The 144,179-nt window shown below is 43.1% G+C and overlaps 1 protein-coding gene across 2 annotated transcripts; it reads left to right on the forward strand.

Moving 5' to 3' along the window:
- Positions 1–37,035: 37,035 nt before the first annotated feature.
- On the forward strand, positions 37,036–94,037 carry LOC137531664 (nuclear receptor subfamily 2 group F member 5-like). Of its 2 annotated transcripts, none has more exons than XM_068251610.1 (4): positions 37,036–37,244; positions 37,997–38,721; positions 79,787–80,314; positions 93,038–94,037. In XM_068251610.1, exons 2-4 carry the CDS (start codon positions 38,328–38,330, stop codon positions 93,310–93,312), a joined length of 1,197 nt encoding a protein of 398 aa, XP_068107711.1. In that variant the 5' UTR covers positions 37,036–37,244; positions 37,997–38,327; the 3' UTR covers positions 93,313–94,037. The 2 variants fall into 2 exon arrangements, with proteins under 2 accessions (XP_068107711.1, XP_068107712.1); XM_068251611.1 differs by having other exon boundaries at positions 79,790–80,314.
- Positions 94,038–144,179: the final 50,142 nt, after the last annotated feature.

Below are 144,179 nucleotides of genomic sequence, written 5' to 3' on the forward strand. Positions count from 1 at the left end.
CCCTGGGGGCAGGGTGCTACTTCTTCTTCTTGCTTGGACCGGCCCCTTCTTCTGCTTGGACCGGCCCTGGGGGCAGGGTGCTACTTCTTCTTCTTGCTTGGACCGGCCCCTTCTTCTGCTTGGACCGGCCCTGGGGGCAGGGTGCTACTACTTCTTCTTGCTTGGACCGGCCCCTTCTTCTGCTTAGACCGGCCCTGGGGGCAGGGTGCTACTTCTTCTTCTTGCTTGGACCGGCCCCTTCTTCTGCTTGGACCGGCCCTGGGGGCAGGGTGCTACTTCTTCTTCTTGCTTGGACCGGCCCCTTCTTCTGCTTGGACCGGCCCTGGGGGCAGGGTGCTACTACTTCTTCTTGCTTGAAGGTTGAGGCATGTAGCTTATTATATATATAGATTTGCGATAATTCAGGTTGAAATGAGCATATGATGTCTCCAGGGGCGTAGCAATAGAGGGTACAGAGGCTGCAACCGCATCAGGGCCCTTGGGCCAGAGGGGCCCTCCCTCAACCACAGTATTAGCTCTCTATTGGTCCTGTGCTCATAATAATCACTTCTATAGATGCTTTGGATAGTAGTAATCATTAACAAACTGTTCCCCATCCCCTTCTTGCACCTCTGACACTGTAGTTGCCATTGGCAGGTTTTGGTGTGCCGTATATGATTGTTATGTATAGAGTGCTTGGGGGGCCCAATGTAAAACTTGCATCTGGGCCCACAGCTCCTTAGCTACGCCACCGGATGTCTCCCACAATGCATCACTGCTGAATATGCAAATCATCCTTTACTGTTGTAAAGTTTTTGTAAGTTAGTGTATGATGCTTGCAGTGCTATATTTCTATGGTGGTATTTCATCTACAGAGTTATCGATTGAGTCTTTGAAGGTAATTTAATGTCAGATAGTGCAGTCAGCACAGACCAGAACAGCCTTTTAAGTTTATATTTACATGGGTGCTGGTTGCACTGCCATCCCACTGAGCAGGGGGGCTGAAAAAATGGAGTACATGGTCCAAGCAAAATAATCCAGAACTATGGCCTAGGATACCATTGTTATGCAGATGACACACAACTGTATCGGTCCTTCAAGCCTGGCACCCAAGACCCATCAGCATCCATAAATGCGTGTCTAATGGATTTACAAAATTGGATGAACACCAGCTGGCTGAGGCTGAACTCTGACAAAACAGAGGTGTTGGTGGTAGGTGGTCTACACATGATGGATAAAGTTCAAAACGCTCACCACCTCAAACTAGCAATTGGGGGAGATACTGTACAGTATAAAGACTCTGTGCAAAACCTTGGGGTGATCCTGGATGGAAATCTAAAACTCAGACAGCAGGTATCAGCTGTCGTCAAGTCTTCCTTCTTCCATCTTAGAAATATAGTGAAAATCAAACACCTTATCCCAGCTGAAGACCTACCTGCCCTGGTTCACGCATTTGTATCCTCCCGCCTAGACTATTGCAACGCCCTGTTCATCGGATCTACAGAAAAGGTTCTGCACCCCTTACAGCTAGTACAGAATGCTGCAGCCAGACTCCTAGCCAATGTCCCCCGCAGCTCACACATCACCCCAGTACTGCAAACTCTTCACTGGTTGTCAGTAAAATGGAGAATCAATTTTAAGATCTGCCTGCTGACATTCAAGGCTCTACACCACATGGGACCCAAATACATAGCGGATCTGTTGGAACTTTATGCCCCTCCACGCACCCTCCGCTCTGCCAACAAGATGAAGCTGGTTATTCCCAGGATACACTTAATTGGTGCTCGGCCTTTTCCTATGCAGCCCCTACTCTATGGAACTCACTTCCACAATCAGTATGAGAGGCTCCTCTGGACAGCTTTAAAAAAAGGCTAAAAACTCACCTCTTTTCCCGAGCCTTTGAGACTGCATAATGCAGAGTCACAGTTCTTTGAGTCCCCAGGGAGAAAAGTGCTATAAAAATATTATTGTTATAGAGGATCATGTGAACAGACAGTGCTATAGACAAGGGAGCATGAGAGAAGTAAAAGACTACTGCCAGTTGGCTATGCTTTGGTGAACCAGCAAGAAAATCCAGATTCTACTCCCCTAATCAGAGCTGATTCAGTGAAGCAGTTTTCTGTGGCTTGCAGTCTAGTGGTGCATCTGTTGCAATGGAGGGGAAATGGAGGGATGACACGCAGTGTACGATGGAGTGGCATCTGATGGGTAGGGTGAGAGGGGAAAGCATTTACCTTGGAGGTCGCTCAGGCAACAGAAGACACTAAAGATCTGGCATGCTGGATCTTTAGGCAAAGTCAGGCGACTTTTGTACAAGTGGTAGATTCTTGACCGAGTCTATTCTAACGTGTACATAACTATAGATTAGGTTTAAAGCGCTCCTGAACTCAGAACTTTCTCTCTACTCTAAAAGTTACAAGCTGATACAAATCCTGCATTAAATCTGCAGTGAGTCTACTTCCTGCTTTCATGGAACAAGATATTGGTTAACAACCTGTGTTTATAAATTAGCTGCTCTGCAGAGGCAGCCAGCTGACACAGCTCAGAGATCAAATTACAGTTGTGATTAGTCACAGATGAGGGGGAATTAGACGGGCTAAACTCTCTAGAAACATACAGGGTGCATTTCTCTCTGTTTTCCTTCTGGAGTTCAGGTCCAACGTAATGGTTAGGGTCAGGTGGTATAAATTAGTATACCTGATGTTTGGTTATTAGTTAGGATTTTTTTTCCCTTTTTTATCACTGTAAAGGTGGCCATACACTGATAGATTTGCAGAAGATTCGACCATCATACAGATTTCTGTCAGGTCGAATCTGACAGGAATCTATCTGATGTGTGCCACACACTAGGAACAGATTTACAATAGATTTCAGAATGAAATCTATTGGAAAACTATTGAAAATTGATCTAAGTGCATTACTGCACCATTAGATCCAATGCAACTCTATGGGCCATCGAGCCAGCAGCAGATCGACCTAGATTTTCCATCCTGTCAGATAGATCAAATCGGCCGCAAATCGATTTATCGGCAATTGAATTGCGATTGATCGATTCTATAGAATCAATCAATCGATCGATTGCTGAAATCAACCAATGTATGGGCCCCTTTAGAGTTAATAGTCCAGGGCTGTAAATTCCACTTTCTCTTCAGTCAGACTTGATTCAGGTGATAAGATAACTCTCACTGATAACTAATTACCGGCCATAAAACAGGGCATTGAAACACTTCTAAAATTGCGTAAACATCACTATTTCTGCTGCCCACAGGGATCGGGACTTGATCCCTTGAGCAACAGTACTGTATAGTCGCCTCACTAGTCTAGAGGCTAGCAACGTGTTGTGTTGCTATGGAAGGGGATGGAGGGATGGGCAAGGCCCATGATGGAGTGGCATGAAAATCAATCAGGAATTCTCAGTAGTGGAAACACCTTGCACCACTCAACATCGATGCTATAAACATAACCTAGGTTTGTGTAGTCGCAGGTGGAGGTGTTTAGAGCAAAAAGCCACAGGTAGAGGAGTTTACAAACAGAGTTTCTAAAAGCAAATACAAACAGAGCGCAATACCACATAGCAGATGTACAGTACCCCAGTAGGTGTGGGTAGTGTAAATATCACATACTAGCAGGTATTTTCACAAACAAATCTGCTAAAACAAGTAAAGTCTGTTCTGTTTTGAAACTGCTGTAAAACATATTTTGTTTTATCAATTGATTTAATCAACTTAAAGGATACCCGAGGCCTGGAAAAAATTAAAAGTATACTAACCTGGGGATTCTTCCAGCTCCCGCAGTCTATCAGTTCCCTAATTTCCCAGAGTGCTCCAGTTCCCCTCCGTCATGCTGCTGCCCTCTCAGGGAGATCCGTGAGTAGTACTCTAGTAGCAGCTACTGCGTATGTGCGGCTGAGGCGTAGCTAGGGTTTTCAGCACCTGGGGACAAAGACCGGTTCCCCGTGGTAGGCCTGCGGTGCTTGTAATGCCCTCCCTTTGACCACCTGTGCCCTCCAGATGGTCTAGTCAAGACATTTGACCCAGAACTAATGGCTGCTGCATGCACAGTAGCTTGCCTTTACATGGGCAGCCAGTGCTTAGTCTCCACAATCCCTGTGGCTCTCCCTGCCTGTCACACATTCTCCTCAGTTCAATTTCTCCGGTGGGGGGCAGCCTTCTTTCAAGCAGGGAGCAAGGCTTCTCTCAGTCCCTGCCAGGCACGCTCTCCTCCACTGCTGTATCTAGTTTCTCTGGTGGGGCAGGGTGGAAGAGGCCACAGGATAATTGTTCATTCTGTGCATCATGGTAGAGAGGCTGCCAGCAGCAGCAGGCAGGCAGCCGCCAAGCGCCCCTAAATCACTGCGCCCGGGGACATATGTCCCCTCTTGCCCACCCTTAGCTACGCCCCTGATCCGTGTGGATCCATCCACACGCTTCTCGATCACCCTTCTGTGGCCGGGAGCATTCTGCACATGCATAGTTCACTAAGACTTAAGCTGTACATGCGCAGAATGCTACTAGCTATGGGACTGCGATTGGGGAGGTGTGGCCTGGACCCCGCATGCACATTCGGCAATCTTTTGGAGAAGAACAGTGGCACCCTGGAGGGGATCGGGAGGACTTCAAGGGAGCTAAGAGATGGAAGGGGAATGGGTGGGGCTGAAGGGTAGGGGGAGGGGCAGGCTGGAAGAAGAAGAAGCCCCAGGAAAATAAATCCAAAACTTTTTCCCCCGCCTCGGGTTTTCATTAAGGGCCCTTTTCCAACATAAATCGTGATCACAAACTCCATTTTCCATGTGTTGTGGCGTAATTGTCTTGTAATTAGTCAGCTTTCATGTTGGAACTGTGTTTGTGATTTTCCGAACTTTGAAAACACTTTAGCTCTCAACTGCAAACACAGGAAAAATGAAGAATGTACTATACTTGTGTACTGTGCACAGTGATCCACATGGCAATGGCAAGTCACACGTGATCCGATTTTTAGATCAAATCACAGTGGGAAAAGGGCCCTAACACTACGTACACACATCCAATTTTGATTAGCCAATCATAGGGCAATTTTACCACCTACATGCACTATGAGAGCTTACCCACACAATCTGTTGAAAGTATTCAAAATCTGTTGGATATTATATTGCATGGAAGTGGTAAACTTGGCCAATCATTGACCAACCAAAATTGGATGTGTGTACACCCCCTAAAGCTGGCCATACACTGGCACGATTTGCCGCCGTTTCGACAGCAGATTCGATCACTGGGATTGAATCTGCTGCCAATCGTTCGCGCTACACGCCGAATTTCGATCCATTTCGTCCGATCCCAACGATCGCTCCGTGCGGAAAATAACGTCGATCGCCGGGTAGGGAGTGCGTCGCTAGCGGCGTTCGAGTGCCCGACGACCGACGCAATAGAGCAATACATTACCTGCTCCGGCGGCACGACTACCCCCGGTCACCGCTGCTCCGTGTCCGCGCTGGTCTCCAGCATGCTTCAGTTCCTCCTGCCCGGCAGGAAGGTTAAACAGTAGAGGGCGCTCTACTGTTTAAACTTCCTGCAGGGCAGGAAGAAGTAAAGCATGCCGGGGCCGGAGACCAGAGCGGAGAAGACAGCGGAGACCTGGGGACTGGAGTCTCGCCGGCGGAGCAGGTAATGTATGCGGGCGGGCGGGGTAGAGCAGCGGCAGCACCACCACCACCACAACAGATTGTGAACGGTTTCAGGCTGAAATCGGTTCACAATCTGTTTGCAGTAAAGGTAGCCATACGATCCCTCTCTGATCAGATTCGATCAGAGAGGGATCTATCTGTTGGTCGAATCTGATGGCAAATCGACCAGTGTATGGCTACCTTTAGTTTCATTTTAGCAAGTGACCAAATCTTTTTTAATTTTAACTTTTTTTTTTAATCTATACATATCTGCTGCCTAGCTGTTATGCTGATAGCTTACTTTCTGTGTCACACAATTAAGCAAGCATACAACCAGCAGACGCAGAACATCATTTGAACTTTTTTTTTTCTTTGAGGGGGAAGGGGAAGGGGGGGAGGGGGAAGGGGGAGGCAGGCTAGCGGAAAGTGTTTCAAGGAGACCCGAGGTGACATGTGACATGTTGAGATAGACGTGTGTATGTACAGTGCCAAGCACACAACTAAGTATGCTGTGTTCCTTTTTTTTCTTTCTCTGCCTGAAAGAGTTAAGTAGCAGGTATGTAAGTGGCTGACACAGTCCTGACTCTGACAGGAAGTGACTACAGTGTGACCCTCACTGATAAGAAATGCCGACTATAAAACACTTTCCTAGCAGAAAATGGCTTCTGAGAGCAGTAAAGAGGTAAAAAGGATCAATAGTTCATAAATTTTAGCTCTGGCATCCATCAACAAATGTGTCTTTGAGCAAAAACAAGGAGAAGGATCAGTACTACAGTCAGGTAAAAGAGGTAAAGATAGTGGCCTACATAGTGCATCTCTCTCAGTACTGGCTTCGTTTGAGGGCCCGTTTCCACCATCGCGAATTTGCATGCGTTTGCCGCATGCGAATTGCATAGCCAATACAAGTGGATGGGACTGTTTCCACTTGTCAGGTTTTCAGAGCGTTTTCACCCACGTGGAAAATCTGCATGGCAGAGCCATCAGAATTCGCATACCGCTATGCGGGTGTATGCGAATTTTCATGCGAATTCGCATGCGAATTTGCATGGAATCAATGGAGAAGCACACAGGCACTGCCATGGTTAAATTCTCATACAGCGTCATTCATGCATTAAGATTCGCATACACCCGCATACGAAATTCGCCACCGCATGCAAATTTTTACCGCGGCGATTCGCACCGCACAAGTGGAAACGGGCCCTAAGACTCATGATCCCCAGTGTGTTCAAGAGACCTTTTCAGGTCCAGGTGCTTGGCACTGTTTGCAATCACTTTTTAGGACTTGAGTTCAACTATAAAAATGATCACTAGTGACAAACTAACAATAGAAATGTGCTAGAGGTTTCAGGATTCAGAAATGTTGATAGACCAGTTCTGGAAGCTGTTCTGTTCTGTCACGACCACAGAGGATTCTGGGTAGAGAGCAGTGTAAATAACTGACATAATCACAGTGATGGATTGTGTCACCTGTCACCTTTACTGTATCTCTAGTGATGTCACAAAGATTGCTGCTTATGGCCACAACTGCTATTTTTGGTTAGGCATTTTTGTTTGTACTCTCATGATCATGCTATCAGATGAAGCTCTACATAAGTTGTCACCTCCTCACATTTCTTCATTGATGTCCAGATACCATCCCACCTGGAACCTTCACTCCTCTCAGGAGAATTTCTTGTCCTCTAGGTTGGTCACCTTCTCTCACTCCTGCATCCAGGACTTTTCATGAGCATCACCTCTCCTTTGGAATGCTCTCCCTGCACCTGTTTGTAATGCCCCAAGCCTAGAAGCCTTCAAACATTCTATCAAAGCACATCTGTTTAGACAAGCCTATAATTTGCTATAGGTAGCATTGGAGGTTCAGCGCCCCACCTCCTAACCCCTGTGTCTCCTTTTCTAATGTGTCCAAACCACTACCCTCTAGATCAAGGAAGTCAAATTTAAATACAAAGTGGGCCAGAACCTTAATATCTAGTGGTCCTCTCTCTCCCTTATAAAGTTTTCTGGTGTTTAGTGCTGTTCCAGTTACCGTAAATTCTAACTGCCTTCACCGCAGTTCACAGCTGATCTACAGTTTGAATTATGCCGGCGGGCAGTGGAGAACAGGTATGCGACTTTCTGCAGGAGGGGGCCGGCAGGAGGTAAAGTGGCGGCGGGGGTAGGGGGGACGGACAGGACTTCCACTGCCACTGCCACTAGGCATCTAGAATTTCACTGTAACAGCACCTCCATATACAGGAAGTGACGTCTCTGTTTACTTCCTGTATACGGAGGCGCTGTTACAGTGAAACTAGCTGCCTTCACCACGGTCCACCATTGATCTGTGGTTTGAATTATGCCGGTGGGCAGTGGAGAACGTAGATGCGACTTTCAGAAGGAAGGGGCCGGCAGGAGGTAAAGCGGTGTGGGAAGTGGGGAGGGATGACTGGCTATGCACAAGGGGGATCTGGCTATGGCTATACATTAGGGGGATCTGGCTATACACGGGGAAGGGGGGGGGGGGTTCTGGCAATAAACAAGGGGGGGAATCTGGCCATACACAAGGGGGGGTCTGGCTATATACAGTACACAAAGGGAGAATGTGGCCATAAACGTGGCGGATCTGACTATGCATAAGAGAGATTGCGCTACCCCTACAAAATATAAGACCGCCCTGAAAATAATACCTAGTACATCTTTTGAAGGAAAAAGTGTCTTATTTTTGGGGAAACACAGTATTTTCCCCACTGTTTGTTGTGCACTATCTACCGCATTATGGAAGATGTCAGTGCTATATAAATAAAATATAATAAGTATGCTCAGTTATGATGCCATTCTTTTTTTTTCTATTTTTACTTTATTTTCCTGTTTACAGTCTTACCATCTTACTGTTTTTAATGCGTAGACATGGCTGTTTCACTGAGCTTTTGCCACCCCCATTGGTTCTTTGCTCCTGCTTCTGCTACAGGCAGATCACCATTGTTCTGTGCTCCTGCTACAAACAGATCTAGGTTGTGTTGTAATCCCTACTATCATCAGGATCTACAGTAACAGGCTGAAGCTACAACTGCTGGTGGCATCAGGTTTCTCCTGCTCAGTACTGAAGTTCCTACATTCCCAATAGCGTAAAACCTGTGTAATCTGTCTTGTTTGACTGAAGAGTATTTTGGAAGGACAGTGCATTATGAGCTGATATTTTAGTATTTGATATATGCTGTAGAGGTTAAACTGGACATGTCAGTATTCTTAGCATTTGGAAAATGGCATTGCTGCTTAAGGCATTACTATAGTAACAAAACACTTTTTGGAAACATGTTAAAAATCCTCTATCCATCAATAATACAATTATATTGTCCAAATAAGGACACTGCAGCTTTGCAGTGTACAAAGTGTGTGTCAACTTCCCAATGCCACCAAAATTGTGTCCCACTTCTTATTGCCTGCTAGTGTGCCACACCTCCAAGTATTCCTGTTAGTGTGTCCTTACTTTTAGTTCTAGATTTCTAGTGCCCGCTAAAGTGGGTCCACCAATAGTGTGTCTAAGGTTTCCCATTCACTGCACAGGGTGTCCACAGCTTCGTAGGGCATCTTGTAGTTTATACTCTTCTTCTTGGTGCCTCCTGTACTGAATGTAAACTTTGCTAGGTTCCCCATAATGTGTCCGTAACTTTTTAGGGCCATTTGTAGATTCGTTGCAGAAGGTTTGGGCGACAGCTCCTAATAAGCAAAGTATCGGCAATGCAATTAGTGATATTCTGCTATATTTGTTTTCAGACTAGGTTTATCATTATCTCGCCATAGTTGCCAAACTCCGACCAATCTTCCTATCACTAACCCCCCTCCCTGATGCCGAACTCCAACCTCCCCTTAGCCATAACTGACAAAATAACCTTCTCCTATCCTATCCCCTAATCTTTCTAAATGATGTCTTACCCTAACCAATAACTCCACCCAATATTCATATTTTGTCATTTTCCCCACAGTGCCAAAATCTCCTCAGCTGGTGCTATGATCACACATAATAGTGTGAGATCTACATTTTGATGTCCCTTGTAGAGTTCCGGCCAGTCTGACGCAAGAGAAGTGCGCTCTCTATGTATCTTTACGCCAGCTGCCGGAGAGATACGTAGAAAGCACACTTCTCTTGCGTCAGACTGGCTGAAGTTACGGGGCCCGGTACCGGATCTGGAGAAGGCTGAGGACGGCCGCGTGGGAGCGATCTGTGCGCATGGGGCTGGTGGAAGCCCCAGGTATGTATACATTTTTTTCTTTTATCGTCTCTGGTACACTTTAAAGGGATCCTAAACTGAGAAGGATATGGATTTTTCCTTTAAAATAATACCAGTTGCCTGACTCTCCTGCTGATCCTGTGTCTCTAATACTTTTAGCCACAGCCCCTGAACAAGCATGCAGATGAGGTGCTCTGACTGAAGTCAGACTGGATTAGCTTCTTGCTTGTTTCAGGTGTGTGATTCAGCCACCACTGCAGCCAAAGAGATCAGCAGGACAACCAGGCAACTGGTATTGTTTAAAAGGAAACATCCATATTCCTCTCAGTTTAGGTTCCCTTTAAAAGACAACTGTAGTGACAGGTATGTGGAGGCTGCCATATTTATTTCCTTTTATGCAATACTAGTTACCTGGCTAACCTGCTGATCCTCTGCCTCTAATACTTTTAGCAATAGACCCTGAACAGGCATATGCAGATCAGTAATTTCTGACATTATTGTCAGATCTGACAAGATTAGCTGCATGGTGTTATTCAGACACTACTGCAGCCAAAAAGATCAGCAGGGGTGCCAGGCAAGCATTTATATAGCGCCGACATATTACACAGTGCTGTACAGAGTACATTGTCTTGTCACTAACTGTCCCTCAGGGGCTCACAATCTATTCCCTATCATAGTCATATGTGTGTATGTATCGTGTAGTGCATGTATCATAGTCTAGAGCCAATTTAGGGGGAAGCCAATTAACTTATCTGTATGTTTTTGGGATGGAGAGGAAACCAGAGTACTCGGAGGAAACCCACACAGACACGGGGAGAACATACAAACTCCTTGCAGATGTTGACCTGGCTGGGATTCGAACCAGGGACCCAGCGCTTGCAAGGCGAGAACGCTAACCACTACACCAAAAGGAAATAAATATGGCAGCCTCTTTATTTTTCTCACTTCAGTTGTCCTTTAAAAGGCATTTTATTGATTAGATGTGAAAATATCACCCAGGAGAAAACTTAGAAGAAAAAGTGAATTGGATCAGACCCAGTTTCTCTTAAAGCAAACCTGAAGTGAGAATAAACGTATGAGATAATGAAGTGTATGTGTAGTACAGCTAAGAAATAGAACATTAGTAGCAAAGAACAGAGTCTCATATTGTTTTCCAGTGCAGGTCCAGAGTTAAGAAAAAACGTCAGTTGTTGAATACAGGGTCAAATACAGTCCTGTTTTCTAAAGCACTTTAAAACATCCAAGTGGGAGACAGCTTGAGATAAGGTTTTATTGCAGGGAAGTTCAAAGGGTCATTCTTTCTGCTTTGTTTTATAGCTTAAAAGACAGAGTGTGCTTTTAAATTTGCAACTGTGACATAATGATGCAATGTTATATATAAAAAAAGCTATATAAATGATAATAAAAATACAAAACCCTTTTCTTTGCTACTAATGTTCTATTCCTAATCCGTATTACACATACAATTCATTATATCATAAGTTGTTTTTCTTTACATTTCAGGTTTGCTTTACATTTTCTCCTAGGGGATAATTGTATTAATTTTTATCTTCTGTTTAAAATAACTTTTCAGAATTCTATGATTGAAAAAGTAACAAAAAGTAGGAGAGAGGGTACTATAAAAAGTATTCTGAGTACCGGTATTTTCTTGCTTGGCGGTGGCTCAAAAGGCGTTTTATTAATAAGGTGTTAAACACATCTAGGAGAAAACTTAGGAGGAAAAGTAAATTGGATAAGTTCCAAGACCGGAGCAAATACATAAGGAGATATTATTCACAAGGTAAGTTTTGTGAATCCACCCTTTTATAACAGTTCCTTCATTTACCATGCTAAAAAGCAGGGACGTTTCTAGGCTAAAATGCACCCAGGGCGAGTGCATAAAATGTGCCCTCCCCCACTTGGAGACATAGGTGCCCGCAGTATAGATTAGGCAGGTCTAGCTGCCCCCAGTATAGGTAGCCAGCTATAGGTCCCTCCCCCCGGTATAGGTAGCCCATATAGTTGCCCCCAGTATAGGTTAGATAGGTACGTGCCCCATATAGGTTAGATAGGTAGGTGTCCCCGTATAGCTTAGATAGGTAGGTGCCCCCAGTATAGGTTAGATAGGTAGGTGCCTCCAGTATAGGTTAGATAGGTAGGTGTCTCCAATATAGGTAGCTAGCATAGTTGCCCCGAGTATAGGTTAGATAGGTAGATGCCCCCAGTATAGGTTAGATAGGTAGGTGTCTCCAGCATAGGGGTGAGGAAGAATGGGCATAGCAGAGTTTCAACTCACCTTCCTCGATCCCCGCACACAAGAGTGGTAAGAGCTCCCCCTGTAATGACATGTGGTTACATCATCACAGGGGGCGCTGTTACCATCGCAACAAATGGGGAGACAGGATGAAGATAGAGACTGTGTGTGGGGATCGAGGAAGGTGATTTGAAACTTCGCCCTACCCACCCTGCTGCCGCTCCGCCTGGCGCCCCATGTGGCTGCACCACTTGCACGCCCGTAAAAACGGGCCTGCTAAAAAGCTAGCCTCCGTGTAGTTAAGTCACTGGTAAATTTGGGCACAGGGTAAAGCTGATATACAGTTTACCCTGCACCTGGAAAAGTCCTGGCGGTGTTGTTAATTAATACTCCTCCAGGCTGCCCTGGACTCAGGGGTAATACGTAATTTAGCTGCCAGCTATTGCTAGCAGCCGAATTACGCTGTTTTATAGTAATTTGGACTCTTTTAACGGAGATTACAGCCTATAGCGATGCGTGGTGCGCTAAAATCTCCCTGCGCCGTTTTGCGTTGTCTCGAAAAAGCTATACTTCTAGAACATTACTTAATTATTGCTATTTACACCGTATATTACGGAGCTTAACGTCTGATGTCACGCGCACACCCGGAAGCGAGTGGACCGGCCGGTCACCGTTACTAGCGCGGAATCACATTGAAACACTCGGCTGGAGGAAGGAATAGAGCGGGACGCCGCGAATTGGGATATCCTTCAAAGCTTCAGTGGATGGGCATCGGCGAAAGTGTCTTGTGATATGCTTGAACTTGCCCTGGACGCGTAAGTGTATCTCTATGTGCGCCCAGAGGCAAGCATTTACAGTTTTACACTATGTTTTCTTTTATCTGTTTTATTTGAGACCTACTGGAATAAAAGACCTCAGGAGAGGTTAGATTTTATGAATAGGAGAGAGAAAACTTTGTTCGCAAGGCATTACTGAGCGCAAATTCCACCTGTCTGTAGAGGTGGGCTCCATCTGGTGAGCATATTGTTGTGTAGGGAGTGGGACCCTCACTGCATGGAATGAGAGCACGGTTTACACAAAGTGACACTGCTGAGGAGCATACTTGTATACGAACAGTATCACCCTATGTCGAGTTTTGTTTTTCTTGCAGGACTAATATTATTTACATGTGGATATGAGCACTGCCTAAGATCCCCCAATTACTGAGGTGGTCTGAACCCGGAGTGGTGAACTCCACTGTACTTTCTCAGTGAACCTCTAGCAGTAACCCTAAAGGTGGATGAAATTTTCTGAATGGGACTGTGAGGACTTTCGTAAGATAAATTATAGCTCCTATGATTTTGACTTAATATTGTAAGTAACAGAGTCTGGTGAGCGCAGCAGATACATTTGAATATACTTCTGGAACACCTATGCTGCAACAGGGAGTCTCCTTTGTGGCCTGAAAAAACACAGGAAACTGTGGCAGAGAGGTAGAAGTCCCAGAAATGACATAAGATAGACACACTCCTTTAAATACAATGTCACTTTTAATTGGACTTGTGTCCTACATAAGTCTGCCTGAAGTGCATGCATGTTGCTGTTTCCTTGTGGGACACTTGCCAAATGGTGCAATAGTGGCTGTCATGTTGGGCTGTAAATTTGAAGACCTCTCCATTCTTGCCGGAGCTTGACCCAGCCTTGACACCCTGGCCTCCCATTCCTGGGGACAGCAGCAGTTGCTCCCGTCACTTTCTGCTCCATCCCGTGTCGGATACAATGGCTGCAAATCATTGTGGATACATTTTTTTAGTTTGTGTTCTTTTTTCGCTCTTCCTTTGTTATTTGTCTGGATGCACGAGTGGGGAGTTTTCCAAGTGCCCAGCGAAGCTTGCATTTTTTAACCTCCTAATATATGGTGTGCCTCTGGAGATTTATCAACGCCTCCGACTCTGTGCCTGACAGCTGGGGCGAGAACATGATTTTATCATTGCAATGCAGTTCACTAAAAGGCTAGCCGGGATCTTTTAAACTGCTTGGTAAAGTTTTTTTTCTAACTGTCCCCTCCCCAACTTTTCATAGGCTATAGCCCAGGGGAGGACTGGGACCTTTCAGCCTGGGGGGGAATCACAAACTAGAGGCCCGTTTCCATGGCACCCATGTGGAAATACAGTAAGGACACTTCCAGGGCAGTGTGACAGGTAAAGTATAACTGCACAGGCACCAGGGGCCACATAATACATTTGGAGGGATGACAGCAAGGGGTTTCCGTTGTATCCGTCGTTCGTAATTATCGCACGTCATTACCGCTGCGCACCAAATCAACCACATCAGCCTAAGATTAACCAGCATCTCAGATTCAACCAATTTCCGACCAAAATCAGTCAAATCGTCAATTGGGCATGCTTGTGGCGGCACCGATTTTCACCCAATCCGATAGTAATTATCAAAAAAGTTCTTTGATCGCCGAGACAACAGATGTATGGCCATTTTAATTCCCCAAGACTCTTCCTCCCCCCCTCCCCCCTCTCCCCCACACACACGCACACTTATGTCCATAGAGGTACTGTCCCTTCAGAAGAGGGACAGTTGGGAGCTATAATGGTGTGAAAGCAGACAGAGTTTTTTTTTCTATGGACCCTGCAGGCAAGCCTCTGCTCTGGATCTTGCTGTGTACATTTACCAGCTTAGCCATCCTCTAATTGCTCCATAATTGCACCTTTATTTCTCTCAGCCAGCCTAATGTTTCACATTGCCTTGTTCTTCAGTCTACTCTGGTTCCTCTTCCTAATGACTGTTTGAGTAACAAATTGCGTTCACAGTGTGCTTGCATGTAAAGGCTCACTCACATGGCCCTATCCCTGGTTTTGTTCTTCCCAGTTAAAATGACACCACGTCTTTTTTATTACTAGCTGGGCCTTATTATACTACCAGCCTGTGTCTATGTAGCGTTTGGATCTGATCGCTAGGGTAACAGTTCAAGAGCCCCTGATACTGTACAGATTTACCGAAAGGCAACAGCAAAACATCTGTAAAGCATTGGGGCATCGAAATGTTGCTACCCTCCCTAGCGATCGCATCCCATCATTACCGGCGGCAGTCATTAGACAAGACAAATAACATTTATATTGTGCTTTTCTGCTGGCAAACTCCAAGTGCTTGAGCTGCAGCCACTGGGGCACGCTCAGTAGGCAGAAGCAGTGTTAGGGACTCTAGCCCAAGGACTCCTTACTGAATAGCTGCTGGCTTACTTACAGAAAGATGAGGGAGAGAGGCACCTAGGATGCGATAAAACTAGGTTAAATCCAAATTAAAAATAAATAAATAGGTGGCTTACCTCTCAATACAACACAGTCAATCAATAAAACACATTTTTATTTGCACTGGCAATGCGTTTCGTGTGAGCAAGACCACTTCATCAGGCCAATGTCAGTGCCACAGTTCAAAGGCGCGCTGAGGCTTTTGAACTGCGGCACTTTAATTGGCCTCTGCAGGATAGATACAGATGACCACGCTGTGCACGATGGAGCTGCTTGAAGAGAGTAGGGCAAGGAGGGGAACAATACACTCAGGGGTCACTAAGCTACCTCGGTTGACATTTGTACACATGCCAGATTCTTGGCTGAGTTAACCTAATGGCCCATACTCACGGGCTACAATTGTCGCCGCAAAACGCGGCGCGCGCGCTCTCCGCTGCTGTCGCCAGGCGATTGGCGCGGTCAATCGCCTGGCGACAGTTGCCGCTGTAACTCCGCCGCAGCTGTCGCTAGTCCGCATGAGTATGCGGACTAGCGATAGCAACCTCTTACTCCAATACGGCGCTTCCGGCGGCGGGGGAGGAACGTCGGCGACAGCTTTCGTCGCAGAGCTGGTCCCTCTTCCGCGTGTGTACGCGGAGGGACCTGGCGACAAGCTGTCGCCGGCCTGTCGCGCACACGCTCACGTGCTGGCGACAGGCCACTTTTGCAGCCCGTGAGTACGGGCCATTAGTGTCTAACGTGTGTAGCTTAAAACCTATAGACTGAAACAGACAAAAACACACATCAGAAAAGTCCTCATTAAAATACTAAATAGAGCTGTACATGTTTTTTTTCAGGATTGCTTCAAAGGGGTTAAAGACAGTACATGTGTGCAGAGCTGACGCTAGATTGGGGTCTGGACCTCTGGGCACACCTGTGTTTTGAAGCCCCGGTAACCTGTGCCCTCTCCCTCCCAGAGGCTGCGCTCCCCGTAGCTGGGACTTCTAATCCTTTCTGATGAACGGAAAGAAAAACACAGCTGTGGCTGGAGTCGGACATGCTCCAGCGGCCACTCTCTCATTCCATCAGAGGCTGCACAGCCAGAGGAGAACAGTCTGGACAGGAGGGGAAAAAACACAACACCCAGAGGTCACTCATTGCCAGAAATACATTACAGAATGGATGTGACATTATCCATGCGGGCAGCTCCTTTTATGAGGCCCATTCACTTTTCCCATAAAACATCCTGTAGCTGGCCAGCAAGGAGGACAGGTTTCAGTGACGGACCAGCGTTTCCTGTCTGTTGTTTTCTTTTGTTTGGCCTTAAAAAAAAATGTCAAAATCAATCACTCTCCAAACCTATGAAATGTTCACAGACGTTGCAGTATTTCTAAGAGCCAATTCACACAGACAGTCTGCCTCCATGCTGTATATTTGGCTGGAAAGGGTCGATGAGATGCATGAAATTCTGGCTTGCATGCACATTGTACGCAGCTTGAAATTTGGCCAATAAGGTGCACTTCCTGTCGGCTTTGATTGGCCCAATTCCAAGCTATGTACAATTTGCATAAAGTTTGACCTCTCTATTTGACAAACTGTGGCTCACAGATTTTGGAAACAAATCCTGTTGTCCTACTTTCCTAGTGTAATGTCCCTCTTTTAGGTCTGACACATAAAGCTGTATCAATAGATGCATTTACTCAAAAAATACTTACATTATTATTATTTCGTATTTATATAGTGTCAACATCTTCCCCAGTACTCTACAGAGTACCTCCCAACTTTTTGAGATAAGAAATAAAGTTTGGAGTCAATTAAACACATTTATCAGAGGAAAAATACATATATTTACATCGATCTGTAAATCAGTCTTCAAAGATGGACACATGAGGGAGAAAGAGGGACAAAGGGACTGGGTTCCCAAAGAGGGACTGTCCCTCCAAAAGAGGGAAAGTTGGTGCCTATGATATAAAGGGACTCCGAGCAGTGAATAAAAACAAAATCTGAACTTACCTGGGGCTTTCTCCAGCCCACCGTAGGTCGGGAGGTCCCTCGGTGTCCTTCTGGCTCCTCTCCCATTCCCTGCTCAGAAATTGCTCCCGACGACACCGGGACCGAGTGTCGGGCTCCCTCTTCCTGAAAGATGACGTTACTCGTCATCACGGCGGCCGCCTCGCATCATCACGGCGGCCAGCGAGACAGTACTGCGCATGTACGATTAAACCACGCATGCGCAGTACTGTCACGTCGGTTGCCGTGATGATGCGAGGCGGCCGGCGTGATGACGACTAACGTCATCTTTCTGGAAGAGGGAGCCCGACACTCGGTCCCGGTGTCGCCAGGAGCTATTTCTGAGCAGGGACTGGGAGAGGAGCCAGAAGGACGCAGAGGGACCTCCCGACCTACGGTGGGCTGTAGAAAGCCCCAGGTAAGTTCAGATTTTGTTTTTATTCACTGCTCGGAGTCCCTTTAACTGTCTCTGGTGCTTACAATCTAACCTCTACCATAAGGGGGTAAGAGGCTCCCAAATAGTGATACAACTGTGTTAAAAGCAGCTAAAAAGAGAAACTGTTGAGGTGGCTTACCTCAAATGACGACAAATTAGTATATAAGATTCACACATTTTTTTAAGCACTAGGCAATGCGTTTCGTGACTCCTTGCCTACTTCCTTTCCAAAGAAAATCTCAGCCTGTGTGAGGTGTTGCCATCTGAGGTAAGCCACCTCAACCTTTTCTCTTTTTAGCTGTTTTTAACAGTTTTATCACTCTTTGGGCTCCTCTTTCCCCCTTGTGTTTCCCACCCTCATTTGGGAGGGGTGTTCTGTTTTGGTTAGGTGTTCTCTCACCCTTGGAATCAACTTGGAATCCTTTGCTAAGAGTGCGACTGCGCCCAATGCTTCTGGACACCCAAGTGGAGTCAGGGCTGTTGATCTCCACCTGCTTCAGCCAGGGGAGGACTGGCCCAGAGGGATGGGGGGCAATTGCCCCCCGGGCCGCCCGAATCTTAAGTAATTAGGGCCAGCCACTCCTATATGCAGTGGCCGCAGACATACCACAGGTGACAGGTTCGCAGAGGGGATCGCAACCTTGCGCGATATTTCCCGGCAAGTTGAAGTATCCAATCAGAGAAGGGGCTGAGGCGGCCGGCCGTGGTGTGCCCTTGTGCGTGGCTGTGCCTGCGGTGGATGTGAGCGGCACAAGGACACAAATAGCTTAGGTCCTCTCCGGCCTGGTGGGTTGACCCTGCTTGACTCCGCCCCCCGCCTATAGCCATTGCTGCCCGCAACGTGCTGCTGTGCCTGCGGTGTCATCGGAGTGAGCTGTCTCACTCTTCAGCTTTCTGTGCTGGGGGGGCTGGGGGCCTGGAGCTGTGGCTACGAGTGGCTGGCTGGCCTGGCTGGAGGAGTCGGACACAGTCCTCCCCTGTGCTGCTGTGCCTGAGGTGTCATCTGAGTGAGCTGTCTCACTCTTCAGCTTTCTGTGCTGGGGGGGGGCTGGGGGCCTGGAGCTGCGGCTACGAGTGGCTGGCTGTCCTGGCTGGAGGAGTCGGACACTCGGGGGGGGGGGGGGGGGGGGGGGGGCTGAGAGTCGGATATGCCACCTATAGCTGCTTGCTACTGTGGAGGAGGTGTAGGACTGAGGAGACAGGAGGATAGAGGAGGTCGGGTCCAGGTCACCAGAGGAGAAGGTGGTTTTTATAAATTTTGTTTCCGTACTTCTTCTCCCTTCTTGTCACTGAGTTACTCACACTTTGCTGCCTGCCTGCTACTGCTGTCAAATTCAATTCTCTGCCCAGGCCAGTGCCCTCTGAGGTTTTTTTTTTGTGTGATAATCATCCCCAGTCTGACCCTGGCCTGAGGGGGAACGTTTTTTCTTCTTGTGGTGTGATTGGCGGCAGGGGAGGGGGGAGGCAGGCAGTTAGGCACTGTCAAACAGGTAGTTGGAGGGGGGGGGTAGGTGTCAGACAAGTAGTTTGTATGGTGGGTGGGCAGGAGTGGGGTTAGGCATCACCAGGTAGGTAGGTTTGTGTGTGTGTGTGTGGGGGGGGGGGGGGGTTGTTTAAAGGAGTTATCAGGCATTTTTAATGAAATAAGTGCTACTTACCCGGGGCTTCCTCCAGCCCCACGCTCCCAGCATGTCCCTCGCCGCAGCTCTGCAGTCAGCCATTCGCTGCCGTTGCCTCCCAGTCCCCGGCGATGGCACCAGTCCGACCTGGATGTCGGACTGTACTGCGCCTGTGCGAGCAGCACTGTCAATCACCGCCACGTGGACCGGAGTGTACTGTGCAGGCGCAGTAGTTCTGCATCTGCACAGTATGCTCTGGTCCATGTGGCAGTGATTGACAGCGCCACTCGCACAGGCGCAGTCGGCCTGACTTCATCGCCGGGGGCTGGGAGGCAGCGGCAGCGAACAGCTGACTGCAGAGCTGCGGCGAGGGACATGCTGGGAGCTTGGGGCATGGACAAGCCCTGGGTAAGTAGCACTTATTTTCATAGAAAAAAAAAAAGCCTGATAACTCCTTTAAAGAGAATCTGTATTGTTAAAATCGCACAAAAGTAAACATACCAGTGCGTTAGGGGACATCTCCTATTACCCTCTGTCACAATTTCGCCGCTCCTCGCCACATTAAAAGTGGTTAAAAACAGTTTTAAAAAGTTTGTTTATAAACAAACAAAATGGCCACCAAAACAGGAAGTAGGTTGATGTACTGTATGTCCACACATAGAAAATACATCCATACACAAGCAGGCTGTATACAGCCTTCCTTTTGAATCTCAAGAGATCATTTGTGTGTTTCTTTCCCCCTGCATCTCTCATGCACTGAAGTTTCAGGCTGCTCCTTTCTTCCTGCAAACAGCTCTTTGCCCTTGTCTGTAATTCTTCAGTATGTGAAAGCCCAGCCAGCTCAGAGGACGATTTATCCAGCTTGTAAAAGATAAGAGAGAAGAGAGAAGCTGCTCTAATCTAAATAATACACAGGCAGTGTGCATAGAGGGGCCTGGAAGGGGGAATTCATAGCAGAACCACAACACTGAAGAACTTGGCAGCCTTCCAGACACAGGCTGACAAGTCTGACAAGGGAAAGATACATTGATTTATTACAGAGACTGTGATAGCAGAAAGTGCTGCAGTAAGCCAGAACACATTAGAATAGCTTTTGGAACTTGTAGGATGATAAAAAACAGGATGCAATTTTTGTTACGGAGTCTCTTTAAGGTTAGGCATCAGACAGGTAGATTGTGCGGATAAATCAGGGTGTGTGCGTGTGTGTGTGTGTGTGTGTGTGTGTGTGTCTGGGGCTGTTATCACAATTTGAAGATTTGCACACAAGTAAGATATGGCTTTGGGCTGGTGATGCCGTGAAATGGGCCTCTAGTTTGTGTTGTCCCCCCAGGCCAAAAGGTCCCAGTCCTCCCCTGCCTTCAGCCCACCTGCAACCTTCTTTTGTGAGTATCACTCTCTACTTAAATCAGCCAACTCTTTGTAATGATTTACTACACCATTGGGATTCCTATGTTCTCTGTGCTTTTTCTCTCAGAGTGTCCCTCTTTGATCGCCCTACATAACCCCTACCATAATCATTTGTCTATGTATGTATCATGTAGTGTATGTATCATAGGCTAGAGCCAATAGGGGGAAGACAATCAACTTATCTGTATGTTTTTGGGATGTGGCATGGAAACCAGAGTGACTGGAGGAAACCCACGCAGACACGGGGAGAACATACAAACTCTGTGCAGATGTTGCCCTGGCTGGGATTCGACTGGGGACTCAATGCTTCAAGGCGAGAGCGCTACCACTATGCCATCGTGCTACGCCACACTGTGCTCAACTGAGTCAAAACTCTCCACTGTTAGGATTACAGCACAGCAATTGCTTTATACATGCAACACTTATAAGCTAGGAGCCCATTGGCGGCGCTTTGCGAGATGTCACAAAGCACATGAGATTCGGCTCTGCAGCAATTATGCTGCAGAGCCGAATCTAAAATGTTGCATGCAGCACTTTAGGATTGCCGGGGAAGTTTTGGTTACTTGAGCACACAATGGTTATGAGGGCAGCATGGGGGTGTTGTGAATAGTTCTCTTGCATTGCAGTGCTGGGTCCCTGGTTCAAATCCCAGCACTGCACAGCCGTGTTCTCTACATGCCTGCATGGTTTTCCTCCGGGCACTTTGGTTTCCTCCCACATCCTCAAAACATACAGATAAGTCAATTAGCTTCCCTCTACATTGGCCGTAGGCTACGATGGACATATGACTATGGTAGGGATTAGATTGTGAGCTCCTCTGAGAGACAGTTAGTGACTATACATGCTCTGAAGACACAGAACATTTATACTGCGCTCCTGGAAGACTCAAAGTGCCAGAGCTGCAGCCACCAGGGCATGCTGTATAGGCAGTAGCAGTGTTAGGGAGTCTTGCCCAAGGTCTCCTACTGAAATAGGTGCTGACTTACGGATAGGAAGAGCAGAGATTCAAACCCTGGTCTCCTGAGTCAGAGCCCCTAAGTACACTATCTAGCCACTAAATAAAAATAATACTACGTTTGGCTACACTACCCGTGCCAATCAGTACTACTACTGCATGGGAGCAGCTGACAGGTGCTAAAAGCAAAAATGTGATAGTCATTTTGACATACTTATTCCACAGAAGATATCCCCGGTATTATATTCTATATTCTCATCACTTTTGTATGGTTCTGATCCAGTTCATGCCTGAAGAAGAAACTTAAAGAGTACCTAAATTATAAATTACAGTTTGCTTTAAAACTAATAAGATGCCAAGATACATAAAATCACACATAGTAAAGTGTGATTTTCTCACCCCAGGGTCCGTATTCCACATATAGGGCTCGATTCACAAAGCGGTGATAACTCAGTTATCACGCCTAAAAGACTTTAGGCGTGATAACCTTTGCACCACTGAGTTATCACCGATTTTTGCTCTAACTCGCCCGAAGTTTCCGCGCGTACCGCGTACGCGCGTACGTGCGCGCGCAAAGTCCCATAGGGCTTAATGGGAGCTTCGCGCGAAGCGGGGACGCTGCGCGCGCGCGTGCGCGGCTGCGCGCGCAAAACTTTGCGCGCGGAAAATTCGCGCGAGTTGCTTCTTATCATGCCTAAAGTGAGTTTAGGCGTGATAAGGGGCTTTTCACTGGCGTGCAAACACTTTGCACCGCTTTGTGAATCAAGCCCATAGTCTTGAAATCCCCACCCCCAGTGTGAAATTGGGCCAGGGTGATTTTTTTTTTCTTTACAAACCATAGGTGCAAAGGATGCTGGGGGATTGATGTCATAACTCCACCCCTCATGTCCTGTTCCCATCCCACACCACTGTGAAAAAAGATGCGATCTAATCCAGGTAGAAAGACAGACATTAGAAATGAGAGTTATAGCAAACAGACATGATAAGACAGGCTGCAGACGTTCTCCCGTCTCTCCTCTCTGTGAAAAGAGATGTAATTTAATCCAGGCAGGCAGAGAGCATGGGAGGGAGGGGCAGGGGAGGGAACCAGGCTGAAGGGGAGGACCTAAGGGTGTACTTTGGCAAGGCTTGTGGAGAAAGAAGGAAGTGCTGCTACAGATATAAATGTTAGTCTGTTCTATCCACTATGATGTACCAGATGTAAACTTTAGATGTTCATCTAACTGTACACAGTAGACTGCATATATGTATTGCCAGTTAAACCTTTTTTTGGCCGAAGGTGGTCTTTAAAGTTTCTAAAGTTAGTCATTATAGGTATCACCTAAATACCTGGTACCTATAGTATAACAGTATTTCCACTCACCTTACCCTTCTGCTACAAAGATTTGGCAAGATTGTTCAATCAAAGTATTGTATTGTCGATGAGCTCCTTTAAAAGGCCAACCATTGGCACACTTCCTATTCCTGTACATACCTCCCAGGTTTTTTGAGATAGGAAAGAGGGATACTTAAGCCACGCTCCTGCCACTCCCCTAATGCCCCCGGCACACCCTCTAGTCACGTATACCAGAAAGATTTCATAAGAAAAGTATGTTGTTTTATAATTCAAACCACACTGGTCCTTTCTATCCTGGTTCATTTTACTGAATATTAACATTTGAAAATAAGAAATATATCAATTTAAAGGGTGGGAATTAAGCTTAGAGTCAAGTAAACACATTTAGAAGAAGAAAAATACATATATTTACATAGATCTGTACATGAGTCCTGAAAGAGGGACAAGTGAGGAACAAAGAGGGACAGAGGAATTTGATACCCAAAGAGGGGCTGTCCCTCCAAAAGAGGGATAGTTGGGAGCTATGTTACTATGTAGGCGTTTAATGGCATGTCTTCTTTAAATTTTGTATAAAGTCTGTGATTTGCTGATGGCAAGAAACCATTCAACAGCCACTTATTATATAACAGACTTCCAGAGTGAAGGCTTTGATCCTTTTGGTGAGCTCTGTGCCAACTAGGAACGGGCTTTCAAATGCGAAACTGTCTTCTGCCAGAATAGAAAGAGTGTCTGTACATGCAGGACGTGGCAGACGGGTAAGACTCTCCCTTGTTGCCCTTACTGGCTGCAGCGCTCAACGCCCCTCTACATCCTCCCGATAGGTCCTCCTTCCGGCTGTGAAGGTAGAAGTATCAAAGTGATGGAACGCAGTGTTGGGAGCACTGTGGCCAGAGGTGGCAACAAGGGTGAGTTAATCCTCTGTGAGACAGCCCGCATGAAGAAATAATGTTAAATTCGACTTTTGAGCGAAAATCATTTAGTAAGTTTTTGATTTTTCTACATTTTTGTGAATTTTCTCACTAAAATAAAAAAAGTTTACGTTTTTGTGTAGTTTAGTGATAGAATAAATGATTTTCAAGTTTTTGTGGTGAAAATAATGATTTTTCTTGAAGCCGTAAATACCATTTTTGATGCAAAAATGAAAATTTGCGAGCAACACTATCCTAGTGGGCACCCCCATCTGTGACATAGCATCATGATATGGGGGCCACCTCTGCTGAGAAATTAGTGCTTGTACAGTGGCCTCAATGCCTTGCTGAGAGATTCGGCCTGATCTTTCGTATGCCCTGCCATCACCCCCCTGCCCCCTCCATAGCAACAGATCTATGCTGCAAATGTCCTTAAGGATGTGTGTATGAGGCTTTTAATAAACCTGGTCACTGGCACACCGGGCACATGTGCGCGACAGCTTGGCGACAGCTCGTCGTCAGGTCCCTCTGTGCAGTAGCCGTACACACGGCGCACAGAGGGACAGAGATGCGGCGGAAGCTGTTGCCGAAGGTTCCTCCCCCCCGCCGGAAGCTCCGTGCTCCGGCTATGGGTTGCTGTCGCTAGTCCGCATACACACGCGGTACACGTGGCGGACTAGCAACAGTTGCGACGAAGTTGCGGCGACAGCTGTTGCCGGCGATTGGCCGCGCCAATCGCCTGGCGACAGCCCTTACTAGCGACGGTTCGTGGCACGCGCGCTGTACACACGGGGGACCTGTCACCGCAACACGCGCGTGCCACGTGGTTGCGGCGACAGTTGTAACCCGTGTGTATGTACCTTTAGACAAGGGGGATAAGAGGATTTCTAGTTACTTGGGGCTTCTTCCAGCCCCCTGTAGTCTGTCAGCTCCCTCAGTGTCCATCCTGTCCCCTCCATTCTGTCGCTGTTGCAAACTACTGGGAGCTGGAAAAAGCACCAGGTAAACATAAATCCTCTTCTTCCCCTCATGACAGGTGCACTTTAAAAGCTATTTTAAAGTTTCTCAACGACCACGTCACGCAGATGGGCCTGAACGCACTGGCAGCCCCAGGACCGCCTAACGCCAATTCCTGGGGCAGGTTTTGCAGGAGATCACGCGCGCCGATGCGTGTGCATCACCGCTCCGTCATCAGTCTCCCAGCAGCGATCGCCATCTATTTACTGTGTACAGCGCTGCGATCCACGGCAGCGCTGTACTTGGAACAGCCGTGTGACAGCTGTCCCCCTGAGAGTGTCAAGAGCGATCCTCTGACACAGGCTGATGTCTATGACAGCCGATCGCTGTGATTGGCTGACGAGGGAGGGAGGGAGACGCGGGTAGGGTAAAGAAAACAAAACAGCAATATTTATAAAAGAAAACAAATATTTATATAAAAATAAACAAACATGCCAGAAGGAATAAGAGCCCACCAACAGAAAGATCTGTTGGTGGACAGAAAGGGGGGGGGGGGGTCACTTTTGTGCTGAGTTGTGCGGCCCTGCAGCAAGGCCTTAAAGCCTCAGTGGCCTAATTTGTGAAAAATAGCCTAGTCACTAGGGGGGTGTAAGCCCACGGTCCTCAAGTGTTTAAGAAACATGGCCAAGTTTTTAAATCTAAAAAAGGGCCACATTTTGCTTACCAAGCCAGCAGATGGTATATTTAGCTCTGTGCTTGGATTTACGCTATAACTGTAAAACAAATGGAGTTACTGACTTTGTTTAGTATATAACATTAGCAGTCAAATGATTGATTCTACTTATTGCTTGAACTTGCTCTTTTTATATCCCCAATAATGTGGTTTTTGCTGCTGTGTGTTGGATTCCCAAATCCCCTCTGAATGAACCGGCGGGGTGGACAGAGAAGCTGGGCTGCACCTGAGGGCCACATTTCCTCCGATGAATGATGGCGGCTGAGCCTCTCTATTTGGATGATAAATCACAGAGAAAAGCCAGAAGAATCTCTGACCCTAAGAGCCGGATTTCACTCCAAATCAAGGTAATGAATTTTACCTAAAAGAGATCCAAAACAAATTTATGTGACTGGAGGGCCCCTTGGCTCAGCCGGGCCTGAATAATGGGAGTTCCACCGAGGGATTTTATGAGCAATTATAAGAAACGACTTATTTACAGTCTCCTTTGACCAACCGCAAAGCTTAAAAGGGTCCGAGAGAGGATGGAGTCTGGGATCCGCAGCCAGACGCTGCTCTTCTGATCTGGGGACCTTTCCTGGATGTGTCATCGTAGATTCGCCTTCCAACTGAAAAAAAAGAAAAGAAAAAACCCACACACAGCTGTTCTCCAGTCCCCCCCCCCCACCCCCCCTTACTAACTTTACATCAAAATCCTTTCTAATTGTAAGCGTAAGAAATGACTCTCTTTCGAGAACTATTTGTAACAATTATGCCATAAAAATGACTAGAACTTGTGTATTTATTTTTTTAAAGTGCTTGTTATCGCTTATGCTTTTTAAATGCAAACTATTCTCTGGTTGAACTCGATGGACATATGTCTTTTTTCAACCCAAATAGCTATGTAACTACAGTTATGTAACTGTGTGAAATATATCATGATTTACCATGCACAAAGTTTTGTACTGCAGGCTTGCAGAGTTTGCATAAGGCCCGGTTCACACTTGTGTTGGAGTGGCAAACAGATCTGTTTTCACTCCGTTTCCATTCCGCTGCTTCAGTTGCGTTTCCCCACATTCCCCCAGACCCCCACCCCCAAAGTGGATTTTTCTATTTAGAAGGGTCTGTTTCTTCACTAGTATGAAGAAACGTTCCATTTTGTCAATGTCCCCAATGCAGCACTTCAGTTTCTCTTTCCTTTCCGCTGTGCTCAGCTGTCCAGAAAAATTGGTGCTGCAGGAAACTTGCGTTCCGTTCAGTGGATCGTGCGGAACAAATCCATTTAATCGGACGGATGTGAACAGATCCATAGGTTAACATTGGATCCATTGGCATCCGTTAGGATCCGTTCCGTTCCGTGAATGGAACGTTTTTTAACGACGGTATGAACTGGGACTAACTGGCCTCCTGTGTGAATTTCAGATGCAGTTTTGTAAGACTAAATAGCAGTCTGTCCAAACTCCCCCCTCTATTCATTTGCACCCAATAATCAGGGAAGAGCTGGGAGGGAAGACTAGCTTGTCTTGTGAACACAAAGCTGCAGTGGGAGGAGGCTGCCTAGGTCAGGCAATCTGCTTTGTGCTGGGGAAGAAACCATGGGTGCTGCTAATTTTTCTGTGGCCCCAAGCAGCACATATTTAGTGTCCCTCTCACCCCTCATTAGAGGTCCCTGTCCCATTATAATAGGTAGCCAAAGATGCCCCCCCCCCACCCCCAATAGGTAGTCCTTCAGTATAGAGAGATAGCTAAAGGTTCCCCCAAAATAGGTAGTCCTCCAGTATTGGTAGGTCACCATAGGTGTACCTCACTAGTATAGGTAGTCACCCCTGCATAGGTAGCCAAGGTGCCCCTGCAGTGTAGATAGTCACCCCCAATATAGGTAGCCAAAGGTGCCCCCCCCCCAGATTGGCAGCTACCCAAAAAGAGGAAAGCAGTACATAGTAACTGCATAGACATACCATGCACAAAACATCGTGCATGGATAATTAATGCAAATTTACTTTCACATTCATTTAAAAAATTGGAACCTAAACTAAGGCTTTAAAGAGAACCTGAAGTCAGAGGGATATGGAGGCTGACACATTTATTTTATTTTATATAATACTGTACCAGTTGCCTGGCTGTCTTGCTGATCCTCTGCCTCTAATACTTTTAGCCACTGACCCTCAACAAGCATGTGCAGATCTGAAGTTTCTGACAAAAATCTGACAAGATCAGCCGCATGCTTGTTGCAGGTGTGTGATTCGGACACTACTGCAGCTAAAGAGATCAGAAGGACTGCCAGGCAACTGGTAGTATTATAAGGAATAAATAAATAAATAAATAAATATGGCATCCTCCATATAACTCTCACTTTAGGTTCCCTTAAAGGGTGATTTAATAACTTTTAGTTATTTTAATCTATAGGCATGTCCACTTCAGTATTTACAATATAAGCGGTTACTTCGCGCTTATACTAAAAATAAACAAGCTGTAGCCTGTGCTCACCTCAGCTTGAATGATGTGTTCTGCAACTTTCCACTGCCACAGCTGATTATCTACAAACCTAATGATCCCTCAGTTCAAGTACTTTTTCAGACACACCGAGTATGGGCTGCTCATTTTTGTAAAATAAACACTGGCTGTGAGGAGATCTTATTTTTGAACAAAAGCAAAATCAGCAAAATCATCAATACCAGTACAAAGTAACTACCTTGCCCACCGATGAGATCCTTGTTTTAAATTAGGGCTGTGGTGGATAGAGAAAGGACGGGAGGGAAAACCGGGATCCCAATCTAGTGCAGTATTGTGAGTTATAGTAGATGCTCAGTACAATCATTCTTTGGTTGTTGTACTCACATAATTGGGTTGCAGGCCAGGCAACCACTTAGTGCGCATGCGGGGAAGTACCGTTCCCGCTCGGCCTTGTCTGTCGGTGGTTGCAGCTCCTTCAAAAGGTCCACTTTCCAAAGTGGTGATCCCAAGCTTGGGGTGAGACATCAACAGGATGGGGCAGGAGGCGCCCGTAGTATAAATATGTTAAACAATGAAGCAAGTAAAAAAATAAATTAAAAAAAAAGTAATGTGAGGTCCAAGGATAGCTGGACCTCACTTTGTGGCACAGCATTCGACCTGAGGAAGCGGTTGTTCCGCGAAACGCGTTGTCAGTTAAAAAGTGCCTAATAAAGTATCTATATCTTATATAACCTAGTGGATGGACTACTTTTTTAAGGTAGGACCATCTATTATTCTCCATTTTTTTTTTTTTACTTGCTTCCTTGTTTAACACATTTATACTACGGGCGCCTCCTCCCCATCCTCTTGTTTTAAATTAGTTTTTGCACCTGTACACTAATGCTTTAAAAGGAACCAGAGGTGTGAGACCTATGGAAGCTGCCATATTTATTTCCTTTTAAACAATACCAATTGCCTGGCAGTCCTGCTTACCTTTCTGGTTGGTAGGGCTAAATCACACACCAGAAACAAGCATGTAGCTAATCTTGCCAGATTTGTCATAGATATCTGACCTGCATGCTTGTTCAGGGTCTATGGCTTAAAGTATTAGAGGCAGAGGTTCAGCAGGGCAGACAGGCAATGTGCATTATTAAAAAGAGAATAAACATGTCAGCCCCTATATACCTCTCACATCGGGTTCCCTTTAAAACCTCCTGTATCCCACAATCCCTGCAAGAAAGGTAAGTACTTGCGGGAACCTTGAAAAATGTAATCTGCATTGATTTTTTTCTGTTTCCTTATTTCCCTGCATAGAATGGGCTGCGTAACACAAACTCCACCCCCACTATCCACACTTTCTGGAAGATGGGCTGTCCAGATGTTGTTCTTTTCCATAGGAAGACAGAGGAAGGGAGGGGGGTGCGATGCAGGTAAAAAAGGTACCAGAAGCGCTCTGGGCAGCAATCAGTGGTGTAGCTAAGGAGCTTTGTGCCCCACTGCAAGCATTATATTGGGCACCCCAAGCATTCTATACATAACATTCATACAGCGCAACAAAACCTGCCAAGGACAACCACAGTATGAGAGGTGTAAGCAGAGGAGGGGAACAGTTTGTTAAAGGAACACTATTGCGAAAATCATAAAACATAATATACATCTAAACACATTCAGTTAAGAGGTACATTTCTTCTGGAGTAAAATGAGTCCTAAATTACTTTTCTCTTATGTTGCTGTCACTTACAGTAGGTAGAAGAAATCTGACAGGACTGACAGGTTTTGGAGTAGCCCATTATCTCATGGGGGATTCTCAGGGTTTTCTTTATCTTCAAAAGCACTTAGCAAATGGCAGTTACTCCCTCCAACTGCCAAAAAAGTGTGCACAGAACAAGGAGGTTGACCAGTATCATTGTATAAATCCTTTTTAGGGAGTGTCTTTATAAAGAATAAAGGTCATGCTGAGAATCCCCCATGAAGAGATGGACTAGCCCAAAACCTGTCGGCTCTGTCAGATTTCTACTACCTATTGTAAGTGACAGCAACATAGGAGCAAAGTAATTTATGGACCATTTTACTCTGGAAGAAATGTACTTCTTATTTGCATGAGTTTACATGTATTTTAAATGTTACATTTTTTCGCGATAGTGGTCCTTTAATGATCACTTATATTATATTCAAGGGATATAAATAAGTGATCATCACCTCCAGTGGGCCCCTCTGGTCAAAGGGCCCCCGGTGCAGTTGCAGCCTCTGCATCTCCTATTGCTATGCCTCAGTCAGTCGGCAATGTTAAAAGCCATGATTAGCGGCTATAAACTGCAACAACATACCTCATTTATGGGGAGGATCATTGTAAAAAAGAAAAGGTGTACTGGTGAAAAGTGCCATCGTAGTGACTAAAACGTAGCAAACTGAGCAAACGAAGAAGATGTGCCATAAGAGTAGAATGGTGGCCTATACACACTAAAAAAAGGAATAATGTTGTAGGCAGTACTTTTGCAAATGGGTTTATATCGCATTGCAGCATGGGAAAAAGTGCACCGCGATTTTTATGCTAATCCCAGTGCCCAGTGCTAAACGCACACACCACAATTATTTAACCAAAGTCACTTTCTCCAGCACAATGAATTTATAATATGGTGCTTCTGTCCATACTCCTGTTTAAATAATAATATCACCCTTATTTCAATCAACCGAAAAGAACAAGATACTTTCTGGAATGTCACATCATTTCATGTAACAAACCAGTTTTGATAAGTCTTCTTAATTTCATGTTATAAATTATTATTATTGATTTTTAAATAAGCTAGGACACAGACAGGCCAGGAGGTATAGAGGGGTGCAAAGGATGCCTATATTTATGAGTCATTGGCGAGCAGATGATGCCCAGGTGTCCAGTTTCTTATCTTCAGTAACACAATTACAGCATCCAGAGAATGTGGGGAATTCAACATGGCTCTGACGTTGCTCTCAGAGGCAAATATGTACTGCATGCTTTATGGCCACAGAGAAAGCAGCGCAAGACGACATTGTTTTAGTAGTTTAGTAGTCCAATGGGAATGCTCAGCAACCCAGTCCATGGAACGAGCGTTCCCCGATCCATCTTAAAGCCAGCAGGAACACAACGTCACGTGACGGCACACGACGGGCGCAAATGAGAGTTCCTCAAATGATCACGGGACATTGCGCGGGAGTCATCGGGGATCTTAAAGATCCGATCCGCTGTGACAGTCATTATCACCGTGCACCAACATTGCAAGATCGCTGAAACGATCGCTCTTCACTCAAAAAAGTGTTGGTTGCACGAAGAGTCGTTTGTAAAATTGCGCTGTGGGTACGTAGTGTAAAATGGAAAATGTGCGTATTGATTTTGAGACTTGTTTAAAGGACACCTTAACAGAGAGTGGGATATGGAGGCTGCCATATTTATTTCCTTTTAAACAATACATATTGCCTGGCTGTCCTGCTGGTCCTCTGCATCTAATACATTTGAGCCGTAGACCATGAACAAGCATGCAGATCAGGTGCTCTGACTGGATTACCTGCATAATTAAAATGATTGTTTGAATGTCTTAAAATTATCTGTTTGATTCAAGGAGATGTAAATTGCCTGTCTCTTCCATAGTAAAATAACACTGTAAATAAAACTGCTGCCAGGATTTGTCCATGCTGTGTATGGGTCTGCCAGTCAACTTTCTCTTCTGCTGAAAAGCTTTATGGAGATGAAGATTTCATTTTTCAGCATGACCTGGCACCTGCTCACAGTGCCAAAACCACTGGTAAATGGTTTACTGACCATGGTATTACTGTGCTCAATTGGCCTGCCAACTCTCCTGACCTGAACCCCATAGAGAATCTGTGGGATATTGTGAAGAGAAGGTTGAGAGACGCAAGACCCAACACTTTGGATGAGCTTAAGGCCGCTATCAAAGCATCCTGGGCCTCTATAACACCTGAGAAGTGCCACAGGCTGATTGCCTCCATGCCACGCCGCATTGAAGCAGTCATTTCTGCAAAAGGATTCCCGACCAAGTATTGAGTGCATAACTGAACATAATTATTTGAAGGTTGACTTTTTTTGTTTTAAAAACACTTTTCTTTTATTGGTCGGATGAAATATGCTAATTTTTGTGAGATAGGAAATTTGGGTTTTCATGAGCTGTATGCCAAAATCATCAATATTAAAACAATAAAAGGCTTGAACTACTTCAGTTGGGTGTATTTGAATCTAAAATATATGAAAGTCTAATGTTTATCAGTACATTACAGAAAATAATGAACTTTATCACAATATGCTAATTTTTTTAGAAGATCCTGTATATGTTAACACAGTTCCACACTACCTTCTGCAGTACCTTTTTGGTGTAAACATAATCTATGCTGCCTCCCCCTACTGCTATTCTCAGTGTGAGGTAACATGGCATAAGTCCACTAATGACACAATATTACAACTTCTATGTAATATAAAGGGACTATCTAAAGTAGCCATTCAAAGAATACAGCATTCACTCAGTTTACGCTTCTACTGCATAGATATAGTAAGATTGTACAATCAAGTTTTTGTAATTAGTGAGCACCTATAGCTTCCACCAGACATCTCCAATGCAGTGCATTCTGGTATGAATGAATGGCCAGGCTGTTACACCCCTTTCACCCTTATTGGGCTATGTAGGGGCAATGTGGCCCATAGAGTGTCGGCATGCTTCAGACAGCTAAATGAGAAAGGGTATCTGGCTGGCTGGTAAAAGGTACAGGCATGTAACACTGCTTTTTGTTTCTATAAAGAAATAAGGCATTGACGTTTTTCTGGTTAGATTATTTTGCAGGGAAGGGTGAATACAGTGATCGGAGATTTGAGAATCACAGAGAGCCCACCTAGTGCCACATGGCAGTTTAGGTGGAGGTGAGTGTGGATGTTCTAGACATATTAACCTAACAAAAGGCCAACAATACCATGCTGTGGAAATGATGAGGCCCTGTCAACAGCAGCTGTTGGACAGACTTTACAATTGCAGACCACCTTTCCCGCGATGCTACAGCTATGTGTAGAGAAATACTGCAGCTTCTGGAGGCATGATGAGCGCCATTGTAAATAAGAGCATAATAAGCATGTTTTCCCAAGCTTCAGCTGGGATCGCACTGCATCATGGAAAGGTGCCCCAAATTTCTTATAAAACGTGCTGTGGTCATGCAGTGTGATACCTGGTGAGAATTCTGTTTTGATTATTATGCAGGCACCTGAAAATGCAGCAAAAAAAACCCCCAAAAACCAAAACAGTCGTGTCTAGGAATGCAAGGATGCAGGGCCGGGCCGAGGCAGAGGCTGAAGAGGCTCCAGCCTCAGGGCGCAGTGTAGGAGGGGGCGCACAATTCATTCTGCTGTCATTCCCAATTGTGTTTGAAGCATAAAGAAATAAGAAAAGGGCATACATAGCAGTGACTGCAAGTCAGATAACTAGAAATTAAGGTGTTGGGGATTTTGGGGGCCCTAGGGTGCCTCTTAGTCTAATAGCAATTAGTGTATGATGGCTGAAGTGGGAGGGATGGAGGAGCGCACTTTGCTGTCTCAGCCTTGGGTGCTGAAGGACCTTGTCCCGGCTCTGCAAGGATGAGACAACCGACAGCTCCATGCACTACTAACACAGTAACCAAGCAGCTCGGGGTGACCCAAAACCTCAAGGAAAACCGACCAACTGATAAGGATTTTAACATGAGAGCACAATACTGCTCTCCTTGCAACATACCCTTGTCTCAATGTTGAGGGAGAATTATTATTATTTAGTATTGATATAGCACCGACATCTTCCGCAGCGCTGTACAGAGTATATTGTCTTCTCACTTAACTGTCCCTCAGAAGGACTCACAATCTAATCCCTGCCATAGTCGTATGTCTATGTGTGTATCATGTAGTGTATGTATCATAGTCTAGGGCCAATTTTAGGGGGAAGCCAATTAACTTATCTGTATGTTTTTGGGATGTGGGAAGAAACTGGAGTGCCCGGAGGAAACACACGCGGACATGACGAGAACATACAAACTCCATGCAGATAGAGCTCACCACTACGCTAACCCCTATGTAGATGCAGAAATAGAAAACCTCAAGTCATTTTTTTTGCAAGGAGTTAAATGTAAAATACACACCGAGTAAACATATTTTAATGAATAAATATACAAAATTATTTCTATTTATCGCCAGTAACCATGATCCATAATCCATGTTTTCTTCATATGTGTGCTTCAGTTCTCATCCGTTCACTTGATGGATTAAAGATTTGTCACCCCCGCCTCTCTGTTTTCATTGCATTCCTGCTGAAAAATGTGAATTTTCGGACGAGAGAAGTGCAGACCAATAAAAAAATGACTCAATGGGAAATTCTAATATGGCTTTGGGGTTCCAGCATTTGGCAAAAAGAATGGTGGCAGTAAGAGCAAGACAGCGCTAGAAGAACACAGACAAAGAACCAAAGAACACAGTTACCAAAGAGAATTCAGATGGAGAATTGGAAAACAGATGTGGATTGTGATACGGGAATTTAAAACAGGTGATTTTTAAAGTGCATGTGTGTGATTTCACTGAAAATATTTTTAATTGATGTAGATGCTTTTATTTTTACATTTACAGTAGTTGTTTGTGAATATTAAATATTCATTTTGGCAAGGGTTGATTTTATGATCATAGCACCAAAAGCCCCCATCCTTATACCCCTAACGCTTTTTCAGGTGCCAGAGACTTGGATAAGAACTCTTTGCCTCACCACATTGAGACAAGGGTGCTTTGGAGGTAATAAGGATTTTTCCACCCTCTAGTTGCCCCCAATGAAGCCAGCTCGGTTAGTTGACACTGGAGATGGAGATGATTCTTAATCCCTTTCAGGAAATACACTTTAAAAAAAAATATTTTTAATTTACAAAAAAAAAAGCTGAGATGTAAATAGATATTGTAATGATTATAATAAGCAGCAGTGATTTCTTGAATTCTTTAAAACTTGTTTATAAAGCGGTATTGCCTGTTGTTAGTGGCAGTCAGTCCATAGTGAGGACTGGCAATTTGGCAAACCGTGAAAGTGCGGTATGGCACAATGCGTCCACCAACACACACGCTTTCACCGTTGCTTAATAAATAGTGGAATGCTTCTCGCAACGCTAATAGATCACCCTTTTGTCTGCCCGCTCTGCCGTCCAGCACTTAATCCCTTGATGGCCTGTATGGTTCAGCCAACCTGCTCAGCATTGCTTAGAGAGAAGGCAAGAGGATATACATGCAATGGGCTTAGCTACTTGTCTATGTTACTTTTCTCATGCCATCTTGTAACTTACTTAACACCTCCCCCCCCCCCCCCCCCCCCCCAAAGAAAGGGGAAAAAAATCTTAGAACTTAGTGTAATTGTACAATAGCAGTTTATAGAGTACGTGCATACTCAATATGCATGATACTTTTGTTTGTTTTTTTACAAAGAATAATGCATTGTCTTTAAAAGTGCTGTACAGCAAACCCACAAGAATAATGATAATGCAATAATGTTGCGCTACAGTCTCACGTTTGATTCCCAGTCTGTGACAATGTGTATGGAGTCTTTATGTGTGTTTCCTGTAGTCACTCGGATCTCACATCCCTGAGACGTACTGTTGAGTGAAGCGGGCATCAGACTTCTTGAAATCGCAGGCGTTTAGATTGTAAGCTTGCAAGGGCAGGGTTCTCTCACCCTTTTCTGCCTTGGAATTTGTTGTACATTTTATTCATCAAGTTACTTTGGTCACTGTCATTACCAGTTATGTATTTTGTACCGATTCTGTATTTTGTATATTGGTGCATATTATTGTCTGTATTATGTACCCCATGTTTGTTTCTTACTTTGTACAGTGCCACGGAATATGTTAGCGCTTTATAAAACAATAATAAAATAATAATAATTTGGGCGCTATGCGAAATCGCAAGAATGCTTTCCTATGGGGCTGCTGCGTTTTCAGGAGTCATCTGTGATTCTGTATAGCGATGGGAAAAAAAGATACAACCTGCTCTGCTTTTCCACACAACGCATGTGATCCTCATTTAAATTCACCGGCTATTGTAAAAAAAAAACGAACCCAAAACACCTGTATTCAATCACAGACAAACACGTATGTTGCGGAACAACTTGCGAGCAATAATCTGTTTTTTTCCGCAGACACGATTGTGAGCCTTCCCTAAATGCCCCCCTATTCCTTTAGATTGTAAGCATGCAAGGGCAGGGCTCTAGCACCCTTTTGTCTTGAAATTTGTCACACAATTATTCACATTAATTTTGTCACTGTTATTACCAATTCTATATTTTGTACCATTTCTGTATTTTGTACCAACTCCATATCCCGTATATAAATGATTACCATTGTCTGTATTATTTGTACCCCACGTTTGTTTCTTACTGTTGCGCACTGTTATGAACCATCTCATAGAGATGCATTGCACAAGCGTTTTGTGGGCGATTTTAAAATCACTTGCGCTTGAAAAAAGGCTGAAAACACCCCTAGTGTGAATGAGCCCTCACACAGTCCACCCCGCTAAGACATATCTATGCGCTTTGAGTCCTATGGGAGAAAAGCGCTTTACAAATGTTATTGTATTGGATATTACATTGTATTATCAACTCATTGAGGGACAGCCATGAACTATTCAGTGTATACAACTCATGGAAGTGCTACAGAAGATGTCAGCACTACAGCATGATAATGTCAGCATGCCTGATTATGCCACTGTGTACAGCGACACTGGTTCTTTGCAGCAAAAGCCCCCCAAGCAGGTGACAGAGGAAAGCTAGGCAGCATGGCACAGCCCTCTGCCAGCAGCAGCCAAACCCCTCCAGTGCTCTGCCAGCCCCCCCTGCAGCCAGCAGCCAATCACTGCAGCTTCCCGGCTCCTATGTGAAGTCATGGCTCTTCCCATATATGGCTCGCCTGCCCTAATGAGGAGATCTCCATGGACACGGTGTAATGAGAATTCCTGTTAGCTGCCCTGAGCCTGCACTCCGGCTGGGGAACGTCCTGAAGTTGGGAAGGGGCTGGCTTTGTGCGAGAGGCAAAATCTGTGTCACTTTTCAAACTTCCCAGCCATTGCTGATCGTGGGCTGCGAGCTGCAGCATTGTCCTCTCTGTACAGCAGCCTGCAGGAGATCCTAGGCAGCGATCGCCCAGCTATTGCTTCTCGCAGGAGACCAGGCACAGCACGTACGTATTATGGAGCATTGCACTGCTTATTGAAAGCGCTTCTGCAGCATTCTGACCCCGGATCAGCTTACACCCAGAGTCCTCCATCCCTGCATGCAATGCTCAGGCAGCTTATCTGGGGCTGCTCTGCAGGAACATGAACTGCCCATCCATTCTGCATGCTTGGGAAATGCAGTTCATTTTGTCATCATCAATGACATAATTGTACATTTTATGTAGTTGCTTTTGTATTGTGTGTATGTATATGTATATATATATATATATATATATATATATATATAGCGCTGGTCCCTGGTCCAAATCCCAGCCAGGGCACTATCTGCAAGGAGTTTGTATGTTCTCCCCGTGTCTGTGTGGGTTTCCTCCGGGTACTCTGGTTTCCTCCCACATTGCAAAAACATACAGATAAGTTAATTGCCTCACCCCTAAATTGGCCGTAGACTACAGTATTTACACTACATAATACATACATAGACATATGACTATGGTAGGGATTAGATTGTGAGCTCCTTTGAGGGACAGTTAGTGACAAGACAATATATATACTGTACAGCGCTGCGTAATATGTCGGCGCTATATAAATACTAAATAATAATAATATTGCACAGGAAGTGAGATTCCTTTATAACTAATCTTACACAAGCTGAGCATTAATCAATGTTGAATTGAACGTTAGCCAGGAATCTGAATTTCATAAGCTATGTGGTATTGTGCATTGTTTTTTTTTTAATTTTTGCTATTTGTTTATCTAGGTGAACTTTCCCAGGCTGCAATCAGGAAACAGTGCACATCGCTGGGGGCACATGGACATAAGTGCTTTGACTGCCTGACCCTCCTTCTGCCTTTGCTGCTGCTACAAGGAGGATTTGAAGTCGCTCTCCAATCTTCCTGTTTTCTTAGAGGTTTTTTTTGGACTCTGGACACTGTTTGTGGATTGAGGAGTTTTGCTTCCCTAAAACAAGCATCTGACAGTTTGAAGATTGTTGTGTTGCACAGAGTTAGCACTTTACACCGAAACTGCACGCAGCCTGTGGGCAAGCTGCCTTCTCTGGACAGTGGATCTCTTTCACTTGACACTGTATTATGGCCATGGTGGTTAATCCCTGGCAGGAAGACCTCCCGGGAGTGCCAGGCTCTCAGGTGACCAATGCACCGGGACTGTGCAATCAGGACCCAGGGGGCACCCCTCAGACTCCCAGCACCCCTAAGGGAGGGATTCCGGGTCAGGATCCTGCACACTCAGGTGACAAAGGGGTGCCCAACGTTGACTGTATGGTGTGTGGGGACAAGTCAAGCGGCAAGCACTATGGGCAGTTCACCTGTGAGGGATGCAAGAGCTTTTTTAAGAGGTCAGTGAGAAGGAACCTCACCTACACATGTAGGGGAAACAGAGACTGTCCAATAGACCAGCACCATAGGAACCAGTGCCAGTATTGTCGACTGAAGAAGTGCCTCAAGGTTGGCATGAGAAGGGAAGGTGAGTCTTGCTATATTTGGGCAGCATATAGATAGTGGTGTCTAATTTTCTAGGGACAGGATGGGTTGTTTCAAGAGTTAGCCCATGGTAATGCCTGCTGAAGGCTTTACATTGAGTTGTAACTTTTTTTTTTTTTTAGGATCATATGTCTACAAATGCCAAGAAAGAAGGCACCTCCCTGTTTAGTAGAGAATCATTGACATATTGCGTTACCATCCTTTTTAACCATAACTAGGTTGTTTGATAGTTACTAGTAACCTCTTTTACACTGAAGATCAGAGGCAATTGATGTCGAAATGTTGTCAGCTTTGTGCTTACAGACATGTCAGCATTCATGGTTCTGAGGTCCTCAGGCATTACGAGAAAGCATGTCTTTAACTTTTCCCTAATCCTCAATTGTTACATCTAATTGCCCGATAGGTGAATATCTACAAAACGCAGCTATGTTTTTGTGAGTCTAAGCTTATGCCGTTAGTTAATTAAACATCTTCAGGAATGGATAACATTTTCTCGCCTATGCCACCATGAACATATTTTAGGTGGTCTGTGTGATAAATGCAGAAATGGAGAACGCTGTGCAGTCTCTTGAAGTCTGCAACCTTAGACGTGCCAGTTTCATGGATGTGCACCCAGGACAAGTTAACACTTCTGCTGGCCCATGAATTTGCCACCTTAGGCATGTTGACCATAATGGATATTCAGCTCAAGCATACGAGTGATTGATTCCAAAACGTTGACACCATCAACGTCTTCTCCCGTCTCAAATTCCCTTAACTCCTTTGTAGTGGAGAGTTCATACTAGGCAGGTTTTCTATTCAAGACGTTAAACCCATACTAGCCTCTCACTTTTATGTTTTTTATTTATAGTAATAAGAGATGTAAATATATAAACATCAGAGAACTATCATTTTTGAGAGCAGAGAGTGCATAAAAGTTAGTATACAGAAGACTCCAGTTGAATGAGAGTTAATCTTACCTTTGACATCCTCTTATAGGTACCAATATATTTCAGAATGAACATCAAAGATGTGATAAAAGTATTTCTCTTTCATTTTTTATAAGGTTAATTGTGCCACCTTGCTGATAAATTACTCCCGGTGTTAATGAGTAGATTGTTAAATAATTCTTCAGATTTATTGCAATATATTCATGTCCGTAAATAGTAATAGTAGTAATAGTCAGTGCTTCAGGGTCACAAAGAATGTACTATATATTTATATTCTTTACTGAAACTGACGGTTGAAAAGAGCATCGATCATTTTGTACTACAGGGATTAATTGGCTTGGGAACTTTGTAAATATTAATACTTTGGGGTTATACTATTACTTTTTTTATTTAAAGAACTAACCATATTGTTAAAATGAAATTGAAAAAAATATACTGGAAATGGCTACCAAACAAAATGAAAAAAAAAACCTTTTTGAAAACTGTAGCCTAAAAAATGAAATGCAAAAGACATTTTAAACTTCCCATAAGTTCAAAAGGAGAACAGAGGAAATCAATACTAAAAAAAGACAAAAAATCTTGTTAGATCTCTAGCATGTTTTGAGTTCTGTATAATTAAAAAATATATAAATCACCATAATTCACTATTGCTCAAGTATGTATTTTAGTTACGAACAAAACAGAAGTTTGCCTTCTTAAAACAGAAGGTATTTGCAATTATTCAGGTTTGAGTGAGCTTTGAACAAATTATATTTGCTAATTGTTATTGGTATTCTTTATATAGCACCAACATCTTCCATATCGCAGTACATAGTACAAAACAGACAATGGAGGGAAGCATAGATACATGTGTAGTTCAATACGTTGTACAATCAGGGCAACCAGCAACACAAGTACAAATAAATGCAATTGATGTGTAGTTTGAGACACTACCAATACTTGTACTTTTGAAAAATTCAGTAGAAACAGGAAACGCTAGGGGGAGGTCCTTGCCCTTGTGAGCTTACAATGTAGTCAAAATTTGTGAAGTTAGTAAATTTGCATTCATTTTTTTATAGCAATAGATATTAACTTGCTTTTGCATTTTTAAACCAAATGGAAATATTTCAATAAAATATTAAATTCCAGTGAGAACATTTTACATGGTTTAACTAAGTATTGTGTATTTATTTACTTATGCATATCTCTCTCTTTTTGTATGCAATTTTCTATAAGGTTTTATATCAAAGTATTGACTATGCCTTACACCTTAATTACCTGTAAAAAAAGAAGCATCCCCAAAAATACGAGTAATATTTGACGTTTGATGATAAAATAAAATATGTTGGTACCATGTAGAGCCAAACATTAAAAATGTATAACATAATACAAATCTATACCATGGTAATAAAAACAGTAATAGTTTTGGCTCACATTTGATATTAAGGACTTTTATTGCAGGATAATTTGTGAAAATATGAACTACCTGATCTGTGAATGTAACTGATACATTATAGGAAAGGATTGGAAGTAAAGTGTGTGTAGTTAAAGAAAGCTCACATCTGTCACCTGGTCTGGCAGCATTCCTCCAGCTTATCAGCAGCGACATGCTGTATGCACTCAACGTATAGATAAACATACATGGACTCAACACACTCAGACAACCATGCCTTGTGGATCTAGGGATGCATTAGCATGTATTTGTATTTGAGCTGTCTATAAATCTGAACCATAACAATGCGGAAATGAATTGTGACTCGTGTCCAGCTCAACGTTCGGATCTCACCCCAGGGAAATCTCACCCATCCAACCTTATCTGTTTATTTGTGTCATATTTCTGTAACTACATCATGGTATAACTATGCAGGTATAAATACCAACCACGTGAGGCATGGGAGGAATTTCTTTTTGAAAACTGATATAAATAAAGTAAACATAAATAGAGAGAACATGGTTATGTTTTGAGTGTGTGTGTGTGAGTGTGATCAATTTCTACCACATTTTTTACTTTGTAATAAGTCTGCCTGAGATCTGCTGACTAAAGCCTTGTACACACTTTCAATTATGATTGGCCAATCACTGACCGATTTTACCACCTCCATGTAGTATGAGGGTCAACAGATATTAAATACTATGAGCATTTTGTGTAAGTAAACCCTTCGTAGTATGTGGAGCTGGTAAAATTGGTCAGTGGTTGGCTAGCCATAATTGAAAGTGTGTGCCAGGCTTAAGTCTGCCTGAGATCTGCTGACTTTTTCAGAATCGACCAGTTAGTGTAAAAATGTTATGGGTAGAGTCATTTGATGCAATGACTCTCATCGTGACAGGTGATGTCAATATAATGTTAAAACTCAGAGGGGAGGCACATTCCGTTCATCCCCACTATGAAAACAGTTCATGTTGATGGATTTCGGCAAAAATTTGACTGAAATCGGAGCTCCCTGATCAGTGTTTCAGTGGGAGAGTTTGACAGCCTGATAGAGCTGTTATTGGTTTGTGTGTGGCCAGTTTTATTGCTTCTTATTTGTAATGGATAGCTAAATAGATAATAGATAGATAGAAAACACTTGTGAGTTTTCTCACCTTACAGCACTAGCCATAATTGTGGCCCTTTGCCAGGACACTAGTTTCGTGGAGTTCATATGTTCGCCATGTGTTTGCATGGGCTTACCCTATTTCTTAACACAACCCAGAAAAATACTGTTAAGTTGATTGCCTTCACCTCAAATTGACCCTAGAAAGTGGTAGGGATGTTAGATTGTGAGCCCAGGCAAGAGCCAATCACTGATCTGCATTTCTGAACGTTCTCTGTAAAATGCATCAAAAAATTGATAGCTTTATGTCAATACATATTAATATTACATAAAGAGAGAGGAGAGAAAAACAAGGAAAAGAGATTACTGAAGAGAAAGAGATGATAGACATAGAGATAGACAAATAGTTGTCGCAGTGTTATATAATGAACTCAAGTATTTGCAGAGATTGAACCGTGACCAAAGAGTACACTAGCTCTGCCCACCCCACCGAGGTGTCCACACACGTTCTACAAATAGTTGGGTTCCTGTTTCTATCTGTGAGGGTTCCCGTGTACAGCTGCCTGCCCCCAGCTTCTGTGTCCTCTCCTGCAGTGTGCTGTAAGCATTACTGCCTGCCAATGAATAAATCATAGACACATCTAATCTAACATGTATCCCCTGTGTCTCTACATGGAAAGTCTGATTATCATTCCAGCAACTCATACCAAGAGATCTTTCCCTGTGTACCCCAATCCCAGTGGAGGTAACTGGATATGATCATGCATGAACCTTACTTACATACATCCACATCTACTTCATTTTTCATTGCTTGAAACTTTGCATTCAAATACAGTATAGAGTATTGCTTATTGAGTTATTAACTATAAAAACACCATCCATTCTCTATTCAATAAACAGATTCAGTATATGCATTTATCTATGTATCTATCTATCTATCTATCTTTTTATCCACCTATGTATCTGGTTATCTTAATTTGACTACAAGACATGACTCATTTATTTTGAAACAATGCACAATACATTTTTAAGTAATAGTCTAACAGTAAATCTGCAAATACATCATAATATGAGGATAATTAAAGAACATTTAGTAACTCTCCTTATACAAACCAATTCCTAAAAAAGTCAACATTTTTACATGAAAGTTCTAAAATAGTTGAGAAAAAGCATTTTTGTCACTAGTAAACAACACCACTATAGTTTATAGTTTATAAGTTGTTTTGAAATTCTAACAATTCATAAACTAAAAGTGCTAAAAAAAGCATCACAAGTTTAAGCTAAATGCACTGCTAAATTATGAAACTAGTACAATATAACTTTAAAATTAAAACACATTTGTATTTGTGCTTTTTTCAAATGTGCTTAGAAAAAGTGAATAAAGAAAATGAGAACAGAAGTTCAGAAGCTGTCATAGCAACCAGAGAAGTTGCCATAACAACTAGTCTATATCCAATGAGGTTTCATCTGGCACTTCACTGGGAAAATAAATGAGGGTTCTGATGGGTTGCTATAGGTGAATTCTCAGTGTATGCTCTTCTTTTCTTGCTTTTTTTTCACATTTTTCTTTTCAAACCTTTTCACTTATGGTTTTGAAATTGTTCTTTTTGATTTCCAAAAAAAAAAATGAATTTGCTGCACAATGGCATTTATTCATCCATTTCATTTGTTAATATTTTGAGAAGCTAAGCTTGCCAGTAAAAATAGAAAGTGTATTATTTACATCACTTCCTGTTTTCATGCGGTCCTACACTTTCTCTAGTCATGTTCGCAACATGTTCGCAACAAACTTCAATAATTGACATCATTAAAGAGTGAAACCGGACCTATTTTGACCAAACAGATTTAAATACACAGCCGATTAAAAAAAAATACAGCTTCAGTACACATACTGTATTAAGTATATCATAAAATATTTAATGTAACTAGTAGATAAGTTGCTGGAAAACTTAAATGTTATGCCACAACTACAGATTTGTATTATTGTTTTAAAGATCTGGTTTATAAACATACAGAAACTGAACCCTGTTACGCTGTTTAACATTTAATTAGAAAACATAGTGTTTACACAATGTGTTAATAAGTTACTTTCCACTCTTCAGTCCATTTTGGATTACTATGGGAAAAGAAAGGCTTAATTTACATTTAGGTGAAAGTGTGTTTTGTACGCTGACCACCCCCTATATTGCCCTGTATGGTGTCAGTTTTGATAACTTACAAGTCCTTGGTAAGTTCAAATATTTTAAAGGTTCCTAATTGCTGTTTTATCTAAAAATCTTACTTAAAAATATATTGCTAGAAGACCCATTGTAACTCATCATAATATACCAGTGTGTTTACAGTTTTCACATACCCACAAAGCAGATTAAAAATTTCAAAAAAAATCCCATTGGTTGTATGTTTTAAATGCCTAATTTTAAAGGCGTATTCATAAGAGGTGGTGATACATATTTTGATGATTGGTGTTTCTTTATCCACATCATACATTTTTAATTCAGCACATTATATGTTTCACTTACATGCATTCCAAAATCTCAATGAATTAAGAGTTGTTGCCTTTGTCATCAAATTCTACTTATAAGCACCTATTTGTAAAAAAAAAAATGTAAATTTTTTTGTAAAAATTTTTTTGTAAAAAAAATAAATAAAAGGGGAAAAAAATCGTATATGATGCCCTCTAAACACATTGTACCGTTTTAGAGAGGTTAGACCTTTAAAGGATAAAGAAAGTACGTTGACCAATAATAAATAAGATCTATAAATCAATAAGACAAAGACATAGATCAGTCATTCTGAACAGTTCTGCAACATATTTTTACTCTTAACCTCTGTCAGTCTCTTAAAGCCTCAGGTACATTTTTGTGCTTTAAGTGTAATTAAAATACCAGTAGCCAGAGTAGATAAACTGTGGTAGCAGATAGTCCTGATTTTCTGGAGAAGAATAGTCCTTCATTTAACAAGACAGACATTGATTTAATAGTTAAAATCAATCAAAGTATTTTTTTCCCTCATATGGCGAATTCAAGTAATTCTTTTTTTTTTTTTTAGTTTTTTTTTTATGACACAAGCAAAAGAGTTTAATGCTTTTTACACCGAATAAACTGTTAAGAGTGTTTTTAAAGAAAAAAGTCAACAAAGAAAACCGTGAAGTTGAACATAAATACTGAAATATGAAGTCTTAATTCTTAGCTAAAATACTAATAAAATGTTGCAGACATAAATAATATTTGTTTCGTGTACTTATTTTTTTTTCTTTGGCATTATCATATAATTGTGTGGAAGGTGTGACGAAGACAGCCATGTAGATAACATACTGCAGGTAACATATACTGTACTTTGATTACCTGAATTGGGTATTGAAGTTAACTGTCACTAATACAGTTTCACACGTAGAATACTTCAAAAACAATTTGAAATAAATAAGAGCTGACAAAACTGAATGCAAGATGTAAATATTAAGTGGTATAAACATAATGGAACCCTAAAGTAACTTTAGATTTTTTTTGATTTACAAAAAAAAAAGTCTGTACACCTACACAGATTGCCATAGTCCCTCCTTCTATTATATTAAGCAGACATTTTCTGCATATGTCAACAAATGAATGAGACATTAGGCCCTCACTCGGAATCCCACAATTGTACTGATCGTAACACAAATTTCTAAAGAGCTTGTCAGAATGGCACAATAGAAGCTACAGTACATATCAAAAATTTCAGAGCAGCAAGAGAAGGGGAAATTGTCCAAGGCAGAAAATAAAAGAAGAAACAATTGAGATTTCTTTTTTTTTTAATGATGTCTCAACTTGATAGCTAGTAGATTCTCTCTCCTGTAGTCTGGAATGACAGAATAAATGCTAATGCACATTTTACATTCAATTCAGTTCTCATTTTAATAATTTAGCATTTGAACTATTTTCAAAAAGGTAGGAAAAAAAGCTCTAAAAGAGAGTGAATTACAATTATCTTGAAAAAACAGAGACAGAAGCAAGGAAGTCTTCTTTTATGCTCGTGAAAAGATCTGAATTGTAAATAATTGGACACAATGATTATTATTAATAATACCCTATTCCACATTTTTAGCAGCAATAAGTCCCTATTTATATCTTATTTTTTCTTATGCACCACCTAAATTATGTGTATTTATGCCTCTAATACTACTTAATGTCTTATTTACTTTTCAAGCAGCTCATTCAGTATATAATAATCAAAACTATGAAAACAAAATGTTTCTGTGTAAAAGCATAAAAGTTTCATTTGTTGCTCTAAGATTAGTATGATTAATCAAAAACAATTTGTTGCTTTTATGTATTTTTGGATCATGTGATCCATTTTTTGAAGGGTTAACTGTCCTAAAGTTTAGGTTGTGAATAGATAAAACTCATCATTCCTGGACCACAAAGGAGCTCATGAATTAATGTTTCTACCATAGTCATACAGAGAGAGGCTCCCTGCACACTGCAAATCTGTTTTGCGATTCCGTTTCCGATTTGCAATTCCAATTTTCCCTGAATGCAATTAACAGAAAAACGGAGGAAAAAACAGAGCATACAGTGACGATTAAAAATCGGAATCGGATGTAAAAACCGATTAAAAATCGTAATCGCCTGCAGTGTGCAGGGAGCCTAAGGAAGACCATTTGATGCCGTTTAACGTGTATGGGAACTGGAACATCTAGAATGAACCTAGGAAAACATGGGATGAACATATAAACTTTATGCAAATACACGACCCCTTTTGGGATCCAATGAATTATAAGTATGCTTCACTTTCACTGTTATTGCGCTCGTTTTGGGGTAATGCACTACATGCAATGCATTGGAATTCTGCACGCCGTTAGACCGCACTGCACTGGTCGCATTGTGAACGTCACTATCGGTAGTGCATTGCAGTGCAATGTCCCACATTATAATGCCGTCGTTACATCGCACTGCTACACCCCACTGTGAAAGTAGCCTTGAACTAAGAACTGAGTTCCAGTCACTTAGCCACACCACCCATGTTTTTGGAATATGGCTTTAACCAAAGGATTTGGAGGATGCCCAGGGGTACAGTAAGACCTGATCCAATTCACTTTTTCTCCATTATAATCTTTACAGTACATTTTCACTTACTTTTTGATACTTTTTAAATTTTGAAAAAATAGATGAAAATAATGTCCTAGGAGAAAACTTCGGAGAAAAGGTGAGTTTGATCGGGTCCATAAAGTGCATGGAAATAAAAATCCCTTGATGAGGATCAAGGACTGGCCTCAAAGCTACAGTACAGTGATAATTAAGACTTAAAACTGAACTCTTTGTAAACTTTAGAACCTATCATGGAATACTTATCATGGCCCTGGCAGTGTTCCTTAGTGCCAGAACTCCTCCTGCCCTCTCCCAGTACCATGCTACAGCTTTTCATCATTACTCCATGTTGCATTAAGCTACGTTTGTGATCCTGTTAGGTGAAAATCTAACATGCGTATACCTGTCCCACAACATTGTTGGCCTCATCCTCAGCAAACTACCTGAATTAATCATGACTGACTGTTTTTGCATTTGCTGCATCTGGGTGTCCAGTGCTCATCCGCTTAGGTAGAAAGCAATTGTACAAAGATCGTTATGTTGCATTATGGGATCATTACGTGGGATCATGATGAAGTGTAAATAATAATTTTGTGCACATACATCTAATATGCATATGTGGTTTTACAACATATGCAGTGGAGCATCTATGATCCATATGGGGGTGGTCCCACTAGCAGCATTGCGATCGCAAATCGCTGCTTGCAGCATTTTGTAAGGGCCGGATCACACTTGGCGATTCTTCAGCGCTTTGCTGATCGGCAAAGCGCTGCTACTAATGTATCCCTATGGATATATTCATACTGCAGCGTTTGTGATTTCAATCAGTCGCAAACGCTATGCCAGCAGCATTTCGGGGGTGATCGCGCTGTGATTCTCATTCTATTAAACGGGAATCACAAGCACAAATCTCGGGCAAATCACAACATTTTGGCTGCAAATCGCGATTGTGGAGCCGAATGCGATCGCAGGCTAGCTGTGAACTAGCCCTGAGTGGTTTCGGAGCGCTCACATCAGTGACTGCAGTAGCCAAATCGCCATCCCTCCTGGAATCGCCGTGAAATCGCAGGACTTCAGTAAGATTTGCTATATATGGTATACATTGTATGCAAGCATATCTACCTTTCTCCGCACCTGTTCTGGTCCCGACATTTCCCTGGCAGCTTCTGAACTGGCCACTAGAGCTCTAAACTCACTGTCATGTGACTACAGTGAGCCTAGAGCTCTAGTGGCCAGTTCAGAAGCTGCCAGGTAGACACGTGCATGTAAACCGGACCGAGGCCAGGTAGAGTTACATTCTGCAGCATGCTCCAAAGCCAGCTCTGCATACAGGGGCTCCACTCAGAGCAGTCATTTTGGTGCGTGCTTGCTAAAGCATTGCGTCTGACCTGGGCGCTACCGTAGACATATTGATACTACATTTATAGTGACGCAGCAGCTTTAAAAGAGTAATTTGGGTCTCAGTGATGCTACAATATTAATAGTATTTAACATTGCCTGGCATTTCAGCGACAGCAGGGTGAGCCACCATTCCGGCTCACCCTGCGCCCAATTGACTGGGTGGCCGAATAATATGTATGTAGCCCCACTGCATATCACCCGTGAATAAGCCGAGCCCACTTCACACCCAAAACATGGGTTTTAAAAAGTCTGGTTACCAGCGGTGATATACTGTAGGTTAAATGGAGTAAATGTTTGTACAATGAAGTAGAAGTGTGGCGAGCACTCTTCTCTTTTTCTGTCCAGCCCTGCTCAGCATTGGTGATCACAACGAGTCATAATCTAAGGACAAAATGACAAAATTTGTTTAGGTTAACGACTAAGTGCACAAGATTTCCTGGCAAGCTTTCAAAACCTTAAAGTGTACCAGAGTTTAACCTCCTTAGCGACACTGTTTCGGGCATACCGCTCTCTGGCCCCTGGAGTCCCCCATAATTAAATACTTTTCTTACATGGCTGTAAAACCTTTAGCTAGCACTAGGCTAGCTAGTAAAGGTGTCCGGCACCCCCGGATCCCCTGCGATTCCCCCCCGATTCCCCTGTTTATACATTACCCAGCCTGGATCCAGCGATTGGCGCAGCCTTTCCGCACAGCTCCAGTCTCTCTATGGGGAGGATCGGGTTTGTGCATGACGTCATGTGCAATCCTCCCCCTAGTGAAGACCGGAGCTGTGCTGGGAGGCTGCGCCGATCGCTGGATCCAGGCTGGGTAATGTATAAACTTGCTGGATCGGGGGGGGGGGGGGGGGGCAGACACCTTTACTAGCTAGCCAAGTGCTAGCTACAGGTTTTACACCCATGTGAGAAAATTATTTTATTATGGGTGCAAAAGAACAAAACCTCCTGAGCGGGTTAACTCTCAGAAGGTTAAATAAATAAAAAGATGTATACATACCTGGGGCTTCCTCCAGACCCATCTGCTCGGATTGCTCCCACACCGCCGTCCTCCGCTGCCCGCAGCTCAGGTACCGGGTCCTGTCACTTCCGTCAGTCGGAGCCAGTCTATGCCAGAGAAGTGTGCTCTTTGCGTATCTCTCCAGCAGCCGCTAGAGAGATACATAGAGGGTGCACTTCTCTTGCGTAGACTGGCTTCGACTGATGGAAGTGACAGGACCCGGTACCGGAGCTGCGGGCAGTGGAGGACGGCGGTGTGGGAGCAATCCGAGCAGATGGGTCTGGAGGAAGCCCCAGGTATGTATAAATCGTTTTATTTATTTAAGCTCTGGTTTCCTTTAAGTTTCTTATCAGGCATGAGACAGAACTGGATTAGAAGGTATCATCTAAACAACTTTTGATGTTATGTCTTTTGATTATTTCCATGACTAATACCGGACCACATACAAATAAATCATAAATGACAGCAAAAAAAAAATTCTAAACATGGATATCTCTATTGGAATTATGTTTATCTACTCAAAGCCTTAGTTGCTTGTTAGTCAACCATCTGTTAGTTAATTGATCAGCAGCTGATGATTTTGATAGGACCAATTTGCCGATCTTCTTTGGTGGAGTAAATTTGCACATTAAAAAAAAAAAATTTCTCACTACTACTAGACTTTGCTTTAAGATGAGGAGTGCAGCAACACTATTCTAAAATGTCTTGATTGGCAGGTCTCAGTTCTGTAAAGTAGGTGTGAAAAGTGACAGGGTCCCTGTATTTAATTACTTGTATGCATGCTGCAGAAAAATACTTTTCAAGAAGTATAATTTTGTGAATGCAGCTTTGTTTTCGAGGTACAATATAGCTTTGGACAAAAATATCCAACATTTGGTTCTCCTGTGATGTGTTTCCTAACATGATTTCTTTATAACTTTTGGCAGCTTTTCTTAGTACGGAGTGCTCAGTAAGCTCATGGTGAACTAGACCCACTAGGAGTTTGCAAGGGACCAAAGGCAAATGGAAACCCCCAGTGTTTAAAATTTGTGCCAAATATTTAAACAGAAGGCATTAGCAATTATTCTGCTTTATGTCAGCAAGATTTATGTCCCATGATTCATCACTACCAAATATGTTTCAGACCTATTGGTCCTCATTAGTGCAAGACAGGGATTAAAGGGGAACTTCAGCCTAAACAAACATACTGTCATTAAGTTACATTAGTTATGTTAATTAGAATAGATAGGTAATATAATTTTTTACCCACCCTGTTTTAAAAGAACAGGCAAATGTTTGTGATTCATGGGGGCTGCCATCTTTGTCATGGGGGCAGCCATCTTTTTGGTTGAAAGGAGGTGACAAGGAGCAGGAGACACAGTTCCAACTGTCCTGTGTCCTGATAACCCCTCTCAGCTGCACACGGTAGGCTTCAAATGTCAAATTCAAAATGTAAAAAAAAAAAACTTTGCACCAAAACAGCAGAACGAGAGCAACAACTTCAGAAATCCCATCATGCTTTGCACAGCATCAGGGGAAAAAAGCCCGGGCAGTTTTCTTCTGTGCAGCTAAAAATGAGGCTTGGATAAGAGAAACAAAGTTCTGATGCTGTGATACTGTTAAAGAAACACCAGGCCTTTTCAGTGCTGCTGAGTCGATTTTTAGTCCGGATGTTCACTTTAATATGGGTAGGATGGAGGCACCCACTGTGTGTTCTATTTTGGTGTTTTTAAAATATAAATAAAATAATTGCTTACCTCTCCAGGAGATATAGACATCAGTTCAACTGGAAAAATATAAAAAAAAAAAAAAAAAGAAATCTTACAACGTGTTTCATGGGTTGTGGCCTGCTTCCTCAGGTCAATAGAAATAGCTTTGATAAAAAAATAGAGTGTTGGCGCCGCTAAAATGTGAAACACCCCCCACCCCACAGGGATTATTATTTTGAGTTAGGAATTAAGCAACGATTGTTACAGAATACCCAGAAAGCTCATGGTGACCCACAAACCTCTAAGAGTTTACAAGGGACTAAAAAGCCCCTTTATTGAATAAACGCAGTAACCAAGCAGCTCGGGGTGACCTAAAATCGCAAGGAGAGTTTAGGGAACTAAGAGACCAAATAACCTTCCTACTAAAAATAATAAAGTTAATGCTAACTTAATGCTAAATATATATTTGCCTTTTTAAAATTGAAAGTGTTTGTAATACAGCTTTATGTGCGCAAAAATAATCGCCTATGATACACCACTACTGAATATGTAAATTCAGTAGTGATGCATCATGGGAGATCTTTCTTGCTCATGTAAAGCGAAATAATTGCAAATACCTTCTGTTCTTAAGAAGGCATATTTATATTTTATAACAACAACTTATCTTATTTGAAGTAGACTGTAAATTTATATGGCCACAAATGTACCATACAACTGTGTTTGATCTCTATTACCCATGTTTGTTTATGTAACGTTATGCGGCAGTGATTTTTTTTTAAGGTAAATTCATATTTTTTACTTTACATTTTTGTGAACGATCGCAGTTAGAGTTTTTTTTTAAACATTGCAATCTCGATCGCTCAAAAAGCTCTGCATGCACTGCGTTTGCATTTACTGCGAATTGCCAATGATCGCGGCAGTGGGATCACTGCCATATACTTAACATTACACTAGCGCTTTTAAAAGCACTAGCGATCGCTGGCGTTTTGGCGATTAGTGGATATCGGCCACTAATCACCCCAGTGTGAATGGGCTCTAAAGGATCTTTAAAGGCTGGAGATTATTACAGAAAGGAAATAATCCAACAAGCTCGGGCGGGGTTTCTTAAAGAGACACTGAAGCGAAAAAAAAATGATGATATTATAATTTGTATGTGTAGTACAGCTAAGAAATAAAACATTAAGATCAGATACATCAGTCTAATTGTTTCCAGTACAGGAAGAGTTAAGAAACTCCAGTTGTTATCTCTATGCAAAAAAGCCATAAACTCTATAGACGTGGAGAGGGCTGTTTTCTGACTTTTATTATCTCAACTGTAAGTGAACTATTTACTTTTTCTCTGCCAGAGGAGAGGTCATTAGTTCACAGACTGCTCTGAAGGAATCATTTTGAATGCTGAGTGTTGTGTAGTCTGCACATATTATACAATGATGCAATGTTAGAAAAAACACTATATACCTGAAAATAAAAATATGAGAATATTTTCTTTGCTGCTAATCTTCTAGTAATTAATCATAGTACACAACCAGTTCACTATATCATATATTTTTTTCGCTTCAGTGTCTCTTTAAAAAGGGCTTAGTTTCAAGTTTGCAACTCGCACATGGATCACATCAGACCATGGTGATGGTTGCACAATTTGACAAAATTAGTCAGTGAAGTCACGTACATGCACCTACAGTTTAACGAGCTGTACTTTTTTTATGTTCTTTTTTGTTTCTTTTCTTTTTTAAATGAAATTCATTTTTAATGATTTATTTAGAAATAAATTGTCACTGATTAACATTGAGACTAAATCCAAACTGTGGCAGCCTGGTAGCATGTAGCAAATGTTTCGTTTTTGCATTCATTGGTGTTTGATGTAGCAATTTTTTTTTTTGCGTTTTTGACAATGGACAGCATAGGAAACTTTTGGAAGGGGTTTTGGGGTGAATTTTTCTTTTCTTATTGTATTTTACCACCATCATTAATCCTATTTACCTAGGGTTAGGGTTGATGTCTCTCCTAATTTTAATTTATTTATGTTTTTTGTTTTTTTTAACCACTTCAACCCAAGGCGGTTTTAACCCTAAAGCTGGCCATACACTAGGCCGATTCCCGCCAGATCGACAGCAGATTCGATCACTGTGATCGAATCTGCTGTCACATCGTTCCCGCTACACGCCGCATTTTGATCTATTTTGTCCGATCCGAACGTAGCATATACGGTGTCCGAAAAAAGTCGTGCTAAATGGAACTTTGGAGACAAGGGAAACATTGAAAATGGACACATTTGAATGGTTCCTATAGATAATATAGAATCCATTTATCTCCATTTATCTTTATGAAATGATCTATGTTTTTAGGTCTCATGTGAACCTAGCTTTACATTTCATTTCATCTTACTTTTTTATTTATAAGTAGTACTATCGTATATGACACAGGAGACCAGGGTTTGAATCTCGGCTCCTCCTGTTCAGTAAGCCTATTCAGTAGGAGACCTTGGGCAAGACTCCTTAACACTGCTACTGGCAATAGAGCGCGTCCTAGTGGCTGCAGCTCTGGAGCTTTGAGTCCGCCAGGAGAAAAGTGCAATATAAATGTTGTCTTGTCGTATTTGTCTTATTTCATGTTCTATTTACTTAATATTATATTACTTACATTTTCTCAGCATTCCGTAAACAGCACTAAACCATTTGCATAGGTCCCTAGCGTATACGTCTTTATAGCTAATACCTATCTAAAGTCCTACCACTAACCTACCCTCTTCTTTTTCATTGCGTAGATAATTTCCTTCCTGCAAATAAAACAGCATTGCAAGAGAACATTGTTACAGTGAAACAACACTTTCATTTAATAAAAATGCTATAAACATATATCAGACCCACACAAGTCTTTGTATAATTCAGTGGAATTGAAAATGTTATTCCCATAACGATTTTCAGCCAGCTACCAATATTTAAAACTGCTTGTAAGATCGTATTGCATCTCATTGCAAGTATGGAGTCTGTGCTATCTCTGAAGTATAGACTGCCCAGAACTTCCCATCTGGCTGCTTGAGTACTTAGCCTGATAGACCAAGAGCCCTTGCTTGTAATTTTCAACACCTAAGCTAGAGATGTAGCAGAAAGACAAACCTCTTGGATATGTGGATGTGGACCAGTTGTTTTGAAATATCTGGATCCAGCATTAAAACGTGCCTGCACTTCACTGATATCTATGTCATGTGGGTCCAGTGTGATTCTTAAAGGGATACTGTAGGGGGGTCGGGGGAAAATGAGTTGAACTTACCCGGGGCTTCTAATGGTCCCCCGCAGACATCCTGTGCCCGCGCAGCCACTCACCGATGCTCCAGCCCCGCCTCTGGTTCACTTCTGGAATTTCAGACTTTAAAGTCTGAAAACCACTGCGCCTGCGCTACCGTGTCCTCGCTTCCCCTGATGTCACCAGAAGCGCACGGCGCAGACACAGATCATACTGGGCCTGCGCTGTATGCTCCTGGTGCCATCAGCAGGAGCGAGAACATGGCAATGCAGGCGCAGTGGTTTTCAGACTTTAAAGTCTGAAATTCCAGAAGTGAACCAGAGGCAGGGCCAAAGCATTGGGGAGTGGCATAGGATGCCTGCGGGGGACCATTAGAAGCACTGGGTAACTTCAACTCATTTTCCCCTGACCTCCCTATAGTGTCTCTTTAAGTAGCAATAAGTTGGGAGGTTCCATCTTTTAAAGTGACGCTGAAGTGGAAAAAACTTATATAATGAAATGTATATGTAGTACAGATAATTAATAGAGCATTAGTAGCAAAGAAAATAGTTTCATATTCTTATTTTCAGTTATATAGCTTTATTTTTTATAACATTGCATCATTCTCTAATATTTGCAGTTTACAAACAACACTCTGCATTTGAAACTATGAAACAGAGCAGACCTAATGACCCTTTGAACTTCCCTGCAGTAAAATCTTATCTGAAGTTATCTTTCAATTTCTTTGATGTATAAGTGCTTCAGAAAACAGCACTGTAGCCGACTAAAATAGTCGGAGAGCTCAGAGAAGCTCTTTTTTGCATAGATAAGTACATTTCTTAACTCTTCCTGTACTGGAAACAATATGAGACTCATATCTTTGCTACTAATGTTCTATTTCTTAGCTTTACTACACATACAATTGATTATATCATAAGTTTATTTTCACTTCAGATTCCTTTTAATAACTATTCTCCTATTGAGTTTCAATCTGATGTATTAATTACTCTACCAAAGGCTTTTTTTGGCACCCTTTGGAAATACACGTTATGTAAAACGTTGATTTGATCTTTGGCTTTCTTTCTGAATTCCACTCCATATGCCGTGACGTGTATGGCAGCTTGGTTGTCAGATGGAGTTGCTTCTGAGAAATGAAGGTTATTATGTTGATGGAATTATAAAGGTTCTAATGCTTCTGATCCTTGAGCTGTGTATTTCCACTACATCTTTAGCTGGAACTACCTTTGATCATGTTAGACATCCTCCCCTATTTTTGAAGTGGTGGATCAAGAGAAGTGTTCACCCTTGCTTCAAAAAAAGGGGTTGTGCGATTTTCCAAAATTGCAAGTGCTGCAGATCTCATCTATTTCAATGGCGCCGCAAATTTTATGCACTCCCATGTGATTTGTGTTTGCGAATTTTACTGTTTTTGAAATTCTGACGGCTAGTATGCTTTTTATTGTGTGCGATGTGTGATCTATGTTGCAATGCAAGTCAATGGCAATATGAAAACATTGCAGAAGAATTACATTTTGGCGTGAAAAATCATGCATTCTTTTAAAGTTAATTATATACTTTTTTTATGTAAATTAATTGAAAAAACGCAAAATAAAAATTCACATACGAAAATTGCAAAAAGGCGCACGCAGTTCCAACAAAAAAGACCCCCTAAAAATTAGAAATGCAAATTCATGCATGAGGGAAACTGCATGCAGAAATTATGATATAAGTAAGAGTGGCCCCTGACTCCATGTATATATGTTCTTTAATAGTGCCCTTACTAAGGTTTTGCTTCTTGCTTTAAGGGAACCTGTACTGAGTAAAATTATTGAAAATAAACACATGAGGTAACTTCAAATGAACATTACATAGTTACCTTGCCACCAGTTCCTCTCAGAAGCTCACCATTTTCTTCTGACAGTGATCCCTTCCAGTTCTGACAACATTTTGTCAGAACTGAAATATATCAGTTGCTGTCAGTTATATATCAGTTGCTGTCAGTTACAGCTGAGAGGAGAACTGATGTGTCCATGTTTCCCTATGGTTCAAGTGGGCGATGTTACAGTTTAACTGTGTGCTGACCAGAAAGCTCTTATGGTGTAATGGCCATTTTCAAAATGGAGGACGGAAAATTCCATTTATTACAGTGTACAAACAGGACGCAGGAGAGGAAAAAGAGATTGATGAGTAGACTACATGGAAGGTAAGTATGACTTGTGTATGTTTATTTTGACTTTTAATTTTCAGTTCAGGTTTTCTTTAACGGATACTAGAGCCAAATCAACATGGAGAAATAGGGGAGCAGGCGTATACTATCAGCTGTCTTGATGCCCACCGCTCACCCCATTTTTATCTCTGCCCCCTCATCCTACTTAAATGCCCCTTCGGCAGCCTCTTCCGGGTTGCCGGAGTCGGGCACTACTGTGCTGGTGCTGGCCGGGCTGCGCACGTCCTAAAGTGCGCGACTGCGACTTAGAGCGCACTGCGCATGACGTAGTCGTGATGTCATGCACAGTGCGCTCTAGGCTGCAGGCGTGTGCTGTAGGATGCGCGCAGCCTGGACAGCGCCTGCACAGTAGTGCTCGACTCCGGCAACCCGGATGAGGCTGCCAGAGGGGCATTTAGGTAGGATGCAGGGGCAGGGAGGAGAATGGGGGAGTGGTGGACATCAAGACAGTTGATAGCATATGCCCGCTCCCCCCGTTTCTCCATGTTGATTCTGCTCTGGTACCCATTACCACAGTTGTGTGTGATTGTGCTCATCTCTATTTTATAATGGATTACATAACTGCCAATGATGCACTATCTGCCGGTTAGCAGCCTGCGCACGGCAATATTACCATTTCTGCCGCCAGCAGTGTACTGCATGTTACGCTATTAGCGAAATATCTGGTACATGGGTAATGCGAGTGTTACTACAGTAACCTGTGTTACACAAGTAGTGCAATGCACGTTACCGTATTAATGATCACGTTACCCATGTAGCTTGGGTCATGCTAATAGCGTAACGTGTGGTACATTGCTGGCAGTAGTAACGGTAATATTATTGTGTGCTGCCTGCTCACAGCAATATTACCAGCAGTTAGTTCATCGACGCCCTAGTGCGAACATCCCCTAAACATCTTTTCTACAAAATTGCTACTGTGCCCACTGAGAGAACTACTAAGTACAATTTTGCCTTCATAAAACAGAAGATATCTGAATGATCTTTGTTCCAAGTGTACAAAAGACAATAGCTAATAATGCATCAGCCAAAGACACTGTGCTTCGGATAAAATTCCTTAATACTGTACCTTAGTAAAGCATCTGTAATCATACGTCCAGGTCCTCTGGTTCATAGCACAACTATAGCTAGAGAGAGGAACATTGCTGTGGGAAGCCAGGTGACTAATGAATAGTAGCATGGTAGCAGAGTTCTCCGAACTGGTTATGTACGGAAATGCAACCACAGTGCTATTCAACCACTCAGGCCCCAGACCACTGTAGTTGTTCTACAAGCTTCCTCTTAACATCAAGTACATACACTCATTGCCCAGCAGGGACTCATTCAGGTCATACTCTCACCAGCATGCCACAAATTAACCACAAGGTGAGATCTTAACAGTATGGCTGGGAAGGACTGAACCAGAAGATCTGGCAATAAATTATAGTGGAGTTGATAACGGTAGTGCCCTGGATAGCTTTTGGGGAGTTCAGATCTCCCACGTGATGCTCTATTCTCAGATTATTCTCAGATGATCCAGACGTGTGAAGCCCAATTCTCAGATGATCTAGTTGATTTATTGTTGAGGTTGTGGGTTATACTTTTCCATAAGAGACCACTGGCCAGTTTTCTCAAAACACAACCTACGTTTACATCATTTTGTGGACACCTCTGTGCCAATCGGTAAAGAAATGCGTGTGGGCTTTTTCCGAATAGCATGGGAAAAAAACACACAAAGCTTTTATCTCCGATAAATAAAAACATTACAGTTTGCTGGGAAGAAAAGGAGAGATTGATTCTCGAAAAATATTATCCTACGCAGTTTTATGGACTCTCTCGAAATAGGCTCTTTTTCCTACAGTAGATTTCCTGAACTCCTGGGAACGCTTCAATCAATAGCTAACACATTTTGCTCAAGAATGGCTGCTAATGGGTTAAACCATTTGCTATCATCTCATCAGCTCAATGAGGGACTAATATATTCAGTTCACTTGACCTCTTGGGGGAGATTAGCATTTTAGATCAGTGGATGAGGCTGATTTACCTCGAGAAATAAGCCTCTAGCCAGGAACGGCCCACTATAGTGTATATTGCCCATGACACGGTTATTGCAGTTAATGTTCTATAAAAACATAGAATGTGCATTGTGAGATTAAACTAATTGCATGGTGCAGCGGACAGCAAATATCAGTGTTTCTGATAGTATCTCACTGATGATGGGGGGAATGTTTGCCAATTTATGCTGCCGTTATGTCTCCTTGCTATTTTTTTTCTGACCTGCCGGTATATATTTCGAAGGAGGAAGTGACTGAAAATTGCTGCAGTAATTTCGCCTTGTAGTATTAAGCATTATTAGATTGTAAGCTCAACGGAGCAAGCACTCTCCTTTCTCAGGGTTAGTACTTATCAACTGTGCAGGTTTGTAGCTTGTACCCTGCATAACATGATGGCGCATCATACCATACGATAATAATAATAAATAGGTGGCCAGACACTATACAATTTTTATATTTCTTTTCAATTGAAGGATTATAATCAATTTGTCTGATTGATTGTAACATTTGAAAAAATCTGACCAATGTGACACACAAGTGTTCCATTTTTCCTCAATTATGAAAAGAAATTATTGAAAACTTTGAACAAAACTGCTTAGGTCAATAAATCAAAAATCTACTGTACACAATTACATTCTCATAAAGATTGATTAGAAAAATATGGCACTCCTAGACTTTTATAGAAAAAAAAGCGAATTTGATAAAATTTCTTAAACAAAGAAAAAAAGTGTTTGATTTTTCTATACTACTGATCGTTTTTATCAACTTGCAATAAAATTGGATCAATTTTTATTGGCTAATGACTGGCCAGATTTAATACTCCTATGTAGTGTAAGAGCTTACCTGCACAATCTGTGCACAGTATTCAATATCTGTTGGCCTTCATACAATGGAGGTGGAAAAATTGAACAATCATTGACCAATCAAAATGGGATGTGTGTATCAGTCTTTACAGCTGCCCAAGTTTCCTGCTACATGACAAAAACATATTTATAAAATTGCCATAAACATAGATGCTATGCAAGTCTTTAGAATTCTTAAAAATAATAATTCCTGGCTCGTTCACACTAGGGGTGTATTTGGACTTTTTTCAAGCGCAGGCGATTTTTACAAAATCCTTGTGCAATGAATCTCTATGAGAAATTTCATTTCAGCGCGATTCGTTAGCTGTGCTTGCAGCAAAGCGGTGCCTGTACCATTTTGGGGCGATTTTGCCTCAATGGAAGGTATAGGAAAAACGCAAACGCTCACAAAATCGCTTTTGCAGCGATTGCATTTGAGTTTTTAAGAATAAATACATTGTATTTATTCTTTTCTGGGTCAAAGAGTTCACTTCCTAACTTGTGTCAGGGAGTGAATTACAAAACCGCTCTGGAAAAGCGCGTAGAAAACGCTTTTACCAGAAACGCAGCGCACAGTGGAGCACCGGGAGAGGGAAAAAAGCGTACAAAAATTTAGGTGTGAATGAGGCCTCCATGTCCATTTGCAGCCTGCTAATTAATGTCCAAAACTGACAGTAAACTCATATTGCAGTACTTTACAACCATGGCAACAATACTCTGTTTAAAGTGCAAACTGCCCCTAAATACTCACCTTGCTGCTTGAGAAGTTGGCTGCAAGGAGCTAAACTTATTTGTTTCAGTACTAGATTAATTTGCTGACTTTTTAAATCGTACATTTTTTTGTTACAAAAACACTGTTAAATTGTGTTTTTTTATGTATACTTAAAAAAAAAGCAGTCGGAAGCTAATATATAGATCTGAACTGAGTGAATTATCTTTTCCACTGCAAAAGTGGAATGTTCCTTTAAAAAAAAGAACTTTACAAAGAATTTTTAAAAATGACTCCAGTTATATTTGCTGCTGCAATTCATTTTTAAATAACATATTTTTTTTTTTTTTTATTGAAACATAGTTGAAAGCAACTTGCTCTGTCTGGAAACATATTGTGGCATCAGGTTGAGCAGTGCGTTGGTTGGCTTGTTTCGCCTGCCCCAGCTGTAGCAACAATGTTAAGCCATTTCTCCAGGTCATAACTTGTCCATTCTATGGTCTTTGAAGATGTCTGTTCTATCAATCAAGTATTTCAATGCATCAACCTAATTCCCAGGGAACAGGCTGACAGGCAGCTTGAGGAATATTTCAAATATTTGCACCTAATGAGTTTTAAAGAATGAAAAAAAAAGGTTGTAAATTACAAGTGCTTATTTAAAATAAATTTTAAGTGGAAAGAAATGTCCAGTTACTTACCTGGGGCTTTTTCTAGCCCCCTGAAGTCCCCCTGGTCCCTCGCCATCATTCTGCGTTGTTCCGTTGTCTCTGTCCGAGCACTGCATGCCAGGCCCCTCCTCCATCGTGCTCCTGTGGCCGGGAGGGTTCTGCACATGCGCAGTAAGTAAAGATTGCTACTACTCATGCGCAGAACGCTCCTAGGCATGGGAGCACGTTTGAGAAGGCGCCCGGCCGGAGCAGCGTATGCGCAGTGGCCAACGACTGGCCGAGTCGGGCAGCTTAAAGAGGGAGACAACGGGGGACCGGGCATGGGCAGAATGACGTCAAGGGACCAGAAGGTCTTCAGGGGGCTGGAAGAAGCACCAGGTAAGTAACTGGCCACATTACTTTTCCCTTAACAAAGCCTTAAGGCCAGTTTTACACTTGAGGTGTGCGTTGCGGTGTGAAATCCCAGCCCATCACACCGCAACTCTCAAAATCACAAACATATGACCCTGCAGCAGAGGTGCGACGTCAGGGTCATACGCATAGCGCCCTCCCGCACGCTTCCTGCCACCTCTCGCCCAGTGACATACTCCCTGTTGGAGTATGGCGGCGATTTGGAAACTATCGGCGCGATGCGGTAAGTGTGCTAGGCCCCATTGACTTCTTTTGCTGTTGCGTTATCCTGTGGCAAACCAGGCTAACGCAACGCGCACTTGCAATTGTAAAAGAGGCCTGAATGATCACGCAGACAAATCTTATTGGAGCCCCCTTTTACGGGATTGCATATTTTCTAAACTGAAAAAATACAAATAAATGGTTGTTATTAAACTTGACTTGCCCTTCCACCTGATAATGATAAGAAGAGCGTCACTTCACTGTTGCAGTAAATGGGTAGTGTGCACATCAGAAACGGATGCAAAAATTGATGAGGAATTGCAGAGCTGTGTCTGTTTTTATTTCGATTCTTGCATCCACTTTCACATTCTGTACACTGCAGTGAACGGTGCGTGCCAAAAACTGACACAAAATCACACCTGCGGTGCATTTTCTAAAGCAGACCTCATGTAGTGGGAATGCTACCATTTAAATGCGATTAAGTTTTGTGCAAAACAACATGTTGAGGCTCCGTTTCACTGTGGTAGTGGGCACTACTTTAGTGAGTCCCAAACTTTCGACCCAGAGGGAGTAGCTGTGCGCAGTTCTGAATGCTGCGACAGCGATCTCTGTTCTCGTGTAACAGGAGCGTGCATTTAGCACTGATAAACTGCGCATGTGCAGAGCTACTACCTCCGGGTCTAAGGTTGGTGACTCGAGAGCAGAGCCGGGACAAGGTCCTCCAGCACCCAAGGCTGAGACACCAAAGTGCGCCCCTCCATCCCTCCCACCTCAGCTGTCACACACTGATTGCTATTAGACTAAGAGGTGCCACAGGGCCCACAACCTCCCCAACACCTTAATATCTAGTTATCTGGCTTGCAGTCACTGCTATGTATCCCCTTTTCTTATTTCTTTCTGCTTCATACACAATTAGGAATGACAGCTGAAATAATTGTGCGCCCCTCCTACACTGCGCCCTGAGGCTGGAGCCTCTCCAGCCTATGCCTCGGTCCGGCCCTGCTCGAGAGTAATCAAAAACATAGGTTAGGGTCAGCATACAAGCCCTCACCTGTCTATGGCCTCATTTTCACCCTCGCTATTCAGCTTGGGTATGCTTTAAGCTTGAACTCTGTGATTCCAAATGGCAACGTTATTGATCTGTTATGTCAATTGAAACTGCTTGTTTTCACATGTAAGGACGTTTCAGTTTGTTAGAAGCCAATTCTGTACATTAACACGCTGGCTTAGCTGTGGAGCGCATGTTGGCAAGGCTGTGGCAAGGCAGATGTCTCGCCGTCAGTTCCTCATGGTGAGACATCTGCCCATCCGCAGGTAATCAGAACACATTCCACTCTATTGAAACAACATTGCTGCATTTCGGTTATTCCTCAGTGATACCAATAAGCTTTTAAAACAAACCTGAAGCGGAAAAAAAAAACCTTATGAGAATTCATTGTATGTGCAGTACAGCTAAAATAGAAATAGAGCATTAGAAGCATAGAAATGATTTTCATATTGTTTTTCAGTACAGGAAAAGTTAAATAACGTCAATTGTTATCTAGGCAAAAGAGCTTCTCTGAGCTATTTGACCCATTGGTTGGAATACAGTCCTGGAATACAGTCAAGAAACAGTGAGAGACAGCTTGAGATAAGGTTTTACTGCAGGGAAGTTCAAACGGTCATTATTTCTGCTTTGTTTTATAGCTTAAAAGACAGAGTGTGGTTTCTAAACTGCAGATATGACAGAATGATGCAATGTTATAATAAAAGCTATATAACGGAAAATAAATGGGCATGCAATCTGACACGGTTTGCAAAACACAGCAAATCGCGTTCAATATAAAACAGCCCTAAATAAAATCATTCACATGGAAAACAGCGTGGTTGTGGAGGACATGGGAAGCCTTTACCTAGGTAAGTGTTAAACTTTTTGTCCCCTAGCCAGTTCAGGTTCACTTTAAGGTATTTCCTTTCAGCAAACCTTGATTAAGTTGCATATCTTACCATCTAATAGCAATTGATGTCTTACAACATAAGATTGAGGCCAGTTTTACATCTTTTTTTTGTGTTGCAGTAGGAATGTGATGTTCCTGCTACATACAACCGCAACGCAAAAAATTACAGACATATGACCCTGCAGCAGAGTGCACTGACAGGGATGTGGGAAGAAACAGTAGTGTCCGGAGTAAACCCACGCAGACACGGGGAGAACATACAAACTCCGTGCAGGTAGTGCCCTGGCTGGGATTCGAACCGGGGATGCCAACGTGCTGCTGTTATTTGGGGACAACCTTCAGGATTGTGTACCATGCTAGACATTGGCATCAATTCACTAAGCTTATCTCCTGTCTTTAATAACGCTTCTAGAGGTATCACCATGGTGATGAGGCATGTAGTATTCAGGAAACATTTTACCTCAGGAAAACCTAAAGTTAACTCTTCTGTCTTTAAGTGAGCAGTAGGGTATTGTACCGTGTTAGCCATCAGTAAAAACAAGAAGTTTTAAATCAGGATGATACCATTTAATGGCTAACTAAACATGATATAAGCCCGACGAAGGCTGCAAGGCCAAAAGCTTGCTTATTTTTATTCATTTTTAGTTAGCCAATAGATGGTATCATCCTGAATTAAAACTTCTTGCTTTTAAAAAAGCATAAGAATAAGCGAGCTTTCGGCTTTGCAGCCTTCATCAGGCTTACAATCCTGTAAAATGTCTTTAAGCTAAGGTGAAATCTCTAAAGTTAACTCTTCAATCCTTAAAATAACTTCAGAATTCTAAAGTTAAAGGACTTACGAGGTGACATGTGATGTGATGAGATAGACATGTGTATGTACAGTGCCTAGCACACAAATAACTATGCTGTGTTCCTTTTTTTCTTTCTCTGCCTGAAAAAGTTAAACATCAAGTATGCAAGTGACAATTTCTGTCTGGGTCGGGACCGGGTCGGACTGGGTCAGACTATAGCATAACCCTCACTGATAAGTAATTACAGCCATAAAACATTTTTCTGTCAGTAAATGGCTTTTAAGAGCAGAAAAGATATAAAATGGTCAATAATTCATAGATTTGAGCTCTGGTATACTCAATGAAGGTGTCATTGAGCAGAGATAATGAAACAGTAAAAACTTAAAAACCAGATTTAAATATAAAATAAAACTGTTGGATATCTAAAAAAGTCATTTTTAGGAGAAATAGGATAGATATGATTGTTTTTCTCAGAAGTTTATTTTCACCTCGTAAGTCCTTTAAAGACAGGCTGTTAATTACCTGCATGTGAAAGTAACTACAGAGTAGGTAACTTAAGGACTGAATTGATAAGATAACTCTCTCACTGTGAAAACTTATCTCTACACCTTAGTAAGGCAAGATCGATGTGTGGTGGTAAGTTTTCTCTTGCCTTATTATCACCAGCATGATCTTAGTGAATTGAGGCCATTGGTAAAAACAGCAAAACACTAAAGGTAGCCATACACTGGTCGATTTGCCATCAGATTCGACCAACAGATAGATCCCTCTCTGATCGAATCTGATCAGAGAGGGATTGTATGGCTACCTTTACTGCAAACAGATTGTGAACCGATTTCAGCCTGAAACCGTTCACAATCTGTTGTGGTGGTGGTGATGCTGCTGCCGCTCCCCCCGCCCGCATGCCCGCATACATTCCGCCGGCGTGACTCCAGACCCCAGGTCTCCGCTGTCTTCTCCGCTCTGGTCTCCAGGTCCAGCATGCTTTACTTCTTCCTGCCCGGCAGGAAGTTTAAACAGTGGAGCGCCCTCTACTGTTTAAACTTCCTGCCGGGCAGGAGGAACTGAAGCATGCCGGAGACCAGCGCGGACACGGAGCAGCGGTGATCGGGGGTAGTCATGCCGGCGGAGCAGGTAATGTATGCGGCTCTACTGCGTCGGTCGTCGGGTACTTGAACGCCGCTAGCGACGCGCTCCCTACCCGCGGGCGATCGACGGTAATTTTCCGCACGGAGCTATCGACGGGATCGGACGAAATGGATCAAAATTCGGCGTGTAGCACGAACGATTGGCAGCAGATTCGATCCCAGTGATCGAATCTGCTGTCGAAACGGCGGCAAATTGGGCCAGTGCATGGCCAGCTTAAGTTACATAATATCCCTTATTTGGCAACTGAGTAGACCATTGTTGGAGACGTTGGAGCTACAGTAGCTCAGGTCTTGTAGTCAGACATTCAGGCATGGCGCAATCATTCCTGATGAAGAGATATGAACTGTCACGAAAGCTTGCAGTTGTAGCCTTCTGTGTCAACAAAAGATTATAATTTAAACCTACATTTTCCTACTAAAATACAATAGTAGTTTTTTCTCTAAACCCAGATGATGGTGTCTTATCTTAAGTATAGCCCTGAAAGGAGCAGAAGAAGTATAGTCTGGCATTATCTTCTCAGTGCCCATTCACTGCTATATGTCATGCCAGCTGAGCTGTGGACAACTCCTAATAAAAATTACTCCGCTGAGCTCAAACGGAATAAAAACAAAAAAGGGTCTGTAAAGAGGAACCCTTAATTTGTCAAGCCATTGTTCCCTCTGGTTTGTAACATTTAAGACTTGGCTCTAGAGTACAATGACTGTTCAGCTGAATGGGTTAATTGCTGCTATGCTCCCGTTTAGGCTAGTGACCCGGACAGTTATTTCTCAAGTCCCCTTTCTTGTTATGACACGCCGCAGAATTATGATCAATTCGCCTCTGTAACTAGATTGTCGAGCAGATGTGCAGTCCGCACTTAAAACCCAGTATCCATTATTGTAATGGTTTAGCCTCCCCAAGTGCTGTAAATGGGATTTGCTACAGACAGCTTTTATGGCGTACTTTTTTTTTTGGTTTGAGAGACCCTCTTCCTCACCTACACAGATACGCATCTACTGCAACAAAATGCTGCTTCATTTGGGATTCAATGTTTATTTAAAGTGAACCTGAGGTGAAAATAAACTGATGAGATAAACAATTGTATTTATACTCCTAAAAATGACTATGATTTTTTTTAGATATCCCATGGATTTATTTTATATTAAAACATTTACAAAGTAGATTGAATGTTTTGTTGTCTCTGCTCATTGGCAGCCTATTAAGTGTCCCTATATGAAAATACATGAACTATTGACCTTTTTCTATCTTCCCTCCTGCTCTCAGAAGTTGTATTCTGCCAGGAAAACGTTTATGGCTGTAATTTGCTTTTGGCTAGGTTCACCATGGGATGTTATTGTCCTGCGTTATAAAGTCTTATAACAAGGTTTATCACACTGCAATGTTAAAGAGGAACTCCAGCCTAAACAAACATACTGTCATTAAGTTACATTAGTTATGTTAATTAAAATAGATAGGTAATATAATCTCTTACCCACACTGTTTTAAAAGAACAGGCAAATGTTTGATTTCATGATGGCAGCCATCTTTTTGGTAGAAAGGAGGTGACAGGAAGCATGAGACACACTTCCAACTGTCCTGTGTCCTGAGCACCTCTCCCAGTTGCTAGGCAACATGAATAACAACATAGGAAATCCCATCATGCTCTGCACAGCATCAGGGAAAAAAAGCCTGGGCTTTTTTCTTTGATGGGTGGAGTTTAGCTAAAAATACAGTTAAAAATGATGCATTGGTAAGAAAAACAAAGTTCTGATGCTGTGAAACTGTTGAAGAAATACCAAGCCTTTTCAGTCCTGCTGAGTAGATTTTTAGTCCGGAGGTTCACTTTAAGGCTATGTGACGTTCACAGTGCGACGTTAGCATTGCATTGTAAATGTAACATTATAGTAACGCACTGCCGCTTACTCTAAACACACAGATACAGGGAAGTATACTTTTCGTTGCCTGTATTCTTCAATGTATCTACTGGATGCAACATTAAAGGGGCATTAATGTGGGTTGCGACTTTTTGGTTGCGTTGTAATTTTGCGTTACGACTTTAACGTTGCATCACAATGCAACATCACACTGTGAACCTAGCCTATCAGTGATATTTACTATATTCCCTGACAAGGTACTGACAAGACAGAAGCTGTCACTTCCATGCCTGAAAATTAACTCTTTCAGGCAGCAAAATAAAACAAGTAAAACAGCCTGGTCATTAATATGTTTTGCTCTGTACATACACATGGTTATCTCATCATGTCACCTATCGCCTCGGGTACGCTTTAAGAGATAACTATTCTCTCTCTCTCATTTCTTTTTTGTATTATTTTGAAATGCTAAAAATGGTAAATGCAACCATGTACAGCCTAAAGCAAGACTGAAATGTAGTAAAGAGTTTTAGAGTAACGCACGGATATGAATTTGTTGCCAGTATGTAGCTGTGTACAGACTTGAGATAATAATTGGGCAGGATTGGGCTATTCAGCCTGCACAGTGATCCATGTGCAAATATGCATTTTTGGCTCTGCGCAGCGCTATTTACTGTACAATGGACCATACAGAGAAAATATGGGAGAGCAGTGGGAGTACTCCCCATATATTCTAATATAGTACCAATCAGCCAGAGAAGTCCATTGTGGCCAATCACAGGGGCTGGTTCAGAAGGGGGAGGACAAATGTGCAGACATCAGTCATTTGTGAACAATCATTGCAGGTGACGGGACTCTACCATTTCTACAATGCTAATAAAAATATTATTCATCTATACAGCGCTATCATCTTCCATAGTGCTGTACCATATAATTACGAGACATGGGTGCATTAGACAAAGGAAATACAACATAAGGATGGAAGTTAATACAAAATGTCCTTCTACAGTACAAAAAACAGCAGTTGAAAAAACAATAGGGGAGGGAGCCATGCCCTTGCAAGCTTACAAACCAAAGGATGCTATTAAAGGTTAGTTTGTCTCTGATAAAGTGTGCTTGAAATTAATCCCTATACTTGCATTACTGGTATTGGCTCCTTTTTAAGATAGTGGTGTATCACCCCCCTCCCCCCACACACACACAGTATCTATGGCATAATCTGCTGCTCTATGTTTCAGCTGACAGTAAACTAGCTACAGTGCGTCCTTTTTTATTTTGTAATATGCTTTTAAATTGTTCCCAACTGTCTCTACAGTTGTATATTATCTGTTCACACTTCTTATTATATTATTATCAGCACTTCAGGAAACACTGAGGGTTGGTGCACACCATAGCGGTTTGTGAGCGTTTTTGAAAACGCTAGCGGTTTGAAAACCGCTTGGGTAATGTATTTTAATGAGCTGGTGCACATCAGAGCGGGTGGTTTTTTCCACAAACGCAAACACAGGATGTGTTTTTTTTTCCACAAACGCGAGCACAGGATGTCTGTGGGGGACCATTAGAAGCCCCGGGTAACTTCAACTCATTTTCCCCCAACCCCCCTACAGTATCCCGTTAAGTATAGGAAAGTGGAAAAACGCTCTTAAAAACGCTAGATCAGAGCAGTTTCCAGGCATTTTTGTTACAGAAGCTGTTAAGGAACAGCTTTACTGTAACAATATATAAAAATCTGCTACACAAAAACGCTCCAAAAAACGCTAGGCATGTTTAGAAAATCTCTCTAAACATGCCTAGAATCGTTCAGAAAATCTGCTTTAAAAACCTGTCGCGTTTTGCAGATCTGCTAGAGGTTTTTGGTGTGCACTGGCCCTAAATGCAGGACTACAGACCAGTGACATTTTTATAATGTACTCGGTGGCAGTGATAAGCTTATATTGTAAAGTAGAACTAAAATCAGTCATCTAAGAATGCTGCATTATTAATGAAAGTCTCAATTTAAAGCGATATTTAATCTTTTATAGAAAAACCGTGTAATTAGCCCTGCCTTATAAGGTATCCAAAAAATATAGTATACGTTACCCATCCCACAGCTCACCAGTGATGTGCATGTCATTACATGCATCACTTCTGAGAGGTCGGAACACTGTGCCTAAAATATCCCCCTCTGGCCCACCACTATCCATCTCTGTGGTGCACATTGTCCCCCTGTGTCTCCAGTGTCCCCATACTGCTCCCCTCCTGTACCCCTATGCCACCTCCTGTTGCCCATGCTAACTAAAGGGGCCCATACACTTATCCCACCGATATACAGCAGATTTGATCACTGTGAAATCGTTGCACAGACACTGACCGAACGATCGATTGCCGTCCGAAATCGATCGTTTTTGTCGATCTGTCCATGCAGAAGATTTCGCCCGATCGCTGGCAGGTCGGGAGTGCGTCGATAGCGGCGTTCGAATGTCCACCGACTGACGCTAGCGGAAATACATTACCTTTTCCGCCGGCGCGTGTCCCCGCGGTCACTTCTCTGCGCTGTGCTCCGGCTGGCTTCACCTACTTCCTGTCCCGACAGGAAGTTTAAACAGTAGAGCGCCCTCTACTGTTTAAACTTCCCCCGGCGGGAAGTAATGTGAAGCTGGAGCCCAGAGCGGAGACCAGGGGACTCGCGCCGGCTGGATCAGGTAATGTATGCGGGGGGGGCGTTGTGGTGGGGGCGGCAGCAGCAGCTCCACAGATGTGAATCGGTTTCAGTGTAGGCAGCCAATAGATCCCTCTTTGATCAGATTCGATCACAGAGGGATCTATCTGCTGGCCGATCTGGTAGCAATCGACCAGTGTATGGCAGCCTTAAGATAGAGAGGTTAAAGCTTGCTATACACTGTACAATCTGTTCGAGATCACGTAAGTGATCACATCAATCATGTGCCTCATCAGCCACCTTATATTAGACATCAGAGAGGGCATCTAGAGAAATGCTCAAAACCCAAAGTCAGAGTGCTCAAAGCCCAAAAAACAGTTCCACCAAGCCAGTTACTATGTAGATAGGAGCGGCTGGGCACATCCAGTTAAAAAAGACCTGAGGAAGCACTTTTTTGTAGTGCGAAACAGCTGTCGACCATCTCTTCATGCTAATCCCTCTCTCTCCTGGTACACTGTTGCTGCTGATGCAAATGTTTTTAATTGTTTACAATAAAGGTCTTTTTTAACTGGATGTGCCCAGCCGCTCCTATCTACATAGTAACTAACACAATTCACTTTTTCTACTTACGTTTTCTCCTAGGAGATCATTTTTCATCTTCTGTTTAAAATAACTTTTCAGCACTTTGCAATTGAGAGTACCAAAACGTAGGTGAAAAAGTACTACAGTACTAAAATTATTTTGAGTACTTCCTTGCTTGATGATGGCTGAAAAGGCATTTTATTGATAAGAAGTGAAAAGATCACCTAAGAGAAAACTCAGGAGAAAAAGTGACTTAGATCAGGCCAACTGTCTTCAATAAATCTAGCATCTAACCTGTTTCAAAAATAATTCAATACCCAATCTAATAAAGCCTAGTATTCTCTTTCAGGGTTCTCTTTCTCGCTCTGCGCTTTTTCATTTTCTATTTTCAGGCGAATGCATTTTCACAATATGCTCTATGTTCATGCATGGCTTCCATTGTCTTTGTGCAACGTTTTAGGATTGTTTTTATGTTTATAGTTTACTACCCAAAAGTGTTGCTAAGTAATTCAATAGCAGAATGGTGACCCAGAACTCCAATGAGTGTGCTAAGAGGCTAAAAAGGACCAAAAAGGCTTCTTACTAAAATGCTATTCAAAACAGAAGTTTGCCTTCTTAAAACAGAAGGTATTTGTGATTATTCAGATTGAAGTGATTGTAGCCAGCTGAGAATGTCTAGAGGTACTACATCTGCCTCTGAAGCATGAGCTCATGCGTTCGACTTCCGGGTCAGAAAAAAAAATATATCTAATGTAACTCTTAATCACATTAATCTATGCCATGCACTGATGAGGACCAACCAGTCTGAACCAGTCTGTATGTTTGTTGAATTATTGTGGCTCTACAATTAACAAGCTGACACATCATTGCATTGCAGCGGTTCTGGATGTTACAGAGACAAAAAAGGGATGAGTTGCATATTTAGCAGTGATGCATTGTGGGAGACATCATATGCTCACTCCAACCTGAATAATCACATATACCTTCTGTTTTTAGAAGGAAAACTTCTGTTTGAAATAGCAGGAAGAACATTTGAGAAAACAGATACTAATGTGGCAAAAAAACATGTATTCATGTAAACACATCGGCATACAAAAGTGTCAGAGCGTCGTTTATGGTCTCTACGTTTCTGGTCCATCAAATGCACATACGTTTTAGGTTTGATGTACTTACATTTCAGATGTGGTTTTTGTTGTATTCCCTTTACATTTAAAATAGTAACTGAAGACTGATGGTGCACGGCTCTTTCTCCTCTTTGTTTTTATAATGAATCGTCTGGTGTTTGGAATCTACACGCCTTATTAATCTATTGAACAGCTTCATGTAATATGCTTGAGCTGTATAAAAAGAGGATAATGATAATAGATGCAGTCCACCAGCAAGAAATAACATTCTTTTGACAGTACTTTTACACCTACTTACGCTACTTTTATTATTTGCAGAGTGCTGAAAAGTTACTTTAAACAAAAGATGTAAAATTAACTACTAGGAGACGCTTTTGGAGAGCGTTTCAGCACTTTTCTGATCGGCAACGATCAGCAAAGCACTGTGACTAATGTGTCCCTATGGGATCACTCTCACTGCAGTGTTTGCAATTTGCATATACCGCAAACGCGCTGCATGCAGCATTTTGGGGGCAATTGCATTGTGATTCTCATTCCATTGAATGGGAATCGTAAATAGCGGCAAAATTGCAATCACTGGGCAAGTGCGATTTGAGTTTTGCATTCCCAAGATTGAACCAGATCAAAAAGTGAATTGAACTGGTGCAGCTACTGATGGCTGCACATACTTTGCTTATAGCGCTACACCAATAGCTGACAATTTCATAATTTTTGTGAAATACGGAGGCTGCCATGTTTATTTTCCTTTATTAAATACCAGTTGCCACCTGTCTTGCCTGCCTTGTTCCATCAGTAGTGTCTGACTGGCACATGTTGAAGAGATGTGTAGCCAGGGTAGTCAGAGCAGAGTTAGGCTCGGTCCACACTCACGGTACGCAGCACACACTTCTTGTTCCCAGAGCCTCCGCTGTGTCCATATCATTGATGGCATTGTTATGTATGACATTCCCGACTTTTGTACGGTGTTCATAAGTATTGTGGATCACACGACCTTGCATTCCGTTCACTGCAGTGGAGACACGGTATCCGTTGTCAATAGCAGGGCTGTGGAATCGGTACAAAAATCATCCAACTCCGACTCCTCAGTTTATGAATCCACCAACTCCAGGTGCTCAAAATTGCTCCTCGATTCCAACTCCTTAGGATGGCCACTCACGATCATCTAATTTTTTTCATTCAATCTTACCATTTCTATGTAATGTAAGTGACTGTCTATAGTATCTATTTAATATATTCTACTACATAGATTTGGTAAGATTGGATGAAAAAGATTGGATAGTTAGTGGCCATCCTTAGTCCAATTCTTACCAGGGGTGTGGTTAAAAAAAACCAAAAACTTCCAACTCCTGAGTTTAGGAATCCACTAACTGCAGGAACCCAAAAATTGCTTTGACTCTGACTCCACAGCCCTGGTCAATGGGCATGTATGAACGGATCCTTTACAGGAGGAGCCATGAACATGTCTGTTTATCCACTGCTCTCTGATTTGGAAAATGGACCATTTTTAACTCAACTGTGAAATGAGCCTAAAGCCATGCTGCCTCAGTCTGATGGATTGGAGGACTCCACCAACAAACGAGTGAAGGTTTACACGATCTCGGCAAATTACAGTGAAAATCAATGGGGATCAGAATGATCCTTTCTGATATGAATCAACATGGCAGTCACTTAAAAACGAACTATCACCGCAGGTGACCTGTGTCGTTAACAAATTTTTGTCAAAGTATGCTACACGATATCGTAAAAAAAGTTTGCTGCAAAGACATCATAAGAAAAATAGGGCTGTGGGTAAGGACCTAAAGAGAACCTGATCTGCATACCCTCTACAGGACAATGGGGTGTATTCACAATATAGTGGTAAAATTGTAGTGCGCAGGGAGCATGTACATGTGTGTACATGTTCGGGGCCACTTCTCTAGAGATATAACTCCTAACCCACTCCTGAAAGGAGACATATGATGTCCAAGATAATGACCTATCTGAGTCAACTGTGTTTTGTTAGAAGAGTACAAGCATAGCAGAAAGAACAGCTAAAAAGTTTGTACATGTATTTGCTGCTACACTGTCACCCAAACTGACCTCAAGAGAATGGATCACCCACACAAGAGACTGCGCAAGGCTTTTCATTTGCTTTCGGTATCCAGCTGTTCCCCTCCTACCTATGAGTGATCTGGTGTCGTGACAGTGCTCTGTACCCTACTTACTTCCTGTGTATGCTTACATCAGACCTGATATACAGATAATGCAGATAGGGCAGTCAGACCACAAATCAATAAGTAATCCTTATATACCTAGTGGGGGTAAGTGAAGGACAGAAGAAAAGCAGAGAAGGCTAAAGCAGCCACATCAGTATACCGATAATGGCAAACTTTTGTAAACAATGGACAGTTAAGGTGGCCATATATTAGATGATGGCCACCAGATCGACCATCATAACCATTTCACTGAAAATTGCAAACACATTGAGATGCGACCACAATGTTTTTAATTTACACCAAGTGGTTTCTCATGTGCTTCAGGGCAATTTTCTTCTTTCTATTATTCGTTTTCGTGATGTGTTTGTGTTTTTTGACCCCCCCCCCAAAAAAAACATCAAAAAATAAAACTGAATATCACCATGATTTTTATGTGCTTTTCTTGTGCTTCTGCTGATTTGTACCCAAATTCAAATCTAGGAAAAATGCAGCATCCACTATGCTTGCTTTTCTTTTTGGTAAAAATCTAACTGCGTCAGTGGAAAAGAGGGACAGTGATTACAATGATAATCATCACGGTGTGTCTTGCAATTTGCAGAAAGAATGCGATCCGATTCACAGATCAAAATGCAGTGATTCCCCTCCCCCCCCCCCCCCCTTTTTTTTCTCACCACCAACAGAGCTTTCTGTTGGTGGGGTCTGATGGTTTCCCAGATGTTTTTTTTTATATATATATAAATATTTATCTGTTTTATTTTCAAATATGTTTCTCTATTTTTTTATTTGTTTTTTAATCCCCCTGCCTCCGCCAGCCAATCGGCGTGATTAGCTGTCATAGGCTTCATTCTTTTGGCTGTGGTAGATTCCATTGGCACCCGATCACGTGACTTGCATCGGTCATGTGATCAAGAGCCAGCGAATGGCAGCAGAGAGTGTGCGCCTGTGATGCATTGAAGACACCTGCAGGTAAATATTACCTCCCTCCCTTTGCTGCTCTGGATACAGGTGGGGAGAGGGAGGAGGAGCCGGCCCCCACAACCCCACCCCGAGATCACGGGAGTCACAGAGGCTATTATTTTGTACCTGGGAGAGGGGAATTGCTAGTTTCTATTGTTTTGTCGGGTTCAGAAGATGGAGATGCCCGTACAGTCTAATATCTCATTAGATATCGGACATAAAGCCCTGATTTCAGTTTTGAGACCTCTGTAATTTTAATTCTCAAAAAATAGGTTTTCTCTCTTTAATACGTAGCCATCAGTATTTCACATATTATCTGTGTGGTTATATCGCTAGGGAAATATATTTATGCGTTCTTATCATTAGGGAAAACCAGCCTTTGTTTCCCATCACAGGATTCTGGGGCTTAAGCAGGTCATGTGAATATGTTTGTGCTGGTTAGTCACGACGTCAATCCTTCCGCGCTGAACTTCCATAAAAAGCACACGCAGGGTTGACAGGCCGGCTACAGCCTCTCCCCTCTCTCCAGCAGGGCTGACTGAGCTTGTGGTGGCCTGAGTATGTGAATGGGTGTGTAAGGAACCCGGTCATCACTTGCAGCTGTGCTTTACGGGAACTTTTGTTGAAAACAAACGAATGTTATTCACGCATTTATGAATTAAGGAGAAGCATGTGTTACAAGGAATATGTTAGTTAAACAGTTAAAGAGGAACTGTAGCGAAAATAAGGAATAAAAATTACTGATTTCTTTTTTACATTTTTAGTTTATAAATTATGTATAATAAAAAGTGCTTATTTTTTACAATATTAGTTTATACATATTAGTTTAGAAATGATTTAGTCAGTGTTTGGCCATTGTACAATCTTTCCTCTCCCTGATTTATATTATACCCTGAAATGTATTACAGGTGACGACACCTTTAGTTCTGTCAGGTGCAGCTCTGCAGAATGATTGTTTACTGAGAATTCCGAAGCCAGTAAAATAATACCTGTCCTCCCAGGATGCTCTGGGGAAAATTACACATAGCTAAACATCTTTGTATAGATTGTTTCCAGAGAATGCTTAAAGGGGTTCCGTGGGATTTAAAAATAAACAAAAAGCATTACTTACCTGGGGCTTCTACCGGCCCCCTGCAGCTATTAAGTCCCACGGCATCACTGAAGCCTCCGCTGCCAGTGACCTGATAATTATTCGTCTAACTACACGAATAGTACTGCGCACTCGCTCCCGCACGCATCATCGGAAACTTACTGCGCAGAAAGAAAACTTCGTACTGCGCAGTAAGCTCCCTATGACACGCGGGAGGACGTGGGCGGCTGCGCAGCTGCATTACTATTTGTCTAGTTAGACGAATAATAAGCAGGTCACCGGCAGCGGCGAACGGCGGAGGCTTCAGTGGCAGGAGGCCGGTAGAAGCCCCAGGTAAGTGATGCTTTTTGTTAATTTTTACACCCATAAACCTCACTACCGAAAGAAGTACAGGTAACATATATATATCACACTTTGCCAGTTTTGGCTTGACCTTAGATGTACATAGAAAATAAGAGGGACACTAATTGAGGTCTCTCTACTCTGGATCAGAGCTTATCAAATAGACACACTCTGTGCACAGATATTTGCATAAGATTAATAGTGCCCGAAATCTCTGTATATTATTTGTTATGGATAACCAGTTGCTGGATGGTAATGTGCTCCAAAGTGATTTGAAAGACATGCAAGGGTCTTTGCTGATCCCCCCCACACACGTAATAGTTTTGAGTGGGGTGTAGCTATCCTGCACATTCAATATAAATCACAATTCAGATGCACTAGTGTTAACCTTGCCAGCAATTGGAAATGGTACAGAGAGCACACTGTTTCCTTAACCAGCTGAGCGGTCTGGACGAGCTCAGCTCGTCCAACACCGCCAGCGGCTGCCGCTCAGGCCCTGCTGGGCCGATTTTAACGAAATAAAAAGCAGCACACGCAGCCGGCACTTTGCCAGCCGCGTGTGCTGCCTGATCGCCGCCGCTCTGCGGCGATTCGCCGCGAGCAGCGGCGAAAGAGGGCCCCCCTAGCCGCCTGAGCCCAGCGTAGCCGGAACAAAAAGTTCCGGCCAGCGCTAAGGGCTGGATCGGAGGCGGCTGACGTCAGGACGTCGGCTGACGTCGATGACGTCACTCCGCTCGTCGCTATGGCGACGATATAAGCGAAACAAGGAAGGCCGCTCATTGCGGCCTTCCTTGTTTATTCTGGGCGCCGGAGGCGATCGGAAGATCGCCTCCGGAGCGCCCTCTAGTGGGCTTTCATGCAGCCAACTTTCAGTTGGCTGCATGAAATAGTTTTTTTTTATTTAAAAAAAACCCTCCCGCAGCCACCCTGGCGATTTAATCAGAACGCCAGGGTGGTTAAGCAGAGGCTGGTACACCTGTATACTTGTTCATCCAGCCTATCATGCTATTTTAGTAGAGGAAAACACCCCATAGGGGTTAACATAAACCTTCATAGAAGGTGGCTGGGTAAAAGGGATCACCCTGGGTGTCAGGAGTGACGTGTGGAGCGTGATTCGTGAAGTGTAACTCGGAGTTAGCCTTAGGGGTTCCCACTTTGTGCATTGCTGTTCTCAGTAATACTGTTTGTAACATCACTGCCTATATGGTTGTACTAGCATTGACTTCACATGCGTTATAATTGGGCTGCACAAGGCATATAGGCACGTATGCAATTCACTTTTTTCCAAGGAGATATTTTTTCAGCTTCTTTTACAAAAAACTTTTTTATCATTTATAAAGTACTGAAAAGTAGGTGAAAGGTACTATTAAAAATGTTTTGAGTAGTTTCTTGATTGTTGGTGGGTTAAAAGGCATTTTATTGACAAGATGTAAAAATATCACCTAGGTGAAAACTCAGGAGAAAAAGTTAATTGCGTATGGGTCATAGTGTGAATGCACCCTGAGGGCTCGTTCACACTAGAGACGTTTTTTGGCCAAATTTAAGTGCAGGCATTTTTTCTAAAACGCCCTGAAAGCGGCTACACCAGTGGTCCTCAAACTATGGCCCGCGGGCCGAATACGGCCCCCTGAGGCTTTTTCACTGGCCCCCAAACACAAAGTCTATAATTTATAGATGTGGCCCACTGCACTTTTAAATATCAGTGGCCCTCATATAGAATAGCCATGCTGGCACTACCCATCCACATACTGTAGAAGCCAGTGAGTAGTAATTCGCTGACATCCACTTCTGCATCAGGTGACACTGCTGTCCAACTGAATGGCAGGTTGTCACCTGAGTATGCTTCACTGTCTGGTGCACAAAGACGTTCTTCGGGCGCTGCATGACTGAATGTCTGCTGCTGCTGGGAGTTCTCCTCCAGGCATGATTGGGGGGAATCAATACCTAGATTCAATGTAATGTTTTTCAACATCATTTCATGCATGTTCCGACCCCCAGCAGTCTGAAGTAGGTTGATCTGGCCCTTCACCAAAAAAGTTTGGGGACACCTGGGCTACACCATGCTTCTCTATGGTGTAGTTTAGATTGGAGCTTTCCGTCCGCGATCCACTCAGAAAAGCGCTGCATGGGCCATTTTTGAGGCAATTTTGCGTCAATGGAAGGTATAGGAAAAACGCAAACGCTCACAGAATCGCTTTGTGCAGCGATTGCGTTCGCTTTTTTTAAGAATAAATACATTGTATTCTTTTCCGGATCAAAGAGTTCACTTCCTGACAGACGTCAGGAAGTGAAAAAATGGAATCGCTCGGCAAAACAGCTTAGAACAGCGGTTCACAAAAAAAAAAAAAAAACACAGCGCGCAGGTAATCGCCGGGAATCGGAAAGAAAAATTGCGTCAAAAATAGCCAAACGCGGACGCATATATAACAAGCAAATATAACGGATAAAGTGGGACAGACAGCATAAAAAAGTAAAAGTTATACAAAAATAAAATTAAGGAAATAATATAATTATTAAAAATACTAATGTTAGTAAAACATAAAGGTAATAAAATAATTTGATTATTAAAATTAATAAATTAAGTACATACAGTATGTAAGGCCCAGTGCACACCGAACGGTTTTGGCAGCGATCCGCCAGCCGCATCCGCCTGTGAAAACGCTTGACTAATGTATTTCAATGGGATGGTGCACAGCAGCGGTTTGAGGTTTTTAGCAAACGGCAAACGTGCCTCCTGCTGCACGTTTGCGGTTTGCAGAAGCGTTTCTGCCTCAATGTAAAGTATAGGAAAAACGCAAACCGCTCTGGAAAACGCTAGATCAGAGCGGTTTTCCAGGCGTTTTTGTTACAGTAGCTGTTCAGTAACAGCTTTTACTGTAACAGTATTTGTAATCTGCTACACAAAAACGCTCCCAAAAACGCTCGGCATGTTTAGAAAACGTCTCTAAACATGCCTAGAATCACTCTGAAATCAGCTCCAAAAACCACTAGCGTTTTGAGGATCTGCTAGCAGTTTTGGTGTGCACTGGGCCCCAGCTATGAATTAAAATGAATGCCAAGTCTAAAAATTTGTGTTGACACCTTATAAATTAATAAAAATAATCCCAAAGTAGCTTTTAATAGTGTTAATTGTATGCTCTTTTATTATTTAATATACATTTTGTTTCATATTCTCTCTATTTAAAATCACTACAAAGAGGACACCTGCCTAATGATATTTCACACTAATTTCTGCACTTTATCTTTAAAAGCAGGTAAAAATTAGACAGTGTTTACAAAGGTCCACATTTGCCAAAATTGCTTTGAAATATGTAAATGATTTATGTATATGGACTTGCAAAAAACTTTATCAATATACTTCTTTGCTAAATGTTAGTGGTACTTCTAGTTTATTGCAGTTTTTATTACATGCCTGTACTATTATCTTTTCAGTACGTTTCTCCTTTTTATGTTATGAGCTTGAATAGTGATCCTCTTTTTGTTTTCCCTTCACAGCAGTCCAGCGCGGACGAATGTCCCATCCACAGACCAGCCCAGGCCAGTACGCACTCAATAATGTTGACCCCTACAATGGCCATTCGTACCTAACAGGATTTATCTCTTTGCTGCTTCGGGCAGAGCCCTACCCAACCTCCCGCTACGGAGCTCAGTGCCTGCAGCCCAACAATATCATGGGCATTGAGAACATCTGTGAATTGGCAGCCCGCTTGCTGTTCAGTGCCATTGAGTGGGCCAAGAACATACCCTTCTTCCCCGACTTTCAGCTCACTGACCAGGTCTCCCTTCTTCGCATGACGTGGAGCGAGCTCTTCGTCCTCAATGCTGCCCAGTGCTCAATGCCCCTCCATGTGGCACCCTTGCTAGCAGCAGCTGGTCTCCATGCTTCACCGATGTCTGCTGACAGAGTGGTGGCCTTCATGGACCATATCCGGGTCTTTCAGGAACAGGTGGAAAAGCTGAAGGCACTTCATGTTGACTCCGCTGAATACTCCTGCTTGAAAGCCATTGCATTATTTACCCCTGGTAAGTAAATGTATTTATGCATGGGGGTTTCAGTAACCAAAAGTGTTCATTTAAAATGGTGTACACTGCTCACAAGTTTGACCTTGTTAAACTAACTGCAAGGTCCTTTAAACTAAAAGACATTAGCCAGAGACTTTTACTTACATAAGGTTATGGCAAAGGATGAAAACTGTACTAAGTGTAATGTACATTATTGTAGAGCAGTAGGAGAACAGAGGCGCCAGCAGGATAAAAGCGGATAAAAACTTTAAAATTTGCTGGGAGGAAGTGGTGGACTTACCTCCATAAAGCAGACACGAAAGACTGTCTGAATAGCAGCAATCACATTTATTAAATAGTGCCCCAAAAAAGTGCAACGCGTTTCGCAGGCCCAGCCCGCTTCATCAGGCAATAAACATGGGGACAAAACAGAATTTCGGCAATAGCAGGTGTAGCGCCTCAGTATTATTATTATTATTATTTAGAATAGAGCTGATGCTTAGATCTAGGTACACAATCACAAAAATAAATAAAATCAAATACATAAGTGCACATACATATACATTTTATGTTGTCCTAGAGTCAAATGCAGTATAAGTGACTTTTTTTTGTATAAAGCTACCACCATTTCCTCATGGGGACTCTCAGGTTGTCCTTTATTTCTAAAGACACTTATTAAACAGCAGTGGCACAGTCCAGCTAACAGAAAAGTAGGTAGGCAAGCTGACTGACTTTTTTGTTTAGGTTCTATCATGAGCATCTTTAAAATATTTCAATAACACATTTCTTAAAGCAGGAGGATTAGCCATAGTATGCCAGGGGAAGAAAACACCTATATAAGTAGATAAATACTTGATCTACTTTCATAACACATGTATTGTACTGTCCACGTTTTGATTTCAGTGAATGGTATATAGTAAATAAAGATAATTCTGTTCCTGGTGGGAACCATGTCTTTTGTCCACAGTTTAGGTTAAATCCTGATGTAATTTCTGCCCTTTACTTTTTTTCTTTTCTCCTCCAATCGCTGAGTCACCTCAGCCTGTAAACACAAGTGAGCAGGGGATCGTGTTTCTGATAAGCAGCTAGGCAGGGAAATAAATGGAAGAGGAGGAATATGTTATAGATAAAAAGAACCCCCAGCATGCAACTGTTTGGCACTGACTACTAAAGGGCCAGTGCTCCTTAAGTATGTGATAATTCCAAATCATAACAGCAGAAAAAGTTTTGAAAGTTTTGAATGCAGGATTAGCATCTTTATCACTTAATACACTCAGACCAGTTGCAGTTGAAATTAGATTTTTATGGCGACAATCCCGCTTTAAATATCTGTTCACTACAAACATGGAACAACTTTCTTTTAAGCGCTTTGAGTCCTATGGGGAAAAAGCGCTATAGAAATGGGTTTTTTTGAGAATCTTTCAATGCCTTCTTTTCACCCTTTCCATATTCATATTTAGCCATTTCATGAACATTAAAGTAAACCTGAGGCAGATTGTAAGATAAAAAGATACCTAGTAAGAGGGAAGGCTCTGGATCCTCCAGAGGCTTCCCGTGTTCTCCTCCAGACCACCAATGCTGCCTGGGACCCTCTTGAAGTTCATATCCGCCCTCTTCTTTGTGCACAAGTGTAACCATGCTGCACCCGTGGGAGTATGGCCACGCCTGCACAGTAGCATGGAGCCGCTTGTGCAGGCCCAGTACGGCAACGATAACATATTCGACAAGCTCTTAGTCAGATATGTTCCCGGGGATCCACGCTTGCCAACGGTGTGGGTGAGGAGGACATGGGAAACGTCTGTGCTCAGGAGTTAGAGCTGTTTAGTCTCTCCTGGCAGGTACCAATTCTCTGAGGGACCCTGGGAAGCAGCATTTCTCTGGAATCAGTGCATTAAATATAAAATCTCTGTGTGTAATGGCATGGTTCCCTATTCACCCTTACTGATGATATAACATCTGTGAGGATGAACTATGGCTTTAAAAGTTGTTTGAATTTGGGATTCTACATCCGGAAGCCTGAATTATGCTGCATTTCAGCATTCAAGCAGGGTCATTGGGAGGTCACTCATGTTGCACTCCATGTGACTCCAATGCACTCCGAGCCTGAAGGAGGAAGCATCAGAGTAACGCGAAGTGCGAGGTGGACCACAACCTCTTTACCCTGTCCACAGGCTTGGGTGCATGATTGGGGTTTCCTAATGCCAGGTCCAGGTTCGAACACCAACACCAAAATATTTAAGAGCTCCAGTGTGAACATGGCTTTGTGCTAAGAGCATCCCTATATTGTCCATGAAACCTTAAAGGGCAACTGAAGTGAGAGAGATGTGGAGGCTGCCATATTTATTTACTTTTAAGCAATACCAGTTGCCTGGCTATCTCGCTGATCCTCTACCTCTAATACTTTTAGCCATAGCCCCTGAACAAGCATGCAGCTAATCAGGTGTTTCAGACATTATTGTCAGATCTGACAACATTAGCTGCATGCTTGTTTCTGATGTGATTCAGACACTATTGTAGCCAAATAGATCAGCAGGACTGCCGGGCAACTGGTATTGTTTAAAAGGAGATAAATATGGCAGCCACCATATCACTCTCCCTTCAGTTCCCCTTTAAAGGACCTCTGTGAATTAAAAACTGCAAAATGTAAAGTCCTCCAGCCCTTATTTGTTTATATTAATAAATATGAGTGCTTTCGTATCACCTAAATCCCTGTTTCTGATCATATTATTTTTGTTTAAGTGTGTTACGAATAGGAATATGTTGTCAGTCACTGTCAAACACAGAATAAGTATGCCTTTTCCACCATGTTAGTAAATAGGTCCGCGACCTGCCTCGTAAACATATCCTGATATGGGTAACGTTATCCCACTGAATTCTGGGAAATTACAAAGACACTTGGTGACAACTGCAGTCACTGAAGTGGCATGCTAAATGCTTCACCTGTTCTGACCTCTCAAACCCTAGAACAAATATTGTCGACCACATTTATCAGCTGCAGTAAATTACCTCACGATTCCACTGCTGTAGATAAAAAAAGAATAAGTATGTACACAAGGTATCGTGTTATCACAATAAACAAAGGCCCAGTGTGCTTGATAGGAGGCCTTTACCTCAGAATGTCAATGGAGGCCTTGTGCTATGTTTTGAAGCGTGTCATCATGGAGAGTAGCTCTCCTGTGTCAGGTTTAAGACACTAGTGTCAAGAGCTGAAACGCGGTGGTAGCAATCTGCGCGGATGATTTATGGCATGCGAAAGGCTGCTGGCAGGGAGAGGTGCCTGGCGGGTCAGATATATAATGTCAGGCAGCCATACAGGGGGCCCTCTGGTGACATTTCCAGTTGACCTTGAGGGCTCCCGGCACTCACAGCTAAAAACGTTCAGTCTTGATGGGCCTCTGTTCATTCAGCCATGCCCACCTGCTCCGCTTACACGAGTGCTGGAAACAGCGGCAATGCTGAATATTGGCATTCCAGTCAGGCCTCAGGCATGTGCGATTACTATTCTACAAGCCAAGCTCGGACAATTTTTATTTACTCAGAGCCGGTTTCTGAAACAAATGTGAGGCATTTCCTGCACAGTGTATTCAAGACCTTTTTAACATAGATTATTTATAACACTGGCCTCAGAGCCATTTTTACCAAGTGAACGTACCTGGGAAAGCATTATGATTATTTTGCAGACTCTTTTTTAGGAATACTTCATTGTTACCTATCCAGTAAATGACTATATTTATTCCGTATGAGCAAAAGTGCAGATATTTTTTTCGCATTCATTTTCGTGAAAATAATGTAAAATTTGATTTCCAAGCGACACACCACCGAAAATCATTTTGTAATGAGTTTTTAATTTTCCTCGTTTTTGGTGAATTTTATGGTAAAATAAACTATTTTTGTGCGTCTCGTGAATTTTCATGGTAAAAATAACAATTTTCCATGAATTTTCGCATTGGTAAAAAAAAAAATTTGACCATTTTGCGAAAATACAATGTTTTGTATTTTCATGAATATTTTTGCAAAAATCGAAAAAAGCATCTTCGATGTTAAAATGACTTTGGAGAAAATTGGCAAGCAACACTGATTATCACTAGATTATCACTAGGGCTTTGCATAGTCAACAGAAGTATCCACTTCTATCCCCGGCCCCAGAGGAGCTTGTAACCTATCTACCATAGTATCCCTGGCCCCAGAGGAGCTTGTAACCTATCTACCATAGTCATAGACACATTAGGGCCAGGTACAGGTGCAGCCGAAATAAAAAAAATCTAATATTTTTTATAGAGCGAGTCGGAACTGTCAACTCTCAAGATTTTATTACAGTTCTTTGTTTCCTATCCGTGGATGCATAATAACGCCATGGAGTTACCAAGGAAAAGGAAATCAGGAAATATCTATCCCAATGGGGACACAGACAGAAAAGCTCGGAGAGACACAAAACTAAAAGGAAAGAATAGATGAAAGTATCTGCTCAGCGTAGTATGCCTTCTTAAAACAGAAGGTATTTTTGATAATTCAGCTTTAAAGTGGACCTGAACTCTTGCACAGGAATAATGCCTAGTACATACCATACGATTTTCTGTTATATTTTCTGTAAGATTTTCTGTAATTAGTTTATTTTCTTTAAAGACTGGTCATAATCTCTGGTGCATTGTCCTCTGGTTATCTCCTGCTGAGTAGAACAATGCCTAATTGCTAGGCAGATAGATGGTTAGATAGATAATTTCCAACATGTTGGAAATTATCTAACCGGCAGGTAAATCTTACCGAAAATCTTACAGAAAATTGTATGGTGTGTACTAGGCATAAAAAATATATAGAGAATTGCACCTTGTATGTATTTAGAGAGTTTAGCCTGTTTAATTTCCCCTCATGTGTGTCTAATCACAAGTCGTAATCTGATCTCTCCCCCGTCTATGGCAGAGATGGCAGATAAGGTCATTTGAAAGCACAGGAGGTTAACAATAATTCTGCTTCCATGAATCAGGAAGTAGAAACAGTGCAGATTTATTTTAGGATTTGTATCAGGTGTAACAAAGAATTTTTTTTTGTTTAAAGGTTATTATGCTGTTGTGTATCTGTTAGAGCACAGAGGACGTTCTGAGTTCAGGTCTGCTTTAAGTGAGCAACTGTAGTCTCCCAAAATGCATCACTATATTTTTTTGAAGAAGGCAAACTACACTGAGCATTGCTTTCTAGTAGGGGGGCTGTTCGGCCTCTTAATCCCCTATACTTTCCTAGTAGTTTTGGGTCACTCTGAGCTGCTTGGGTATTTTGTAAAACACATATAGACATCATAATCTTCACCCCTATAACAAGTGTAGCCACAAAAACACCTGATCTAAAGGATGGACCCCTTCATTGGAGAGAGTGAAGTAGCAGTTAGGGCCCCCTTACAGCTCTGGACCCCCCTGCAATTGCAGTGCCGCTCCCCAGTAGTTACACCCCTGATTATATATCCACCTTACATCTGGCCCTTCACCCCACTATGTGCTGTCCCCAGTTCATCAGATCTGCCCACATACAGTTTATGTTAACCCTCCATCTCTCCTACTGCCCACACTGTATTCACTCCCACACTGTTCATCTATAGTACTCATCAACATTCATTGTCCTCCCACTTGTCCTAAACTCCCTAGATTAACACCCTCACCATCCGTCAATTGTCAGTTACATTCCTTCTCCATCCATCTATCCAGTGGATATAGTAGATTGCAAAAGTATTCGGCCCCCTTGAAGTTTCCACATTTTGTCACATTACTGCCACAAACATGCATCAATTTTATTGGAATTCCACATGAAAGACCAATACAAAGTGGTGTACACATGAGAAGTGGATCGAAAATCATACATCATTCCAAACATTTTTTTTACAAATAAATAACTGCAAAGTGGGGGTGTGCATAATTATTCAGCCCCCTGAGTCAATACTTTGTAGAACCACCTTTTGCTGCAATTACAGCTGCCAGTGTTTTAGGGTATGTCTCTACCATCTTTGCACAGTCTAGAGACTGAAATCCTTGCCCATTCTTCTTTGCAAAACAGCTCCAGCTCAGTCAGATTAGATGGGCAGCGTTTGTGAACAGCAGTTTTCAGATCTTGCCACAGATTCTCGATTGGATTTAGATCTGGACTTTGACTGGGCCATTCTAACACATAGATATGTTTTGTTTTAAACCATTCCATTGTTGCCCTGGCTTTATGTTTAGGGTCATTGTCCTGCTGGAAGGTGACCCTCCGACCCAGTCTCAAGTCTTTTGCAGACTCCAAGAGGTTTTCTTCCAAGTTTTCCCTGTATTTGGCTCCATCCATCTTCCCATCAACTCTGACCAGCTTCCCTGTCTCTGCTGAAGAGATGCACCCCCCCCCCCCCCCCCGAGCATGATGCTGCCACCACCATATTTGACAGTGGAGATGGTGCATTCTGAGTGATGTACAGTGTTAGATTTCTGCCACACATAGCGTTTTGCATTTTGGCCATAAAGTTCCATTTTGGTCTCATCTGACCAGAGCACCTTCTTCCACATGGTTGCTGTGTCCCCCACATGGCTTGTGGCAAACTGCAAATGGGACTTCTTATGCTTTCTGTTAACAATGCCTTTCTTCTTGCCACTCTTCCATAAAGGCCAACTTTGTACAATGCATGACTAATAGTTGTCCTATGGACAGAGTCTCACACCTGAGCTGTAGATCTCTGCAGCTCGTCCAGAGTCACCATGGGCCTCTTGACTGCATTTCTGATCAGCGCTCTCCTTGTTCGGCCTGTGAGTTTAGGTGGATGGCCTTGTCTTGGTAGGTTTACAGTTGTGCCATACTTGTTCCATTTCTGAATGATCACTTGAACAGTGCTCCGTGGGATGTTCAAGGCTTTGGAAATCTTTTTGTAGCCTAAGCCTGTTTTAAATTTCTCAATAACTTGATCCCTGACCTGTCTTGTGTGTTCTTTGGACTTCACGGTTTTGTTGCTCCCAATATTCTCTTAGACAACCTCTGAGGCCCTCACAGAGCAGCTATATTTGTACTGACATTAGATTACACACAGGTGCACTCTATTTAGTCATTAGCACTCATCAGGCAATGTCTATAGGCGACTGACTGCACTCAGATCAAAAGGGGCCAAATAATTATGCACACACCACTTTGTAGTTATTTATTTGTAAAAAAAATGTTTGGAATCATGTATGATTTCCGTTCCACTTCTCATGTGTACATCACTTTGTGTTGGTCTTTCATGTGGAATTCCAATAAAATTGATTCATGTTTGTGACAGTTATATGACAAAATATGGAAAAAATCAAGGGGGCCCACTGTATACATTATATATATTATATATATTCAAGTGCAACCTACTGTATACATTATATATTATGTTTTAAAATGTAATCTGAATATATCATTGTATTATGTGGTGATGTGTTATCTGCAATTAGTATGCAAAAAACATGATATCTGCCCTTGTCATGTGGGAAACATGGCTGGATTAGTTATGTGGGAGACACAATATCTGCACTTATTATATGTGAAAAATTATGGCTATTGTTATATAAGTGAAACGATGTCTGCACTGGCCAAGTGGAGAACAAAATATTGTAGTTTTTTAGGGATATGGGTCCATATGCAATTATCTTTTTCTCCTAGGAGATAATTTTTCAAAAAATTATTTTGAGCATTTTCTTGCTCTGATTTAAAAGGGTTTTTATTGGCAAGGTGTGAAAATATCCCCGAGGAGAAAAAGTGACTTGCATATGGGCTGATATGATATGTGGAGAATTATATCTGCACGTGTTATGTAAGGAACACTGTATCTCCATCTGTCATGTGAGAAACATTGTATCTGCTCCCTTTTATGTGGGGAACATTGTATCTGCACCAGTTACTGTATGTGGAGGGTTTGATTTTTGCATTTCTCTGAGGGTTTTGATATCTGCACTTGTTACGTGAGGAAAATGGTGGCTACACTTGTTATATGGGGCACATGATGGCTGCTGTTCTTACATGGGGACATGATGGCTGCACATACCATATGGTACATGATTTAATTAATTTTGTTTCTCTATTTCATGCATAGTCCAGCCTCTCAACATTCTGAAGGAAAGTGAACTAGCCCTTTTGGTAAAATCTGAGGACCTCCAATGTAAAATGTTGTATTTTGAAACATTGCCTGAAAAGATTGGCTCATTTGTAGTAAGCCCCATCTACACGATGCGATTCTTTGTGCGATTCGATTACGACTCTATTTACGATCCGATTAAATCCGACATGTCCGATCGGGATTCAATTCGACTTATTATTGTTTTGTAATGGCAAATCGAATTGAATCGAATCCCGATCGGACATGTCGGATTTAATTGGATCGTAAATAGAATCGTAATCAAATCGCACAAATAATCGTATTGTGTAGATTGAGCTTTAGACCTTATGTTCTCAATGAATCCTTAGTGAATAAGATGCAGCATCCCCATTAGTTCACGCACACTCACCTTGGCTTAGATAATGTCTTTGAGGAGAAGTCCAGGCTTGCTTTTACCTTCCTAGACCTCCTCCATGTATGTGGCTGACCAAGCAGGGGAATGGCAATTCTCTTACCACAAAGAAGATAGCAGGGCAGAGCTGAAGGAGGGGAAGAGTTACATCCTTTATTGTCCACCTCTATGCTAACGTACACTAAGGGCTAGCTCATATAGGTGACTGCCCGCGGCTCGTTTCACCAAAGTGTTTTGTACCGAAGAGCAGAAAAGAATTTGACATCGTTTTCTACTGATTTGTCATAAAGTTAGCTACATGCAGCATCTTGGAAAATTCGATCGACCACACCACTTGCGTAATTTACGGATAAGGGTAGTGAGAGGAACGCTCCCAATCAACTCAATACAAGATGTGGTGAATATTGGCAGTAAATGACTGGAACGGACACCAGCAGCCATCTGTCTGAACCAAGCCCAAATTAGCAGCAGTCCCTGTGGGAAGCAGGAAATTTGGACGCCCGTTAGCGGCAGAAATTTGGGTGCCCCATAGGAACCCATAGAAAATATCAGTAAGAGTGTATCCCGGGCACCCAAATTTTACACTCTTATTGATGTTTTCTATGGGGCACCCAATATTTATTGTTTTTGTGTGCAGCAGAATTGTTGGGAGAGGTGGTTAATGTTAGTCGCCTATAGGAAGGGTTTTGAGGTTAGGCTGGGGGGGGGGGGTTAAGTTTAGGTGGGGGGGATTAAGGTTAGGCATAAGGGGTGTCTATAAGGCGTTTAGGCGTGGGAGGATTGAGGGTTAGGTATCAACTGGGAGGTGGTTAAGGGTAGGTAGAGAGAGGGCTTTGTGTGAGAATAGGGCAAGGTTGAGTTGAAGTAAAATATTGGTATTATTAACTGATATTTTACTATCATAATTACAGCTTAAAAAAATAAAATACTGGTACATTTACCAATATTCTACTTTCCAAAATTGGGCGCCCAAATTTTCCGCTGCCTCTTTTTCATGCAGGCGTTCCTGTGGCCAAGGCTTGATTTCTGGAAATTCCACAATGGCCCAGGCCTTGGGCGGCAGCTGGCTGAGGGGCAGCTGGACATGAAAGAAAGGTTGTTGCAAATGGAACACAAAGATAGTAAATAAGAGGTACCAGCTAGAAATAGGGAGCTGCAGCCCAAGGGATTTGTAGATAATTAAAGGGGGCTGCTGTACATGAATGTGACATAAACAAAAGAGAGGGAGCACCGTTTCCAAAAAAGAGTATGCAGCGTGCCCAAGGTCTCTCCCCAGTGCCTCCTGGGAAGTGCAGTCATGGCTTTGAGCAGTTTGATAAAGGTGTAAACCGAAACAGCAGTCTGTCACTGCTGCCACTTTGGTGCTATTAAAAGAGCTTTGATACAAGACAGCGGTGCCGGTCCTTTCTGTTTTATCTGTACATGAATGTGAGACATGAAAAAGGGGTCTGCTCAGGGAATAGGATGGGGGTCCTGCACATGCAAGGTAAGCTACAAGGAAGTTGGCCTAGAGGCACAAAAAGTTTAAATCCGGCCTTGCCTGTGGCTTGTGGGCATGGGACGACTCTTGTGGGGTAAAAAAAATATTTTGCCATTATTAATGTTGGAAAATATGCAGTGTTTAGTCTGTGTGCAGAGGGAAGGGCAGATGCGTACATTGTTTAGTAAACTGCGTAAGCATATTAAGACACTCACTCGAGTTTCTGAGGAGTCAATAGCCATCCACCCATAGCTCTAATGTTAGTTTTGTGCAGAGTGACCTTTTAATGGTCTATGCTGCATAATCACCACTATTACAGCAGCTATTTACTCTGCAAGCTTTTATGTCAGTGAGATCTCAGTGAAGGGCACTGAAGAACAAAGTGGAAGGCGCTAGATGAACTTAGCTTAAGAGTCATTGCTCAGTCAACACCAGCACTGTGGAAAACTCTGATTAGCCGGCTACAGGTCCGCCGCCTGTCAACACGGCTCGCCCCATGTGTGCTGTCTTCAGACTTACGCAGGGGGCCGTAGTCAATTAATAAACATAAATGACGTAAAGCCATCCACCTGCCTGTGTTAATAATTATGTTACCATACTGTATATATAGCAGGGATAGCAATGAGGGTGTAATGCATTCCTTTCCACTAAAGGGCTTACAGTAATCTTTGAACCAAGGTCAGTGGCCTCACTACAGACTGTGTGAACTGAGATAGCTTGTTCCATACCCAGCAGGACGTTGACTTGGGACAACTTCCTGCCGCAAGGAGGGGAAGGTCACATAGCACCTCCAGCTTGTTCTGTGATTCAGCCGTCTGTCAGCTATTAACCTGAATATACACATTGTTCCCTGGAGGCAGAAACAACATATATGCTGGTTTTACACATACATTTTAGTTTAAAAAATAGTATAACCTTTTTTTGTTGCTGTTTTATTATTTAAAGTGTACATGTATGCTTGAAAACGCTCACATGAAGGGAATGCATTCTGTGCAGTCTTATCATCTTGCCTACTGGTACTCATTTCTCAATATGAGGTGGCATAGTGGTTAGCACTCTTGCCCTGCAGCACTGGGTTTGTGGTTTCGAATCCCAGCCAGGTCAACATCTGCAGGAAGTTTTTATGTTCTCACTGTGTCTGTGTGGGGTTCCTCTGGGCACTCCAGTTTCCTCCCACACTCCAAAAGCATTGATAAGTTAATTGGCTCCCTCCTAAAAATTGGCCCTAGACTGCAATAGACATATGAGTATGGAAAGGATTTGATTGTGAGCTCCTCCGAGGGACAGTCAGTGACAAGACTATATACTGTATACTCTGTAAAGTGCTGTGGAAGATGTCAGCGCTATATAAACACTAATTAATAATAGTATGAGTGTAGAAGGAGTAATATCAGGTCTTTCTGACATTACTTCCTGTCACAGGGGTGTGAAGCCTATTTCCACAGGCCACACCCTGTTCGTCCATCTAAGACTTAGAGCCCGTTTCCACTAGGGCCTAATGCGGCCTGAATCTGCAGCATTTGGCAGCAGGTGAATCGGGCGGGGAAACACTGCCTTTTCCTTCTATAGCTTGTTGTTTGAATTGAACTGTGGTGCAATTCTGGATGGCATGCGGAAGTTTCCCTCAGCTCACTTCCAAATCCCTATAGCGGGTTATTTCCCAAGCTGGTTTTCTGCTATAGCAGTAATGTTATAGTGCACACCCCGTGCAAGGGTAATTTGGCGTTGTGATCGTAATTGCCACAACTCAGAGGGGGAATCGTTTTTAACACTGCCTGGAATTTGAGCGGCAGCACAGTGAGCCGTCATTCGTCTCATCCTGTGCCCAAAACACCAGTGGTGAAATCATACATATGCAAAGCTCAGCGATTCGGGCTGCTGTTTCACAGCAGCATGGGTGCCATGGCCAAAGCAGAAAAGGATGTGGCACCTAGTGGAAATAAGCCCTTAGAGGCACATTTCAGGTCAGGTAGGTGGGCAGAGCATGACTTCAGGCAACATAAGGGCTGTTTCCACTAGACGTATTGCAATGTGGTACCCGTTCCGCATCGCAAGGCAAGGACACTGCAACCAAATCACGTCAATGGAGTAGTTTCCAATTACCCGAATTTACCTACGCGATGCGACGTGGGGGAAACTATGGCTAGCAGGCTGCAGTTTTCTGCAGCACGCATCCGATCCCCATAGCCTCCGATGGGAAGCCGCATGACGCTGCATCCGGTTGTCCGGAAGAAAACCGGAAGTACCTGCGGAGGGATGCGATGCGGCGATCGCCTCGCATCCTAATCCCTGGCGGAAACAGGCCCTAAGTGTTGCATGTATAAAGCGAGATAAGCTATTTGCGTAAATCTCTGTAATCTTAATTTGTCCTGTATGTTTAGCGTTCTTCTGAAAATGTACCCCAAATTGTACTGCTTCTGAAGAAAGTTATTGTGTCCACTGCACATCCGCTGTCCAAAAATTATGCAGGTTGGGTTTTTGCATTGCAGAAACATAAGACAAAAATCCAGTCACTGTGCAAATAGACGTGTGAACAGGCCCATGGAAAATCCATGGGCCCATTCTGCATAGCACATTGGTCCACTGCAGTCTTGTTGTGAACTGAGCCTACCAATTTACACAACTATTCTGGTCTTTTTTCTGCGGCTTTTTCAGTCAAATAACATTGACCCCTGCACACGTAAGGGAATTATGTAATCAATCTCCTGCAGTTTTTGTGAATCAAATATGTGGTGAGAGCATAGCCTACATCTAATCAGCTAACACGTGTCTTTTATTTTATTACAGATGCAGTAGGACTGTCTGATATCGGTCATGTGGAAAGCATACAGGAAAAATCCCAATGTGCCCTAGAAGAGTATGTCAGAAATCAGTATCCAAACCAACCAACCCGTTTTGGTCGGCTCCTGCTTCGCCTACCGTCCTTACGAATCGTCTCAGCTCCAGTCATTGAACAGCTGTTCTTTGTACGTCTAGTAGGAAAGACGCCAATTGAAACATTAATCCGGGACATGCTCCTATCTGGCTCCAGCTTTAACTGGCCATACATGCCTATGCAGTAAAAGTAGTCTTAATGTCTTCACCTTTACAAGTTTGTTGGACATTTGTGTTCTCTTTGAAAACTTTCTGTGTCAGATAAGAACAGCAATTGTGAAGTTAAAGCAGTTCTGAAGGCCAGTCGATGAGCTGAGTGTCGTTTCCAAACTCATGCGATATTCAGCTTGATGATCATGGATGTTCTTGGATTTTGGCCTTATTATGAAACTGCATTTTTTTTGTACCTGCTGTCAAGGTTGAAGGGTCCATTTAATGGGCTTTGCTTCTGATTTCAAAGCCCAACCGTGAAGCCCTGTCGGTGAAGACCATCAAAGTGTCAAATCAACTCTGAATGAGCATGGTCTTCTGCTAGTAAGTGTTTACAACACAACCGATAAATTTCATGGAAGTAAATATTTGACTTCCTCCATTATTTTTTTGCCAGTACCAGCAATCTTTCCTACGAGAGTACATGCACTTTTCAGTGGAGGTTTGCAGGACTTTCTAAAACATGCAATGTCAAAGGAACAAAAGAGTCCATGTGTAGACCATGACAAAAGAAGAACTTACACTGCAACTATTCCTAATGAATGGACACTTGTGAATTGGCTACATCATGTAAAAGACTATCTAGCACTGCAATGTATGACATAAAGCACTGAATCAGCCTTGGCCACTTAATCCCGTCAGGGTGTTTGACAAAAGACTATTTATAAATAAAGAAGAGAATAGGCATTTGTGACTTACCAAACTGCCTGCTTTTTTCATGACCTGTTGTGTATATTTCACCCCATCCGTCCCTACTTTTTCCTTGATTTCTCCTTATATAAGTATGTTTGTAAGATATTTTTGGTGTGTTCATTGTGGAATTTTTTTGGTAACCTGGCAGCAAAATATTGTTTATTTTGCTGGTTGATATGGCTAATTATTAAATACGGCATCAGTTATTACATACAGACTATCTGATTCAGTTTGTACCCTTTTTAAATGTATAATGGTAAGTAATTTGAATATATATATATATATATATATATATATATATATATATATATATAGTTTAACATCCCAAACCAAGCACAAATGTTTTCTTAGGCCCGGTTCACATTAGCGGTCGCCGTCCGGAATCGCCGTGCCGGAGCCGGACCGCATGCAGAACGGACGGAACGGACGCACGGCATAGCAATGAAAGCCTATGCGTCCGTTCACATGCGTCCGTTTCGTCCGGACCGGATCCAGACTCCGGCATAAGACCCAACATGCGCTATTTTTTGGTCCGGCTCCTCCGGCAGCCGTATCCGGAGCGGAGCCGGACTGCACCATCCGGCCAATACAAACCAATGAGAACCGGAGAGCGCACAACACACTGGCTAAAAATCCGGATGTTCTACCCCACTTCCTATGCGTATTGAAGCGGCGATTTTGGATGGGGACACATGGGCAAGCATTTTGGAGTGGAGCAGCAGTGATTTTAAACGTGCTGGAGATGTTGGCAGTATGTCGGAGGTGGAGGTGAGTGCTAAACAGCGGAGGGCCTGATTCCACAGGTCTACCTTCTGCTGACCTCCCAGACCCCAACATTTTTATTCTATTTCTACTATCTTTTGCCAAACGGATCCGGATCGCATCCTGATGAACACCTGATGCAACCTGACCGGATCCGGATAGAACCGTACGGTTCCGATCTGGATCCGGTCCGGATCTGGTCAGGTCATCCGGTCCGTTTGGCAGAGAACCGCAAGTGTGAACCGGGCCTTAGCCTTGTGTGGACACTGAGTGGCAGAGCTTGCTTTTATTTGGGTAGAAGTTCATGGATTAGTTGTTTTATAAATCATCTGTAAAGTGCAACAGCTATTTCCTACATCACAGACTTCCAGCTGTAGTCTGTAGTCTTTCTTTACTGGGGCGATTTGCAGGTGTTTTATACAGATTCCCTAATCACCAGCGATTCCTAGCGCTTTGAAAAACACTAGTGTAATTAATGGTATGTGGCAGTGATCCCACTGCAGGGATCACTGGCAATTCGCGATTTACAGAAAACGCATGCATCGCTTTTCTGCGATTTTAGAGTGATCACAGTTCAACAAATGTGTGACTGCTCAAAAATCACACAAAAAAGTACAGTGAAAAAAAAAATCCTCTTTGCAAAGCTCTAGCGATTTTGCTAGCATTTTGCAAACCCCAGTGTGAATGGGTCCTTAGAGTTCAGTCTGGGACCCACTCAATTGCATCTGAACACCATGACCCTTGCAAGAGCTGCAGTCCTCCCAAATGGGTACTCACCTCAGGAGGGGGAAGCCTTTGGTCCTCCAGAGGCTCTCCCTGCTCTCCTCTACCAGGCTGTTCCAGCACTGAGACCCCCAAAACCTTGAGAACACCTCACGCATGCACAGTTGCACGGACCCACTCGGGCTTCGGCAGAAAAAGTAGAGCTTGATCGGGTCCATGCTACTGCACAAGCCCAGTAGCATGGGCCCTATAGGGCTCGGCTTTTTCCACCAAAGCCTGTGTGGGTCTGTGCTAATGCGTAGGCCCATAATCTTCATGGTCTAAGTGCTGGGACGGCCTGGCAGAGGAGGACAGGAGAAAGCCTCCAAGGGGAAAACCTCTGGATCACAAGGTGAGTATCCAAAATGTTAGGTTGCAAACCTCACAGGTTTGCTTTAACACAAGACTTTTAACTACAGGAGCTTAATGTGACACACAGAAGGTAATGTTTGGGCACTTTGTTTACTAAACACTTAGATGGTCTTTTTGCAATTGTCCCTGAAGTTTGGATTACATTATGACACAAATACTGCAATAAACCACATCTGAGCAAAAACCCACTCTCATTCCTCAGTGTTTGGCCTATAACAGTGCACATGTATTGCCTTCCGTACATCGCTTCCATAGTTTACACGAAGCATTAAAAGTGAAAGCATCAGACCTCATTTTATGAGGTTCTCCATTCTGAAGATCACTGTGGAACGTAAGTGACTTCAGCACTGCAAGGTGCTTGCCATTTAGCCACCATGTGACCTGTGCACATTAATTACACACATGCCGTGACACACCCCTGATGGTGCTGCCTATGCAGTATTCAGCTAGTGAGTGCGAAAGCACTAATGAAGAATTATCTCCTAAAAGCTTCAGAGAATGACCACTGGTGAGATCATTGGTGAAGAATGAAATAGAGCAGTGCTGTTCTGTTCAAATATTTGTTGTTTGCTAAAATACAGTTTAAGGTTATGGATGCAATATATCACAGCTTAATACTGGATGCAGAGTAATAGAGAAAGACCGGCACCAAATGTTTGCTGGCGGCTGGGATTCAGGGTCAGTACTGTGCTATAGAATCATGGATCACAGGAGGAGCATCCATGAAATACAAGTAGAAAACCTGGCACTTGGAACTAAAACCACACCTTTATTGTAGTTACCGATGTACAGAAAAAGTGGTATGCAGTGGGGCTGAGGGAAGTCTGAGCGGTTATGCGCTTCTCAAGAGGCTGTAGCTTCCTCATGAAGAGGATCGAGGTCACGAAACAGATGTTAGGCTCCTTTCACCCCCACTACATACCACTTTGTCTGTACCTGGGTAAATAAAATAAGGCCCATTTCACATTGGCACAAAAAACAGACCAGATCCTAACGGAGGTAAAGGTAACCTATGTTAATCAATAGTTCCCATTGCTCTGTTAAAACGATGCATTCAGCACGTGCCACCGAACAGACCACAAGTTTGGGGAACCTGGGAAAATTCTGAAAGTTATGGACATATCGTATTGACTGCGCACTAACGGAGTGGAACAAAAACTGATGCAAAACAAAAACCCGTTTCACAGATCAGTTTTTACACAAATCAGTTTTTGATCTGTTCATTGTGAACTGGGCCTAAAGGTGAGGTTTCTAGGGAAAATACCAAGATTAGTGCTGACGTGTGCTCTTTATACTTAACCATTTACACATTGATGTCTAACTTACTGTGAGGATCAAGGTGATTGGAGTCAGCTCATATCAGTTATGTTTGCTTATGGGTTCCCTCTTCTACCAGCTGTTGTACATGGGACAAGCAGTTAAGCCTCATACACACAGACTGTGACCCCCAGGGATCAGGACTTTAAGGCAACAGGTCTGGGCCAAGTTTTTTATGGAAGCATCACTAGCCTGTAGGCTAGCAACACTTTTTGTTACTATGGAGGGGGAGACAGCGTGGCACAGAGTGGGTGGGGTGAGCAGGAGAACAATGCCCTTGGTGAAGATGATGCGCCAGTCTGATCTCGTGCCAGTGCATCAAGGAGGTCAGGGGCTGTTGTACACATGTTAGGTTCTTGGCAGAGGTGGCCCCAACTGCCTGCCTAACCAATAAGTATCTAGTGTGTTAAGCCTCATACACACAGACTGTGGCCCCCAGGGATCGGGACTTTACCCTTTAAGGCAACAGGTCTGGGCCGAGTTTTTTTACGGAAGAATCACTAGTATGCAGCTGCACGCGTACGGGTATGCTGGGAGCCCCTGTGATGCGGACAATTGTCCACGTGCTGCCGCCGACTGGCCAAAACTACGGGACCCGGTACCGCCGGAGACAGGAAGCGAAGGAGGGCGGCGTGGGAGCGATCCGTGCGTATGGGGCTGGAGGAAGCCCCAGGTATGTATAAAATCTTCTTTCTGGGGCCTCTGGTTCCCTTTAAGAGGCAGCCTGGGTACATAATATTCTCATGATTGATGATTTGAAGGCATGCAGAGATTTTTATGGACCTTGTCCTGTGTGTAAAACATTGACACTGAAACTGTTATATACAGTATGAAGTACAACTATTAGTTTTTCAACACACCAAAAACATGTGACTGCAACTGCATGCATGTACTCTAAGCAAGAACTCATTTATTTGTAAATTATTAGGTCAGCGTTTGTCCATTGTAAAATCTTTCCTCACCCTTATTTACCTTCTGAAATGGATCACATGGCGACATCATTAGTGCTAGCATGGTGCATCATTGCAGAATGTGTGCTTCTGAGGATTCCGAAGGCAGTGAAAATAATGCCTGTTCTCCCAGAATTCTCTGGGACGGGAATTCCGCTTATATTAACAGCCTAAACCTTACATGTCAAACTCCGGCCCACGGGCCAGATATCGCCCTCAGAGCCTTCAGATTTGGCCCTCAGGTGGTTTTTGCCACTTTGCATTATGTTTGGCCCACTTAGGACCACCAGAGAAGCTATATTGGAAGGTAGGTAAGCCCTAGATCACCAGGAAAGCCATATGAGGAGGGGGAAAGCACTAGGTACCAGGGAACTGTATAGGAAAGGGAGGGGGGCACTAGACACCAGGAAACTGTGTAGGAGAGGGAGAAAGGACCACTAAACTTTAAGGAATTGTATAGGTGAGGTAGGGAGAACCACTAAACACCAGGGAACTGTATAGATGAGTGGGAAGGGCCACTAGACACCAGGGAACCCTATAGGGAAAGGAAAGGGGTACTAGATACCAGGAAACTGTATAGGGGGAGAAAGGACCACTACTCATCAAGGAATTGTATAGGTGAGGGAGGGAGAACCACTAAACACCAGGGAACTGTATAAATGAGTTGGGAGGGCCACTAGACACCAGGGAACCCTATAGGGAAAGGGAGGGGGTACTAGATACCAGGAAACTGTATAGGGGATGAAGGGAGGGGGGGCTATTAGACAACAGGAAAGAGAGCGAGGTGGCCAGAAGACATTGAGGTAGGCCCATGACTTGGTCCCAGAGCTCAATTTTGGCCCTCTTTGTATTTGAGTTTGACACCCCTGGACTAAGCTAAGCATCACTAGGATGGTGGGGCTACATACTGATACACAGCAATATATAGATAGAGGAAGTGTTTATGATGCTGAAACCAAGAAAAATACTGTGTAAGTGGGGACCTGAATAATTTATTGCATTCTACTGTGTGACACCACAGTGCCTCTTTAATAATCATGTCAAAGTTGTTCAAAGTAACACATACGTGTGTTCAAGATTGCTGCAATTGTGTAACAAAGTAGATCACATATGGCAAAAAGATTGTTTGGACTGAAAAAAAAAACATTTTTTTAGTATAGATTTTTCAAATTTAACATCTCTGTACATCTACTAATATCTAATGCCATCATCATTCTCTGTTTAGCATTACAACTACCACTGAACACCACATTGCTACTTAAAACTTAATTTAACCCTTTTTTCTGCCCCCATTAATTGATTTCTGTTAGATTATTAAAATAAATAAACCAAGTACAATACGGTTACATTTTATTATGGTTCTAGCCAACAATCACTTTTCCATAGATATTATTTTCACATTACATACTATACTATTTCCATATTTTTAACATACATATACACACTGTCTTTCATAATTTTATCTTTTTTTGTTGTTTATTCATTGAATAAAGTTTGGTATACACTGAATAGTTACATACAATTTATTCCGGTTGAGTACAATTTGACAATCTATCACCCACCATAAAATTATTGTTAAAGTTGGTCTGAATTTTCCAACACACATAGGGCTTGATTCACTAAACCGTGATAACTCAAATATCACACCTTATCAAAGATATCACACCTTATCAAAGTTAACACGCCTTATCAGAGTAGCATAGCGAGCCCTACGAACCCGCAGGTGCTCAGGGCAGGACGAGTACCATTGCCAATTAGCAGACATAAGTTCATAGCGCTCGCTGTGCTACTCTGATAAGGCGTGTTAACTTTGATAAGGTGTGATATCTTTGATAAGGTGTGGTATCTTTGATAAGGTGTGATATTTGAGTTATCACGGTTTAGTGAATCAAGCCCATAGGCCCATATGCAATTCACTTTATCTCCAGTCTTGTCTCCAACTTGATATTTCCACAAGTCGTTCCTTGTCATAAAATGCATTTTAAACCACCAGCAAGCAAGAAAATATTCAAAATTATGTTGAAAGTACTTTTTCATCAACATTTTTGTACTTTTTCAATAGTAAAATGCTGAAAAGTTATTTTAAAGAGAAGATGAAAATCATCTAGGAGAAAACTTAAGTGAAAAAAGTTAATTGCATATGAGCCCAAATCCCCAAAAATTGAAATAAACAATAGGAAATTTGATCCAATATTTTTGTTTTATTAAAAAAAAAAGTTCAATTCTTCTACACAACTGATAATTTTTATGTAATTGCAGTGCAATTTAACCGAAAAAAATGAATGTGTGTGGCCACCTTAATGGCCAGTGTAATGCCCTCTAAGACAGACAATACTTCTATGGTATAAAACAGGCATTTTGTTATTGGTAACCAGCGTCAGGCATGGACTGAAACTAGACTTATGCATGCGCATTTGTATATAGAAGTTCAGAAAATTGAGCTGATACATTTTCTGGTAGGCCTCAAATCAGCTGTCAAGTCATTATAAAATTGTGGGCATCTATGCAGCAGCTGCAGGACAGTGTGGAGGGCCCACAGTGGGAATACTGAGCATGACGTCAATGGAAGGACAGTAGCTAATTTATAACACACCATTGTAAATATATCTGGTGCCCTTTCTCTATGTATATATTAAAATACCTTTTAGTCAGAATTTATTGTCCTCGCAGCTTGTGTGTGGAAATGAAAGCTGTGACAGAATGAACTGAGGAGATGCAGAGACGAGCGAAGAAGATATTCCAGAGGACCCTTAATAATGAAATGGACAAGGAGAAGATCGTTAATGCCATAACCCCATTATTTTAATGGGGCTGTGATGAAAACAACCATTCTAGTGGGTAACATGCTGACAGTGTGCAAGACTGAGTTATGGGCTTATTCAGTAGTCAGGGGTGAACTGAGAAGTCCAGTTACTGCTGGGGGCCAATCAAAGGTCACCTTTTACTGTTCTCAGTACTGAAAACTGAAATATGATTGGTTACAGGTAAGTGCAGGCATGGATGAGATAACCCCAATAAATTAATCTCTGCATGGTGTTGTAAAATGCAACTGACGCATCCTGACATTTTTTTCTCCAGTACCCTGTCCTGTTAGCAACATTACTTCTAGAGGCCATCCAAAAACATCAAACCTTCTTGTGTTGGATTTTAGATGTTCCTTTCTGTTTTCTGAGATGTGGAATGAGGAAATGAGTTAAAAGGAGTTAGAAAGATCCCATGATCCTTTGTGGCTCTCACATAGTATTAATCTCAGCCCCATGTAATGTTCACATTTTAGCCAATCTACAGCCATTAGATTAGGTGTTAATAGATGAAAAAGACAAAAAGGTGGTCGTCCCTGAGGGTAATGGCTGTGACTTGTTATACGATTGATACCTTTAAAATAAATCTGTGTGTGGCCAGTATTATTAACTATGGTGACAATGTGGTGCTGGAAACTTGGGTGATCTCCTTACTGTAGTCATCTAAGTGTATAAGAAGCTGGTGGATAATGCAACTTGTTGGTACTGACTCCAATGTCCTAGATGCAGAGGTTGAAACCACACCTGGGCCCCTAGACCAGATGGTCCACCTAGTGTTCTCCTTCAGTGGCTGCATTAACTCTTCATAGGTGCTGTAGTGGTAATGATCACCCCTTTAAAGGATACCGGAACTGACATGTGACATGATGAGATAGACATGTGTATGTACAGTGCCTAGCACACAAAAAACTATGCTGTGTTCCTTTTTTTTTCTTTCTCTGCCTGAAAGAGTTAAATATCAGGTATGCAAGTGGCTGACTCAGTCCTGACTCAGACAGGAAGTGACTACAGTGTGACCCTCACTGATAAGAAATTCCAACTATAAAACATTTTCCTAGCAGAAAATGACTTCTGAGAGCAAGAAAGAGGTAAAAAAGGGGAATTTCTTATCAGTGAGGGTCACACTGTAGTCACTTCCTGTCTGAGTCAGGACTGAGTCAGCCACTAGCATACCTGATATTTAACTCTTTCAGGCAGAGAAAGAAAAAAAGGAACACAGCATATTTATTTGTGTGCTAGGCACTGTACATACACATGTCTATCTCATCATGTCACTGTCACATGTCAGTTCGGGTATCCTTTAAGTGCTTTGAATATTGGCAATTATTAACTGTTATTCTCCCTTTTCTTGGACCTCTCTTACACAGCCATGGCAAATAAGTTCTTGCAATCAGTGTCATGCAATTGTTACAATCAGTGTTGAGGGGGACCGTAAAATTTGCATGAGAGACCAAAACTGAAATGTCCATTTTCAGTGATGTGATTTAACACTACTATAACTATTTAAAGAGAAAAATAGTCTGGTAAAAACTACTTGTAAACATACATAATACCATTATATTCCCCGTGCCTCCATGAAGACATGTCTGATGCATACTAAATGTGTGGGGAACACAACAGCAGGGTAATCTGCCTAGATGTTGTCTGCTGAGAGAAACCTCCAGTGATATTCATCTCCTGTCCTCAAGGCCTGAGGTCATCACACATTTTTGGCACAGCTCAAATTAATTGATGGGGCTAAATCAGGAAAGGCTCATCAAATAGTGCACATTTCTCTGTCCATCCTAAACACCGGCATGGATATGGCTGTTTCGGAATGGAGTTGGTCATCCATACAACAGATATCATGGACTTCACACCCTTGATGGACATTTGTATGTAAACTAAGAAGGTGCCAAAAATGAATAACATTATTAAAAACAGCTTAAAGAGACTCCGTAACAAAAATTGCATCCTGTTTTTTATCATCCTACAAGTTCCAAAAGCTATTCTAATGTGTTCTGGCTTACTGCAGCACTTTATACCATCACTGTCTCTGTAATAAATCAATGTATCTTTCCCCTGTCAGACTTGTCGGCCTGTGTCTGGAAGGCTGCCAAGTTCTTCAGTGTTGTGGTTCTGCTATGAACTCCCCCTTCCAGGCCCCTCTATGCACACTGCCTGTGTATTATTTAGATTAGGGCAGCTTCTCTCTTCTCTTTTACAAGCTGGATAAATCGTCCTCTGAGCTGGCTGGGCTTTCACATACTGAAGAATTACAGACAAGGGCAAAGCTGTTTGCAGGAAGAAAAGAGCAGCCTGAAACTTCAGTGCATGAGAGATGCAGGGGGAAAGAAACACACAAATTATCTCTTGAGATTCAAAAGGAAGGCTGTATACAGCCTGCTTGTGTATGGATGTATTTTCTATGTGTGGACAGACTGTACATCAACCTACTTCCTGTTTTGGTGGCCATTTTGTTTGTTTATAAACAAACTTTTTAAAACTGTTTTTAACCACTTTTAATGCGGCGGGGAGCGGCGAAATTGTGACAGAGGGTAATAGGAGATGTCCCCTAACGCACTGGTATGTTTACTTTTGTGCGATTTTAACAATACAGATTCTCTTTAAAAGGAAGAAGGGTGGTGGACTAGAAGTCAAAAATATTTCCTTATTAGGCAAACTGGATTCCTAAGGGTCCTTTTACACTTAATCAGTTATAACTGAAAGACTACTGATTTTCAAAGTAATGTCCATGTTTTTGTATGGCTCAGTTCCCACTATACGCGTTTTAACTGAAAGCTTTTTCACAATGCACTGCTTTGGAGGAAAAAAAAAAAACGTGTACCAACGCATTAAGTGTAAAAGGGCCCTCCTGTCAAAAATAGTACAAGTGTGAAGGAAAAGCTGTGTCAGTAGTCTTTGGGGGAGGAAAGTTCATCACTCTTTATTATTTTAACGTGTTTTTACATTTTTTTTTATACACTTTGATGCCTTTTTATAATACATATAGTTAGCCCAACAGCTCAGGGTAGGAACACACTAGGCAGAATCACATATGCGTTTTCCATAGCACATAGTGGAAAGCGCATATGCGATTCTGCCTAGCATGTTCCTACCCACAAGGTATCCTTGCACACCTGAGTGTGGGTGGCTTTATGGCCCACATCCGAGATCTGTTGCCTTGCAGCCTTGGTACAAGTATTACTACACTTAGAAGTGGCTCGTTTTCTTATCTTATTTACAGACCTTTGGTCTCTCCCACAATCCTGCTTCCATCACACAGCATCAGTTTAATATGTACTTGGCAACACATTTCGTGGATCAAAGCCAGAGCAGAGGCATCTTTGCTTTGGCTTTGATCTCTCCGGCACTTTATTTAGCCTGAGGAAGTGGGCTGAGACAGACGAAATGCAATGCCAAGGGCATATTAAAGTTCGTAGTTTACCATACGCATTTGTCATCCTTGAGGTAAGCCACCTCATTTGTTTTTTCATTTGCGCTGTTTTTAATGCAATTTTATCATATCCTGGGCGCCTTTGTTGCCCCCTTTGTGTTACCTACCCTCCCTCGGGAGGGGCATTCTATTTGGTCAGGTGGCTAATACCACCCTCACAACCATCTAGAACCTTTTGCACCAAGAGAGTGACCAGCATTCAGTTTTGACTGGACACCAGAGTGGAGTCGGGATTGTGTATCTCCACCTGCCTAAAGTGGTTGATTGCACCCCTCCAACCTCCCTTTGTGAGTACCTCTACCTACTCTACTTCAATGTGCATCATCGGGACTCGGACTCATTGTTTTTTGTTTCCTTCCACCCGTATTTAGATGAAAGTGTTTCATAAGCTACATCAGTTATTTCAGTTCACTATAAATTCCATTTAATTGTAATTTGTTCGGAAAGATTGCCAGTAGCAGCGTTTTTGCTCCCTGCTCTGGCTTGGTGTCCTGGCAGGAGTATGAGACATCTTTTACTGCACTGTTTGCAACATAAAAAGACAAACTCCATTGCCTGCTCATTACTGTACTGTATGTTTCTGGGTCATTCACCTGAAACAGGTGCAGATTAGGAGTGTTAAGGTGCCTATCACTGATACAATTTAAATTCTACAACCTTATCACCTACTTATAAAATGAAGGACTACCGAAAGTGCCTATTTTAGTAGTTGCATCTACGTAATATTTATATTACATGGTGCAGCAGTGGGGGATTGGAGCCGGCAGCAATTAAAGTGTCAGACTTAAGGTAAGTACCCACGGGCAGATTGCAGGCAGGTCTCCGCCGATGAACGAGCGTTTCCTGATCTATCTGGCCGAATCTGCAAGCATCGTTTGTGCTGTCGTAAAAACCCACATCCTCAGCGAATTGATCCTACATGGCGGTCATTCGGTAACAAACGATCGCCGTGGGTGGCGTGTGCCATGAAACATATTTTTAATACATTTTTGTGAATTGGTGTTGTGCGATATCACTGAAAAAAGACATTGTCCCAAAAAAAGTTTGGGAAAATCGTGTTGTGGTTATGGGCCTTTAGTTTGAAGGAGATGATGCTGTGCCAGATTTTATCCAGCAACAGCGCCATCTAGCAGCAGCCTGATTTCCTATGTCAAACTATCTCCCACATTGGTCCTATGGAGGAAAATTACATAGTCCGACATAAAAATGGAAAGGGTTAACCAGTCCAAATTATTCTCAATATGAAGACCATTTGTTATCGTATGTATGTAAAAACCAGCCGTGCTAATTGACCAGTTCTTTAAAGTGTACCTGTGGAAAAAAAGGGGGAAAGATAGATACTTACCTCAGTAGAGGGTGTGCCTCTGGACTTTCCAAGGAGGAAAAAGCTATGCATGAGACGCTTAGGACTTCTGTGCAGGCGCCGCCCGTACTTACACTCATACATCGAAGTGGGCGTGGCTGCAAAAAGAATGTGAGTCCCTATGAAGGACAGGCAGTGGTGACGTTGGTTCAAAGTTCTCTGTAAAGCATTTGGTGACTTGTCAATCCTATGCAATAAATATGACAGTATATAGAGTGGTTAGAGTAGGTCTTAATTGAAAATTTCATTGAAAAATTTGCCATACATAGATCGTTCCTTTTTTTTTTTTTTTGCCCCATTGGCAACCCACTAAGCATATCCAAAACTGATAAAACTCAAATTTCTCTTCTGTGTTGCCTTAGCAACAGTACACTGTGTCTAGGAGTACAGTCGTTATGACAGTGCTCAAAAACTGCCACTTCACTGAAGGAGTACATAACTGCACATGGCAAATTGCTTCATTTCTGATTCAAAACATGTGGCTGACTAATGCCTTTGATTGGCAGCAATCTTTGATGCTTCTAGCTGCTAGTTTTGCACTAGCAGCACTGTAGAATGGCTGTGTCTTAAAAGTATAAATAACACAGTAAGCAAGCTGAAGTTATATTTAAAATTACTTTTTGCATTGTATGGAGCAAAACTGAGATCCAAAATGTAAAGCTTTTCTCAACAAAAATGAAGTTTGCCTTTAAATGTGATACTTTAAAGATATCCTACAATTTTTGTTGCTGGAAAAGCTAGATCCATTGTGTATATCACTGCAGCCTCCCTTTCATAGCCTTTTCTTTATTGCCAACAGACAGGTGCACTTTAAATCCCACTGTAAATGTCTTCTGGACAATCGACAGCCCGTAGGTGGCATCTGTGAAGGCCTCGGGTGGACAAGTGTGGTTGCTAGGAAACGGGAGAGCTAAGTGGTCTCACTCCAGTCATGGAGATGACCTTGATAATAGTCCGCCTGTCAGGTGCAGAGAAACTCATTTGATTCATTGACGTGTTGCCAAATGAGGTCCTGCAGTCTCAGGGAAAGGGGTCTCGGTGCTGAGAAAAGGGAGGAGGGGGGACATGGGGAGAATATTCCAGAGCTATGAAAACATTGCAAATTAAAGATGGACCAACGTAGTTTAATTAAAGCCTTTAAACACATTTTGTTAAATTGCAATTTGACAGTACATTCTTGACACACCACATGATTAGCAACGACTTTTGAGAAATACAAATCTAAAGAGTTTATGGTCTGGCTTCCTTACAAAAACATCTAGAATGGCAAGCTAATGTAGAGATAATTGACTAATTATGCTATTTGTTTGTGTAGCACTGCTATGGAGTATTCCACAGAGTTTCAGAGAAAACCATTTACATCAGTCCCAGCCCTAGAGGAGTTTCTAATTGAATATGCCTTCCACAGTTTTACAGAATACACAGAATATTGCCCCATCCCCACCCATTGCCCTTCATTTTTGATCCAACCCCAACCTTGATGGGTATGGGGCGGGATGATCCAATATCAATGGGGGTGAGTGAGAATGGGGCAAGATTCTGCCCTGCAGACACCTCTAGTGGAAACCAGTCAAGAAAACAATACTATATTTTTCTTAAATGTTACTAAATTAAAATGGATGGTCTTCTAATCTAGCCAACATTGGGACTCCAATGGTAAGGCCTCTGTGTTTAATTTCCATGCCTTTGTGTTTAATTTCAGTTATGCACACCAGTCACAGCCATTATGAGGGGATCCCACTTTTTTTGCTGGATTTTGTATTATACAAAGGATGGCTCATGAGGTGAAAAAAACACCTAAAAAAACACAGAAACAACGGGAGCCCAATAGCGCAATATGTCAAATGGATTTTGGAGAAGTAAAATAAACAAGAATATACTCACAAAGGTAGGTTGCAGCAAGGGGCAACCGACCACATGAAGCAGATGGAGAATTGTGACCTGTCTCCACTCAGATATGTCAGGTGTAGTCGGATAGAATTGGTTGCACTCTTGAAAAGGTGATTGCTACCAAAAGTGGCAATGCCACTATTATACAGAAAGTGTAGGAACACCCAAAATTGTACAACATTCCACAAATGTTCAGGTTCCACAGGCATGAGATACTTACCCCTCTTTTGTCCCTATGAAGCAATGCAGAAGCATGATTGTCCAAGCTGAATGTCCCTCAAAACCATCTCCATTACTTGCTACCAGTACCAACAGTATCTGGAGCATGATTAGATCTTGACCCCAGTCAAATTCTAGTATCAGATTCAAGCTTTTGGCCTAGTACAAATTGACATATATTAATGTCTAAACAATCAACAATTCAATAAAAAAATAAGACAGGAGTCTCTGAAACACCAACTGTCTGGTCAATAATTTTTTTAGATGTTGGACGTACTGATAAATATCAATTGATCACACACGTTGTGTGTGCTGTGTGTGCTTTAACCATCGATCCTCACAGAAACAGGAATTTGTGTGCATAAACAAAACGTTACACTTGTGTATGGTGATATTGCATTCCTTTTCGATTGAGGGGGCTGGGAAATTGATGGGAATGGTCTATCGGCTGTGGCTCTGACTTAAGCCCATGTCCTGAGGATACTGGAGAGTTGGGGTGACCATCATGAACAGGTTATGGGTAGGTTAACATTGTTAAGTTTTATGTTTTGTGAAGATTAGTCATTTAATTAGCATGGTGCTCTTTAAACTCTAAAACAGCTGCAGCAGCAAGAAGGGATTGAAGATTTATAATATCTCTCAGAGTTCCGATAAACGGAGGAACAATTCTCATCTGTCACATATCTGAATCATCGCAGCCCTCAGTTCTCCTTCCACGTCTCCATCCAGCTCAGCAGGTCCAAAGTGACTCAAGCGGTGTGAATCATCTGTGATTAATAGTCACGATACAGCAGAAGTTGGCTCCATCTTTAATCTGGGGTGGGAAGCCGGTCACATTTTGCAGCATGGTGGATACTAAATCTGTATTATGAATTAGTCTACAAGGGTCATAGGCATAATGCTATGGTCAGCCAAGGGTTCACTTAGACAAAAGAACAGATTCTTAATGAAGGATGTTAGTAGGTATAAGCATAGAGCAATACTTTTCAGCACCATGAGATTTAGGCGCACAAAAAGACATTTTGTGGCGTACGCATAGGTACACCGCTGGTGAGCTGGGCAAATGACGGCTCACCCTGCTGCCGCTCAAATTCCTGACTGCATTAAATATTATTATCCTCTGAGTCATCTCGGAGTTAGAAGTAATTTAGGGTAACCCCAAATTACCCTTACGCGCCCCACGTACTAAAGCATTACTGCTATAGCGCCGCCCGGCTTCGGCACTGAGTGACGAGCACCAAAACAACCTGCTTCACGTTTTGTGTGACCTTTGTGCTCGAAAACATTGCCGCAATTGTTAAGAAGGTTAGGGCAGGTTTAAGAAGATGGTAGAAAACATTGAGTAGGCATGTAGAAGGTTTAATTATATCCCACACTATTGGCACATTTATCTGAATGACATATGGCTGCTACTATTCAGCGTTTCTCAACAAAATGATGGAACATCGATAGAGAGTTTTCACTTTTAGTTGGCTTAAATTAATTTCTTACATTAAATCTAATGTGTAATCAATTCAAAATATTTAGCTTTGCATTCCTGCCTTTAGGTTGAAGAATAGGGTCGATTTCATGACCTGATGTCAATTCAAGTGCAAGGTTTGAGGACTATTTTGGTTTACTGGGAGGTTCCAGGTTGTAATTAAGGTATATGTCTAGAGGTTTCAGGTCTATGTATAGGTCTAGAGTGCTCATTCATACTAGACAATGCGCGCTCGAAACGCACAATGCAGGTGTAATAGAACGCGGAAAAGCCGCCGCGTGTACTGGCCGCAAGGCGGCTGATTCTGCGTCCAGCGCGGCGGTTTGCACGCAGCAGCGTGCGTCTGGTGTGGCTGGGTCTGTTAGTTCACACAGGTTGAGGAATACGCGCGCGCGCGCGTGCGCTGAGAGGCAGAACCTTTATGACAATCGAGGAGGGATCAGCTGACCTCAGAGCAAGTGACTATTGGTTGATCACTGATGGGTGGCGCCGGAGAGCGCCGCTCTATATATATTTACTGCTGGTCAGTCTCAGGTTGTCTGCCGTTGCAAACACTTACGTGAAACCACTCAGACCATAGTCAGATCCTACAGTGTGTTAGAACCAGGAGGACCTGGGAATTCACACTGAGACAGATTACTTCTGTGCTATCATTGTGTTATACTTCAGACTAGTTCCAGGGTGTTGAGACCACGGACCTCACACCCAAGACTAGGGACTCTGTGTTATCTTTGTGTTATACTCCAGACTAGTTCCAGGGTGTCGAGACCACGGACCTCACACCCAAGACTAGGGATACTGTGTACCATCATATTATAGTCCAGACTAGTTCCAGGGTGTTGAGACCCAGGACCTCACACCCAAGGCTAGGCATTGTTTGATATCTGTTATGACCTATTGCATTTCTGACTATCCCTCTGCTTTCTAAATCGGTACCTACGCATATCTGATTACCTGTTGCCAACCCTGCCTGCCCTTGGTTATCGAATCAGCCTTCTGTCTCTGCCCGTGTGTTGCCGACCTGGCTTGCCCGACCTCAAGAGCTATCTCTCTCCCTTGAGAGATTAGTCTCCAGACCTGCCGGTGACACCCACCTTCCAGGTGTCACTCAGCCACAGGTCCTTCCTGCTATCCAGCCTGGGGCTCCACCCCTTTGGATGTCTCAGGCTGCTGGAAGGTTCTTTCACTTCCCAAAGGGAGGTATTTCTCATACTGCCAAGGACCACCTGCTCCTCGGGTGGTCCCACTCAAAGTCATTACTGTTGCACCAAACACTCACACTATATAGGTGTCCAGAGGTTAGTCATACTTGTATTATTGGTGATTCTGCAGATCATCAATAATCAGGTATATATCTGTATTCTTGGTGATACTGCAGATCACCAATAATCAGATTCTCTCTGTGTGCTGACACCGATCGTTACAGCAGGCATGCATGGCAGTTTTCTGTTTCAGCGTGAGCATCATCAGCTCCAACATAATATAACCCGATGGGAAACCATGTGTGTTGTGCAATAAAGTGTTCCTGGGTGCATTGCATAGCAACATGTAGGAAGGCTTTCTGTACTGAGAACGGTAACAAGAAAGTCAATGTCAGTTCAGGAATTCTAGTTGATAGTGTAGCAGCTGGGTAGTGTACTGAATAAAAGCAGTTTGAATCCTGGCTGTAGCCAGTAACTAGCTAGTAAGGAGTTCTTGGGTAAGACCCCATAACGCACCAGGGTGGCCTACTGATTGTGCTCTTAGTGGCTGCAGCTCTCAAGCACTTTGAGTCTGAGAGGAGCAAAGTCATATACAAATATAACATTGTTAGCAAATGTTGCTCCATCCCTTGAGCAGTACCAGTTCGCACGGTACAAAACACCATTCTTCCCTTCTTGCAAACCATCACTGATGTTACAGACAAGATACTCATCCCAACTCCTGGTAGAAAAAGTTTCCCTGAAAATAAGGCATACCCTGAAAATAACCCATAGCATCAGTGGCGTAGCTAAGGAGCTGTGGGCCCCGGTGCAAGTTTTACAATGGGGCCCCCCAAGCATTCTATACATAACAATTGATACGGCACACCGAAACCTGCCAATGGCAACTACAGTGTCAGAGGTGCAAGAATGGGATGGGGAATAGTTTGTAGATGATTACCACTCTTCAAAGTATCTATAGAAGTGATTATTACCAGCAGAGGACCAATAGAGAGCTAATACTGTAGTTGAGGGAGGGCCGTTCGGGGCCCCTCTGGCCCAAGGGCCCCCGATGCAGTCGCAACCTCTGCAACCCCTATTTCTACGCCCCTGCATAGCATGCTTTTCAGGATTTTTGAAGGTGTTGAAATATAAGCCCTACTCCGAACTAAAGTCCTAGTTACAGTTCATAAAAATGTCAATGTAAATTGTGTCCAGACAGCTATGGTGTATATATGTAAAAAAGTAAGAAATAGAATGCAGCTGGACAGATAGACCCTTCACCAAGGAACGCATACACCCCCAAAAGAACTGCACTCAAAAGGCTACCAAAACAATAGGGGATGGCAAGTGACGGGCTCTCTGTAAATGTATATCGTTGTTGATGTAAAAAGAAGAGTCACAAAAAATTCATGATGGAATTCAAGGTGTGGAGGGTTACGATGTTCCAGAATGTCGTGAGATGACTTTATTTAAAGGGAACCTTAACTGAGAGATAAAGAAAAGTTTCACTTACCTGGGACTAACCCCAGCCCCCTGCAGACGTCCTGTGCCCATGCCGTCTCAAACCGATCCTCCGGTTCTCCGCAGGCAGCTAGTTTAAATGTCGGCAGTGCATCTGTGCATCTTGCCGCCGTGGCCATTCCGCGCAGGCGTAGTACGCATACATACATATGCATAGCAAGCATTCTGCACCTGCGCAAGATGGCCACGGCGGCGGGAGCGCGATCAAGTACGAGCGCGACCAGAGTGGTCAGTCGCCTGGTAAGTCACCGAAATCAAAACTAGCTGCCTGCGGGGGACCAGAGGATCGGTTTGGGGGGCACAGGAAACCCCAGGTAAGTGAAACCTTTTTTTATCTTTCAGCTAAGGTTCCCTTTAAATAAATGTTGTTGGTTTTTTTTGTTCATGGAAAAATGTAGATTGTTGTTCACGAAGAAATAAGACATGCCCTGAAAATAGGCGTACATGGACATACACCACCCATCATTTTGGCACAGGGTGAGCCGAATGACGGATCACCCTGCTCACGCACAAATTCGGGGTGGCATTAATTACTATTCCCCCTCCGAGTTGTAGCAACTTGGGTAAAAGTAATTTGGGGATCATCGATAGCCAGCACCCCACCCGAATAACACTGCTGCGCGGCCATAGACATAATAACATTATAGACATAATAACATTACGTCTATGGCAGCACCCAGGTCAGGCACAGCGCGGGGAAGAGCGTGCACCAAAATGACCTGCTAGGGAAAATAAGCCCTAACGCATCTTATGGAGCAAAAATGAATATAAGACGCTGCCTTATGGCTAGTAAAAGTAAAAATACTCACATTATGAAAAAAAAACCTTATAATTAAAGGATTGCTATCACAAAAAATAGTAAAATAAAAATTCATGTGAACACATACATGTAAGACACATTTCTTCCCGAGTATAATGCACTTTAAATTACTTTTTTTTTCTTTGTTGCTGTAAATAGTAAAAATCTGACAGGTTTTGGACTAGTCCATCTCTTCAGGAGGAATACTCAGTATTTCCTTTGTTCCTTACAAAAGCACTCTTTGGAATGGATCTGTACATAGATGCTGGCTGGTCTCCCTACTCCTTTGCATATTATTTTGGCAGTTGGACTGGGCAGCTGCAGTTCAGTAGGTGCCTCTAAAAATCCCTGAGATTCCCCCATAAGAAGTCCTAAATCAGTCAGTTCTGTCACAGCTTAAAGAGGAACTGTAGTGAAAACAACATAATGGATCCAATTGATTATTTTTTACAATACTAATTTATAGATTATTTAGTCAGTGTTTGCCCATTAGAAATGTTTTACTCTTTCTGATTTACATTCTTAAATTTATCCCAGGTGGTGACATCTTTAGACCTGCCAGGTGGTCTGTACGGAATTAGGGAAATATTGTGTGTTTGGCAGTTGTAAAAAGCTATTATTTCCCACAATGCAACGAGGTTCACAGACAGCAGACAGACAGGACCATGGTTATGACATAGCACTGTGGGAGGGGTTTAACCACAATATCAGCCATACAGACCCCCTGATGATCTATTTGAGAAAAGGTAAAGATTTCTCATGGGAAAGGGGGTATCAGCTACTGATTGGCATTAATTTCAATCCTTGGTTAAAGTTCCTGGTTGAGTACCTACTGAAAGTAACTAAGACATAGGAAAAGAGTCATTACTAGTGCATTTTGCAGATGTATTTTATTTACATCTTCTGGTATACTTCTGTGATGTCTTTTTATTTTTTCCTATTTGTTTTTCTTGAATTTTCTTGAATTTGAAGGTGCTGTTATTTTATCTCTCCAGGTTGTATTCTGATCCATCCACAGAGGTGCTGACACATCCAAGGGCAATTTTAGGTAAAATGGAGCCCTGTGCAAAAATGAATGCGGGGTCACTTATATTTGAATACTGTATTAACAAGAAAGAATGAAGGAGAAAGAAAGGGATTAAAAAAAGAAGAAAGAAAGAAATTGGTCCAGGCTAATCTCTATTTCAATACCTCATCACTATAATATAATTGCAGAACTTGAGAATATACAATAATGAGCCACATTGTTGGCATGCATACTAAATGTGTTATTAAATGCCCTGGGTGCTAAAAATGGTGCTTGGTTCACTTTTACACCAGGTGTTTTTGTGGCTACACTTAATGGCCTCAATTCTGGTAGGGTTATCAAACAAATTACCTCATGTGAGGTAATTTACCTCATGAGGTAATGACATTTAGCAATTCTGGTAGGTTTTAGTCATGTTTTACCTCATGAGGTAAATTATGAGGTAATTCATGAGGTAATTTACCGAAAATAGCTATTCTCGTGGAAATTAGGGGCACATAATTTACCGATAATTTTAAGACCTGCCTGTACCTGGAGGTAAAGTCAATTTGTATGCATTTTGCAGTTTTTAGTGGAGTTCCTATAGATTTTTAGTGTCGTTCCTATTCAGGCTGTGTAATAGAAAAGAATACTAGAAATAAAACTTAAAAATATTTACTGTTTTTTTTTTTCTTATAAGGGATGCTTATAAATATACTTTTCATAGGTTTCTACATAATCAAATACACCTTCCCCCCTCAAAAAATAATATCTTCCAAAGACTATGCTAACTTATGGAAGACAATTAAAGACTACTATTATTTATTTACTGCATGCTTACCACTGAAATACCTCATGTTTTACCTCACTTTATGCATTTGCCTCATGTTTTACCTCATGTTCGTGAAATGGAGAAAAATCTGAATTGCTAAAAAGAGAGGAAAATATAGCATGAGGTATTTTACCTTCAAAAATTTTTTACCTCACATAGCTACCAGAATTGAGGCCATTATGGGTGTGAAGATCATGAAGGCCACACCTGTTTTATGATTCCTTCAAGATAGCCCTCCCTGGCTGTGAGGGTCACCAGGGGGAGGCAAGGGAAAGAGTGTGAGCATTAGGAGGCCTCATCAAAGTTTAACTGGGGGTGGGGCACGATTTTTAGTTCCTCCCCTGGTTACATATGTGCATGCAGGTCTGAAGGGAGAAAGCAACAAGGTACAAAATAGTTGGCAGTAGACTGTAGTCCTAGTCAGGGGAATCATAAAAAACGCTCAATGTAGATGTCAATGAAAGCTGCAAGTATTGGATAAGGCAGTAAGGCCCGGTTCACACTTGCGGTTTTGCAAAAACCGCACCGGATGTCCGGACCGCACCGGAGCCGGATCGGACCTGAACCGTACGGTTCCTGTCCGGATCCGGTCCGGTTGCATACGGTTTCCGTGCGGTATGAACACGGTTGCGGTCCGGATCCGGATTCTTAAAGAGATAACAACCTGTATAAAAAACAAAAAAAAATGTTGGGGTCTGGGAGGTCAGCAGAAGGGGGACCTGTGGAATCAGGCCCTCCGCTGTTTAGCACTCACCACCACCTCCAACATGCTGCCAACATCTCCAGCTCGTGCTGCTCCACTCCAAAATGGTTGCCCATGTGTCCCCGATACAATATCGCCGCAACAATCCTCATAGGAAGTGGGGTAGAACATCCGGATTTTTTGCCAGTGTGTTGTGCGCTCTCCGGTTCTCATTGGTTTCCATTGGCCGGATGGTGCAGTCCGGCTCCGCCCCGGATACGGCTGCCGGAGGAGCCGGACCAAAAAATAGCGCATGTTGGAACGGACACCGGAGTCCGGATCCGGTCTGGCTCCGGTCCGGACGAAACGGACGCATGTGAACGGTGGCATAGACTTACATTGCTATGCCGTGCGTCCGTTTCGTCCGGCCAGCATGCGGTGCGGCTCCGGCACGGCTATTCCGGATAGCCACCGCTAATGTGAACCGGGCCTAAGACACCTTACAAATGCTATAGTAAATTCCGATTAAGGAAATTGATTGAACACTGACAGTATACTGTACACAGTCACTACATTTCGATCTACCTGCTAACAGCATTAGTAGTTCCGCTTCTGACTTGCCGGCTGGGGTTTTTCTTCAAACCTCTTGACGGACCTTCTTTGTGTGTCCGTGAAGCTGATTGATACAGCTGCCTCCCAAGATTTATAAAAGATTAAACTAGGTATAAATCACGCTTAAGTAATATAGAGGCTGCCTCCCCAGCTATCGCTCTTAAATGATAGCAGCTTCCCAATCTGTCTTCATCGGGAATTATCAGAGGTCCCATCTAGTCTGACTACACGGCCTCCCCAGCTCCCAAAGAGCCTTCTGATACACAGTGTTAAGTGACTAGGGGAAGAGAGCTGGGTGCTGGATGAGGGAGAAACTATTGATGGCCTTCTGTGGTATTAGCTACCTTAATGTGCGAGTGAAGGATTAGTGAGCGGAGGGGGGAATTCCACTCCATTAGTAGATTAGTGACTCCATAATGGAGTTTATAAATTAAATGGTGTCAGATTCTGCATTAAAGGGGTGGGGGAGAGAGAGGGGAAGAAATTGAGTCAAGATTTTGCTAAGAGGAGCTGAGCTGGGCCAAGCTGCCCATGTGTAGAGGAACAGGACAGGCTTCACGGCTGACTAGGCCAAAGTCGTTACGTTTAAAGCCAGGCACTGTATAACATTTCCGCTTTTTTTATATTATTGTCAAATTAACATGTAGTTATATATTAAAAGCCTTAGCTTTAGTCAAGCATAGAAATGAAATGCAGCACAGGTGAAACAGTTGATTGTAGCACAGGTCATCTTGGCACAGCCCTCACAATAATTATAAGCAAGTATGGCTAATTTGAAGGGAAACAGAGGTCTTATTTAAGTTACCTTCTTTTACTACCTGCTTATCCAACCTAATAAACCCGCTGGGTTCTGTGTCCATGGTCTGTGTCCATGTTAGTGCAGAGCGCAGCTGCAGGGCCGAGGCCTATGCGAGGTCGGGGGGGGTGAATTCAGGCGTGGGCTGAGAAGCACTGCTCTATCTATATCTCCGATATGTAACAGACTAAATTACTGGTATGTAATAATGTTGAAAGCTAGCAAAGCTTGTGTATTATAGTTTTGAGCTGTATTAAAGTGCACCTGTGGCGACATGTGACATAATAAGGTAAACACATGTATGTACAGTACAAAACATATTAATAACCAGGCTGTTTTACTTTTCTTACTTTGCTGCCTGACAGACAGCTTCTCTCTTGTAGGTACCTTGTCAGGAATATAGTAAACATCACTGATAAGCAGATTACAGCCATAAAAGTTTTCCTGGCAGAATACAACTTCTGAGAGCAGAGGGCGATAGGAAATGGTCAAAAGTTCATGTATTTTCACTCAGGGACACTTAATAGTCTGCCACTAAGCAGACACAACAAAGCATTCAATCTACTGTATTTTTGGGACTATAAGACTCACCTTTTCTCCCCCAAAAGGGGGGGGGGGGAGTCACTGCATCTTATAGTCCAAATGCAGGGAGTTCCTGACTTGTGAACACCTGCCAATGCAAACCTCCAACCCACCACAATGTTGGGGACTTCCTGTACTGTGCCCATGCAGAGGAGGATGACACAGGGGGACATAAAGGGGTATAGAGGAGGTCACAAGGGGTACACAAAAGAGCTTAGAGGCTGACACATGGAAGACACAAGGGGGACAGAGGAGGACACAGGGAGACACAAGAGGTACAAGGGGGCATGAAATACAAAGGGAGCATAATTCACAAGGTGCCCTTTCACCATGGATGCACCAGAGATAACGATGTTTGATCGTTTCTTCTTTATGTATGGCAGAAGTGTTATATTGCAATGCAAAGACAATCCATTTGTATGACCATAGAGGAATAAAGCATACATGGTGACAGTGCCTGGTCTGCCTCAAATGTACAGTGACTATGTAAAAGTTTGCTTTATCGGCTGTTGTATGGAAGCACATTGCTAGCAGAATTTGATTTTGTGATGACCTGTGTAGCAAGGGAGCTTACTTTTATCTTGTATAACAAATCACTCATAGATCATGCATGATATACCAAAAAGTGTATTATGACAATTTTCACATTTACACACATTATATATACCCATGATCCCCAAGTATTGCACCACCCCTTCAGGTTTTACCTTCTGGAAAATAGATTTCCTTACTAAAATCTTGAGTTTTGCAGTCCAAATAAACTATTTCTGGTATGCAGGTAATTTCTATAGGCAGCACAAAGGCTGCCCTATGGGGGCGGGGTTTGCCACATCCGAACCTACAGTATTCAGGCCACTTTTTTTCAGCCCTTATGAAGGCAGCTCTTTCACTCTAGAAGTTTTTTTAGGAACCAAAAATGTCCCAGAAATTGCATAGCATTTGGAAACTTTTCTCTTTGTTTGTTTGTACATGCTAACCAGTATGTTAATGGTCATCCAAAACTCATTGGCGTGTGTAAGGGGCTACAAGGGTCCTAAAAGCCCCCTTACTAAAATACTAAGGAAAACAAATGTTTGCTTTCTTAAAACAGAAAGAATTTGCGATAATTCAGGTTGGAGTGAGCTCCGAGATGTCTCCCAGTGCATCACTGCTGAATATATGCAAATTAACCATTGTTGCCCTTAGAAGCTAAACACACCTCCAGAACCGCTGGAATGCAATGTTGTGTCAGCTTGTTAATTTGTACAGAGCCATAATAATTCAACATGCATACAGACTGTTTCGGATTGGTTGATCCTCATCGGTGCATGGCATGGATTAATTTGGCTTTATGAAGTAGGGCTTGAATATCATACAATCTCCATAAAAATGTATTGTTAAAAAAATAACTTTATCGGGGTTACCAAATATGAACTACCGGTCAAGTATGGAAAGTAGCTTTAAATACAGAATTAGGTCATGTAAAGGTATCTTAAGAGTTCACATCATTGCCCCACTTGCCTATGCTAGGTGGAATGGCAAACAGTCAAAAAAGCTAAATACATACCCGTGTTTCGCCGAAAATAAGACACTGTCTTACATTCATTTTCCTTCAAAATATGTGCTAGGGCTTATTTTCGGGGAGGTCTTACATTTTGTGGGGTTAGCCAGATCCCCCCTTACTGGGTATAGTCAGATCCTCTCCTTATATAGCCAGTGTATATAGTCAAATCCCCCACTGTACTGTATATAGTCAGACCCACCACCCATATAGCCAGTGTATATAGTCAGACCCCCCCTGTATAGCCAGTGTATATAGTCAGACCCCCATATATAGCCAGTGTATATAGTCAGATCCCCCCACTGTACTGTATATAGTCAGACCCACCCCCCATATAGCCAGTGTATATAGTCAGACCCCCCCTGTATAGCCAGTGTATATAGTCAGACCCCCATATATAGCCAGTGTATATAGTCAGATCCCCCCACTGTACTGTATATAGTCAGACCCACCCCCCATATAGCCAGTGTATATAGTCAGACCCCCCCTGTATAGCCAGTGTATATAGTCAAACACCTCGCTCCGTATAGTATAGCCAGTGTATATAGTCAGACCCACCACCAATGCTTGCCTGCTCGCTCAGCCGCCCACCTTACATAATCTGCTCACGCTCCTGGCCCCCACCTTAAAGAGAATCTGTATTGTTAAAAGCGCACAAAAGTAAACATACCAGTGCGTTAGGGGACATCTCCTATTACCCTCTGTCACAATTTCGCCGCTGCTCGCCGCATTAAAAGTGGTTAAAAACAGTTTTAAAAAGTTTGTTGATAAACAAACAAAATGGCCACCAAAACAGGAAGTAGGTTGATGTACTGTATGTCCACACATAGAAAATACAACCATACACAAGCAGGCTGTATACAGCCTTCCTTTTGAATCTCAAGAGATCATTTGTGTGTTTCTTTCTCCCTGCAGTTCTCATGCACTGAAGCTTCAGGCTGCTCTTTTTTCTCCTGCAAACAGCTTTGCCCTTGTCTGTAATTCTTCAGTATGTGAAAGCCCAGCCAGCTCAGAGGACGATTTATCCAGCTTGTAAAAGATAAGAGAGAAGAGAGAAGCTGCTCTAATCTAAATAATACACAGGCAGTGTGCATAGAGGGGCCTGGAAGGGGGAATTCATAGCAGAACCACAACACTGAAGAACTTGGCAGCCTTCCAGACACAGGCTGACAAGTCTGACAAGGGAAAGATACATTGATTTATTACAAAGACTGTGATAGCAGAAAGTGCGGCAGTAAGCCAGAACACATTAGAATAGCTTTTGGAACTTGTAGGATGATAAAAAACAGGATGCAATTTTTGTTACGGAGTCTCTTTAAAGTCCGGACCCCCCTTCAGTTTATGCCGGTGTAGCAGTGCGCACGTCAGCAGAGAATGGCAGTGAAAGCAGCTACGGTAATGTATTCAGTAACAGCACTGACAGGAAGAAAACAGAGGTCACTTCCTGTATAGGACAGCGGTATTACTGGATACATTACCGTAGCTGCTTTTGCCGCAAGTCTCCGCTGATGTGCGCACCGATATACCGCCATAAACTGCAGGGGGATCTGGACTTTAAGGTGGGGGCCAGGAGCGGGACCAGATTAGTTAATGCGGGCTGGCCAGCATGGGGAGTCTGCCACTAGGTCTTATTTTCAGAGGAGGGCTTATATTTTGAGCATACTCACAATATAAGCTAGGTTTTATTTTCAGGGCAGGTCTTAAACTTGGGGAAACACGGTATGTATTTGTAAATAATAATTTTTATTTGGTAAAATAAGTTTGGACGTCAAAGAAATGTGCCCGGGCCGGCACAGGCAATATATAATTCCAGACTGACAGTATAGATATTATAAATCAAAGACAGTAAATAAGATAAAATAATGGAAAACATTGCTGTTTTCAATGCTGTTTGTGCTGGAAGGATTAGCGTGGTTCTGCAGTAAGTTGCAGGGCCGGCGCTACCATAGAGGCAAAGGGGGCAATTGCCCCAGGGCCCCAGAGCTTGTAGGGGCCCCCAGTGGCTACAAGAGGAAAAAAAAAATCAAATCGACCTTATAGTTTTTGAGAAAATCAATTTTAAAGTTTCAAAGGAAAAAAAACACATTTAAAAACCTGCCGACTTTAATGGTTAATAGCAAATACACCTTAAATGCTAGAAACCCTAAATTTGCAGGATATGTTAAGGAGATCATTGGGAATAAGAGGACCTTATAGTCAAAAAGACCTTGTAGTTTTTCAGAAAATCGAATTTAAAGTTTTGAAGGAAAAAAAGTATACTTCTAAAAGCGGTAAATGTCACTTTTAGTAGCAAACCTAACGGTAGTGTAATTTTACTTGCATCAAAAGAAAGAGCAATAAATTTCCCGATGGGGTTTCCTGGGGGTCCATACGCAGCCGCAGCGCTTTGGCCAGGGATCGCTATACAGCCACAATATGGCTGCATAAAAATCCCTGGCATTTTTTCCTATTTTCCCAATTTTTTTTCATGTTTAGAGTGTGGGAATTTTTTGTAAAAAAATGATGTGGGGTTCCCCCTCCTGAAACTTTTTAACCCCTTGTCCCCCATGCAGGCTGGGGTAGCCAGAATGTGGAGCTCCGACCGATTGGGGCTTCACACCCTGACTATACCAGCTGCAAAAAAGGTCCCTTAATGCTGATTTTTGTTCCGGGGTATCTGTTGGGGGGCCCCCCAGGTTTATTTTGCCCTGGGGCCCCATTGTTGCTTAAACCGGCCCTGGTAAGTGGGGCTACTCGGGGGAAGGCACAGTTTTTGTTACAACTGATCAGTATCTCACTCCTAAAGGGAGAAGTGGAAGATGGGTTTGGGGGAGGGGGATGAGAGAGGTCAGGCAATCTTGGTTGCTGTCTTACTGTACCTGCTAGTGTAAAGGTCCTGCATGGAAGATAAGCCAACTATTCTTTTTGCTGATCAGATGATACGCTGCAGGCTCAACAATGCAGTCACCATGAGCCAAACCAGATAGACATTGATGAGGTGAGGATGGATTTGGTTCTGATCAAGTTCTGTATAATGCCTGAAGAAGAAACTCAAAATACCCCTGAACCAGTTTTTCATCAACATACTTTTAATATTGCTTTATTTGTGGTGCTGTGATTTATCCCCCTCCATCCCCTTTGTCCCCCTCTCTGCTCAGCTGTAATATTCGACTTAGCTGGACGTCGATTATGGGTGGAGGAAGTGGCAGTTCTTCCTTCTCTCTGCCAGTCCTTAGGAACACCCCCTTTACTTACTGCGTATAGTTCCCAATGATGTTACTTCACACAGCGCCCAGGAGAGCTGCAATGTGTGCGGGCTTGTGGTGATTAAGCTTGGAATGATCGTGTACTTATACAGCTATTAGTACACTCTCATTCCGAGCTCAGTCACCTCACCACAAGCCCGCACACGTCACAGCTCTCCTGGCCTCTGTGTGAAGTAACACCATTGGGAACTGTATCCTGTTCTTAAGGAATTACCCAAATCATCGTTTGTTGGTTTGATGTCAGCATGATTGCAGAATGAAACTGCACCTTTACTTTCTGTGGTAGGCCAAACTTTTTCAGTTGCCGTAGGTGGTACATCCTCTATTTGGCTTTCTTGATGATGGGAACGGTGTTGTTTTCCCAATAGGCTGTTAGAAATTATGAACCCAAGCAATTTATTTAACTGTATTTGGGTCAAAGCAGATACATTTATGTTTCAAGTAAGGGGCTGAGGGGAGTTCTCCTAAAATCGACTATCATCTCCATGGTCTTAAGAACATTAATGATGGCAAACGAGGGAGCATAGCCATTGATAATAATATACTAATCACAGATTAGTTTGGCAGGTGCATATATAGAATCAGTAAGCCTCGGCCCACATGGGAATTGGCCAGTTTGCCAGCAAGATACAGACATGCAGTCACACATGAGGCAATATAGCCAATAACAATAATGTAGTAATCACTGATTAGTTCAGCAGGTGCATATATAGAACTGGCGTGAATAGGCCCACATGGGGATTACCCAGTATGCCAAGAAATCATGAGCAGTATATGAGGCAATTCAGACAATAACCATCATGCACTAATCACAGAACAACTGCAGATGCATATACAATGATGTAGATGGACAAATGGGTAATCCCAGATTCAATTCAGATCCTACAGCAAGCATTGCTGCATATAATACATTGTACACGGGCTCACGTGGCTAGTGCCAGATTATCATTAATCTTTAGTATTTATATAGTGACAATATCTTCCTCAGCGCTTTACAGAGTATGTAGTCTTCTCACTTAACTGTCCCTCAGAGGAGCTCCCAATCTAATCCCTACCATAGTCCTATGTATGCAGCCCCCCCCCCCCCCCCTCGAATTGGAATGATCACACAGCACCCAACAATTTTCACTGCACATTATAGCTGCGGTGAGCGCCCAAAAAACACACTCAGTATAGGTAGGTAGCCAGGTACAGGTGCCCCTAATATTGCTAGCTAGGTACAGTTGGCCCCAGTATAGGTTAGCCAGGTACAGTTGTCCATAGTATAGGTTGGCCAGGCACTTTCTTCCCTTCCTGTTTCTGCCTGGTGCTGTCCCCAGACTTCTGCTGCCTGAGGAAGCTGCCTCACTTGGCATCATGGGCGGACCGGGCCTGTATGTATGTATGGTGTAGTGTGTGTATCGCACTCTAGGGCCAATTTTAGGTAAAGCCAATTAACTTATCTGTGTATTTTAGGATGTGGGAGGAAACCGGAGTGCCCAGAAGAAACCAACACATACACAGGGAGAACATACTGTACAAACTCCATGCAGATAGTGCCCAAACTGGGATTCAAGAAAAAAACATATATCCAGGCACATCGTCTCTAGTTAGGACATTAAATAAGTTATTAAGGAAAGGGAGGTGCTGAAGGGGGTGTGGCCAGAAAACAGCAAAAATCAATTAACCCTTCGCACTCTCGCATGCAAATGTTCAAACAAATGCATTCACAGATTCACTCATCCAGGCACAACTGTTATCCCTACAGCTAAGTTAAAAGCCGGGGTTTTAGTTCACAGAAGAATGCATTCTCATGCTTAGTCACCTATACTGTGCAGAAGTACCCAGGTAAACATAGGTGTCCTAACTCTGGCCCTGTAACATGCATAGTGCAGACATGCAAACATTTATTGCATCAAACCTATCAATGGATTAGGATCACACATCCTGACGTCCTCTCCTGGGACAGATAGTGCATCTTACCAATCGCACAAGGGAGCTAACGTAATGTATCCATGTGCACCATGCACATACACCAGCATAAGCTGTGTGCATGCTGACAAACACATACAGGGGAAGGAGGGAGTGCACTGAATTAGACCCTAGCCACAGGGGTCAATAACAGGAAAAAAACATATATCCAGGCACATCGCCTCTAGTTAGGACATTAAATAAGTTATTAAGGAAAGGGAGGTGCTGAAGGGGGTGTGGCCAGAAAACAGCAAAAATCAATTAACCCTTCGCACTCTCGCATGCAAATGTTCAAACAAATGCATTCACAGATTCACTCATCCAGGCACAACTGTTATCCCTACAGCTAAGTTAAAAGCCGGGGTTTTAGTTCACAGAAGAATGCATTCTCATGCTTAGTCACCTATACTGTGCAGAAGTACCCAGGTAAACATAGGTGTCCTAACTCTGGCCCTGTAACATGCATAGTGCAGACATGCAAACATTTATTGCATCAAACCTATCAATGGATTAGGATCACACATCCTGACGTCCTCTCCTGGGACAGATAGTGCATCTTACCAATCGCACAAGGGAGCTAACGTAATGTATCCATGTGCACCATGCACATACACCAGCATAAGCTGTGTGCATGCTGACAAACACATACAGGGGAAGGAGGAACCCCGGCTTTTAACGTAGCTGTAGGGATAACAGTTGTGCCTGGATGAGTGAATCTGTGAATGCATTTGTTTGAACATTTGCATGCGAGAGTGCGAAGGGTTACTGATTTTTTCTAACTGGGATTCAAATCAGGGACCCAGCGCTGCAAGGCGAGAGTGCTTACCACTACACCACCGTGCTGCCAGATATGCCAGCAGGAAGAGTAAACAAGGATCCAGATGCTAATAAATGTTGGATGGAAAAATGCATAGGATCCAAATCAGAATGACTGTGGGGATTCATTTATAAGTAGACCATCAACTCCAGACAGCATTTATCATATCAAGCTTTATAGAGTTAGCTGGATCAATCTGCACTTGTTAATAAATTGCAGACTTCACATAGAAGAATAAACTAGCATGGCATTCAAGGCTGGATTTATACTTTGTGTGCTCCTAGGCCAAGCATGCTGTGGCTCCCCTTTCTTGTGCAGCAGCGCCCCTCCCATTACAGATGCAGTCCCCTCTTTTATGTGTATCAACCATGTACAGCAGCCCTTTCCTCCATGAACAGCTCCATTGAGCACCAATTTCCCTTTGTCATGTGTTGCTCCCCAATGTCAGCCTCCTCTTTCATATGTTGCAGCCCCTTTTTATGTCCAGGTGCCCCCTAGGCTGCAGCCCCCAAGGCCTGGGCCTTTGTGGCCTTTCCAGAAATCTAACCCTGGTGGCATCAAAGTTACTCACAGATATGGAGACTTAGCGGAATTGCAGATATTGGTGCCAGCAAAATTGACTTTCCAAATACTCACCTAAAGGATTATTAGGAACACCATACTAATACGGTGTTTGACCCCCTTTCGCCTTCAGAACTGCCTTAATTCTACGTGGCATTGATTCAACAAGGTGCTAAAAGCATTCTTTAGAAATGTTGGCCCATATTGATAGGATAGCATCTTGCAGTTGATGGAGATTTGTGGGATGCACATCCAGGGCACGAAGCTCCCGTTCCATCACATCCCAAAGATGCTCTATTGAGTTGAGATCTGGTTACTGTGGGGGCCATTTTGATACAGTAAACTCATTGTCATGTTCAAGAAACCAATTTTGAAATGATTCGAGCTTTGTGACATGGTGCATTATCCTGCTGGAAGTAGCCATCAGAGGATGGGTACATGGTGGTCATGGAGGGATGGACATGGTCAGAAACAATGCTCAGGTAGCCCGTGGCCTAAAGTGTGCCAAGAAAACATCCCCCACACCATTACACCACCACCAGCCTGCACAGCGGTAACAAGGCATGATGGATCCATGTTCTCATTCTGTTTACACCAAATTCTAACTATATCGAGGCTCATCAGACCAGGCAACATTTTTGCAGTCTTCAACTGTCCAATTTTGGTGAGCTTGTGCAAATTGTTGCCTCTATTTCCCATTTGAAGTGGAAATGAATGGTACCCGGTGGGGTCTTCTGCTGTTGTAGCCCATCCACCTCAAGGTTGTATGTGTTGTGGCTTCACAAATGCTTTGCTGCATACCTCTGTTGTAACGAGTGGTTATTTTAGTCAACGTTGCTCTTCTATTAGCTTGAATCAGTCGGACCATTCTACTCTGACCTCTAGCGTCAACAAGGCATTTTCACCCACAGGACTGCTGCATACTGGATGTTTTTCCCTGTTCACACCATTCTTTGTAAACCCTAGAAATGGTTGTGCGTGAAAATCCCGGTAACTGAGCAGATTGTGAAATACTCAGACCGGCCTATCTGGCACCAACAACCATGGCATGCTCAAAATTGCTTAAATCACCTTTCTTTGCCATTCTGACATTCAGTTTGGAGTTCGGGAGTGTAATGATCTGCTCATCTGCCTGTGCAGGCAGGCATCTTTTTGACCATTGTTCAGGTCTGCATTCTGCAGGTCTCTGGAAGAGAGACCCTTTGTCAGTTTTTCAGCTTGCTGCTGCTGAAGAATTTGCATACGTTTGTCATGCAAATTGCCTAGCCACATCCCTTGTAGGCTTGCTCTATATATACCATGTGATATCACAGACCTTCGCTGGTCATAAGGATTTATCCTGTGAAACACTCCGGAGAGTGTCAGCCTTGCTCATTGTTTGAAGATTAGCTTAGAGTAATTCCTGGGACTGCACTAGGCAGGTTTCCCTAGTGCAGTTAGGATTGTATATCTGTTTCGTTTGTCTGTTGCGATTGTCCTGTCCTTGCGGTGGTCGACAAGAAGTCGTTCTGATCTTAGTTCTTGGAGTATAGCTGGAGCAGCGGTTGCTACCAGCTATCTCCTCTATCTGTCTTGCCTGGATCGCACTCGCCTAGCGCTAGTGCTGTGGATCAGTCTGATCTCCATCTCTCTGTCTCCCTGGATCGCACTGGCCTCTTTTCGCTAGTGCTGTGGATCCTATCTCTCGCTTGTTCCTGTTTTCGTGTGTCTGTCTTGTCTGCTACGAACGCTTGCTGGAGGCTCGGTGAGGTAACCGTTAAGCAATTGCTCGCGTCCTCTGTTACATGTTTGTCTGTCGGTGGTTAGTTAGGCGTGCTTGTCTCTATTGTGCTTATCACGTGGAGACTGCGCACAAACGCGTGCACTGTTGCGAATGAGTGCAGTGTTCGCGTTTAGCTAGCGTTTGTTATTTTCCTTATCTTCTCATTGTATGATTTGCTGTGCCTTTGCTACTCTCGTGCTCTGCCTTGCTGTAGCCTTGTGTCACGTCTGGCGATCGCTCCTCTCACGATCGCGTTCCTACTTCATATCTGCTGTGGTGTGTGCACCGTCGCGGGTTGGCGACTAGTTTGGTGCACACACATACAATCTGTCTCTGTGCTCATTCTCAATCGCCTCTCTTGCGATTGCGTTTCTTCCCTTCCTACAATTCCTGTCTGGCGTGTGTGGTAGGGCAGAGGAGTTGTTCCTCTGCACTCCACAGCTCCACCTGCCGACGGGAATTTCCCTCTACAGGTGCATTGCACCTTCTGCTGGGTTTCCTCAAATTATACGCTTGTGGAGGATTTCCGCAGTGTCAGCGCACGCCTTGTGCGCTGATCACGGAGAGAATTCCACAACCGTTACAGGGAGATTGTCTTGATCAGGACCACATCCCTAAATGCATTCAAGCAACTACTATAGGATTGGTTGATTAGATAACTGCATTAAAGAGACACTGAAGTGAGAATAAATCTCGCTTCAGTGCTTATATTCAGCAGGGGCACGTGTGCCCCTGCTAAACCGCCGCTATCCCGCGGCTGAATGGGGGTCCCTTCACCCCCAAACCCCCCCCTGCAAAATCAACGACCAACTTGGTCGTAGATTTTGCTGCTCTTCAGGCAGGGCTAACGGCTGCAGCCCTGCCTGTCAGCGCCGTCAATCAGCGGCGCATCGCCGCCTCTCCCCCGCCCCTCTCAGCGAAGGAAGACTGAGAGGGGCGGGGGAGAGGCGGAGATACGCGCTGACAGACGCGCGTGAGGCAGGGCTGCGGCCATTAGCCCTGCCTGAATGCGGAAGCGCTGCCCGCACAGCACGAGGGGGATTGGGGAGGTAAGGGACCCCCGATTAGCCGCGGGATAGCGGCGTTTTAGCCCCTTATAAGCACTGAAGCAAGATTTATTCTCGCTTCAGTGTCTCTTTAAAGGGGAACTGAAGTAAGAGGTATATGGAGGCTGCCATATTTATTTTCTTTTAACCTGCTGGGCGGTCTGGACGAGCTCAGCTCGTCCAGTACCGCCGGAGCCTGCCGCTCAGGCCCTGCTGGGCCGATTTGGCTCAAATAAAAAGCAGCACACGCAGCCGGCACTTTGCCAGCCGCGTGTGCTGCCTGATCGCCGCCGCTCTGCGGCGATCCGCCGCGAGCAGCGGCGAAAGAGGGTCCCCCCGGCCGCCTGAGCCCTGCGCAGCCGGAACAAAAAGTTCCGGCCAGCGCTAAGGGCTGGATCGGAGGCGGCTGACGTCAGGACGTCGGCTGACGTCGATGACGTCACTCCGCTCGTCGCTATGGCGACGATATAAGCAAAACAAGGAAGGCTGCTCATTGCGGCCTTCCTTGTTTATTCTGGGCGCCGGAGGCGATCGGAAGAACGCCTCCGGAGCGCCCTCTAGTGGGCTTTCATGCAGCCAACTTTCAGTTGGCTGCATGAAATAGTTTTTTTTTTATTCAAAAAAAACCCTCCCGCAGCCTGCCTGGCGATCTTAATAGAACGCCAGGCAGGTTAATCAATACCAGTTGCCTGGCAGTACTGCTGGTCTATTTCTCTGCAGTAGTATCTGAATAACACCAGAAACAAGCATGCAGCTAGTCTTGTCAGATCTGACTTTAAAGTCTGAAACATCTAATCTGCTGCATGCTTGTTCAGGGGCTATGGCTAATAATATTAGAGGCAGAGGCTCAGCAGGGCTGCCAGGCAACTGGTATTGCTTAAAAGGAAATAAACATGGCAGCCTCCATATACCTCTCTCTTCAGTTCCCCTTTAATGAGAAATTGAACAGGTGTTCATAATAATCCTTTAGGTGAGTGTATAATGTAAACTGTGGTAGGCAGGGCTGTTTCTAGCCATTGTGATACCCTAGGCAGAGAAGCTCAGTGTTAGGCCTCATTGTGTGCCCAGCAAGCAGTTACCAGGCAGCAGTGAGCAGTTGTGAGAGACTGTCCGTTGAAAAGAGGCCTTCCCACAAATACAACGGCCTTTCTTCAATTCACTTTTTCTCTCTAAGTTTTCACACCTAATCAATAAAATGCCTTTTAATCCACCAGCAAGCAAAAAAAAAAACACTCAGAATAATTTTGACAGTACTTTTTCAGATACTTTTGGGGATTTTTTCAATTCCAAAGTGCTTAAAAGTTAATTTAAACCGAAGATGAAAAAGTATCTCCTAGAAGAACACTTTGAAGAAATGGTGAATTGAATAAGGCCCCACATATTGAGAATAACCATTAACTGGAAGCATAACTGAAATTTGCCTTCTTAAAACAGAAGGTATTTGTGATTATTCAGCTTGGAGTGAGCATTGAGGTGTCCCACAATGCATCACTGCTGAATATGCAATCTGTCCCTTTAGTGTCCCAGAAGACTAAACACACCTCCAGAACCGCTGGAATGCAATGATGTGTCAGCTTGTTAATATTACAGAGCCACACTAATCCAACATGCATACAGACTGTTTCGGACTGGTTGGTTCTCATGAGTGCATGGCATGGATTAATATGGCTCTATTGGGTAGGACTTGAAACACCAAGAGCAGTGGTGCATTGTGGGACACCTCATATGCTCACTCCAAGCTAAATAATCCCAAATACCTTCTGTCTTAAGAAGGCAAATTTCTGTTTTGCATAGCTTTTTGAGTAAGAGGGCTTTTCGGTCGTTTTTAGCCCCTTACACGGGAGTTCTGGTTCACCATGAGATTGCTAGGCAATCTGTAATTTCAATCCAATTCACTTTTTCGATGGGTTTTCATCTTCTGTTTAACCACTTGAGGACCACAGTGGTAAACCCCCCTAAAGACCAGGCTCATTTTTACTAAAATGACCACTGCAGCTTTAAGGCCAAGTTGCAGGGCTGCACAACACAACACACAAGTGATTCCTCCCCTCCCCTCCCCCCATTTTCCCTCCACCAACAGAGCTCTCTGTTGGTGGGGTCTGATCGCCTCCCAGTTGTTTATTTTTTTTAAATCAATATTTATATCTGTGGTTTTTACTATTTTTTTTTTTTACAAACCCCTCCCTCCTCCCAGCCGGCCAATCCTGGCGATCGGCTGTCATTGGCTTCTGCCTATGAGAGCCGATCGCTCCCTTGTCTGTCCCCAGTACAGCGCTGCTGCTGATTGCAACTCTGTACTGTGTAAATAGACAGCAATCACGCCGTCTAACAGTCTCCCGAGCGGCGGTAGTCGCTCGGAGACTAAAGAAGGGGCGGAGCTCTGCCCTCAGAGAAGGAGATGTGCGCGCAGCCTGCACGCAATCTCCTTCAGAAGCCGGCTCCAGGACCTGACGCCAATTGGCGTTAGACGGTCCTGGGGCTGCCGCCGCGACCTCGCCCATTGGCGTGGGGCGGTCTTGAAGTAGTTAAAATAACTTATTAGCTCTCTATCTGAAAAAGATACAAAAGGTAGTTGAAAACGTACTGTCAAAAATGATGCTATTTTCTTGCTTGTCGGTGGCATAAAAGGTGTTAAATTGATAAGTATTTAATTTATAAAACTAGTCAATTAGGCCTGTTTCAAAAATGCCACTCACTATTGCCCGTGCAAAATATATCCTACAAGAAAACAGGAGAAAAAGTGAACTGTATTGGGCCTAATATCACTTAAAGGACCATTATCGTAAAAAAAATTAACACTTCTAAGAAATACATTTATCCCAATGTAAAATGCATTATAAATTACTTTTTTTTTCAATGAGGAGAGGAACAAGTTCAAAACCTGTCAGATCTGTCAGTCTTTTCCAACCTATTTTGACAGCGATGTAGGGAAAAAAATGTATAGTGCATTTTACTCTGGGCTAAATGTACTTCTATATACAGCACTGTATATGCATACACATTCATTTTGAAATTTTAAAAATGCTTGTATTAGTGGTCCTTTAAAACTGAGTAAAAATCATTGGAAGCAAGTGTCCCCTGCTAAACATAGTTTTAACCTAAACTACTTTCTAACATCTACTGCCCTGATAACCCTAATGTGAACCTTTTGTGTGAACATAACTCTTTGCACATGTGGACAGCTTACTGGCTGGTTTCCTGGCAGCTGACAGTTTTACAACTGTTGACCCACTTCCACCCCCCATGCATTCCACAGGAACTGTTGAAAAATGCAGTAAGACTGGCAGTTGCACGGTCGTTCATCAAACACAACTATCAACTGGAGCTCTCGAATTCCGCATACAGCGTTTATCACATGATTCAGCTGCTAAACTGCTATGAAAGTCTTGCATTGGGGCTGCCAGCACATGCCTACGTGTGTGATGACTCACTATTACTGAGGGCTGTATTGTGCAGCTGAGGCCATGCAGCTCTAGCAATGTGACCATCACAGCTTTTTAAATAGCATGGTGCCATTTTTGTGTTAAGACTCTGACTTAACAGTACACATTCTTAATGGTTTTTTATAACTAGATCCCACAAGTATCAAATCATGCTTCGAAAAGCAGAGTTGGCAAAGGTCTACCTGCACCCAAGGCATCTACGCAAACATACATAAATGAATATAGCAAGCCAACTACTTGCACAATTATCAAATGCTGTTTATAAATGCACATACAATCATTATTATTATGCTTATGCTTTAATATTATTATTATTATTATTATTATTATTATTATTATTGTTATAATTATTGATTTATAAAGCACCAACATATTCTGTGGCGCTGTACAAAGTAAGAAACAAACATGGGATGCAAAATAATACAGACAATGGTATACACCAATATACAAAATACAGAATTGGTACAAAGTACAGAATTGGTAATAACAGAGACAGAATTAATATGGATAAATGTGTAACAAAATAAAAGACACAAAAGGGTGAGAGAGCCCTGCCCTTGCGAACTTACAATTAAAAGGAATGGGGGGGGGGGGGGAGTGACAAGAGGTGGGGTAGTATACAGTATTCATATCTAGAGGCAGTGTGGTTTAGGATATCTAGTAGGAGTATAACTTGGCCAGAGGTCATAAGGTGAACTGGCCTAAGGTAGAGCGTATGCTTAATGGAAAAAAAATTACTTTTTAGGGCACATATCAAAGGTTGGGGAGTGACAGATGTGTTGTGGCAGAGGATTCCAGAGGAGGGGTGAAGCACATGTGAAATCTTGTATACGTGAATGTGAGGAGGTGATTCTAGAGGAGGACAATAGAAGGTCATGTGCAGATCTGAGATCACGGTTGAGATTTTTTATTTATATAGCACCAACATCTTCTGTAGCGCTGTACATAGTACAAAACAAATATTGGGGAACATAGATACATAAGAAGTTTAAGACACTGTACAGTCATGACATCCAGAAATGCAAATACATGCATAGTTCACATGTAGAGATATCACTACAATTGGTACACATTCATATGGTAAATTACAGAAAAATAACAAACAACAGGAGGAGGTCCCTGCCCTTGTGAGCTTACAATCTAGAGGGTAGGGTGGTAGAAACAATAGGGAAGGAAACAAAGGGGTTAGTGGATGAGGCAGTGAACTTCCAATGCTGCTTATGTCAACTTATAGGCTTGTCTGAAAAGGTGTGTTTTTAGAGTATGTTTGAAGGTTCCCAGTCTCGGAGCATGATGGACAGGCTGTGAGAGAGAGTTCCAAAGGATATGGACCGCCCGTGCTGACACTGACACACTCATACAGCCACTTCCACAGATACATGCAATACTAGCACTTATGCTTCGTACACACACTAGTTTAAACTTGGCTGAGGTGGACGCTAAAGACCACCTCTGCCAAGAATCTAGTGTGTGTATAGCAGTGAGTAGGCGAGAGATCTGGGCTGCTGGATCTCCTCAGCAGAACACTACTGGACTCAATGATTTGTGTATACAGAGGCGCCGGAAAGTATAAAATATATTAAAAACAGTTTAAAATGGGGGGTACTGGTGGACTTACATCTTTAAAACGTATTCAACATTTATTTCTTACTCCAATAACATCTGCAACACGTTCTACGGGTCTTTCGCCCACTTCCTCAGGGAAAATACAACAAGGAGCAGCTGAATGAGTGTCAGGACAAGTATAGCACCTCTCTCTAGCTACTGGACTCAGGTGCTACTTGTCGTCCCTCCACCCCCCCTTCATAGTAACAAAATGTGTTGTTAGCCTAGAGGCTAGCAATTTGTCCGTCTGTGACCCCGAACTTTCACCTAAAGAATTGATTCCCGATCCCAGCAGGCGATAATGATTGGATATGTGTACCTAGCTTTAAACTGCATTCTTTATTTCACTCATCATGAGGATAATTCCTGTATCCTCCCTCCAACCTGACCAAAGCTCCTAATCTAGTCTAAAAATCCTATCCTACAATTTGATCCTATGACCGTGAGGTGTTGTCTGACCACATGACCATAATTACAGTGGCTACATTTTTCTGGACCACCTGGGCTAAGGGCGAGGGGGACGACGACACAGGTGGGCCAATGTCAGGAGGCAGGCATGCATTATTGTATTACATACCATCACAGATTAATGTTAAAAAATATATAAAGGGCAGGGAGAGATCTGCTGCTGATACATAACATTTTTTCAGAGCAGCATTAGAAACATCCTAATAAATTCACAACACAACACAAGAAAACATTCACAAATCATTTTGTGAGACATTACCTGCATGCACCAGTATGGTCCACACCTCCAGAGTACCACAAAACTGCTCATGCACGAGCGGCTTCATGCTACTGCATAGGTGCGGACTGTACTCGCTCATACGCAGTACATCAGCGCTTGTACATGGACAGGAGGTGGCCACAAGAAGAAATACAACAAGGGCTTGTTGGTTAGATTTAGAGGGCCCTTGCACAGCAACAGTGAGCTTGAGAAATATTCAGCAAGCCTCTGGATTATCCTTATTAACTTTTACCTTACTTCTCCTTACAGGTCCACTTTAAGCATTTTAACACCCCCAACCCAACCTAAAGTATAATTAGACAGAATCTCCCCACATGTAATTAAGCAGAGTGAGCCAGCCCCTGCCCAGAAACAGGTAAGTGGGAAACACAAAAGTACTTGGCAAACCTACTGGGCCTCCTCAACTCCCCTCTGCCCTCACATCTCCAAAGTACATAATAATCATTGGGAGGAAAATTAGACTATAAATATTAGACTATAAATATAGAAGGACATAGATTGTAATCTCTTCTGAGGACAATCAATGACATGACTATGTACTCTGTACAGTGTTGCAGAAGATGTTAGTACGATGTAAATAAATAAAAAATAATACGGTAAGACATTTGACTATAGTAAGGATGAGAATGTGTGCTCCTCTGAAGACAGTGGGTGTGGTCACAGTAGATTGTGGGCAACTGGAAATGGTGAAAGGGGGGGGGGGCATATGAATTCTGACAACTGGGGGCAGAGGAACAGAGTGTGGCTGTGGGGGAAGAACGGTGCTGCCTGGGGGTCAACAAATGGTGACAGCTAAAGACTGATAAAGGGTGACAGCAGGGGATAAACGAACGGTGGTGTCTGAGGGGGAATGAAAAGTGACTACTAGGACTAGATAAACGGAGATGACTGGGGGTGGATGAACTACAAACCAGCAACAACAGCTGGGGGCAGACACACAGTGACCACTGGAAATGGCTGAATGCCAATGACTGGGGGGATGAACAGTGGTGACTGGGGACAGATGAACAGAGAGCACTGCGGGTGGATGAAGGGCTTCAGGCAGAGGAACAGAAACTGTTGGGGGTGGACAAACGGCAACAGCTGGGGACAGACAAAACGCAATGACTGGGAGAAGTTGAATGGCGACAACTGGGGGCAGAGGTACAGCTCTTGGCTGGGGGCAGAGGAACAGCTCTTGGCTGGTGGTGGACAAATGGTGGTAACCAAAATGAGACCTGGAAGAGCATGCAGGGCATAGTGAGCGCGCCCATTGTGCGATCCAGCCTCTCCGAACCCCATACGTCAGTAATACCACTTCCCTAATGGCGGCCCTAAATCAAAACCGCACCCACAGCATATCAAGCAGATTTCTGAAAGCTTTATCAACAGCAGTGGAGTGGAACAAAGCAGCAATAGCAGTGTGGGGTAACAGCTGGGGTATGTTGGGGAGCTGCAGTACAGCCTGCTGCAAGTAGAAGGTTCTTCAATATAACTGCAGTACTACTGGGGAGGGGGTTTTGAACATATTTCCAAATTGTATTTTATAATTGCACTTACACTTTTGTATTCTTTTTATTTTCCTAGTTTGGCTTTGATGCAAACTATAGAGAATGGAACTAGCATTCTACATTGTAGATGTAAGATCAGTAGAGGAGTTGATGCTCCCTCCCTTGTTATGATGGCCAAACCACATTGAGTGAAAGCCTTAATAGCTCAGCTGTGTTAATTGTGTGAAATCCATGCACCTGTACTGCGGAATTATGCTGCATGTTTTTCATTTGAAACAGTTGAGTGAGCCTTCTCTCTCCACTTCCTCCCTAATTAGTATTTTTCCACCTCCACAGATCATTGTTAAATAACTTTCTGTTTGATCTCACAATTAATGAGCAGGCAGCCCGACAATTAGTCCGTGGCTACATTTGATGGAATTAATGAGAGGTCCGTGCTCTCACCAAGTAACAGATGTAGCCCAGTGCTGGTGCGCCGCTCAGTGCTGCTCACAGAAACCCGTCTGCCACTGGAAGATGGCGTCTGAAAAAGATACAGGAGGAATGCGTTCCTAACACTTGCCAGCTCCGATAAAGGCACCCAACCTGATGGAGTTGTCACCACTGATTAGCCTTCAAGCGCTAATTGTCCAGCTGTGTGAGAGAAAACCTTTACTGAGCATCTGACTGTCATTTAATGAAACACAACAGATCTGAGAGGTTGTTCAGGTCTTGTGTGTAATTGCTTATAGGTGCTGGCCTTTAGTAGAGTTCCTGAGGTCATCCCTGGATGGTCCTATTCTTTCTTCTGTCCAGCCTAGTATGAACTCTCGACACTCTCTATCTATCAGACCATACTTCTGCAAATCACTTTCAAATTAAAAAAAGACAACCACTTGATCTTAAAGGGTCAGTCCATTCACTATTGATTCATTAGTACTATTTAAGACTATCTACTCTTGGCCATTAAGGCCTCTGGGAGAAAAAAGAGCACACTGTAGTTCTTGGATCAGTCAAAGGATAAAATGTTGAGATCCAAAGACTTGTTCATGTCTGGTGGACAACTGCTTACAGTTTCTTCTGTTGTACAGTAATGTTCCTTGTATCCCATCATAAATACTGTATATTTTTTCCATCCTTAGAGCCAAGCTGGTGTAGATAATTTAAAAAGGAAAATTAAAGAATCTTAACTGGATGAACCACTTAGGGGAGGGTTCATGTTAGGCATAGATAGAGGAGGGTTCATGTTAGGCATAGATAGAGGAGGGTTCATGTTAGGCATAGATAGGGGAGGGTTCATGTTAGGCATAGATAGAAGAGGGTTCATGTTAGGCATAGATAGAGGAGGGTTCATGTTAGGCATAGAAAGAGGTGGGTTCATGTTAGGCATAGATAGGGGAAGGTTCATGTTAGGCATACATAGAGGAGGGTTCATGTTAGGCATAGATAGGGGAGGGTTCATGTTAGGCATACATAGAGCAGGGTTCATGTTAGGCATAGATAGGGGAGGGTTCATGTTAGGCATAGATAGGGGAGGGTTCATGTTAGGCATAGATAGAGGAGGGTTCTTGTTAGGCATCGATAGGGGAGGGTTATGTTAGGCATAGATAGAAGAGGGTTCATGTTAGGTATAAAAAGAGGAGGATTCCCATTCGGCATAGATAGAAGAGGGTTCATGTTAGGCATAGATAGGGGAGGGTTATGTTAGGCATAGATAAGGGAGGGTTCATGTTAGGCATAGATAGGGGAGGGTTCATGTTAGGCATAGATAGAGGAGGGTTCATGTTAGGCATAAATAGGGGAGGGCTCATGTTAGTCATAGATAGAGGAGGGTTCATGTTAGGCATAGATAGAGGAGGGTTCATATTAGGCATAGATAGGGGAGGGTTCATGTTAAGCATACATAGAGGAGGGTTCATGTTAGGCATAGATAGGGGAGGGTTCATGTTAGGCATAGATAGGGGAGGGTTCATGTTAGGCATAGATAGGGGAGGGTTATGTTAGGCATAGATAGGGGAGGGTTCATGTTAGGCATAGATAGAAGAGGGTTCATGTTAGGCATAGATAGGGGAGGGTTCATGTTAGGCATAGATAGGGGAGGGTTCATGTTAGGCATAGATAGGGGAGGGTTATGTTAGGCATAGATAGGGGAGGGTTCATGTTAGGCATAGATAGAAGAGGGTCCATGTTAGGCATAGATAGGGGAGGGTTCATGTTAGGCATAGATAGGGGAGGGCTCATGTTAGGCATAGATAGGGGAGGGTTATGTTAGGCATAGATATGGGAGGGTTCATGTTAGGCATAGATAGGGGAGGGTTCATGTTAGGCATAGATAGGGAAGGGTTCATGTTAGGCATAGATAGGGGAGGGTTCATGTTAGGCATAGATAGGGGAGGGTTCATGTAGGAGGGTTCATGTTAGGCATAGATAGAGGAGGGTTCATGTTAGGCATAGATAGGGGAGGGTTCATGTAGGAGGGTTCATGTTAGGCATAGATAGAGGAGGGTTCATGTTAGGCATAGATAGGGGAGGGTTCATGTTAGGCATAGATAGAGGAGGGTTCATGTTAGGCATAGATAGAGGAGGGTTCATGTTAGGTATAGATAGAGGAGGGTTCATGTTAGGCATAGATAGGGGAGGGTTCATGTTAGGCATAGATAGAGGAGGGTTCATGTTAGGCATAGATAGGGGAGGGTTCATGTTAGGCATAGAGAGGGGAGGGTTCATGTAGGAGGGTTTTGTTAGGCATAGATAGAGGAGGGTTCATGTTAGGCATAGATAGAGGAGGGTTCATGTTAGGCATAGATAGAGGAGGGTTCATGTTAGGCATATATAGGGGAGGGTTCATGTTAGGCATAGATAGGGGAGGGTTCATGTTAGGCATAGATAGGGGAGGGTTCATGTTAGGCATAGATAGAAGAGGGTTCATGTTAGGCATAGATAGAGGAGGGTTCATGTTAGGCATATATATAGGAGGGTTATGTTAGGCATAGATAGAGGAGGGTTCATGTTAGGCATAGATAGGGGAGGGTTATGTTATGCATAGATAGGGGAGGGTTATGTTAGGCATAGATAGAGGAGGGAGAGTTAGGATACAGAGTGACATAGTAGCATATCGGTATAATTACAGATATTCTACTATAACCAGTAGCAGATACTAGATAGACACAGTATATCTACATACTTTGAAGGCCAGTGAAGGTGAGTGGGAGCCTATATAATGCCCCCACAGCCTGACTGACTACTGCAACTCATAATCCAGCTTACCCGGTAAGTCATATCCCTCGCGGGGTGGTCCTGTGTCTTGGTGGAGGAAGTGTTGAACCAATTTATATGGAGCACTTACCACAACACCGATGTACTGCAGTAAGCATACTACATGGAAATGCAGAGAGTGCCACATTTTTTTTCAGGCATGTAATTAAGTTCCGGTGTGCTGTTAATAAATCCTATGCTTTGTGTAGCTGAAAGAGATCAGGTAACTTTCTCCTTCAGCTGATTGTGGAGCGAGCCGGGTACCATGGGAGACGCACCATCACCTTTCTGCTTTCCCTGACATACTGGGTCAGTGACCTTGTATTTGTGCAGCAGGCAATGACAAAGGAGCTTGTCAGCCCAGCTGACAGTTCACTATAACATGCTGTTACACTGCGCGCAGATAATGTTAGTGTGAGAAGGCTCAAAACACCTTCCCCGGCAGTATCGCTTAGATACTCTCGGCTGGTCTACAAACTAGAACAAGGACACCGATTATTAATAAGAAACTATATTTAAAGGGTAGCGGTAATCATAAATGAGCCCAAAATCGACCCCTGATGAGTGAGTAAATGATTAGGAATCTAATTCAATCCAGCTCTGCTCTTTTGCAAGAATTTGCTTAATTTGTCAAAAGTGCATGAATGCATCAAAGTGACATTAAAATGCTGTACAGTGGAAACAGCTCGCCTCCCTGGCTCTTGTTCACGCAACACAGTACAGACCAAAATGCAATACACATCCTTATATAGTGCTCATCAAGCCACAATTGGCCAATCACAGTCATCTATGCAAATTAGTGCACCTGATGGCGGAACTGCAATAGGGATGGCCATCCCCCAACCATCTATTGGTCGCTTTATATTCAAAAAGGATTCCATCCACCAATCAGGGTACTGTATATAGCCTGGGTGCCCAATAGGTCGATCGCAATCTACTGGTAGATCGCGACCGCCTGATGAGTAGATAGCGGCCGCCTGGCCGCGTCCTGTCAAAATCTGAAGCCGCGCAGCTGCGGCTGTCAGATTTTGCTGCCACTCAATGCATCAGGGAGAAGAGGGGAGAGGAGCGGCTAAAGGGTAGGCGTGGCTAGAGGGGAGAGGAGCAAATGAGAAGACAGGTCTCCTCCCCTCCAGGCTGCTTGTGAGCCGTGCGTCTCTCCCCCTCCAGGCTGCCTGCGTGCGCAGCGTCTTCTCCCCCCGGACTGCATGTGAGTTAAAGCAATGTGGGCAAATAGCTTCAGGAGGATTCTGAAGCTATTTGCTATGTTTGTATTTCTGAAGGGGGGAGAAGGATTGTGGACTGCCTAACTCTAACTGCTGGGATAGGGAGGGGGGATTCATTATACTGTGAAGGGGAGAAGGCTTGTGTATGTATTCACTAGGCTTGGAGTGGGGAGGGGGGAGAAGAATACTGTGACTGCCAATGTATGCTAGAAGCACCAATTCTTACCCGCACTCAATAAAATGTCCTGGTGGCGACCGGTCATCGGCACCTTTTTGAATTTACAGCGACCAATAGATGGTTGGGGGATGGCCTAACGAGGGCCAACAGATTTTTAAAACTCTGAACAGATTGTGTAAGTAAGCTGTTATACTACATGATCAAAACTGGATGTGTGTATGCACACTTACATCTACACACCTTCCATTTTGGTTTTGATTGGTCAATTTTATCACCTCCATGTCGTATGAGGGTATGAAGAATAGGAATACTATAAGCAGATTGTATAGGTAAGCTTTCATACTACATGGAGGTGGTAAAATCGGTCAGTGATTGGCCAATCAAAATTAAAGATGTGTACCAGGCTACACACAAAAATGGGCAATATTGAAGGCGATGTACGCAGTGAGGAGTCAAAAATGCATTGCATCTGGTGCCATAGTAACGTTTTTTTCTGTCTGCAGTAATTTCTTCAGGAGGTAAGTCCCAGTGGTTTACACAATTTTTTTTTACACTTTTAAACGTTTAAGGTACCTCTTGCCCTGTAATTGTTTATCCAGCTGTCATTCTCCTGACCCGGCCTGTCTTCTGGATCCTGTGCATCCACCTTCCCAAACTTCAGCATGTTCCTTGTCTCCCATTGTCCAGGCCTATCAGAACTCACGCTAGTTCCAACATAAATTTCACCTTGTATTGATAGTGGACCAATTTCCAAAACAGAGCACATAAAGAAGCCATATCTGGTGAACTGTGTGGAGGACAGGACCTCTGTCTGGGTGAAGAGGGCATCTTTTGTCTGGCTGTTTTATAGGGCAGAACAAGGACAGAGTGTTCTATAGATCCCAGTGGAACAGCCACACACACAAGTGTTATGATGCAGTTCTCACCCCTAAAATGTCTTCTCCTAGTCTCTTTTCAGAAGCCTGATGAGGTCATAATGGGGTCAGAGCAGGCCAATCCTCCCCCCGGGCGAGAAATTATCACCCAGAAAATGAGGTGTATTTTATAGGGCAATCTGCTGCTTGGTTTCATGTGTAGATGGTTCTGTGGGATTTATAAGTATGCAAGTCTTTATAGAAAAAGAGAATGAGTTGGATGTTGCTACACAAGTGAGATTTTCTTAGTTTATTAAAGGTGAATCAGACTATTACAGTTTTGGATGGATTTTGATGGATTCGTTTGTGGATTCTTTAATTTCTCAGAGCCTCACAAACATCTTTCCAGAAGCTTCCCTCATTGTTTTACACCTGTTAACAAGTCAGAGGTCACTACTCCTACCAGAGCTATATCATCCACCAGACAACCTAGGCAGGTGCCTGGAGCTAGTGGGTGTCAAGGAGCCCATCTGCCACCTTCTCCGACCTTACCAAAAGGACCACATTTCAGCTTACCAAAAGGACCACAAGCGGGCAAAAAATCGACTACCTTGCCTAGGGTCCCATTGCATGTTAATCCATCTCTTTATTACAAGAAAGGTGTAGGACCCTCACATCCAGGGTTCATATATCAAGGATGGCCACCATGACCTACTCTCATAACCAAATGTGTAATAATAACTCAGCAACCCCATCGTCGCGGAGGTGCTTGGGGAGCCCAGCCTGCTCCTGTATGTAATGCAGAACAGCAGCGGCAGAGGAGCGTTATACTTTACCTGCTCCTGACAGCTTAACCGGTCCTCTTAAACCCTCTTCAGTGCAGCTCATCGCCTTGCCAATCAGCCAATCACCTTGCAGCTCCAGTCTCTGCAATTCATGACAGAGACGAAAGCCGCATGGTGATTAGCTGCACGGCACGACAATGGGCTTCTCCCGCAATACTAACACTGTTAGCAATGCACAAAGTGTGGTGTGTTGCACACCTGTACTCTTTGCAAGAAATATATTGAAAGTACTTACCTGGATTCTGCATCCAGTAGATGATTCTGTGTCAAAGCAGCTAATTTGTAAACACAGGATGTTAACCCTATGTCTGCTTCCATGAAAGCAAGAAGTAGACATACAGCAGCAGGGCCGGTTCAAGTAACAATTGGGCCCTAGGGCAAGATTAGCCTGGGGGCCCCCCAACAGACACCCCCAACCAAAAAGCGTCATTAGAGGCCCTTTGTTGCAGCCAAATCTCCCTCCTGGGCCCCTGAGCGGGCTGCTGACCCTCCCCCAATCACCTCCCAACTTAACAGACTGTGCAGAGTCCCTGGGGAGCAACAGTTAAGATGGGGGAGGGACACTTTGGGGGCCCCTACAGGCTCTGGGGCGCTGGGGCTATTGCCCATTTTTTCCTATGGTAGCTCCTGCCCTGTACAGCAGATTTATTGCAGGATTTGTATCAGCTGTAACAAAGAAATGTTTTTTTTTAAGGTTATTATGCTGTTTTGTATCTTTTAGAGCAGAAAAGAAGTTCTGAAGTCGGGTCCGCTTTAAAGACAGAGGACTGACACAACCATCAGGCAAGTATCATATTTCAAAAAGGAATCCGGCAATGGCCCCTTCTATATTCCTCTCATTTTAGGTTTCCTTTAAGAGAAGATGATTACCCTATATGAGCAAACTTTGCTACTGCAAGAGCTGTATTAGTGGATTAATGTCGTATTACCTCTCAGGAATTTGACCTAATGCCACCATTATCTCGCCATTTACACCTCGATACACAGAGTGGTTTGTGTCTCTCTCATTAGTCACTTCAATCTCCTTAACTGAAAACCCTGCAAATCTTTTTATCCATTTATGTAGAGAATCAGGCTTTCTCAATAACACCATGTAAAGAGCTCCGACAATATGTGGAGTGTTAAAATATATAAATATATAATATTATTGTTATTGTTATTGTTAAAACTTATATTATATACTGTTATATAGCAGCTAATCAGGAATCTTTTTTTAGTGATCTGGTTTTATATAAGGATAAATAGGTTTAACCCAGTGTTTCTCAACCTGGGGTCCACGGACCAATGGGGGTACATCAGCACCTGTCAGGGGGTCCCCCAGAGGCCACAGACAAAATGACAGATCTCGCCCCCCCAGGACTCCTCTCGCCGGGCTCTCCTCCTGTTGCCACGCTCTCCTCCTGTCGCTGCCTCGCGTCCTGTCGCCATGGTTACCCAGTCGGCATCTCATGATATAGAGGTGCTGCCAGAAGTAACCATAGCAGAAGGACGCGGCGAGAAGAGCAGAGTGCAAAGAGAGGAGGAGAGCCCAGCGAGGGGAGTCTGCGCGGGAACAGGGCTATGTAAGATTATACTGGGGCACCACCTGGCTATCTATACTGGAGAAACTATAGCTCGCTACCTATACTGGGGCACCACCTGTATCTGGCTATCTATTCTGGGACACCTATAGCTCGTCACCTACACTGGAGCATCACCTGTACCTGGCTATCTATTCAGGGGCACCTATAGCTCGCTACCTACACTGGGGCACCACCTGTACCTGGATATCTATTCTGGGACACCTATAGCTCGCTACCTACACTGAGGCACCACCTGTATCTGGCTATCTATTCTGGGACACCTATAACTCGCTACCTACACTGGGGCACCACCAGTACCTAACTATCTATTCTGAGGCACCTATAGCTCGCTACCTACACTGGGGCACCACCTGTACCTGGATATCTATTCTGGGACACCTATAACTCGCTACCTACACTGGGGCACTACCTGTACCTGGATATCTATTCTGAGGCACCTATAGCTCGCTGCCTACACTGGGGCACCACCTGTACCTAACTATCTATTCTGAGGCACTTATAGCTCGCTACCTACACTGGGGCACCACCTGTACCTGGCTATCTATTCTGGGATACCTATAGCTCGCTACCTACACTGGGGCACCACCTGTACCTGGATATCTATTCTGGGACACCTATAGCTCGTTACCTACACTGGAGCACCACCTGTACCTGGCTAT

This window comes from Hyperolius riggenbachi, chromosome 9 (genome assembly GCF_040937935.1).
Source record: "Hyperolius riggenbachi isolate aHypRig1 chromosome 9, aHypRig1.pri, whole genome shotgun sequence".
NCBI classification, from domain to species: domain Eukaryota; kingdom Metazoa; phylum Chordata; class Amphibia; order Anura; family Hyperoliidae; genus Hyperolius; species Hyperolius riggenbachi.

What these genes read in the sequence shown, in the direction of transcription:
- LOC137531664 (XM_068251610.1), top strand. Translation starts at nt 38,328, where the DNA reads ATGGCCATGGTGGTTAATCCCTGGCAGGAAGACCTCCCGGGAGTGCCA. An exon ending in GGTTGGCATGAGAAGGGAAG is followed by an intron (nt 38,722 to 79,786) that starts GTGAGTCTTGCT and finishes TTCCCTTCACAG; the next exon opens with CAGTCCAGCGCGGACGAATG. An exon ending in CATTGCATTATTTACCCCTG is followed by an intron (nt 80,315 to 93,037) that starts GTAAGTAAATGT and finishes ATTTTATTACAG; the next exon opens with ATGCAGTAGGACTGTCTGAT.